This window comes from Symphalangus syndactylus, chromosome 4, assembly GCF_028878055.3.
Source record: "Symphalangus syndactylus isolate Jambi chromosome 4, NHGRI_mSymSyn1-v2.1_pri, whole genome shotgun sequence".
NCBI classification, from domain to species: Eukaryota; Metazoa; Chordata; class Mammalia; order Primates; family Hylobatidae; genus Symphalangus; species Symphalangus syndactylus.
The window spans coordinates 53,278,143-53,422,321 of record NC_072426.2 but is presented as its reverse complement, the minus strand read 5'-3'; the positions used below and the strand labels follow the sequence as shown (position 1 = coordinate 53,422,321).

At 38.3% G+C, this 144,179-nt stretch overlaps 1 protein-coding gene and 1 pseudogene across 1 annotated transcript; both read right to left on the bottom strand.

Annotated features, from left to right (window-relative positions):
- Window positions 1-25,209: 25,209 nt before the first annotated feature.
- Window positions 25,210-80,144, bottom strand: QRFPR (pyroglutamylated RFamide peptide receptor). Its single transcript, XM_055274691.2, has 6 exons — window positions 79,177-80,144; window positions 45,362-45,520; window positions 41,680-41,741; window positions 30,883-31,118; window positions 28,521-28,618; window positions 25,210-27,810 (listed from the first exon to the last, which is right to left on the bottom strand). The coding sequence occupies exons 1-6, from the start codon at window positions 79,514-79,516 to the stop codon at window positions 27,410-27,412; spliced, it is 1,296 nt and encodes a 431-aa protein (XP_055130666.1). The 5' UTR covers window positions 79,517-80,144; the 3' UTR covers window positions 25,210-27,409.
- LOC129480671 (putative monooxygenase p33MONOX) lies at window positions 70,802-71,984 on the bottom strand (annotated as a pseudogene).
- Window positions 80,145-144,179: the final 64,035 nt, after the last annotated feature.

Genomic DNA, 144,179 nt, shown 5'->3' with positions numbered 1-144,179 from the left:
AACCCAGAGATGACCATAGGCTCATTTCCACACCAAAGCAAAAGCAGCTGGCTGTATAGTCCTCTTCTTCCCCTATACCTTTGGTTCTCTAGGTTCAAGAGGACAAGACAGGAATGAGGAAATAATGTGATAAAGTCACTGAGAAAAGCAGAGGCCCCAGTTCATTTTTACTTGACTAAGTTCTAGGTAAACATCAGTTAAGGAGAACAATTAGAGAAATTTTACCAGTAGATTAAATTTCTATTCAAATTTAATGTAAAAAATATTTTTACTATTTTACACATGAGAAATCTGAAGCTTATAAGAAAATTAATTTGACTTTACTGTCTACTTACTGCCATTCTCCCACATATTTTCAACTTTTCAGAAATGTAGGTCCTAACACATTCGAGGAGCCATAGCCATTTCCCACCACAGCCAGGCTCTCTTACACACCCTCGAATGAAGGACTTACATCTCAAACATGGCCTGAGAGTTTCTTTCATCTCAGGTCTGTACTTATTCTAAAGTGCATCCTCCTAACCACCCAGGTTTTTCACTCCGTTAGGACGTATTCACCACCTCAGCCCAGGTGGTGATTTTGGCGCAGGGAAAACATGGTGAATCACCTTTTCACTGCCTCATTGACATAATGAGGATAATATATATATGAAGATTATATATATATGAAGATTATACATATATATATATTCCATTTACTACTTAAAGGCTGGGACTTGACAAGTCTTTTTCTTGCACACAAAGACTAATATCACAAAGGGCATCTTTTTTTAGTACCTGGTTTCTAGTTGCTAATAATCTATCAGGCTCATAATATAAAATAAATTTATGTTATCATGTGTGCCCTAAAAGGGCTATAAAGTACAAATAAACCTTGAGCTATCTTTCCTGGAAGTTCAAAAGAATACTGTGAGGTCATAGTAACGAGAATAGAAGAAAGAATGCCTGTATAATGAAGACATTCCTTTATGGATCATTCCTGAGAGTAAAGGTATCATAAAATCTGTTGGGAAACAAAGGAAATAGGTTGTTTTAATAATGTATGAGGCTGGTTTAAAATGAGCCAAGTGATTGCATTCTCTTGGTTATCCCAGATTTATCTCTTTCTGTCCTAGAATTAAATGGGCCTGAAATAATGTTTGATTGATGTTTTTCTGGTACAAAACACATATAACCTATTTGCTTATTAGGAAGAAATTCAGTTCATTGAATAAACCATCCTGGTATTAGTCTATAAATAAATAAACTATATTTGTGTAGCTCCTGTGGCTATGAAATGGTTAAATAATAAAAAGTAACAACATTTGGAACATGGCAAATGGGACTGATGAATTGAGGAAGAACATGCATTCTCTATGATCTATGATTTTTGACAGAAAGAGAGAAACTTCTTCATTTTGGAAAAAATCTGGAAGATTTTCTTTCCAGAGTTTTCGAAAGCATACAGTAAATACTTTTTTGCCAATAACAATGATAATGTCACAGAGAGAAAGAGTGACATGGATAAAGATGCTCCTAAGTAATAAGCTGCAATCAGCATTTTGCAGAATATGTTAAACAGCACAATTCTTGGATACCAGCGTTTCATGTGTCCATGTAGTAGGGACCAGAACACAGAAGTGCAATTTCTTAAGATGTTATTTTTAAAGTGTGAATTTTCAGTAACTTACAAAGAAAGGGAACTTTGGATTATCTGTAACTGGTATTAAAAACTGTTACCAAAAAAGTTAGCCTTCCAACACAAACCTCATAATAAATGGTATAGAACACAGAAGATATCCTGAAATACTATAAGAACCCAAAATAAAGTGGTGGAACCATAGATTTCATAAGAACTAAATGGCATAGGAAATGGAAAATAATGCAAAACACTTCAAAAGCCAAAATAAAATGATAGATGCAAAGCGGACATGAAATAAAGTAGACAAGAGAAATAGGCTTAGTTATGATCCAGATTAAGCTGAAGTTAGCAGACAAGACTTTAAAATAACCATGATTAATAAGTTAAAGAAAGTAGATTGAAATATGCACAACATTGAAGAAGAAAATGGAGGGTTACAATAGAGAATTTATAAATAAAAAATTTATTTTAAGAGCTCAAACAAACATTGTTGTGATAGTTAATTTTATGTGTCAACTTGAAAGGAGAGCTCGGGTTAAACATTATTTCTGGGTGTGTCTGCGAAGATGCTTCCAGATGAGCTTAGCATTGAATAAATGGACTCAGTAAGTAGACTGCCCTGTCCAGTGTTGTTGGGCATCATCCAACCTATCCAGAGTCTGAATAGAAAAAAAGGGCAAAGGAAGGAGAATTTGTCCCTTTTACTTCCTGCCTCCCTGCTTAGCTGGGACATCTCTTCTTCCCAGCTTTAGGATTAGGATTCATACCCAGCTTCTGTGGCTCTCCAGCCTTGGGACCCAGACCGAATCACTGGCTTTCTTGGGTCTCCAGCTTGCAGACAGTAGATTATGAAATTTCTCATCCTCCATAATTGTGTGAGCAAATTCCTCATTATATATATTAAAAATTATGTATCATATAACATAGATTATATATGTGTGTAATATATAATATATACGTATATACATATATATTTTTTCTCTGTCTCCCTCTGGATAACCTTGAATACAATTCTAGAAGTGCAAAATATACAATCTGAAATTAAGAACTCTTTTGATGGGTTTAACAGTAGACTGAACATAGGAGAAGAAAGGATTTACAGATTCAAGTCAACAGAAAATATTCAAGAAGCACAGATAGAAAAAAGAATAGAAGGAACAAAACAAAACAGATAAGAAATGTGGAACAGGATTTAAAAAGTCTAACATGCATGTAACTAGAATCCCAAGGAGAGAAAAGAGAAATAAAAAAAAAGTTGAAGAAACAATAGTCAATAGCTTTCAAATCTCATAAAAAGAAACCCCACAAATTCAGTGAGCCCCAAGCAAGATAAATACAAAGAAAACTTCAGCTTTATTCTAAAAAGAAATAATAAGAGAAGATCTTTAAAAGAAAAAGATCATATTGCTTCTGGAGAAATATCAGGAAGAAATCCACTGACCAGAACTGTGCTAGAAGACATCATTAAAGAACTAAAAGAGAAAAAACAAACCTGCCAATTTAGAATTCTATACAGAATGAAAGTATCCTTCAAAAAAAAAAAAAAAAGCAAAGAAATAGACATTTCCATATAACCAAAGCTGAGAGAACTGTCACTAGTAGATCTTCAATACAAGAACTACTAAAGAATATTCTTCATGTCAAAGTATAATGGTCCCAGACAGATGGAAGAACAGAAGTACAGAACAGAAGTATAACACAGAAGTTCAAGAAAAGTTTATAACTTATGTAGGAGTAAAACAATGTGACAATAGCAGCAAAAAAGGATAGGAAGGGTTAACTATTATAAGTTAAAGCACTGCAAGGAGTTTGACTATTGTGAACAGTGCTGCAATAAACAAGTGAGTGCAGATATCCCTTTGGTATACTGATTTCTCTTCCTTTGGATAAATACCCAGTACTGGGATTGACAGATCATATGGTAGTTCTATTTCTAGTTTTTTGAGAACTCTCCACACTGTTCTCCACAATGGCTGTACTAACTTACATTTCCATCAACACTGTATAAGAGTTCCCTTTACTCTGTATCCTTGCCAGTATCTGTTATTTTGCAGATATCTGTTACGTCTGCTCATTGCAGTGTTTGAGATATGGCAAAAGGAGATAAAATTATGGTTGCATTTTGTGATTTCTAAGGTAACCTCTAAAATGACACAAAAACGTGTAATAAAAAAGCTGATAGATGAGGTAAAATTCAATAATAAAAGGTAACTGATTATGCAAAAGAAGTAGGTATCTTAAGTCTGTAAAGAATAAAAGGATTGTATAACTTGGACCTTTTTTAAAAGACAAAGTTGCCTTAAAAAATACAATGTTGAGCTATTTGAACTCAGAGTGTCTACTTTGGGTTTTTCATGTTGTTTTAATTTACTGCTAGAAACGACACTTACCTTAGTGCAGTTTCCATTTCACTTCCCACTGCATACCAATAAGTCCACAACTTGGGACTATTGCTCTGTATAAGTCAATCTGAATTGTACATTGGCATCCACTAGATTCTATCACCTTCTGAGTACACTTGACACTTTATCTAGTTAAAAATTTACAAAACTAAGAAACATAAGATGAGTATGCAGCATGTCCAACAGCCAAAGAGGCCAGAGGTCATAAAGAACCAGGCCAGCTCAAAGTATTTTTCACCAAAAATATATCCTGTTTCTCTTCCAGATATCATCAGAAGATAAGAATTATTCTACTCTTAAGATGTAAAAAAGAACTTGAGAGAGAAAGCAATTTTGTTTTTTTAGAAGGCAGTAAAGCAATCTAGATTCCAGGGTTTTAAAATACAAATCTCCACTTCTCACCATAGGTCCATCCTTTTATTCACTTTCAATTTTGTAAATGCAGTGATTGTAATATACAAGGAACTCAACTCAATAGTAAAAAAATAGTAATCCCTTTAAAAAGTGGGCAAAACACATAAATAGACATTATTCACAAGAAGAAATATAAATGGCCATCAGGCATATGAAAAAATTCTCAACATCACTAATCATCAGGGAAATACTAATCAAAACTACCATGAGATATCTTACCTCAGAATGGCTGGTATAAAAAGACAAAAATTAACAGATACTGGCAAGGATACAGAGTAAAGGGAACTCCTATATAGTGTTGATGGGAATGCTAGTACAGCCATTATGGAGAACAGTGTGGAGAGTTCTCAAAATACTAAAAATAGAACTACCATATGATCTGGCAATCCACTCCTGGGTGTTTATCCAAAGGAAGAGAAATCAGTATACCAAGGGATATCTGCACTCAGATATTTATGGCAGCACTGTTCCCAGTAGTAAAGATATGGAATCAGCCTAAGCATCCATCAAAGGACAAATGGATAAAGCAAATGTGGTATATATACACAATAGAATAATATTCTGCCATAAAAATAATGTAATCATGTCATTTGCAGCAACATGGATGGAACTGGAGGTCATAACAGTAAGTAAAATAAGCCAGGCACAGAAAGACAAACAATGCATGTTCTCACTCACATGTGGGAACTAAAAAAGTTAATCTCTTGGAAGTAGAGAGTAGAATGGTAGACACCAGAGACTGGGAAGGGTGTGCGGGTAGGAGGGGCATATGAAGAGAGGTTGGTTAATGGGCGCAAATATTAGATATAAGATATAAATTCCTTTTTTTTTTTTTTTTGAGACGGAGTCTCGCTCTGTTGCCCAGGCTGGAGTGCAGTGGTGTGATCTTGGCTCACTGCAAGTTCCACCTCCTGGGTTTACTTATGCCATTCTCCTGCCTCAGCCTCCCGAGTAGCTGGGACTACAGGCACCTGCCACCACGCCCAGCTAATTTTTTGTATTTTTAGTAGAGATGGGGTTTCGCCATATTAGCCAGGATGGTCTCGATCTCCTGACCTCGTGATCTGCCCACCTCGGCCTCCCAAAGTGCTGGGATTACAGGCGTGAGCCACCATGTCCAGCCATAAGATAATGTTCCATAACAGAGTAGGGTGACTACAGTAAGCAACAATATATTTTATATTTCAAAGTAGCTAGAAGAAAGGACATAAAATATTCCCAACCCATAGAAATGATAAATACTCAAGATGACGAATATCTCAAATATCCTGACTTGATCATTCTGTGTCTTACCCATGTAACAAATACTCACCTGTATCACATAAATAGGTAAAATATTATGTAGCAATTTAAAAAATTGTATCACAAGTCTTAGGAGTGTAGCCACTCGCAGGTTCTTTCTGGTTTTTAGCATCTTATTCCTTCTCTAAGAACCAGGCTTCCAAAACTTATCAAATTCTTGGAGCAGTTTATAGAGCAATTAGGAATATAGCATCTCAAGTATTGCCACAGACCTAACTGCATCACCATCTCTGTAGATGGGGCTCAGGAAGTCTTTGTTTTAAGATACGGAAACCGCTCTTTCAGGCTATTTTTTAAAGGTACAAAACAAAAACCCTCTAGGTACTGAAAATGTCCTCTTCCTATAAAAACTATATTCTTTGACTCTCATAGCAGACCACAGTGCTGGAAAGACTTTCCTAAATAGAATTGGCCCACAGAGTTGTGGTTGGGTGAATCTCTATCAAGCATGTCTATTGGCAGGGCTGTTTATCAGTATGAGTATGCTATAAATGCAACTGCCTGTGTTCACAGATAGGGGAGTCAAATTAATTTCTGAATCGATGAGGTTTTCTAGGCATTTTTATTATTCTTCCACATATTTTTCAAATTTGCTAGAGGATCTCAAAAAGACATGGATGGAAAGAAATGGAAAACAGCCAATGCTCTTCTTCAGTTACATTGTCTGTTTTCTGAGTAAGTTAATGAGTCTCAGAATTTATCTTTATTTGTGCATTATTCCTCACATTCATATTCACTTTAATTTGTCTTCCAAAAGAATAATTTTAGAAAAATGATTTGTTGCACAAAAGTCAGAAAGAGACACAAACAAAGTTTTATTACCAAGGTAAGAGAGGGTATCTGGGCAAGAGGAAGTAAAACCATGAGTCTGCATGAAATGAAAAACACCTCCCTTATTCTCATGACTTCATCTTTCAGGCAGCTCCTCTAGTCCACCTTCCCACAGGCTAAGACAGGCTCTTGAACAGGGTGTCACTTTTTTACACAAGCCCAGGTGAACCCCAAAAGGAGCAAAACAAGATATAAACCGGGCTGTCAGGAACATCCACTAAACTTTAAAGCTCTGTACCTTCTGTCTTGGGGCCAAACCAACCTTGTGGCTTGCAAACTCCAAGCATCTTTTAATCTTTGCTTTCCAGACATTAGAGGCAACTCACCAACATCTAACCACAAACCAAACTTGAAAATACTTAGCTCTGACCCAACCATGTGCCAGAGTTCCAGATGTCTTTAAAATTAACCTGTTCTCTGAGTCCTCTTAAAGGTCAGTTTCTTTTGCTACCAACTTGCCACTGTGCAGCAATAGCGCCATCTACAGAGCAATGTTAGGAAAAAGGACACCTGGTTAGCTGGAGGTCAAATTTGGGAGAGGGAGTGGAATAATACATATATTTTTTGAAGTATAGCCCTTTGCAGTCTATTTTCCAAATGCATTTGGTAGAATAATAATGTCATCTTTACATTTAGGGAGCAGCTTGGTATTTTTCACTTTTGAGAGTTTGTTTAAAAATGTGAAAAAAAAGAGATATAACAATAAACTAGAGAGGATAACAAATTTGGAATTAACAAATCACAATTTATGTAGCACATGGGTCATGGTAAGCTATATAGGGTCCTAAGGCCAGCAATTGTGGTGGTAGCTCCTTGATGCCTTATTTTCCAGGTTGTGGCAGAGGAAGTGGCTTCTTATCAGGGCAGTTACATCTCATGAGGGTAATTCCTGCAAATTCAGCCCAGAGCCTACTTCTCCAGCCCTTTTAAAAATCTGATGAGTCACCCCAAAACTGCTAATTAATCTCTTTTTACATGAACTGACTAAAGGATATTCCGTTGCCTTCAACCTAACCCTGACTCTATATGATGACATATTAATGAAATAGATTACTGATGGAATTGAGGCATGAGTCAAGGGGGCCTCTGCTACAGCTGCCACAGAAAACCAAATGCCTCCTTGGGCCCACTTTCCTTCGGAGGCAGCACAAGCAGCAGAAGATGGGCCTCCTCCTCTGTAAGTTTCATTTGTGTTCTTAAAAGATTAAAAAAGTGACAGCTAACCTGTATTAGAACATAGGTGTGATGAGTGTGTCTCCTAGAGCTCAAGCCAGTGCTAGGTCCTTGTGGTGGAGCCAGATCTCTTAAGGCATCTGGGAAATGTTGTCTTTAGCTTCCAGTCTGGCTGTCTCAGTGGTAGAGAGCTGGACTTCAGTACTGGCCTCACATGCTTTCAGCTTAAAAGTTCTTTCTGTAATTCACTAAACCCTCCTTTCGTTTCAGAGGCAGTTGGTTTAGCAAGGGCAGCTGGTAGTGTACAGCAGGGGTCCCCAACCCCCGGGCTGGGGACCAGTACCTGTCTGTGGCCTGTTAGGAACCGGGCTGCACAGCAGGAGGTAAGCGGTGGGCAAGCGAGCATTATCGCCTGAGCTCCACCGCCTGCCAGATCTGCCACAGCATTAGATTCTCATAGGAGCACGAACTCTATTGTGAACTGTGCATGCAAGGGACCCAGGATGCGTGCTTCTTATGAGAATCCAACTAATACCTGATGATTTGAGATGGAACAGTGTCATCCCAAAACCATCCTCCACACCCTACCACCACCTGATCATCAATGGAAAAATTGTCTTCCGAGAAACCAGTCCCTGGTGCCAAAAATGTTGGGAACCACTGGCATACAGGGTTTTCCAAACTTCAGTCATTCTTATATCACAGTCAAGGCTAATATTTATAAGATGTTCAACTGCCACTGCTAAGCACCCAGGGGCATGGGAAGAGGGCAGGCCTTAGAGACAGGTCTGACTTTAGATGCTGCACCTCTATTATCCTCACTAAGTTTCAGCCTCCACCTCTGCGAATTAAGAATAAAATTGCCTCTCCAGTCAGCCAGTGACTCTGAAGATAATAAACTGATAGGTATTTTCTAATTTTTCAAAGATTCTAATATAGTCATTGGCCGCTCTAGAAGTTCAAAGATGATCAAGTTTTGAGGCATTTAAATATATGCTATTTGATAATTATTTTCAATGGTATATAAAGTATGAAAATATAGGATGCATTTTATATAATAAAGCCAACATTGGCATCAGTATAAAAAAATGCTAAAACTCCTTTCATTCTTCCAGTTCTATGCTTATAATTTGTACACTTTTCTCCATGTATGTTATACTCCAATAAAAAGTTTGCAACAAAAAATGCAAACTGCAAAGAGATTTTATTAAGATAAACCTGGGACACAATGAGGTGGATTAAGCTAGAAACAAATATATTCCAGAAAAGAATGGGTAATGCATGTAGAGTAGGTATTCAGGCAGAATGAAGAGAACAAGTAAAAGATTTATATAGTTGTGTTCTGGGAGTCTCGGCACAGAGTATTTTTTTTTATCTCCAAGAGCTTTTTATTTTACACCATAATACAAATGGATTTAAGTCAAAACAGAAAAATGTGCAATTGTTGGAAATTACCCTTCAGTCAGGTTTCTCAGTTGGCTATTTAACTCAGTGATTTGAGTAAAGATCAGTTTTTTTCCCCTTTGTCGTATACTGTATTTCTTTTCTTTTTGTCTTCAAGTAAATATTTATTTTTATAATATAATATCATCATGGTTACAGACATTTTAAATGTAGGTGTTCTTTCAAATGCTTGGAAAACATAAGTACTTTTTATCTCAGAAATATGCAGTGATGGTGCAGAGAGGGGGTTGAAGTGATTTTTACGTTGAAGATCAAAACATGCAAATACTAGCAGTCATATCACATGAGTTGTATGAAGAAGAATATAATAGAAAGTCTCTAAAAACATAAAAGCTGAAAGAAATAAGAAACATATTTTAAATGTCTCAGAGTCAGATGTTTTCATCTAAAAAGAAAATTACTCTCAAAGTTTGTTTACATTTCTAAGTGGCTCAAATCATAGTGACTAAAATAAATTCTAATTTTAAAATTGGTAAATCTGAGTGTGCCCCAGCAGTATTGTCTTGAAATGAATAAAACTAGGGTGGGTAAAAACCTGGATTCTGCCGGTAAAGACAGTCATGGAGGCCGGGCACAGTGGCTCATGCCTGTAATCTCAGCACTTTGGGAGACCTAGGCAGGCAGATCACTTGAGGTCAGAAGTTCAAGACCAGCCTGACCAACATGGTGAAACCCCATCTCTACTAAAAATGCAAAAATTAGCTGAGTGTGGTGGCGGGTGCCTGCAATCCCAACTAGTTGGGAGACTGAGGCAGGAGAATTGCTTGAAATGGGAGGTGGAGGTTGCAGTGAGCTGAGATTGCCCCACTACACTCCAGCCCAGGCAACAGAGTGAGATTCATCTGAAAAAAAAAAAAAAAAAAAAAAAGACAGTCATGGAAAGCTTTTGGCTTTTCCATGACAGCTGTAGCAGAGGTCCCAGGGCTGGCTTCCTCATTCTCCAGTGTTGAACAGTGGAACATGGGATATCCATTCTCCTGGCGTGGATCATGGCAGAAGTGATCTGGTCCTGGAGCCAGCAGTGGGGATTGGCTGTCAATTTCCTACCCATCAATGTTGGATACTAACTAGCTGGAATAATTTTTTTAAAAGCCTGTTTTGCTTGAACACACTGGGCGAGGGTATATGTGTCCTGTTGCAGCAAACTGAACCCTAACTAATGCAGGATGATAGAGCAAAAAGTGTTTGAGGAAGAATTGTATCCCATCTTCAGAGATCGAGTATAAAATCAACAATCCTGTGCTTTGAATGTCTGAGTAGACTCTTGCCTATTGCTGAGAAACTGAAGAAAATATTACTGCATTTAGTTTTATATGTCTATGTAGTAGAATGACCATTACTCTGAATTTGCAGAGATAAATAAATAAACAAAGCATAATGAGGGAATACTATAAACAATGGTATATAGCATACAACAAATCAGATAACTTAAATGGAATTAACAAATTCCTAGAAAGACACAAACTACTGAAACTAGCTCAAGAAGAAATAAAAAATCTGAATAGATATATAATTATTGAATAAACTGAATTAGTAATCAAAAAAGTTCCACACAAAAAAAGCTCAGGCCCAAATGGCATCATGGGTGAATACTACTAAATAATGCAATTTATGAGGCCAGTATTACTCTGGCATCAAAACCAGACAAAAATATCACAAAAAAGGAAACTACAGACCAATATTCCTTATGAATACAGATGCAAACATCTTCAACACAATACCAGAAAACTGAATCCAGCAGCATACAAGGACTGTATAACAAGACCAAGTGGGATTTATCCCAGGAATGCAAAATTTGTACAACACATGAAACTTAACCAATGCAATACATATTAATTAAATAAAAGACAAAAAAACACATGAACATCTCAATAGATATTATAGAAATATAAGGGAATGTATCCAATCTGATAAAAGACATTTATGAAAAACCGACAGCAAATATGACACTTAGTGATAAAAGACTGAAAGCTTTCCTCCAAGGTCAGAAACAAGACAAGTTGTTCATTTTTACCACTTCTATTCAACATTGTGCTAGAGGTCTAGCCAGGGCAATTAGGCAAGAAAAATAAGTAAAAGCCATCCAGATTGGAAAGGAAGAAATAAAACTATCCACAGATGGCATGATATTATATATAGGAAGTTCTAAAGAATTCTTAAAAATCTACAAAAATGTAGCCCAACTTTCAATTCTTTTAGTCAAAAGAAAGTTTGTAATTTGTCTCTTTTATCTTTATTTAATTGTGTGTCTAACCTGTCTTTTAAAAAATTTTTGATGTTCCTGGGAAAATCTAGTTCTAAGTAAGAAGACATTTAATTAAACCTATACAAGGTATAAATTTTCATAACAGCAAGATATAAATAAATAGATATTGGCAGTAGGAGTAATGAGTGATTCCATGTTTAAAAACTTCCCACCAGCCTAGCACAATGGGCACTTGATGGTTAGATTTACTTTTGTTAATTTTTAAGTTTAATTAAAGTCAAATAAAGTAATATAGTATGCTTTACTTTTTTAAGTTTTAGGTTTTAAACATTTAACCACCACCATCTTATTGAGCCTTTGTATTATAAGCCCATTCTATACAGAAAAAATATAAGATTCAAATAGATGAAGTGACTCGCCCTAACCAATTCAACAAACAAGCAGCAGAGGTGGGAACATGAACCGAGGATATGATCTTAGCCAGTGTTATATCCACTACTCCATGAATGACTAACTAAATAGGGAATGGGAGGGGCACAGGGAAAGTATTCCAGGCCATTGTGAACATCCTTGCACCCAGATTAGCAAGTTCTGCCTTCTTGGAATAAGTGCCCAAGTAATTATCATCCCTGGATAAAGACTTGGTGATAACCAGTTAATTAATCAGGGATTCTTCATTCTTCAGTGCTTCCCACACTCCATGTTGGACAATAGTGTTCATACTCTAACCCAGACCTTTTGTTAATCTCCTATTCCATTTTCCCACCCTCACTCCTACAAATGTTTCATTAATGGAGGCCTTCCATCCGAATTTTGAAGAATTTCATGATAAAGAGATATAAAATGTTAGACAAGTTGAGAACTTATTATAAAGTTCTCAAAAGCAACGATTCAAGATCACAGTTTATATATATGTACAATCTTGTTTTCCTACACAACATTCTCTAACAAAGCTGTAGTAAGTATTGGGTGGACTTTAGAGCTGCTATATTTCCACTGAGCTATATGACTCACATTATTTATAAATACAGAATAAAGATAAACTCAGTGACCCGTGTGGAAAAAATTAGGACACATGTCAATTTAAGTTGACAAATGTTGTACCACTATGTTGTACAAAGCACTGTGCTTTTTTGTATCTCTCTCTCACACAGGTATATATGAATAAACTTATACTCTTTTCCTCAAAGATTAGTTGTCAAGACAAGAAATAAATGCAACTAACTCAATATTGAGCATAAAATAATTAAATAGCATTTTCCTAAGCCATTTGGTAAAGAAAATATTTAATGCTTTTACCAATATAGTCAGCTGGCTTTTTGGGATCTCTTGGGAATTTCAGTGTTCCTGTAGTGAACCTTGATGTAGGACCAGCTTGCTTTTTCTCCCTCCTGTGCCTCACTTTGTCAGCAGAAGCCTTACTGTTGTCACCAGTTGGCAGTATTCATAAGATGGCTGCATCGGCACTTACCTAGAGTCCAGAAGGAAGGTGAAAACTCTTCTATCCCAAAGGTGGCAAAAACATCCTGAGACTAATTTTCGTTGGTCAGAATTGGGCCATGTATTTAACCTTAGATTAATCACTATGGCTTACACTAATCATGGAAGATTCCTGGAGCTGGGAGCACGAACACTTCTAGTAAAACACTATGGTATAAGTTGGGGAAGGGGTGATTTTCAGAAGGAAATTTTTTACCATAAAAAGGATAGACATTATCAGTATGTAACAAAATAACAAACCACAATTACCCACTACAGAACTTTAATGCCTTTCAATTATTGCTGAAAGGCATTAAAGGTCTGCTATCTACAGAAAAGCTTGCAGAAATAGTGCAGTCAGGTAAGAGAAATGAACTGTAGCATATCCAATAGCCTTCAGTGGTCCAGGTGGCAGTGTTAAGACAAGGTATTAAAATATAGAACTCAATATTTAGAATAAAAAAGATAAAACAAAGCCCAAGACCTACTAATAAGGGCCTCAGAATCAGAATAGGAAGTTTCAGTGGACAAGACAACGAACCAACAGCAACAGTGCACAGCACCGAATCTTGTTTCTTTACCCACAATGGATAAGATTACCATCGACTAATGAAAATATGATGAATTTCTAAAAAATGCTACCACATATACTCATATATTCATATATTTATGGTTATTCAGATTCTGGTATCCAGAGTAGGCAACATAAGGTCAGTAGCCCATCCACCACTCATTTTAACAGAAATCTGTCTGTATATACACATGCTGTAGGAGGACACAAAAACTAACAAGGTCTAAGAAAACAACAGAAGACAGAGCAGGACTAATCAGTAAAAAGAGCCTTAGGACTTTGGTGAGAAGTCAATTCAGGCCAAGCTCTTCAGGAAGAAATGCAGGCAATATTGTTGTGTCCTTCACATAGGAATATGACGTAGGAAACATAAAAATATGTATTTTTACTTGCTTTTCTCTCTCTAAAAAATAGTAACATCTTGAAGTGATTCAGCTATGTATTTTTACCCTACCCCTCTTTTGACATAGTCATGTATTCATGAAAGATGTACTGAGGACAAGGATGTTATCTATAGCCATGGAAACACAAAGCTTTAATCAGTTCTTGAGCAATCTTAGGATCTAACATTTCTCCTCCTGTATTTTAAAAGCCCCAGTGAGTTTACATTCTCAGAGGACCTTATTACCAGCAAGTCCTGGAGTCCCGAGAGTGAAAAACATCTTCCTCTACTCTGTCAGGGATGATGAGGATAAGGTGGTGTCTAGAGGCCCAGCCACACCAAATTTTCAACTGGGACAGTGATATCAGATGCCCTTTAATCTCCTCTATTTGCAAACGTCTGTCCTACCAATGTGTTCTGTGCTACATCTCATACTTACTTCCTACTGTGTCCAGCCCTATTATCTGTGCCTTACACCGTAGATTAACCCATCATATTTACTCATTCCTGTCCATATTCGTTCTCATCTTCCCCACTATCTCCTCCTGTTTTCTCATCATTTTCCCATTATTAAAATCAGAACAGCTGTCACATTTTCTGGACAGCACCTCTTAGGTCAGTGTTCTTCTTGTGTTTGCCTTCTCTGCTGACTATATTTCCCAGACAAGCCCATTTAGTCTTTGGTATTGTTAGAAAATGTTATTAAGATCACATATCTCGGTTGACCACTAACTTGTGAAATCTTACTTTAATCTGGCCCAACTGTCCACTCAGAAACTCTCTCAATCATCCTCTATTTACACATTTCCCATAGTTGACTGTTCTGGACCATTTCTATACAATCTAACTTTCTAAATACTATCCTTACTCACAGTAGATGATGTTGCTTAAAACAATCTTATTTGAATTTCTATAAAATACTCCCTACTACCTCCAGAAATCTTTTTTACACTATTTTCCTTACCAGGAATGTTCTTTTTTCTCCAGATCATTCCAACTCCACAACTGGTCTAAATCCTTCAAATTTATCATTTCCTTATTGTCTTCCTGACTGTTCCAGGATCTTCTCTAAGTATTCATGGAAATATTTATAACTCTCATTTACACTTATCCTTTGCTTCCTAGTGTTGTCTTTTAAAATTTTAAAAGAAATGTAATAAATATTCTCCAAGAAATTTTAAGGAGGATTCTGGTGACATGAAGAGGAAACTGAAACTTATATCAAAAAACCGAATGGTTTTGGTATAAATAATACAAAATTTGAAATGAAACTATTACGAATTGGGATGAAAAGACAGAGTGGATACAAAAAAAAAACAAATTACTGAGCAACAATATTATATTTCAAAATTCTCCCAGAAGAGAGAAAATTAAAATTTTCCAGCTTTTTTGATTTCATGTGTCTATACACATACATGCAAACACAAAATAAAACAAAAAAAGTAATAAAATAAAAAAAGAAACTTTCCCAGAAAAACATCTAAAAAGATTTTAAAACAATGAAAAACTAAGTAAAATGGAGAGAAATATCAAGGCTGTTTAATAAAAATTCCAGAAAGAAAAATAAAATAATTAGAGGGAAGAAAATATTTGAATAAATGGTAAAAACTTTCCAAAAATAAAAATCAGAAATCTCAGACTAAGAGTTCTTACAGAGTACCAAAGGAGCAAAAAGATCAACAACACCTAAACACGTTAGTAAGATTTTATAGAATCTGAAGATTCAATACAATTTCTTTCAAAAAGCCAATGTCATTTTCCACAGAAATACAAAACACAATCCTAAAATTTGTATGGACTCAGAAAAAAACTCAGAATACCCAAAGTAATCTTAAGCAAAAAGAACAAAACTGCAGGCATCACACTCCCTAATTTCAAAGTATATAATAAATACCGTAATCAAAATAGCATGGTACTGGCATAAAAATAAACACATCGACCAATGTAAAAGGATAGAAAGCACAGATAATTGACATATTTACTGTCAATTGATTTTCAACAAATGTGCCAAGAACACATGATAAGAAAAAGACAATCTCTTTAATAAATGGTGTTGGGAAAACTGAATATCCACATGCAGAAGAATGAAATTGGTCCCTTATCTCACACTGTATACATAAATCAACTCAAAATCGATAAAAGACATCAGTGTAAGACATGAAATTGTAAAGCTACTAGAAGAAAACAGCGGAAAAGCTCCATGGTATTGGTCTGGGCAATATTTCTTTTTTCTTTTTCTTTTTTTCCTGGGCTTAGCTCAGCTGAAGAGGCAATGATTCCTTAGATAGGACTCTAAAAGCACAGGCAGCAAAAGCAAATATAGACAAATGGGACTGCATCAAGCTAAAAAGCTTCTGCAGAGTAAAGGAAACAATTAGCAGTGAAGAGACAACCCACAGATTGGGAGAATACATTTATAAACCATACATTTGATAAGAGGCTAGTAACAAATACATATTGGATACAACTCAATAGTAAGAAAACAAATAACTGTATTAAAAATGGTCAAAGAATCTGAACAGACATTTTTCAAAAGATAGGATACAAATGGTCAGCAGATATATTTAAAAATTCTCAACATCTTTAATCATCAGGGAAATGCAAATTAAAGCTATAGTGATAATGTCAGAATGGCTATTATCAAAAGACAAAAGTATTGGTGAGGATGTGGAGAAAAGGGAACCCTTGTACACTGTTGGTGGGAATGTAAATTAGTACAGACATTTTGGAAAATAGTATGGAGGTTCCTAAGAAAATTAAAAGAACTACCATATAATCCAGCAATCTCACTACTGGGAATGGAATATGTCCAGTATGTGGATGAGGCATCTGCACTTCCAAATTCATTTCCGCATTATATTCACAATAGTCAAGATATGGAAGCAACCTAAGTGTCTATCAACAGAGAAATGGATAAAATAAAAATGGTGTGTATATGTGCAATGGAATACTATACAACCTTTAAAAAGGACATTTTGTCATTCACAACAACATAGATGTGACTGGAGAACGTTATGCTAAGTGAAATAAGCCAGGCACAGAAAGATTAAAGATTAATACTGCATGATTTTACTTATATGTGGAATCTAAAAAGGTGATGTCATAGAAACAGAGAGCAAAAGGGGGTTACCAAAGGCTGGTGAAGAGGGAGAATGATGAGGAAAGAAAAATGTTAATCAAAGGATAGAAAATCTCAGTTACACAAAAGGAATAAGTTTTTATGATCTATTGCACTGCATGGTGACAACAGTTAATAATAATGTACTGAATACAGTAATCCCCGCTTGTCTGTTGTTCTGCTTTCCAGTTTCAGTTACTGTGGTCTGAAAATATTAAAGAAAACTACCAGATGAAAAGAATTCATAAGTTTGAAATTGTTCTATTTAAATCTATGTATACATTTATTTATAATTGTTTTATTTTATTAATAGTTGTTAATCTCTTTCTCTGCCTAATTTATATATTAAACTTCATCATAGGTACATATATATGTAAGAAAAAGCATGATATATATACAGGGTTTGGTACTATCTATGGTTTTAGGAATTCACTGGGGGCCTTGGAATGTATTCCCCCATGGATAAGAGAGGACTATAGTATTTCAAATTTGCTTTAAAAATAGATTTTTAACATTCTTACCACAAAAAATAAATTGGTGAGGTGATAGATGTGTTAATCAGCTTTATTTAATCTTTCTACAAAGTGTACATTTTACCCCATAAATATACACAATTATTATCAATTAAAAATAAATAAATCAGAAAAAATATAGAATCTAAGACAAACAGCAAACTTCAAAGATATCAAAGAGAAAGAAAGTATCTCAGACTGACATCAGAACTCTAAATAGACATGTTGGTATCAAAAAGACAAAACATCACAGATTTAGATGTTTTGAAGGAAATAAACTTAAAACTTATACTTTTTTTTTTGATATCATATGAGAATGTCTAGCTCTGTCTCCCAGGCTGAAAACTTATACTTTTATATGCAACTAAACCATGGAAATATGAGGGCATAACTAACCATGATTAACACATGTTCAGGCACACATGCACGGGATATTTTCTGTTTGCCCACCCTTTCTGCACCACTGTGCTCCGTGTCTGAATCAAGGAGCACCTTTGTCTTTTGCTTGTGCTAGAGGAATGAAGACTGCTAGCAGATCAGAGGGAGGAAGGAGTTAGGTCAGCATATTAATGTTTATGAGACTCTCCATGAGGGGTAGCAAAGGTTGGTGGCATTCTTCTACCCAGGACAATAGCGCTTACAGGCAGTTATTTCCACACAACTCTCTGTCTCTCTCTCTCTCTCTCATTTTTTTTTCTCTTCCTACTCCTCCTTTTCTTTCTTTTCCATCTTCTTGCCTCCCCTTCAGCCCAGGGGTGGAAAGGGTGCTTTGTTGTTATTAGCAGCTAGGTACACTAATCCTTTTGTTTTTCTGTATCCTGCTCAAGCCTTTGTAAGGAGTCCTTTATCTCTCTTCAAATTACTCAGTTTGAATGTGTCGTCGGTTTCTGGACAGCACCCTGAATGATAAACATAGCCTCAAGGGGTTTGTCATCTAAGCATACATTGGAAAACATTTTTGAAGAAAGGTTTGTGAAGGCTTCTATTAAACATATGGGCCATAAGGATGAGTAAATAATCTATTTTTAATTTCAACAATCTATTTTCAGTTTCCAAAAGCTTTATTAATCCAATTCTTCCTTTTTGTAGCATGCTTTATTTATGGTTTTATAAAGGGAATATCTTATTAAATCTCTATAAGAATACCAAACAATTCCTTTCTAATTTTTTGTCACCTTAAATTATTTGATTATTCTAGTTAGTTTTCTATCTCCTCATCTTAGTTTTTTTCCTTTATTTTTCAGGGTTTTCTAAAATATCAATGATCCTTTAACAGTGCAGAAATGTGAAGCTGACCAAAAACTCTGTATGTAGGTTGAGGGTGGCAAGTGGCTAGCTTTGACTTAGGGTTATTGTGAATCTGATCATCACACTTGGGCACCACAGTATTCCAGAACACTGAGGTGTCTGCCAATATCTCCCCAGACTCCTTTAATTTCCTTCAAGGAGAAATGCATGTGTATGTTTGGGGTGGGAATGTTAAGCACTGAGGAATAAACACCTTCCTGGTAGCCATTCAATTTATGGCAGATGATGGAATAGAACGTGATGTCTAACTCTTCTGGAGACATATCATTAGTTAATTCTTCCACTACTATGGTCTGCTCTGGGCAGAGCCTGTGGCTTTCTCTGTTTTTCTTCATGATTTCAATGCTGTAATCAACATCTAGGTTTTATCAGGATATTTACTGAAAATTTGTATTCACTGTGGCTATCCTGACTTTTTCATCATGTTTGTGGGTCTGTACATTTGCCATTCCTTTAATATCATTTTGATAGGATCTCAGTAGGGAGGAGAAATAAATATGTTTACATAGTCTGCTATTTTAAGTAAGAAATCATTCCTTAATTATTTTTGAAGCCACTCAGGCTGTTGGAGTTTAGAGAACATCTGTTACACTTGAAATGCCTCCTCCCTACAGACAAGAGATATAACTGGGTGCTTCTCAGATGTTCCTTTTCCTTGAAACTCCTTCATTAAAAAATCACCTTTGCCAGTTCATTAAAAATTAATTTTAAAAATAGTTTATTTATATATAAGTTTTCTTAATGGTTATGTAAACACGGCAGCAGCCAAGGATTCTGGCATAGTGACAGAAGCCACAGGACTCAGAACACAGGAATTCATTTACTTCTGTCCTCTGGTAATTCTAATGATTCAAATAGGGTCATTTTTGTCATCTTATTTCATTTGCTTTTGATTTTTTTCTTTTTTAGATACATCATAATCTCAGTTCTAGAAAACAAAAATTTCTGTGAACAAAGGCAGAAAGGGGCCTGAGATGTAAGCCAGGAAAGCCATGTCTGTTTTTAAAGCTATGAATCACCTGTTTTTTATGACTTTTGCCAGCCAACCCTTTCCAATCTGTTCTAGTTCAGCATAGAAAGGATTTTCCCCATCTTGAGATGGAAAGAGACTGGCTAGATCTGACACACAGCAGGAGCTCCAAAAATATCTGTTGAATAAGTCAATGAGAACAACATACTGTCAGTTTACACTTTGTAATGGATGGGTATGCTGTTTGTTTTTTAACATGTAAAGGACTCCTGTACTCTCCATAAAACCTACAAATATGGCATTTGAAAAGTAGGTGAACTGCTTTTTTACTCTACTAATAGCAATAACTTTTTTAACATTGTATTTAAAGAGCATGCTAGTCCTACAGATAATTGAATTAAATGGCTTCAGGTTAAACTTTAGGGCAGTAAAGCAGAAAACCATCATAAGCCTACTTTGGCAAGCTGAGAATGTAAAAATAACTCTTTATGGAGTTATAAATAAAGGAATTTTATTTTTATAGACTATATGGGCATGGAGTAGACCAGGTTAAGCATTAGGGGTAACTTTCTGAATGTGTAGTTTTCACATTTTATTAGCATGACTTCACCTGCCACACGTGGCGATAAACATTCTTTGAAAATAGAGATCATATGAGAATGTAATGTTATTTATTTGGTTACTTCTTTACGGGCAGGGACTCAGAATTTTTTCCTATTGTTGAATTATTGTTTCTATTATGAACAACAGAACACATAGTTTTCAACAATTTATTCAATACGTTTAGAGGACTTTTGATAATGCATTCTTTGAAAACTTCCCCATTGCTAAGAGATAAGAAAGAACAATTCATAATGATAAAATGGCCAATCACAAAGGAAGATCTGAGAATCCTATGTGTATATGTACCTGATAACATAGCCTTAACACGCTGGCAAAAGCTGGCATCTTTAAAAGGAGAAATAAGCCAATATAAGGCATAGTGGAAGACTCTAACACACCTCTCTCAGTAACTGACAATCTAGGCAAACATGGGACCACGGGTGCAGGAGTGCTGAGTGATGTGGAGCTATGTGCTACCTGTCTGTGCAGTTTATCTGTGCCCTCCTGATCTGTGGGATTCTGGATGTACTATTTCCATTTTATTATGAATTAATTATTTCTGAGACTGCCCATGCTTAACACTTGTTGGGTAAGACAGTACCCAACACATGATAAGAAGTTCTGGGTTACATAGTCACTGAATAGTAACTCACACAGGGGCCAGTAGCATTTCAGGCACTACCTTTTGATGATAAATTATTTGCTGCAAATAGCATGGGTTTGCTTCAGAAAATACAGTGATAAGCACTGTAACTTCTTAACTGGGACCTGTCAGAGGCTCCACATTGCATCTTTATCTAACATAGATACCTTAGTACTATGGAATTTTGTGGATCGTATGATCTAAGTAACAGGCTTTTCTCCTACTACAACCTAAATTATTGAATCTTCTAATTCATACGGTTCAAATGACAGAGTTGCTTTGATTACAACCTTACCTGCTGCAGAGCTTTTTCTGCAGAGCTCTGGGACACACTCATATCTAGCAGCCTACCATTTCACCAATAAAATGATCAAAACACAGTTCTCTAGAAAAGAGTATCAAATACAAAGAGGCCTCCCAAGAATTGGACTTCTTTGTTAGTGGTAGGAAGTTCAAGGTACAAAAATCCGTAATTTTCTTTGAAAGACCTCTAAAAACTTCACCAATGTGGCATCCTCTAAATCTGTAAGTTTTATCACTGTTATCTCCCACTTTCTGGGGTATATGTTTCCCAATAGCACAGAGTCCTTGCTATATACATGTAGCAAGTGTGTGTGTGTACACGCACACACATACACACATATATATATACCATATCTATATATATATTCATAGTATCAGATACAAGTAGTATAATGTCATAGAAGACCAATATGATCTTCTGTGGAATATCCAGACACTTCGTGTTCCTTTGGGCTATGCTGTAAAGTAACAGACAGATAAACATAATTTTTTAAGACAATAGAATATACATTGTTGTTTATTCCATGTGAATGTAGATTACTGCTTATTCTCCTTCTTAACAGACATTGAAAACAAAGCATTGGCCTGATCAATAGCTGCATAGAGCGTACTAGACGCTGTGGTAATCTGCTCCAGTAAAGATACCACATTCAGCACAGCAGAGCACTTGGGGCTACTACTTGTTTGTGGCAGTCTACGTCATGTATTACAATCCATTTAAGTTCTGCAGCAATCAATCATATTAGTGAATCAAATGACGATATGATGGGTATATACGCAGTATCATTTAAATCTCTGAGTGCAGCACCAATCTCTGTTGTTCACCCCGGGCCAAAATACTACTTTTAATTCACTCTCTTGACTGGTGGTGGTGGGTAGCACAGTTTTAAAAGCCTCCACCAGGATTTTCCTACTATAGATACTCTTCTTCTTCAGGTCAAGGAACCAATATGAAGACTTGGCATTTTTACATTGCAAAATGAAATTCCTTCATGAAATGTACTTTAAAAAAATCAAACTATAACTTGTATACAATAAATTCAGCCTTTTAATGTATGCAATTTAATCAATTGGACAAATGTCTAAAGCCAAGTAACCATTACTAAAATTAAGAGATAACACATTTCTATCATCCAAAAAAGTCACTCTCTTGCATTCAATTGGCTAAACTTAACTACTAGCCCATGGGTATCACTTGCCCGTTTTTCATTCCCACCGCTTTGTCTTCTCTGGAATTTCATGTAAATGGAATCATAGAGCATATAGTCTTTTTTGGCTGGCTTCCTTCACTCAGCAGAATACTTTTGAAATTGATCCTTGTTGTCCCATGTATCAACAGTTAACTCTTTTTTGTTGGTAAGTCATATTCAATTGAGTTGCTTTACCACAATTTGTTTATCCATTCACCAGCTGATAGACCTTCGAGTTGTTTCCAGTTTTTAGTGATTATGAATTAAGCTGCTATGAAGATTCATGTGTTTAAATTCCTCTTGACAAAATATCCAGGAATGGAATTTCTTTTCTTCTCTTTTTTTTCTTTGAGACGGAGTCTCGCTCTGTCACCAGGCTGGAGTGCAGTGGCACAGTCTTGGCTCACTGCAACCTCCGCCTCCCAAGTTCAAGTGATTCTCGTGCCTCAGCCTCCGGAGTAGCTGGGACTACAAGCGCCTGCCACCACGCCCGGCTAATTTTTGTATTTTTAGTAGAGACGGGGTTTCACCATGTTGGCCAGGATGGTCTTGGTCTCCTGACCTCGTGATCCACCCACCTCGGCCTCCCAAAGTGCTGGGACTACAGGCATGAGCCACCGCGCTCGGCCAGGAATGGAATTTCTGGGTTGTAGAATAACTGTTCAACTTATCAGCCAATTGTTTCCCAAATAATTGTGTCATTTTATATTCCCACCAGCCTTGAGAATTCCAGTTGGTCAACGTCCTTGCCAACACTTTTTAACTTTAACTATTCTAGGGGGTGTGTAGTGCCATCTTACTGTTGTTTTGTTTTGCCATTTGTAATGACTATTGATGTTGAGCAGCTTTTCATATGCTTATTGATTTGTGTTTCCTCTTAGGTAAAATGTTTGTTCAAATAATTTGCCAAATTTACTATTGAGTTGGGAGAATTCTTTATAAATAATGGATTTGTGGTCTTTACCAGATGTGTTTTGCACATATTTTCTTATAATCTGTGGCTTGCCCTTTCATTTTTATAGCATTACGTTTCAAATAGCAGAAGCTATTAATTTTGACAAAGTTAATTTTATTAATTTCATTTTATGCTTCCTGCTTTTAGTGCTTTATGAAATCTTTGCCTAATTTAGGGTACCAGGATTTTCTTCTATATTTTATTCTAGAGGTTTTATAGATTTAGCTCTTATGTTTCAGTATATGGTGCATTATGAGTTAATTTTTGTGTGTAGTATAAGAATCAACGTCCTATTTTTGGTACTTGAATATCCAATTGTTCCAGAACCTTTTGTTTTAAGGTTGTCATTTCCCCCATTGAATTATGCTGCTACCTCAGCCAAAATAAGTTGATTATATATTTGTGCCTTTTCTTCTGGTATCTTTATTATTTTGCATTTAGCTAAATAGCTATCCTTAGGCCAATGACACATTTTCTTGATATTTTAATTTATTGTAAGCCTTCAAGTAACATAGTATAGGGCCTGAAACTGGGTTTCTCTTTTTAAAATGATCTTGGGACTAGTAATTAATCTTTAATCAAACTAGTACGTATAACACTGGTGTTCTGAACCATATCAAACTATGGCAAAAAAAAGGAGCTACCCTTCATAGAATAATCAAAAGGGACATGAACTGTGAATATTCCTCAGAAGGTCATATCTATTTATAGAGTGGAGAAAAGATACTGACCTCTTTTTGGCACAATGATCCATAATGAAATAAAAGGCTTTGAGGTCTGAGCGGTGAAACGTATCTTTTTACTGCTTTCACAAATGTTTTACCTAAATGCTAATAGATGAAAAACTAGTTTTCTGTACCGCTCCCAACCCTACCTCCTGGATCCAACAAAACCTTTTCAATTTTCACTCCAAGCACCAGGTAAAGGGAAACCAAATGGATAAAATGAGTGACAGGCAGCCTGTGGCAGAGACAAAAGGGGAAAAAAGCAGATGGCTATCAGCTGGTGAATGGATAAACAAATTGTGGTAAAGCAATTCAATTGAATATGACTTACCAACAAAAAAGAATTAACTGTTGATACATGGGACAACAAGGATCAATTTCAAAAGTATTCTGCTGAGTGAAAGAAGCCAGCCAAAAAAGACTATATGCTCTATGATTCCATTTACATGAAATTCCAGAGAAGACAAAGCGGTAGGAATGAAAAACGGGCAAGTGGTACCCATGGGCTAGTAGTTAAGTTTAGCCAATCGAGTGCAAGACAGTGACTTTTTTGGATGATAGAAATGTGTTATCTCTTAATTTTAGTAATGGTTACTTGGCTTTAGACATTTGTCCAATTGATTAAATTGCACACATTCAAAGGCTGAATTTATTGTATACAATAAATTCCCTTTGTATATAAGATGAAGGGAGTAAAAAACTCAAGGGACTGTAAAGTCAGGGAAAAGAGAACAAAAGGCAGTAGTCAGGTTCCTTTTGCAAATCCAGGGTGAACTCTCTATGGACTCACAGGCTGTGTTATATCAGTGTCTGGACTCAACGTCCAGATGAGACTCACAGCTTCTTTGCCTAATAGTAAGACATTTTCAGGAGCAGATTGGACCACATTTACCTTTTGAACCTTTATAACAGAGCAAAGGGATTATATGTTTAAAGGACAAAAAAAGTGTGCTATTACTACTTCTGTTTCTAAAACAGCTTTAATGCAATGTAAGCAAATTTTTTTTAAAAAAAGCTTTCATAAGAAGTCTGGAAATTTTACAGTAAATATTTAAGTTATTACTTAATATCTAAATATTTAGGAATTAAAAGAAACTTCTAACCTCAATAATTACATGGTCAATAACAGTGCTGATTTATCTGTTTTTCATTAAGTCATATTTAGAGCATGTATACACCAAATGTAGAAAGGATTATATGAATATTTACCTACTGAGTAAGGATAACCAAAATCAGTGAATCCAATTCATTTTTAATGGTTTAATGTTTAATGATAATCATTATTTTGCCATAGGGTAACGAGACATGACAGGCAGTTTATATAAATAACCCATAATTAGTCCACTTCAGTAGAAACTAAATAATCAGTCTCTCTCTTTTCTCTTTGTGAATGTTGCAGTGTCATATTGACAATTTTTCATAATACTGCACACTGCTTCATCTTTGTCTTTTTCAGGCATGCTTCACTGACACATATAAAATTAAATGTCTGTGTCTTGAAGATCCCAACAGTTAGTTCCTTGGTTACCAAATCTTAAAGCTTTACCTGTAAAATGTCCTATAAGCTCTTAAGCTTCTCTTCTTTTCTATTACCTGGCTGGGAGAATAAGTGCTGGAAAACTGGAAGCAGAATAAACACTTTGGCTGTGAGGTTGTGGCAGGACTTTGGGAGTCTTAGCTGTTGAAAGGAAAATGACAGGGTGCTGTGATGGTGGCCTCTGTATCCATGACATTTGGGAACCAGAGAGAAGATTGAAGAGACAAGGATTGCACTTAAGGGAGGTTGGGGGAAGGAATATGGGTGGGGAACTCTATTGTTCTTCCTGACCTAGCTCTTGAGGGTCAGCCTTGGGCACAGTACAATTTCATGGGCTTGGAGTTGATTCACATCCTCATGTACTAACTACACAGAAAATTCCTTTTATATAAGAAATCCCATCAGTGAAAATAAGGGGCTTAAAAAGATAACCCTATGAGATAGTTTTATCTAAATATATCACAGAAATGAGGTTCCCCAAACTTTCTTCTTTTGATTAGAGAAACCAGTTACAACACAGATATGAGGGGAAAGTTGGGCAGGGGTCGGGAAGAGTCTCAGAAAGGAAAAGAGAACACAAAGGGGAGAGGTGAGACATGGGGAGCTTATGCCTCAGAGCTTGAGGCTGCTTTAGAGTACAATGCGCTTGTCTGCTCATGCCTCATTTTATTCTGGCAGCAACTCCATGAAGTGGAGGGCGTATCACCTCCAGTTTACATAGGAAAATATGAAGGCTTAAAAAGGTGACGTTACTTGCCAGTCATACAACAAGGCAGCAAGGTAACTGGCAGAACCATACAAAACTCCAGTACGGGCATCTTCCTCTAAGTCTCATTCATCCATCACTTGGCTGCTTCTTCCTTTGCTTTGGCTTTATAATTGAGGCACAGATCTCATATGCAAGAGACTGTATTACCTAATTTCAACAGTGCACTAAAAAATCACATTACAACATTGAACTATTAACTTAATTTTCAAGGAAGAAGATATTATTTTAAGTTATTTTCTTATTCAATTTAGCAATATATAGAAAGTCACATTACAGTGACTGTGTGGGAGAAAAACTGTTAGCTAAGAACCCTGATTTCTGTACAAGATTTTAAAAAATCCACTGAAATAATCTTAAAAGTATGGTTTACGAATTTTTCAAAAAAATTTTTTTTGAGGCAGGGAGTCTCACTCTTTCGCCCAGGCTGGAGTGCAGTGGTGCAATCTTGGCTCACTGCAAGCTCCGCCTCCTGGGTTCATGCAATTCTCCTGCCTCAGCCTCTCGAGTAGCGGGGAATACAGGTGCCCGCCACCACACCTGGCTAATTATTTGTATTTTTAGTAGAGATGGGGTTTCACCATGTTAGCCAGGATGGTTTTGATCTCCTGACCTCGTCATCCATCCGCCTTGGCCTCCCAAAGTGCTGGCGTGAGCCACCGTAATGCCTGGCTTTCCATGTCACTTTTTTAAGGCTAGTCAAGTGAAGCAGTGGGAGTGAGAAGGAACACAGAAATCTGTTAAGTGGTTGTGATCAACTGGTTGTAAACTTCACTGCACTTGGACTAGCCTCGTGTCATTTTTTAATGGAAACATGATTTGTTTTCTTCTTGTCATCATCTTAAGAATAAAAAAAGTATTTGACCTTTGCTCAAAATAATTTTCTCTTTGGGTTACAATCTGAAGGGCATTAATTATGAAGATATTGTTATAATTAATGCCCACTATCTAAAGTAGAATTCTCAGCCAGTTCAGACCTAAAGAGAGCAAGATGTCGTTTGAGCTTTTTCTTCTCCTCTGTCTGTTCACACAATTTGACTTCAATGTTGCCATCACTGAATGCTTCTCCTTTGGTTTCCTCCACTGGATTCTCTCTGAGGGAAAACTTTGCTTTCTTCTGCATCATCGTAATTCCTGAATTTCCATGCCTTTGTACTGGAGAGAAGGTTTTGTTTACTATGCAATAACAAACTGCAGACAAAACATTTTTTTTGAAGTTTTCATTCATAAATGCATAGACAATGGGATTACAGATGGAGTTGGAAAATCCAATAATTTGCACAATAGCAAAAATCATCTTGATTGTGACATCATCATATTCCTTTTCAAAATTACCTGAAATAAAGTAATATTTTAGAATGTACATTTATTTTAAGGAGTATAAAATAAAACTTCTGTTTGTCATCTGTCAAAGACTTACACTTGTACAAGTATCTAAAGGTGTGAAAAGTTCTCAAGACTGTTTTGGGAGAGGCATCTGATATCTGACTAAAAATAACCTTTGTGATGAGTCTTCACTTAGAGAATCTAGGCTTACAAGCATAGCCTGGTGTCCAGCATATAGTAGGGGGCTTATAGCATTGTAGCTTGATAACTCCAAGCTTCATGTAAACTGGAAGCAGCAGTAACCCTTCAAATGTTCACTTGCCTTACAGAAAAAAAATCATACTGAGAACCATGGTTAAGTCCTGGGTTATCAGAGAGAATATCCTGCAGGTATGACTGTTCAAGCCAGGGTTCTAAATGGGAAATGCTCATAGGATGTCACTCCTTTCCCAAAGTTTAAATGGCCTAGGGAGAACAGAAAGAGTAACACGGAAGAGGAATCTCAAAGCTTTTATCTTCTGTAATTATTAAAGATTTAGTCATAGTCATACATAATGACCTACCGCATAATGACCTTGTGATCTTGAAGACATGAAAGAAACATGAAATGTTAGGTATTTGATTATCCAAGTGAACAGCGGCATGTTTCAAAGATTCATTGTCTATTCTAGCAGGAAATGAATGAGAATGTCTATCAAATGAGAATGACAAGCACTCACTGTATTCAATCATCATATGGACAACATGGAATGGTGCCCAGCACACAGCAAAGAGAGCCACCACTGTCACCATCATAATGACAGCTCGTTTCTTCTTCCTAAACCCACAAGGAAACATTGTATTAGTTAACTTCTCCTTGGCAAATGTGCCAGTTTGATAGCAAAGCTATTAAAGTCTGAGCCTAGTTCACTCAAACATAATTTTTAAATTAAGTTCATGATAGGTTATTTGTGGGCTGATTATCATCTTTTCCTATTGATATTACCCTCATATCATAAGTGTTCTTTGAATGTCTGCTCATTATGGATCTGGCACTCCGCTAGATGCATGACATGGATGATGTCATTAATTTTCCCAATAAGGCATTTGATAGATGCAGAAATCGAGACACACAGTAGGTTAATTAATTTGCAAAGTTGGATGGCTACTAAAGGCTGTATCTTGGATGTGAATTTAGGAAGTCAAACTTCTGTGACTTCAATATGAAGCTCTTACTCACTTTATATTAAAGAGCATTCATGCCTGTGGTAGTAAAATATCAATATTTATAAAATATGGGCCAGGTGCAGTGACTCACGCCTGTAATCCCAGCTCTTTGGGAGAACAGGGTAGGTGAATTGTGTGAGTCCAGAAGTCCAACACCAGCCTAGGCAACATGGCAAAACCCCATCTCTACCAAAAAAAAAAAAATTATGAAATATGGGAAGCTCCAGGGATATAATTAAAATGGATATCTATACGATATATCTTGTTGTTTTGTTTGTTTGTTTGTTTTTTGAGACAGGGTCTTACTCTGTTGCCCAGGCTGTAGAGGAGTGGTGCAATCGTGGCTCTCTGAAGCCTCAACCTAGGCTCAAGTGATCCTCCCACCTCAGCCTCCCATGTAGCTAGGACCACAGGTGCATGCCACTACACCCAGCTAATTTTTAAATTTTTTGTAGAGACAAGGTCTCACTTTGTTGCCCAGGCTGATTTCAAACTCCTGGGCTCAAGCAATCCTCCAACCTCAGCCTCCCAAAGTGCTGGGATTCCAGGTGTGAGCCACCACACCCAGACTGATATATCTTAACAATATGATTAACCAGGGCTTCAAACTAATTTTCTCCATGACTTCTGTAAAAAGGATTTACATCTGCAAGAGCTCTACACATTTGCATGGTGCTTTACGTTTATAAAAACTCATTATCTCTTATTATTATTATTATTATTACTACTGAGGTGGAGTCTTGCTCTGTCGCCCAGACTAGAGTGCAGTGGCGTGATCTCGGCTCACTGCAACCTCTGTCTATCATGTTCAAGCAATTCTCCTGCCTCAGCCTCCCAAGTAGCTGGAATTACAGTCACCTGCCACCACACCTGGCTAATTTTTGTATTTTTAGTAGAGACAGAGTTTCACCATGTTGGCCAGGCTGGTCTTGAACTCCTGACCTCAAGTGATCCACCCACCTTGGCCCCCCAAATTGCTGTGATTACAGGTGTAAGCCACTGCACCTGGTCTATTATCTCTTATTTCAACATGGAAGGTCTTTCTTTCAAGGAAGTGGGAGAAACCAACTTAACGATAGGTCCCAAGGTGCTGAACAGTCTAGAAGCCCCTGTACATTGAGAGGAAGGGTTTCTTTATTCAAACTGAGCACTAGAGCACTAGAGATCACTGCACACTCGGAGAGATGATAAAATCCCACCGAATCATCAGACTCCTCCATTTAAGGCTTTTTTTGCTTTGTTTCTAATAGTCATTCAGTGTATATTATTAAATAAATGATATGGACTACAAGTATCCTAGCAGTAAGTCATGTTTTAAAATTTCTATTAATGAATAAATTCAGAAAGCAAAGCCCTTAGGTAAAAATAAATCAATAATAATAATTTAAAATAAATAGCATGCTTCGGTTTCCAAGGGTTTTCATACAGATCAATCTCATGTCTTTTAGCATCATCCTTGGGTAGGATTAAGTAAGGATGGATGTTATGCTCCTTGTACATATGAGGGAAGCAGGGCCTTGGGAGTGAGACTGATGTATATCTTGTGGCTGGTGAGTGATAGAGAGAGTACCCATGGGACAACAGGGTTCTGACACTTGCCTACAGTCTTCCTACCACATCATGTATGTTCTAAATTCCAAGTCAGTTTCTACCTATAGCTGTAACTTCCTAGTTGATTTGCGAGCTGGTAATCTTGTTGTTTCTTTCAGCCACATGTAAAACTTCAAGAGTTTAAAATCAGTCCATGCCCTAAATTTGAATTACAAAGGATGCTTAGACTAAATTACCTAGAGGTTCTGAGAGCCCTGGCAACCATCCCTTCCAGCACAATTAATTAAAAATAATTTAAATAGGTGAATATTTCATTAAACAGACCTGGCTATTTTGGACATTTCTTTTCCGTGAATAGTTCGAAGCACTGAACCATCCCCAACTCTTTTCTTTATCCAAAGTTCATAACCAATTTTACTGTACAGAATAAGCATCACCATAAGAGGCAGGAGGAAGAGGATGACAAGGATGAAGGTGGTGTAGATCTTCTGGTGCACAGGGCTGGTCCACTCTTCTAAGCAGCAGATGTGTTCCTTTTCATATAGGAAGTCATATTTGATCTTTATAACAAGAATAATTCATTAAAAGAACCAGTAGTCAGCACCAAAGGAACAGAAATCAGCCAAGTATTATTGCAACACAACATTTTTTAAGTTCTTTCAAATTTGTCTCCAGCACGTATTTCAAATGAGATACATTTTTCATTGTTCTTTTGTTGTGAAGCATAGTTTTTCCACTTCACTGCTTAAGTTCTTAAGAGTTTTATACCATCTTTTCTATTCTAAATGGAATTCAGGTCCGTAGCCTGTTTACTTTCATTTATTATCTTTCTCAACTTCTATTTCCACTAGTCATAAGTTTTCAATTGACTGAAAGAGCACTACATTTGCCAAAGTATATATTGAAAAATATTTTGCAATACATGCTAGGTAGTTTAATAAATTAAATTATTTTGCTTCTTCGATTGTTGAGATAGATTTTTGACAAGGCATGAGACATCTTTCTTTTTTTTTTTTTTTTTTTTTTTTTGAGACGGAGTCTCGCTCTGTCACCCAGGCTGGAGTGCAGTGGCGCAGTCTCGGCTCACTGCAAGCTCTGCCTCCCGGGTTCACCCCATTCTCCTGCCTCAGCCTCTCCAAGTAGCTGGGACTACAGGTGCCCGCCACCACGCCCGGCTAACTTTTTGTATTTTTAGTAGAGATGGGGTTTCACTGTGGTCTCGATCTCCTGACCTCGTGATCCGCCCGCCTCGGCCTCCCAAAGTGCTGGGATTACAAGCGTGAGCCACCGCGCCTGGCCGAGACATCTTTCAGTTGAAAAGTACTGAAAGCCTTATTTTGTTACTGCTACTTCGTATATAGCAATGATCAGATTGCTTGGAAAGAGATTTAAAGAGGCAGCTGGCAGCTTTTATCCTGAGATGAATGATAAATTGGTATTCAAACTATTGCCAATATACAAATATTCAGATTGTACCTGCTGGCTTATTCATACTATTTCTGGTAGACTCATCTTATAAGCTTAAAAGTATTATTAATAACAATAATAAATAATAGAGAGTGCTTTAAGGGCTAGTTCAAGAACAAACTAAATATTTAAAGCATATTCAAATGTCACTTTTTTGGGTAATAGGAATAAAAACGAGATAATTTATCAAAACTATTGTTATTTTAGTCACTGTGGAGCTGAATATTTGGGTCTCAGACATACTTCTGCTTACATTCCCAGCAAATTTTATCACCAATCTTCAACGTGAATTGAATGGGGGAAAGCAACTTTTTGGTTACTCATCAAAGGCAAGAAAATTCAAATTCTGACCTAGGTGTTGCTTACAAATGCAACTAGGAATAACACTTACTGAAAAATAATCTCAAGATTCAAACTCTCTGGAAATAGGATGTTAAAATGAAATTCATTCTGACTCCATGAAAGCAAAGCATGCAAAGGCCAATGACTGGGGGTCATGGACTGACACATCTAAGAGCATGCTGGACTGGGAGTCTTGGATCAGGTTCACATAGCCCTAGGGACTATGGACTTCCTGACTTCAGCAATGTCCTGACTATAGACTTCAGCAAAGAGTTCCTGAGGGCATGCTCAGATGGCTTATATGGAAAATTTCAGATCTTTGATCTTCAATTTCAGATCTTCTATTTCCAAACATACACTTCTCTAAAATTCCACTGCCTAATATTGTCCCCAAGTTTGAAGCGTCACGCTGGGTCTACATTCCTACTTCCTCTTTCATAATCACCCTTCTCTCAACTTACAGAAATCACATCTCTCACCCAAACTGAATCTTACCACGGGGCACCAAAACAAGAGATAATTCAATGACTGATGTCAGTGAAGCCACATTGATCAAGGCATCATAAACACATGGCAGGGCTTTGTGCACTTCTCTCTCTTAAATATATTTCTATTCAGGGTAAAGCCTGGCAGAGAAAAAAAAGGTATTTGACAGGTATTGAGAAGTTGTGAATTCACATTTTTCATACAGTAAGGAGGCAGGAGCAATGGCAATTTTAACCATCTCACTGCTTCTATCACCTGAAAATTGACAAATACATCACTCATAAGACAGAGCCCCGTACAAGTGAAGCAGAGAGTGGCAGTGAGAAATGCTGAAAGCAGGGTGCTTTGTATCATCCCTGTGATAAGTTCAGAACCCCTGCAAGCTCAGGACGATATTAGGCAGTGGAATTTTCGAGAAGTGTACGTTTGGGAATAGAAAATCTGAAATCGAAGAGTGAAGATCTGAAATTTTCCACAAAACCGTCTGAGCATGCCCTCAGGAAGTCTTTGCTTGTCCTAATAGAATTTAGGAATGAGAAGGTGGCCATGGGATGCATATTAATACATTTGTTTAATCAGATGTTTTCCTGACAGGAAGCAACTTTGAGTGGACTGATCTGTTTGACAGTGAGGACTGGCTTTGCCAATGACATGACATGCATTTTCTACAGACACAATTAATTATATATTTAAAAAATATTTAGAGTATTTTTTTTTTTTTTTTTTTTGAGACGGAGTCGTGCTCTGTCACCCAGGCTGGAGTGCAGTGGTGCGATCTCAGCTCACTGCAAGCTCCGCCTCCCGGGTTCACGCCATTCTCCTGCCTCAGCCTCTCCGAGTAGCTGGGACTACAGGCGCCCGCCACCACGCCCAGCTAATTTTTTTGTATTTTTAGTAGAGACGGGGTTTCACCGTGGTCTCGATCTCCTGACCTTGTGATCCGCCCGCCTTGGCCTCCCAAAGTGCTGGGATTACAAGCGTGAGCCACCGCACCCAGCCTAGATTACTTTTTAAACATATAAAAATACTTTTTCTATATTAAATAAAACAAAATGCTTTTACTTGATTTAAAAGTGGACACATCTGTTTGTTTTCTATGGGCTAGAAATGGACCACACAATTTAGAACTAGAGTGAGTCATTATGAAAGGGCTCCACCAGTCTGGGCTTCACGCTGGAGATAAGGGCAGCATCCGCAGACAGGAGCTGACATGATCCCTTGCCAGCCGGCTGGAGGTCTCAGTGTTGTTATCTTTGAGAAGTCCTGAAGCAAACAATCAGTCACAGGCAATACCATCACACCTAGAAGGCACTGATTCCAGTGACATCTGCCCCCTTCCTCTCCCCATTTTTCTCATCAGCTTCTGACGAGAGAGAGGCAGCCAATTGTTGGGGGGTGGGGGGGTGGGGGGGTGGGGGGCGGGTGGCAGGGAAAGGTGTGGGGCAGGGGAGAGAAAAAGAAACACAAGGAAAGGAAACAGAGAAGAAGCTGACCATAACTCCTTCACATTTCTAGGCCTGAAAACTATTCACACTGAGGGAGGGGAAAAATTGTAAATTGATTAAATAAGAGTATAGATTTACGTAATTGTATTACTGGACAGGACAGTGTAATAACAGAACTCACACTATTCTTGTGAGTGAAAGTGACCAAAGAAATTTTATTATCTGACTGGAAGAGTTGCTCAAGATTTTTTCATTCATGATATTTCACCAAGAGGACTAAAAAAGTCCTTAGATGCATTTTTACAGGTAGCAAGGGATAAAATAAAATTACTTTCTGCTTTCACCTACGGAGTCCAGCTCACTCAATAAATTAGTTACATGAAGAAAAAATCGGGCTACTTTTTGAATGTTCTCTTATCTTGGACTCATTTGTTATCCTCGAGGATGACATGACATGGACAGTAAAGTTTCACATTTGCCTATCTCTATTTAAAAGGTACAAAGGGATAAATCATTTAAAACTTATCTTAGGGGGTATGTGAGCACCCCCCTACTATCTTTGAAAACTGCTGTCTGGGTAGATCACCTATGCAAGACATGTTAAAGTCCACCCTAACAGACAGGCTGGGCTGTCTGAAACCAACTCAGCACTCTCCTTCCTGTGAATCCCCAAGCATGGCTGGGCCTGTCTGAGAAAGGTGTGGGGAAAGGAGAGAGGTTGATTAAGATGATCTCCTGACATGTTTCCAATTAGAATTTCAATGTGTCAATGAATAGGAGGCAGGTAAGAAAGGATTTCTGAGAGTCAACTAAGATAATTTATTACAATTTTTTTATGTGACTTAAAAATCAAAGAAAAACCTAGAGCAATCATTCAACTCTTAAAATGTAACAAAACATTTGGGGACACTGGGAAAAGCATGCTCAGCTTGGAAGAAAATGTAGAAACTGACCTGTGTATTTTTCAAAAACTGTATTTTAAGCATTAGAGTCCTAACAATATATCAGGAAGAGCTAGATACAACAGAGAAAATGAACCTTAAAAAATCATTTTATTCCACTTGAAAGACCTCCATTGAAATAGCTGAGGTCGGGGGTGGAGCCAAGATGGCCGAATAGGAACAGCTCCGGTCTCCAGCTCCCAGCCCCAGCGACACAGAAGACGGGTGATTTCTGCACTTCTGCTTGAGGTACCGGTTTCATCTCACTAGGGAGTGCCTAACAGTGGGTTCAGGACAGTCGGTGAAGCGCACTGTGCGCGAGCCGAAGCAGGGCGAGGCATTGCCTCACTCGGGAAGCGCAAGGGGTCAGGGAGTTCCCTTTCCTAGTCAAAGAAAGGGGAAACAGACGGCACCTGGAATATCGGGTCAGTCCCGTCCTAATACTGCGCTTTTCCAACGGGCCTGGAAAACGGCACACTAGGAGATTGTGTCCCGCACCTGGCTCGGAGGGTTCTATGCCCACGGAGTCTCGCTGATTGCTAGCACAGAGTCTGAGATCACGCTGCAAGGCGGCAACGAGGCTGGGGGAGGGGCGCCCGCCATTGCCCAGGCTTGCTTAGGTAAACAAAGCAGCCAGGAAGCTCGAACTGGGTGGAGCCCACCACAGCTCAAGGAGGCCTGCCTGCCTCTGTAGGCTCCACCTCTGGGGGCAGGGCACAGACAACCAAAAACTCAGCGAGAACCTCCACAGCCTTAAATGTCCCTGTCTGACTGACAGCTTTGAAGAGAGTAGTGGTTCTCCCAGCACGCAGCTGGAGATCTGAGAACGGACAGACTGCCTCCTAAAGTGGGTCCCTCACCCCTGAGCAGCCTAACTGGGAGGCACCCCCCCAGTAGGGACAGACTGACACCGCATTCAACCGGGTACTCCTCTGAGACAAAACTTTCAGAGGAACTATCAGACAGCTGAATTTGTGGTCTCACGAAAATCCGCTGTTCTGCAGCCACCGGTGCTGACACCCAGCCAAACAGGGTCTGGAGTGGACCTCTAGTAAACTCCAACAGACCTGCAGCTGAGGGTCTTGTCTGGTAGAAGGAAAATTAACAAACAGAAAGGACATCCACACCAAAAACCCATCTGTACATCACCATCATCGAAGACAAAAAGTAGACAAAACCACAAAGATGGGGAAAAAACAGACCAAAAAAACTGGAAACTCTAAAAAACAGAGCACCTCTCCTCCTCCAAAAGAACGCAGTTCCTCACCAGCAACGGAACAAAGCTGGATGGAGGATGACTTTGATGAGTTGAGAGAAGAAGGCTTCAGACGATCAAACTACTCTGAGCTGCGAGAGGAAATTCAAAACAATAGCAAAGAAGTTAAAAACTTTGAAAAAAAATTAGAAGAATGGATAACTAGAATAACCAATGGAGAGAAGGGCTTAAAGGAGATGATGGAGCTGAAAGCCAAGTTCCGAGAACTACGCGAAGAATGCAGAAGCCTCAGTAGCAGATGCGATCAACTGGAAGAAAGGGTATCGCTGATAGAAGATGAAATGAATGAAATGAAGAGAGAAGGGAAGTTTAGAGAAAAAAGAATAAAAAGAAATGAACAAAGCCTCCAAGAAATTTGGGACTATGTGAAAAGACCAAACCTACGTCTGATTGATGTACCTGAAAATGATGGGGAGAATGGAAACAAGTTGGAAAACACTCTGCAAGATATTATCCAGGAGAACTTCCCCAATCTAGCAAGGCAGGCCAGCATTCAGATTCAGGAAATACAGAGAACGCCACAAAGATACTCCTCGAGAAGGGCAACTCCAAGACACATAATTGTAAGATTCACCAAAGTGGAAATGAAGGAAAAAATGTTAAGGGCAGCCAGAGAGAAAGGTCGGGTTACCCACAAAGGGAAGCCCATCAGACTAACAGCTGATCTCTCAGCAGAAACTCTACAAGCCAGAAGAGAGTGGGGGCCGATATTCAACATTCTTAAAGGAAAGAATTTTCAACCCAGAATTTCCTATCCCGCCAAACTAAGCTTCATAAGTGAAGGAGAAATAAAATACTTTACAGACAAGCAAACGCTGAGTGATTTTGTCACCACCAGGCCTGCCCTAAAAGAGCTCCTGAAGGAAGCACTAAACATGGAAAGGAATAACTGGTACCAGCCCCTGCAAAAACATGCCAAATTGTAAAGACCATCGAGGCTAGGAAGAAACTATAGCAACTAACGAGCAAAATAACCAACTAACATCATAATGACAGGATCAGATTCACACATAACAATATTCACGTTAAATGTAAATGGGCTAAATGCTCCAATCAAAAGACACAGACTGGCAAACTGGATAAGGAGTCAGGACCCATCAGTGTGCTGTATTCAGGAAACCCATCTCACGTGCAGAGACACACATAGACTCAAAATAAAGGGATGGAGGAAGATCTATCAAGCAACTGGAAAACAAAAAAAGGCAGGGGTTGCAATCCTAGTCTCTGATAAAATAGACTTTAAACCAACAAAGATCAAAAGAGACAAAGAAGGCCATTACATAATGGTAAAGGGATCAATTCAACAAGAAGAGCTAACTATCCTAAATATATATGCACCCAACACAGGAGCACCCAGATTCATAAAGCAAGTCCTCAGTGACCTACAAAGGGACTTAAACTCCCACACAATAATAATGGGAGATTTTAACACCCCACTGTCAGCATTAGACAGATCAACGAGACAGAAAGTTAACAAGGATATCCAGGAATTGAACTCAGCTCTATATAAAGTGGACCTAATAGACATCTACAGAACTCTCCACCCCAAATCAACAGAATATACATTTTTTTCAGCACCACACCACACCTATTCCAAAATTGACCACATAGTTGGAAGTAAAGCTCTTCTCAGCAAATGTAAAAGAACAGAGATTATAACAAACTGTCTCTCAGACCACAGTGCAATCAAACTAGAACTCAGGATTAAGAAACTCAGTCAAAACCGCTCAACTACATGGAAACTGAACAACCTGCTCCTGAATGACTATTGGGTACATAATGAAATGAAGGCAGAAATAAAGATGTTCTTTGAAACCAACGAGAACAAAGACACAACATACCAGAATCTCTGGGACACGTTCAAAGCAGTGTGTAGAGGGAAATTTATAGCACTAAATGCCCACAAGAGAAAGCAGGAAAGATCCAAAATTGACACCCTAACATCACAATTAAAAGAACTAGAAAAGCAAGAGCAAACACATTCAAAAGCTAGCAGAAGGCTAGAAATAACTAAAATCAGAGCAGAACTGAAGGAAATAGAGACACAAAAAACCCTTCAAAAAATTAATGAATCCAGGAGCTGGTTTTTTGAAAAGATCAACAAAATTGATGGACCGCTAGCAAGACTAATAAAGAAGAAAAGAGAGAAGAATCAAATAGATGCAATAAAAAACGAAAAAGGGGATATCACCACCGATCCCACAGAAATACAATCTACCATCAGAGAATACTACAAACACCTCTATGCAAATAAACTAGAAAATCTAGAAGAAATGGATAAATTCCTCGACAAATACACCCTCCCAAGACTAAACCAGGAAGAAGTTGAATCTCTGAATAGACCAATAACAGGTTCTGAAATTGTGGCAATAATCAATAGCTTACCAACCAAAAAGACTCCAGGACCTGATGGATTCACAGCTGAATTCTACCAGAAGTACAAGGAGGAACTGGTACCATTCCTTCTGAAACTATTCCAATCGATAGAGAAAGAGGGAATCCTCCCTACCACATTTTACGAAGCCAGCATCGTCCTGATACCAAAACCTGGCAGAGACATAACCAAAAAAGAGAATTTCAGACCAATATCCTTGATGAACATTGATGCAAAAATCCTCAATAAAATACTGGCAAACCGAATCCAGCAGCACATCAAAAAGCTTATCCACCATGATCAAGTGGGCTTCATCCCTGGGATGCAAGGCTGGTTCAACATATGCAAATCAATAAATGTAATCCAGCATATAAACAGAACCAAAGACAAAAACCACATGATTATCTCAATAGATGCAGAAAAGGCCTTTGACAAAACTCAACAACCCTTCATGCTAAAAACTCTCAATAAATTAGGTATTGATGGGACATATCTCAAAATAATAAGAGCTATCTACAATAAACCCACAGCCAATATCATACTGAATGGGCAAAAACTGGAAGCATTCCCTCTGAAAACTGGCACAAGACAGGGATGCCCTCTCTCACCGCTCCTATTCAACATAGTGCTGGAAGTTCTGGCCAGAGCAATCAGGCAGGAGAAGGAAATAAAGGGTATTCAATTAGGAAAAGAGGAAGTCAAAATGTCCCTGTTTGCAGATGACATGATTGTATATCTAGAAAACCCCATTGTCTCAGCCCAAAATCTCCTTAAGCTGATTAGCAACTTCAGCAAAGTCTCAGGATACAAAATGAATGTACAAAAATCACAAGCATTCTTGTACACCAATAACAGACAAACAGAGAGCCAAATCATGAGTGAACTCCCATTCACAATTGCTTCAAAGAGAATAAAATACCTAGGAATCCAACTTACAAGGGATGTGAAGGACCTCTTCAAGGAGAACTACAAACCACTGCTCAATGAAATAAAAGAGGATACAAACAAATGGAAGAACATTCCATGCTCATGGGTTGGAAGAATCAATATCGTGAAAATGGCCATACTGCCCAAGGTAATTTATAGATTCAATGCCATCCCCATCAAGCTACCAATGACTTTCTTCACAGAATTGGAAAAAACTACTTTAAAGTTCATATGGAACCAAAAAAGAGCCCGCATCGCCAAGTCAATCCTAAGCCAAAAGAACAAAGCTGGAGGCATCACGCTACCTGACTTCAAACTATACTACAAGGCTACAGTAACCAAAACAGCATGGTACTGGTACCACAACAGAGACATAGATCAATGGAACAGAACAGAGCCCTCAGAAATGATGCCGCATAGCTACAACTATCTGATCTTTGACAAACCTGACAAAAACAAGAAATGGGGAAAGGATTCCCTATTTAATAAATGGTGCTGGGAAAACTGGCTAGCCATATGTAGAAAGCTGCAACTGGATCCCTTCCTTACACCTTATACAAAAATTAATTCAAGATGGATTAAAGACTTATGTGTTAGACCTAAAACCATTAAAATCCTACAAGAAAACCTAGGCAATACCATTCAGGACATAGGCGTGGGCAAGGACTTCATGTCTAAAACACCAAAAGCAATGGCAACAGAAGCCAAAATCGACAAATGGGATCTCATTAAACTAAAGAGCTTCTGCACAGCAAAAGAAACTATCATCAGAGTGAACAGGCAACCTACACAATGGGAGAAAATTTTTGCAACCTACTCACCTGACAAAGGGCTAATATCCAGAATCTACAATGAACTCAAACAAATTTACAAGAAAAAAACAAACAACCCCATCAAAAAGTGGGCAGAGGACATGAACAGACAGTTCTCAAAAGAAGACATTTATGCAGCCAAAAAACACATGAAGAAATGCTCCTCATCACTGGCCATTAGAGAAATGCAAATCAAAACCACAGTGAGATACCATCTCACACCAGTTAGAATGGCCATCATTAAAAAATCAGGAAACAACATGTGCTGGAGAGGATGTGGAGAAATAGGAACACTTTTACACTGTTGGTGGGACTGTAAACTAGTTCAACCATTGTGGAAGTCAGTGTGGCGATTCCTCAGGGATCTAGAACTAGAAATACCATTTGCCCCAGCCATCCCATTACTTGGTATATACCCAAAGGACTATAAATCATGCTGCTATAAAGACACATGCACACATATGTTTATTGCGGCACTATTCACAATAGCAAAGAGTTGGAACCAACCCAAATGTCCAACAACGATAGACTGGATTAAGAAAATGTGGCACATATACACCATGGAATACTATGCAGCCATAAAAAATCATGAGTTCGTGTCCTTTGTAGGGACATGGATGAAACTGGAAAACATCATTCTCAGTAAACTATCGCAAGGACAAAAAACCAAACACCGCATGTTCTCACTCATAGGTGGGAATTGAACAATGAGAACTCATGGACACAGGAAGGGGAACATCACGCTCCGGGGACTGTTGTGGGGTGGGGGGAGGGGGGAGGGACAGCATTAGGAGATACACCTAATGCTAAATGACGAGTTAATGGGTGCAGGAAATCAACATGGCACATGGATACATATGTAACAAACCTGCACATTGTGCACATGTACCCTAAAACCCTAAAGTATAATAAAAAAAAAAAAAAAAAAAAAAGAAATAGCTGAGGTCATATAAATTTGCTGTATTGCTCCTGCAGGAAGGAAAATAATTACAATTAAGAGGGGTGAGAAAATAGTTCAACAATATGATTATCCATCTCAGCTGGAGTCTACCTCAAGTTGTTGTACGTGCCACATGGGTGATCCTACGATGACTGCCACCAGCCAGACCAGACCTGTAAAAGTGTTAAAGTCATCAGAGCATGATTCATTTGAGTAAAACACATTCACGCATAATTATCTAACCATCAAGATTCCCTATAGGAGGGCAGCTGTTCTCTGCCCTAGGGCAGTGCCATGGTCTCCCCCAAGGTTCATGCTTCCACTCTTTCACCATCCTCAAAACTGCTGCTGGAATAAACCTCCTAAAACAAGTTTTAAACGTTTAATAGTGTTTCATTGCCTACAAGATAAACCCAGTTTCCTTAGCATGGCCCATGAGGTTCTCTACCATCTCAATTGCTCCTCTCTCCTCTTTCATTTCTGTCCATGCTCTTCACACCGCAGTCCTCTACTGAGGAGCCTGTAGTGCTGGTTTCAGTTTCCGTATCCCAGAATGCACTGTGCCACTCCCTGGCCACCCTATCCCCAGTGTCTATCTGTGGACTCATTTTCCAGGACTTGACTCAGAAATCACCTTCTCTAGGGAAACTTTGAAGGCCACTACTATTTCCAAATAAACTGACTACTAATTCCTTGTTGTCTCTACATGCCCTCTAGTGCAGTGTCTTCGTTGCCCTTACTCACTCCTCAATTTCCTCCAAACTCCTTGAAAGCAAACACAATGCCATTTATTTTTGTGTTTCCTCAAATAAGAGTCCTAGGAAAATTCCTGGCCCTCTGTAGGAGCTGATCCATGTTTGTGGAATGGATGAATAACTTTTAAACATGACATAGACCACTCTCTGTCACCTCTTTTTAAAATCAAATGTACGTTTATCTTAAGCACCATAACATGGGCATCACATGTATACATATGTAACAAACCTGCACGTTGTGCAGATGTACCCTAAAACTTAAAGTATAAACAAACACTGATAACTTCAGAAACCAGAATGCTTTTTCCAAATTTCCTGTCTTCCACGAACTTGTTGAGACAAGTTGAGAGGGATTGCTTTAATGATGTACTCTTAGAAAAGAAAAACAGGGATTAACTACCAAGAACAATTTCAACCCGTGTGTTTTAACAGACATGGAAGAGGACAGAACCAAGGGCCCCAACTTTGATTTGGGGGAAAAGTTTCCAGCTCGAACTCTGCTTGTTTTTTCTATATTGGGTGGAACGTTAAGAAAATAGTTTATTGCTTTGGGTTTCAATGACTCAATTAAGCCATAATTGGGGTTTATTATTTAAAAAACACATAATTTGGTGCTGCCTATAAAAATTCATCATGATCCAATGATACCTGGCAGCTGTAGGACTCACAAGTTTGTCTGTCTGGCTGTCTCTATTTCTCACTCTCTCTTTTCTGTCTCCCTATTACCATACACATCTGTTCTATTTTAATCACATATAGTTATCTTATGTCCAATCATTTTTCTGGACTTTAGTACAAATTCTGGAGGAATTCAGTCTAATTTGCATAGCTCATTGCCTACCTTCCTGGATCCCTGGATGGTTCTGAGATAGAAGGGCTAGAGTTAGATGAACAATACTGACACAGTGACCACATCTGGGCAAGAAAGCCTAGAGGATCTAGGCCAAGCTTGTCCAATCTGCATGTGGCCTAGGAAGGCTTTGGATGTGGCCCAACACAAATTTGTAAACTTTTAAAAAATATTATGAGATTTTTTTGCAATATATTTTTTAAGTCATCAGCAATCATTAGTGTTAGTGTATTTTATGTGTAGCCCAAGGCAATTCTTCTTCTTCCAATATGGCCCAGGGAAGCCAAAAGATTGGACATCCCCTGTCGAGGTCTAGGCAATCTCAGCTGGAAGGAGGAATGGGGCGTGACAGACAAACACTGACTGACAAGGCTGAGTGACAGTGTGACAAAGCTACAGGAGACATTAGACCACAGTTCACAAAAGCCCCCATGGCGAGATGAGTCTAGTTGATGTTAAAACCTTCTTGTTTCCTGTCTGTTTTGAGTAGGAACAGCCTTGACTGCCTATCATCAACTATGCTTTGAGATGTTGTCACTCCCACTACTTCTCTTTCCTTTTAAATAACTCCCCTCCTCCATGTAATCCTTTCCTTACTTGCTTTCCATCCCCACATGCTGTTTTCAGATGTTCTGATGTTGGAAGGATGTCAATTTTTTTTTTTTTTTTTTTTGAGACGGTGTCTCGCTCTGTCGCCCAGGCTGGAGTGCAGTGGCGCGATCTTGGCTCACTGCAAGCTCCGCCTCCCGGGTTCACGCCATTCTCCTGCCTCAGCCTCTCCGAGTAGCTGGGATTACAGGCGCCCGCCACCACGCCCAGCTAATTTTTTGTATTTTTAGTAGAGACGGGGTTTCACCATGGTCTCGATCTCCTGACCTCGTGATCCGCCCGCCTCGGCCTCCCAAAGTGCTGGGATTACAAGCGTGAGCCACCGCGCCCGGCCGAAGCACACTAAAGTTTTAAATGGCTCAATTGTAATTACTGAATAGAGAAATGCTTCCATTTTACTGTGTTAGACTTTAGGGCATTGCTTCAAATTTGCCATTTATCATGAGGTATGTGTTCATTGTGACTTGCTGACTCAGGAACAATCTACAGCAAGCTGATGATCCAGAAATGCCTAAAGCAAAAGTATGAAGTGGGTGGAATGTGCCTTTGCCAGGCATCCCCAGCACTCAGAACCCACTGTTCTCATGTACCCTGTCACTTTCTACCCTTGTGTACTCACCATAAGGGCAGCAACCCTGTTCTCCACTTTTCTAAAAACACATTTCCTGCTCCCTATCATTATCAACCTGCCTGGCCAGGTGCAGTGGCTCACACCTGTAATCCTAGTACATTGGGAGGCCAAGGAGTACAAGGAGAGGCCAAGGGGGAATGGCTTGAGCCCAGGAGTTCAAGACCAGCCTGGGAAACATAGAGAGACCCCGATCCTACCAAAAATAAAAAAAAATTAGCTGGGTATGGTGGTGGGCACCTGTGGTCCCAGCTACTTGGGAGGCTGAGGTGGCAGGATCATTTGAGCTTGGGAGGCTGAGGCTGCAGTGAGTTGTGATCACACCACTGCACTCCAGCCTGGGCTACAGAATGAGACCCTGTCTAAAAAAGAAAAAAAAATCGACCTGCCCTTGTTAGCTTAGCTTGGAGTCTTCTCATCTCAAGATGATAATTCCCAGCTGGGGGTAGTGGCGCATGCCTGTAATCACAGCCCAGACATTTGAGACCAGCCTGGGCAATGTAGCTGACACTCTGTCTCAAAAAAAAAAAAAAAAAAAAAGACAGTTCTCAATCTAATGAATGTTAATGTGGCAATGCCACTGATAGGTTATCTTAGATTAGCTGAACGTGGTGCTTAAACATTTAAGATGTAAACTGATAAAGTATACCTAAAATGATACATTTTCAGTGCTGAGGTCAGCCTAAAAGAGAGACGGTGTGGAGATGATGAAGGCAAACAGGGAAAGCACTGAAACTCTCAAATTATATTCCAATGCCTACAAGTTATCTTATCTGAGTAGATACGAAGCTACCCTTCTAGTTTAAAATTAGTTAAATTTATATTCCAATGCCTACAAGTTATTCTTATCTGAGTAGATAAGAAGCTACTCTTCTAGTTTAAAAATATGGTTCTCTATTCTGTAATGAAGAATGTCATTCACACTGCCATTGGCACATCCAGTGGCCTCACCTAGCATTGTGAAAGCCCTTCGGTTGGTGTATTGCCACTTCATTTTAAAAGGATGCACAAGTCCCTGGTGCCTTTCCACAGCAATGCAGGTCATAGTGAGGATTTCTGTCACAACAGCGGTAGACTGGACAAATGGCACCATCTTGCAAATGAAAGCACCTGCAGTAAGGAAATAGGACAAATCATACATCAAAACAAAAAGAATAAAGGTTTCATCTGTGTCTTTGTAATTATCACAATCAGTCCATTCTGAGCCTCTGCTAAAAAGTTTGATAATTGTAATTACACCATAGACACAAAATAATTGAAAAACATTGCATTGGCTTATCTTTCTCCCTCTAACTGAATTTTACATTCCTAAATGCTATGCAATTATGTATAATAAGACAATGAAAGGACAAATCAGTATCTAGCCATAGAAACAGTGGAAAAAAAGCAATATGACCTTTGCTTGGGGAAGAGCAAAGTCATTGTAAACTGGCCTCCTGGGCTCTACACTACAGAGTAATCTTTGATTCTCTCTTTTCTTTTGGCTTCCTGTCAAATCACAACAAACAATAGTTCTCATCAAAGACTCCCATATTTCTTCTTTTATCATTTATTCTCCTTTGACTCCCTGTCTAAGACTTTATATATGTACAACACCATTACACTCCAAACTGATTTTACTTTCTCTAATGCAATGGTCTCAAAGTGGTGGCCACTAGGCAAGCTTTAGCCTGAAAACGTGCTTTATTTGGTTACATAATAGTTTAAAATATTTGAATGTATTGTCAGTCTTTTAAAATATTTATACTATCTGTCTGGCCTCTTTACCATTTGGATTTGTGAGTCTTGGTCTGGCATTTCTGGTCTTGAACCCATGCTGCTTTCTGCTACCAAATTCATCATTCCCAGCTACGAGAGAATCATAAACTCAGGGAATATGAAGTTGGAAGACTCATCAGAGGTTATCTAGTTTTAGTTTATACCAAAAGCAGACATACTCTCTTCAACTTCTCTCTGAAATGTTCTGCCAAGCTCTGCTTAAATACAGGTTGAGCATCTCTAATCCCAAAATCTGAAATGATCTAAAACCCAAAGCTTTTTTGAGTGCTGATATGATGCCACAAGTAGAAAATTCCACATCTTCCCTTATGTGACGAGTCACAGTCAAAACACACAAAATTATTTAATATATTGTATATAACTACCTTAAGGCTATGCGTGTAAGGTATATAAGAAGCATAAATGAATTTCATGTGTAGACTTCGGTCTCATTGCCAAGATACCTCATTATGTCTGTACAAATATTTCAACATCCCAAAAAATCTGAAATCTGAAATACCTCTGGTCTCAAGCATTTCAGAGAAGGAATACTCCATGGGAATACTCCTTGCTTTCACAGCCCCACTTCAGGTCTTTGCATGGCTTTTCCTGCTCCTCAGAATGCTATTCCCTGAGATCACTCCCCCACATCCTTCCCTGAAGTCTGCTCAAATGTCACTGTGATGGTTAAAGCTATGTGTCCAGTTGACTGGCTTAAGGAATACCCAGATAGCTAGCAAAACGTACTTCTGGATATGCCTGCGAGGGTGTTTCCAAAAGAGATGAGCATTTGAATCAGTAGATGAGAGGAGAAGATCCTCGCTTCCTAGTGTGGTTGGGCAGCATCCAATCCACTGAAGGCGCAAATAGAACACAAAGGCACAGGAAGCGTGAATTTGCTCTCTACTGAAACTGGAACTGGCACCTTCTCCTGCCCTTTGACATCAATGCTCCTGGTTCCCATGCCTTCTGACTCAGGCAGGGACCTACACCAACAGGTCCCTGGGTTCCCAGGCCTGCAAGCTTGAACTGGATCTCCACCACTGGCTTTCCTGGGCATCTAGGTGGCAGATAGTGGATCATGGAACTTCCCAGTGTCTGCAATTGAGTGAGCCAATCCCTCATAATTAATCTCTCCTAAATATCTCTAAATATCTTACTGGTTCTGTTTCTCTGTAGAACACCGACTAATACAGTCACCTTCTCAATGAGGCGGACCTACTCTAACAATCATATTTGTAATTGAGCCTGTCCCATTCCCTATCTTCTCTCATTCCTCATCTCTTTTATTCTACTATTTTCCCATTCTCTTTCACATGTTAACATACTGATATATAATATATATGCTGCTAATTTGTTTTTTATTTTTATTATTTTATTACTGCTTTATTATTTATTTACCCCTACTAAAATATAGATAATGCCAGAGCAATAATTTTTGTCTATTTTTTTCACTGATGTATTCCCAGCTTTAAGAATGGCAATACGGTAGGCCATTAATAAATATTCACTGAATTGAAAAGAACAAATGAGTAGGAGGCTTGTCACTCCTAAAGGCATCCCGCTCTATTTTAGAGAGGCCCTAATTGGAAAAAGTGCTTTTAAATCCCACTCATTCCTAACTTTGTTCTCAGAGTCTCAGAACCAACCAACTATCTTTTCCAAACAGTGGCTCCACATGTATTTGACAGAAGCCTTCATGTCACTCCTGTCTTTCTTAGTTGTCTCAGCTGTTTCTCATTTGCTATGCTTTTCAGAGCTTTCAAAAAGGTGAATGGAGAAGGGAACCCCCATGGACCATGGCCATGCACCAGGCAGAAGGGAACTCACCAATGTTCAGGATATGACTTGGCCAAGGCAGAAACTGTGGGACTGTATTGGCTCCCCAAGTCTGGACACCCTCTTCTGTGACTGAAACTGATGCTTATATCAGCCTTCTGTGCTAGACTTTTCAAATGGCTGGCTTCTGTTGAACTTGAAATCAACTTGAAATGAATTGGATCATGTTAATAGACATTTTGTTAACCCAAGACTTCCTTACCTCCTATCCTATCCCTAAGGGGAAAAATGTACTTAGATATCACTCTAGATACTCCCTTCCCAATCCTTTTTGGGGGCTCCAAATGGCAACCCAAGAACCAACCCCACTCACTTCTATTCCTTGTCACAGTTTCCCAAAACAAAATCCTGTTTAAACTTAAGGCCTTCTTTTGTTTAGAAAGATGGTTTAGATGCCAATGGTGGGAATTTACTTTCAATGTTAATAAATTCCACTGTGTTTGAATAGTTACTATACTTGAATAAATCAGTTTACCTCAAATCCTGGTTTGGATGTGATACTTGAATAAATGAATATAGGTATAAATTATTAATCTGCAAATTTGTCCTAGGTTTTTTCTCTTTTCTTGCAAATTTAATCAAAACTTTTTCTATTGAGAAGAACCTTGCACTTTTTAACATTTTACAAACAATTTGGTTGAAAGGAAATATATTTTAAATACAACTATCCAAACAAAAAAGAATTTTTGCTGCATTCATTTTAGTGTTATCTCATTATAGTGTTATCCATCCCGAATATATTCACTTTGTGTATTATAGCACAGGATGTCTGTCAATTGATTCATTGATATCAGTATACACTCTGATTCTGCTTTATCTGATCTCTTAGCCACTCTGAGCCTCAATTTCATTATTTGAAATAAGGGATTAATAATACCCATCTGTCATAGGACTGATGTATTTCATAAAGTGACATAAACACCTAATACTGGATACATTCTTTAATAAATGGCAGCTCTTTCATCATTGGGCAGCCCTATTAAAAGAATTAAGGTAAATATGATGTACATGTTCTTTGTGGATAAACTGACCATTAAAGAACACCTAATCTAATAACCTTATTTCCCAGAGAAAGACACTGCAGTTCAAAGAAGTTAAATGATGTGCTCAGGTCCACACAGCTATTTATTGACAGAATGAGTCCAGGTTGTCAGACTCCAGTTCCTTCCGTTACGTCACCCTCACTTATTGTGCCCATGCTATGTGGCAGTTTTCTTGTCTACCTGCTCATAAATCATCTGTTTAATAACCCACCTGTGAATTTCACACCAAGCTGTAGTATAATCTGTCATCTTACTGTTTTAATAAATTTGGAACAGCATTTGCCCTATTCATTACTTCTGACATTTCTCCAACCAGCTCTCTAAGAAATTACTGAGAGTGTTTCCTTGATCACATTTCCAAGTTTCTTCAATGTTCTGTCATGTAATTTATCTAGGATGTAGATTTGAGTTCTTTTAAAAATAGGTACATGCTCTTTTGCTATCTACTTACTTACCGTGGATATTTATTTGCATTCTAACCATCTTTGCCCTTTTTAATTGAAAGAGCACTTTTCAAGGCCTAGAAAACTAAAACAAAATAAACATTGAAGACTTCTGGTTTTCCTCTGCCCTTCATTAAGCCTATCATCAACCCTCCCTTTCTTTTTCAGCTTCTTGTTCTGGTAATCTCTCTGTTAGCTCTTCAGTCAGCTTATTCTACCCTTTATCTTTCCCAATGTGAATTGTATGGGTCTAAATTATTTGTAAGAATGCATCTTTTGTGACATTTCTTCCCATAAATATGGTAATTTTAAACTGGGATAATCCTACATTCCCCGCATAGGGACTGTTTACTTGGGACAGCCTTCCTTTTTTTCCTTACAGGACAATTAGATGTTAGTATCACAGTTGTGCTTCTTAAAGTCGGCCTGGAATGGATATATCTCATATTTTGATTTTCCAGCATCCACCTCATTTCTCCAAATGGCAACACAATTTCATTTTAGAACATTAACTCTCCTCCACTGTGGGCAGGTTAGGTAAGAGCTCCTACTTAGGAGGACAAAGGAGTAATAGGTGAGATCCTCTCTAGTGTTGAAAGGTTGAATACAGATGGAAGAGAGGTTTGGGGTGGTGTGGTCACGTGCTCACCAGATCATAAGTGCTAATAGGTCACTGCTGAGTTATGGCTGCTGACCTCTGAGCTCCCTTGGTCGCTTTCTGTTGTAGGTGCATTCCTTCAGCTTCATGCTGATCCTGTAAGCCTTCAACATCCTTCCAATACATTCTCTTCTCTTAAGTTACTTAGCTGTCAACTGTTGCTTGCAACGAAGTAGACTTATTTGATATACTTCTCTTTTGCTACCTTATTCTCTGGAAGGTAGATTTTTTAAAAATGTAGTGTACTACGGGCTATGTTCTCTCTGTGTGTACCGTTAACTCTAAGATTAGACAGTCCTCAGTCCTACTACTACAGTTTGCCTCCACTGCTGCTTCCGTTTCTACTATGTCTGACTCTTGGGATAGAAGCTACAATTATTTTATTTTGCCTACTGGATTAGGAACAATTGCTTTGGTGTAATATCTACTGCCTTCCATTCTCAACTTTAACTCATTTATACAACTCTATTGCCCAAAACATGGACCTTTTGCTCTCACTGAGAACGATGTTCACTCTCCTATCCACTCAGCCACCACCACACAGAGCAAGTCTTAATTCAAAGAGAAACAAGACTACATTATTTCTAAACATGATGCTTGAAAGTTGAAAACAGTTTGGGCAGTGTTTGTATTCACTTTAGTGTGTAACAGTGACTTTAAAAAGGATATGAATGGAAAGGACAGAATGAAAAAAAACAGCGTCTTTAACTGTAGAGAATATTTAAAACATTATTAATTTAGAAAATAGTATAATGAGGTATAATTGCATGAACGTATCTAATGATAATAACTACTCTGTGAATAATTTGTTCCAAGGTTGTTGAAAAACAATGTGAATAGACACACTGCAGTTTCATAAAGGAAAGGTTACTTGATGCAACCACTATTTGGAATAATGGTCTAACAGATTATAAAACAATCTGGCATATAATTACCTTAATTTCATGTGCCAAATAAACAAATCATATTCAAACAGTCTATGCGCCCTTGTCCCAATACAACCTGTAGGGTCCATAGGCACAGACCTGGGGATGGAGCTCTAGCCAGAGGCCATGTCCTTCTCTTCCCAGCACTTCCCTGCCCCTCTTCCTGTATCATTAATATATAGAAATGTGATTGTGTCTTTATCTTATATGCTGTGACCTTGCTGAACTCACCACTTATTACCTCTAGGAGTTTTTGTAGATTCTTTGGAATTTTCTACATAGAAAATAATGTCATCTGCAAATATACTTTTATTTCTTCCTTTACAATCCGCATATGTCTTACTTATTGTCCTTGTTTCTCTTAGTGGTTTTCCTTTGAGTGCAATTTTGCATAAGAGTGATGAGAATCAGACATCTTTGCGTTGTTCTCAATCTTAGAAGAAAAACATTCAGTCTTTCACCATAAAATATGATGTTAGCTGTAGGTTTCTTGTAATGCTCTTATCAAATTGAGAAATCTCCTCTATATTACTAACTTGCTGAGAATTTTTGTCATGGATGGGTGTTGAAATTTGTCAAGTGTTTTCTTTGTTAATTGGTGTAATCATATGATTTTTTTCTTCTTTAGCTTGATGGATATGGTAGATTACACTGATTTTGGAATTTGAGCCAGCCTTGCATACTTGGAATAAATCCTACTTCGCCATGATGTATAATCCTTTTTATACATTGTTGGATTCTGTCTGGTATTATATTGATATTTTGTGTGCCCATGTTCATAAGAGCTATTCATTTGCAGCTTTCTTTCTATTGAACTGTCTTTCTCTGGTTTAAGTGTCAGGGTAATGAAGGCCTCATAAAGTAAGTTGGGAACTATTTCTTCCAATTCTGTTTTCTGGAAGAATTTGTGTAAAATTGGTTCTTTTTTAAATGGCAAAATTCTCCATTGAAATCACCTGGGCTTGGAGACTTCTTTCATGAGAGCTTTTCAATTACAAATTCAATTTTTTTATTTCTTACATTAAAAAAATTTTTATCAAAGAATTATGAGCATGTGGTTTAAAATCAGAAGGGCTACAATAAAAAAGAATAGGTGTCTGCCTATTTCCCATAAACCACTTGTTTTTAATTCTACTGCTGGGGGCACTACCATCTCTAAATAAATTGTCTTATACAGCTTTTCTTTTGATTTATTGATTTCAGATGATATATATAAATTACCTTCTTGGGTAGATGGGCTATTGGTTCACTTTTGTCATTTCCCACTGTTGCTTTTCTTACAGTTATAACACTGTCTTCAATAACTTATTTGGAAAGGTTTTAGGGGATGTATTTCTTAAATTCTAGCATGTAGTTTCTTCTACTTTGACGCTCAAAGTAATATATTAACTCCCTCTTCATTAGTCTATTAACTTCCAACAGTCTGTCTTGCCCCCCACTCGTGAGATGATACCTCATCTCGGTACCTCTCTCTTCCCATTTTCACATTCTTCTTTCTCCAAATGTCTTTTATCTATAACTTTACATTTACTCTGTCAAGACTGATAGCTTTTCATTCTGTTCCACAGGATATTAAGTATTCTTCCCTTGGCCTACTTTTTAATTATAAAAGATTAAAACCATAAACAGCATTTTAATTACCATGACTGATATTAACTACAAAGCCAATGTGTATGTTTTAAATACATCTCCCTTTCAGTGACTTTATAGTCACGATCCTTGTGAATATACTTATTTCTCTAAAGCATACTGTATTTTAATCTGCTTTTTATATGGACATAACTTTTTTTTTGGATAGAGTATTTTTATTTAATTTTTCCTGGAGTTTTGGGTTGTATTTCTTTTTTCTAGTTGGAAGAAGAAGATATATCTTCTTCACCACAGTATAGTAGTTTAGAGTATAGGCTCTAGAATTGGGCTGTCTGAGTTTGAATCATGGGTCCATCACTTGCTAACTGTGACCTAAGGCAAATTATCTTACTTCACTGTGTCTTGGGTTTTCTTATCTATAAAATGTAGATGATAATAACAGTACTTCCCTCATAGGACTCTTAAAGGATTAATGAGAAAATAAGCCTACTGTGTTTAGGCCAGTGTCTAGTACTATGTGGAAATGCATTAGCTATTCTTATTATCATCATCATCATTTTTACTATTACATCTCAACTTTTAACATCACATATATACTTCTTGGAATCAATTCCAGTGTTTGTTCTTTTAAGACTTCCTTCTAGAAGACCACTGACTTCCAATTTTGATGACTGCAGTTTGTGTTTTGCTTTGTTTTGTTTTTAATGACTGCTCTACAGCTGTCATCACAAACAACCCCATCAAAAAGTGGGCAAAGGACATGAACAGACACTTCTCAAAAGAAGACATTTATGCAGCCAAAAAACACATGAAGAAATGCTCATCATCACTGGCCATCAGAGAAATGCAAATCAAAACCACAGTGAGATACCATCTCACACCAGTTAGAATGGCCATCATTAAAAAATCAGGAAACAACAGGTGCTGGAGAGGATGTGGAGAAATAGGAAGAGTTTTACACTGTTGGTGGGACTGTAAACTAGTTCAACCACTGTGGAAGTCAGTGTGGCGATTCCTCAGGGATCTAGAACTAGAAATACCATTTGACCCAGCCATCCCATTACTGGGTATATACCCAAAGGACTATAAATCATGCTGCTATAAAGACACATGCACACGTATGTTTATTGCGGCACTATTCACAATAGCAAAGACTTGGAACCAACCCAAGTCCAACCAATGTCCAACAACGATAGACTGGATTAAGAAAATGTGGCACATATACACCATGGAATACTATGCAGCCATAAAAAATGATGAGTTCATGTCCTTTGTAGGACATGGATGAAACTGGAAGTCATCATTCTCAGTAAACTATCACAAGGACAAAAAACCAAACACTGCATGTTCTCACTCATAGGTGGGAATTGAACAATGAGAACTCATGGACACAGGAAGGGGAACATCACACTCCAGGGACTGTTGTGGGGTAGGGGGAGGGGGGAGGGACAGCATTAGGAGATATACCTAATGCTAAATGATGAGTTAATGGGTGCAGCACACCAACATGGCACATGGATACATATGTAACAAACCTGCACATTGTGCACATGTACCCTAAAACCTAAAGTATAATAACTTAAAGTATAATAAAAAAAAATTCATTTTCAATCGATTTCTTCTCTGGTTTCTTTAATTTCATGGTTTCTCATTTCTTGCATTTTACCCATATTTTGCATAATATTTTTCAAGTAACTTCTTCAAAATAATAAGGAAAGTAAGCTCTTTACATTCTTATATATCTTAAAATGGCTGTAGTTTGACTTAAATTCAACATCATCTGCCTTTAGAATGTTGAAGACCTTACTTTATTGACTTTTAGCATCCACTGTTGGTGCTAACCTGTCTATATTGTCAGCTTGATTTTTGCTCCCTTATAAATATCCTGGTTATGGCCAGGTGCGGTGGCTCACGCCTGTAATCCCAGCACTTTGGGAGGCCGAGGCGGGCGGATTACGAGGTCAGGAAATTGAGACCATCCTGGCTAACACGGTGAAACCCCGTCTCTACTAAAAATACAAACAACAACAAAAAATTAGCCAGGCGTGGTGGCGGGCACCTGTAGTCCCAGCTACTTGGGAGGCTGAGGCGGGAGAATGGTGTGAACCCAGGAGGTGGAGATTGCAGTGAGCCAAGATCGCACCACTGCACTCCAGCCTAGGTGACAGAGGGAGACTCGGTCTCAAAAAATAAAAACAAAAATAAATAAATAAATAAATAAACAAATAAATATCCTGGTTGCTATTTGGAAGATTTTATTGATCTCTTTGTAATCAGAAATCTGAAATGTTATGGGGATGTGTTGAAACATGTGTCATTTTTTTACTCTTTTTTCCATAGCCCTGTGTGTATCTTTTACATTTGGCAACTCTCAGTCCTTTACCTCTGTGTTTTTCTTTGTGCCTTTAAAAAATAACTCTATTGATCAGACGTTGGAATTCCTGGATTGATCCTCCTATGTTTATACCTTTTATATACAGATATAGATATATAGATTTGCCTATTTGCTCCACATTATGGAGATATTCTTGTTTTTGTCTTCCAATTCTTCTAATTTATATATAATTTCAGCAATATTTGTACTTTCAAAAGCTTTTCTTGCTCCTAAAATATTCTTTTCAGAGAAGCTTGTTCTTGATTTATGAAGTCAGTCTCATCTTAAATTCAGACACATACCCCCCATTTAATATCGAAAACTCATTCCTGAAAATGAGACATTCTATGTGGAAATGTGCCCTCGTCACCTATTTCCTACTGTTTAAAAGGCCAAATTAAACATCTAACAGATTTCATTAAGTATAACTAAAACATAGGAAAGCCAGCATTTAAACATATAAAATCTTAAAATATTGGTCCCTGGTTGCAAAACAATTAGAATGGTTATCAAAAGGTTTGTATGCATGTTACTCTGTATCAATAACATGCCCATTTTTCATGGTACATCATAAATATTTTTATCCAATAAGGCATAGCAATCAGCACACAGCAATTTATACATGCATTAGAAAAATGCAGGTAAAATTTACAATGAAAATAGGGCAATTACCTGGGATGACCCATTACTCCTGAAGAAAAAAGCAAACTGGAAACTTGAAGAAAGTGGAAAGGGAAGGATGGTTAAAATGTAGTCATTGTCAAGGCCTATGGAAAGTGACATCATGGGTGAGTTGGATGACAAAAGGGCAATTTCATGCAAGAAGCAGGCAGAGATTCTTTGTCATTTTCATTGAGTAGGGACTTGTAAATGATGAATGGATCTTCAGGGGATGCAGGTGTCATTTTAGGATGAAAAACTACAAAATCAAACTTTACTTAACTCTCTTCAAGTTTATGTTTATAGAATATTTTGCACAGTGTTATAAGAGTCAGGCACTCACAGTCCATCAAGTTCCAGGATAATATTCTTCACTGTATTTTAGTCCCTATATTATTTTCAGCGAGTGGTGTCTGGTGGTTTGATTGAAGGCTCTCCCCGTTATCACTATAATCAACTATTTCAGATTGACATTCTGAACAAGTTTAGTACTTGATTTCTCAGCATGACATTTAAAGAATTCATCAATATCTTTTTCAATCTCTTCTCAAAACAAGTCTTCTTTGCGAGAGTAACAATGGCAAAGAATGGTTTACATTGAATAAAATGATATGATGCCTCTCTTAGTGTCAACATTCGGCATGGGCATCCCTCTGTGAACACTAGACATGCTTTTCAAAACAACTATTTGTGATTTTGATGTATTTGGAAGGTATTTTATTTTTGGAAGGTAGCTTGGCACTTTTCCTATATATCATTTTGCTTATAATATTAAATTATTGAGTTTGGAACATAAACTTTTCTTACATAAAAATCAGCTAAAAGGTCGCCGTTGAGTGATACATTCATTGCAAAAGTTTGAGACTTATAAGCCAATACTAATTCCACTGGGAAAATGTCAAATGAGGAGAAATTCTTCTGGATATGCTTGTATGTATAAAAATACTAATTAGAGTTTATTTCCAAATTCCCTTCTATGATTAACCATTTCTTCCAGTTTTCATTTATTCGTTTGTTTTGTTCTCCTTTATTCTGGGGCTTAATACCTAGGTGATGGGTTGATCTGTGCAGAAAACCACCATGGCATATGTTTACCTGTGTAACAAACCTGCACATCCTGCGCATGTACAATAAAAGAAAGAAGGAAAGAAACCTTTCCTCAACTATCCGACAATCCTTGGTTATCCTTACATGTTTTAGAATGGGACAGCATGAAAGACCACTAGCTGCTCTGTGTACAGGTAGGAGCTGTCCCCTGGAAAGCTTTGACTTAGGATGAGTGGGTCTTGATACTGTGAGTCTCACAAATTTCAGACTTTTAGGTTTTACTTTGTGGATCCACAGCTCATATGAATTCTGTAGTTCTCTTCAGAGTGCTTCCTTCAATTACTTTATAAGAACTGTTCGTGTGTATATTTGCAGCAAAAACAAGTTCCCCAGTGTACAATTATGTCTATACTGGTATTTTTCTTCTAATTTTCATTATTTTAATAGCTACAAATACAACTTTAGAAAGGTAACTGAGTTGCTTAAACTTTCCACTAATGACAAAAATTAGATTTTCAAATAATAGAATAAAATGAGCCTGGGTTAAACATTAGGACAGTAAAGTAGAAATCAGAAATAATGGGGTTTCATTATGTTCATAATGTTAAAATAACCCACTGTGAAGTAATAATGGAAGGAATATTTTTGTATACCAGGAAAGAAATGGAAAAACTTTAGGCATTAGAAAGAATTTCTTGAATGTGAAGGTAATCAGGCAACAAAGCACATTATAAAGTGAACTTCCTCAGAAATGATTAATAAAATATTAGGAGTACTTATGTAATTCATGTACTCATTTGTTCACCAAAGTTATAACTCCAAGTTAGTATAAACTATGTAAAAAAAAAAGCAGAATGGTTAAATAAATTGGGGTATGCCGATATAATGCAAATCATTCAATCATTAATAATCTTTCAAAAGATATTTAATAATGCAACCAAAAAATGAAATTAAACAGTAAACAAATAATATATTCATATACAGACATATACAAACACTAAAAGGTTTCTATTTTGCTAAAAATGCATGTGGGAAAAACATAAATACACTAAATTTAATGCACTGATGTGATCATCATAATTCTCTCTGGCTGTTGGAACACATTTTTTTGTTTTCTTTACATGTATTTGTTCTATACATTCATTAGAATGTTTTGGATTATGAGTTAAAAATTCAATTCAACTGGTTTAAACAACAAGGGAAATGTATTATCTAACATAAAAATAATTTCAGAGGTAGGGCAGTAACAGGGTCATAAATGCCACAGCTGAATGACTTCCCTACATTTCTGAGTTCTCTCCACTGGATTTCTTTGTCCTCCTCAGTGTGGTTTGCTTTGTCCTTATGATTGTCACTTCGACAAATAAGATGACTGCAGTATCTCCAAGCACTGCATCTCGAACAAGATTCAAAGACCAAAAGCAGAAAACAAAGTATATACTTTCTCAAGCCCTTCATAAAAGTAAGGAAAACCTCAGACTTTATGGCAAGAATGGATTACATGCCCATTTAAAAAATCATCATTGTGGAGCCAAGATGGCCGAATAGGAACAGCTGCAGTCTACAGCTCCCAGCATGAGCGACACAGAAGATGGGTGATTTCTGCATTTCCAACTGAGGTACTGGGTTCATCTCACAGAAGAGTGCCAGACAGTGGGTGCAGGACAGTGGGTGCAGCGCACCATGCGTGAGCCGAAGCAGGGCGAGGCATCGCCTCACCTGGGAAGCACAAGGGGTCAGGAAATTAATTCCCTTTCCTAGTCAAAGAAAGGGGTGACAGATGGCACCTGGAAAATCGGGTCACTCCCACCCTAATACTGTGCTTTTCCAACGGGCTTCACAAATGGCACATCAGGAGATTATATCCCACACCTGGCTCAGAGGGTCCTATGCCCACGGAGCATCGCTCATTGCTAGCACAGCAGTCTGAGATCAAACTGCAAGGTGGCAGTGAGGCTGGGGGAGGGGCGCCTGCCATTGCTCAGGCTTGAGTAGGTAAACAAAGTGGCTGGGAAGCTAGAACTGGGTGGAGCCCACTGCAGCTCAAGGAGGCCTGCCTGCCTCTGTAGGCTCCACCTCTGGGGGCAGGGCACAGACAAACAAAAGACAGCAATAACCTCTGCAGACTTAAATGTCCCTGTCTGACAGCTTTGAAGAGAGTAGTGGTTCTCCTAGCATGCAGCTTGAGATCTGAGAATGGGCAGACTGCCTCCTCAAGTGGGTCCCTGACCCCCGAGTAGCCTAACTGGGAGGCACCCCACAGGAGGGACGGACTGACACCTCACACGGCTGGAGACTCCTCTGAGACAAAACTTCCAGAGGAACGATCAGGTGGCAGCATTTGCGATTCACCAATATCTGCTGTTCTGCAGCCACTGCTGCTGATACCCAGGCAAACAGGGTCTGGAGTGGACGTCCAGTAAACTCCAACAGACCTGCAGCTGAGGGTCCTGACTGTTAGAAGGAAAACTAACAAACAGAAAGGACATCCACACCCAAAACCCATCCGTATGTCACCATCATCAAAGATCAAAGGTAGATAAAACCACAAAGATGGGGAAAAAACAGAGCAGAAAAACTGGAAACTCTAAAAATCAGAGTACCTCTCCTCCTCCAAAGGAAAGCAGCTCCTCACCAGCAATGGAACAAAGCTGGATGGAGAATGACTCTGACGACTTAAGAGAGGAAGGCTTCAGAAGATCAAACTACTCCAAGCTAAAGGAGGAAGTTCAAATCAATGGCAAAGAAGTTAAAAACTTTGAAAAAAAATTAGGTGAATGGATAACTAGAATAATCAATGCAGACAAGTCTTTAAAGGACCTGACGGAGCTGGAAAACACAGCACGAGAACTACGTGACGAATGCACAACCCTCAGTAACCGATGCGATCAACTGGAAGAAAGGGTATCAGCGATGGAAGACAAAATGAATGAAATGAAGTGTGAAGAGAAGTTTAGAGAAAAGAGAACAAAAAGAAATGAACAAAGCCTCCAAGAAATATGGGACTATGTGAAAAGACCAAATCTACGTCTAATTGGTGTACCTGAAAGAGATGGGGAGACTAGAACCAAGTTGGAAAACACTCTGCAGGATATTATCCAGGAGAACTTCCCCAATCTAGCAAGGCAGGCCAACACTCAAAATCAGGAAATACAGAGAATGCCACAAAGATACTCCTCGAGAAGAGCAACTCCAAGACACATAATTGTCAGATTCACCAAAGTTGAAATGAAGGAAAAAACGGTAAGAGCAGCCAGAAAGAAAGGTCCGGTTACCCACAAAGGGAAGCCCATCAGACTAACAGCGGATCTCTTGGTAGGAACTAAAAGCCAGAAGAGAGCGGGGGCCAATATTCAACATTCTTAAAGAAAAGAATTTTCAACCCAGAATTTCCAATCCAGCCAAACTAAGCTTCATAAGTGAAGGAGAAATAAAATACTTTACAGACAAGCAAATGCTGAGAGATTTTGTCACCACCAGGCCTGCCCTAAAAGAGCTCCTGAAGGAAGCACTAAACATGGAAAGGAACAACCAGTACCAGCAACTGCAAAAACATGCCAAATTGTAAAGACCATCAAGGCTAGGAAGAAACTGCATCAACTAATGAGCAAAATAACCAGCTAACATCATAATGACAGGATCAAATTCACACATAACAATACTAACCCTAACTCTAAATGGGCTAAATGCTCCAATTAAAAGGCACAGACTGGCAAATTGGGTAAAGAGTCAAGACCCATCAGTGTGCTGTATTCAGGAAACCCATCTCACATGCAGAGACACACATAGGCGCAAAATAAAGGGATGGAGGAAGTTCTACCAAGCAAATGGAAAACAAAAAAAGGCAGGAGTTGCAATCCTAGTCTCAGATAAAACACACTTTAAACCAACAAAGATGAAAAGAGACAAAGAAGGCCATTACATAATGGTAAAGGGATCAATTCAACAAGAAGAATTAACTATCCTAAATATATACGCACCCAATACAGGAGCACCCAGATTCATAAAGCAAGTCCTTAGAGACCTACAAAGAGACTTAGACTCCCACACAATAATAACGGGAGACTTTAACACCCCACTGTCAACATTACAAAGATCAATGAGACAGAAAGTTAACAAGGATATCCAGGAATTGAACTCAGCTCTGCACCAAGCAGACCTAAAAGACATCTACAGAACTCTCCACCCCAAATCAACAGAATATACATTATTTTTAGCACCACATCACACCTATTCCAAAATTGACCATATAGTTGGAAGTAAAGCACTCCTCAGCAAACGTAAAAGAACAGAAATTATAACAAACTGTCTCTCAGACCACAGTGCAATCAAACTAGAACTCAGGATGAAGAAACTCACTCAAAACCACTCAACTGCATAGAAACTGAACAACCTGCTCCTGAATGACTACTGAATACATAACGAAATGAAGGCAGAGATAAAGATGTTCTTTGAAACCAATGAGAACAAAGACACAACATACCAGAATCTCTGGGACACATTCAAAGCAGTGTTAGAGGGAAATTTATAGCACTAAATGCCCACAAGAGAAAGCAGGAAACATCTAAAATTGACACCCTAACATCACAATTAAAAGAACTAGAGCAGCAAGAGCAAACACATTCAAAAGCTATCAGAAGGCAAGAAATAACTAAGATCAGAGCAGAACTGAAGGAAATAGAGACACAAAAAACCCTTCAAAAAAGCAATGAATCCAGGAGCTGTTTTCCTGAAAAGATCAACAAAATTGATAGACTGCTAGCAAGACCAATAAAGAAGAAAAGAGAGAAGAATCAAATAGATGCAATAAAAAATGACAAAGGGGATATCACCACCAATCCCACACAAATACAAACTACCATCAGGTAATACTATAAACACCTCTATGCAAATAAACTAGAAAATCTAGAAGAAATGGATAAATTCCTCGACACATACACTCTCCCAAGACTAAACCAGGAAGAAGTTGAATCTCTGAATAGACCAATAACAGGCTCTGAAATTGAGGCAATAATGAATAGCTTACCAACCAAAAAAAGTCCAGGACCAGATGGATTCACAGCCGAATTCTACCAGAGGTACAAGGAGGAACTGGTACCATTCCTTCTGAAACTATTCCAATCAATAGAAAGAGAGGGAATCCTCCCTAACTCATTTTATGAGGCCAGCATCATCCTGATACCAAAGTCTGGCAGAGACACAACAAAAAAAGAGAATTTTAGACCAATATCCCTGATGAACATTGATGCAAAAATCCTCAATAAAGTACTGGCAAACCGAATCCAGCAGCACATCAAAAAGCTTATCTACCATGATCAAGTCGGCTTCATCCCTGGGATGCAAGGCTGGTTCAACATACACAAATCAATAAACGTAATCCAGCATATAAACAGAACCAAAGACAAAAACCACATGATTATCTCAATAGATGCAGAAAAGGCCTTTGACAAAATTCAACAACCCGTCATGCTAAAAACTCTCAATAACTTAGGCATGGATGGGACATATCTCAAAATAATAAGAGCTATCTATGACAAACCCACAGCCAATATCATACTGAATGGGCAAAAACTGGAAGCATTCCCTCTGAAAACTGGCACAAGACAGGGATGCCCTCTCTCACCACTCCTATTCAACATAGTGCTGGAAGTTCTGGCCAGGGCAATCAGGCAGGAGAAGGTAATAAAGGGCATTCAATTAGGAAAAGAGGAAGTCAAATTGTCCCTGTTTGCAGATGACATGATTGTATATCTAGAAAACCCCATTGTCTCAGCCCAAAATCTCCTTAAGCTGATTAGCAACTTCAGCAAAGTCTCAGGATACAAAATCAATGTACAAAAATCACAAGCTTTCTTATACACCAATCACAGACAAACAGAGAGCCAAATCATGAGTCAACTCCCATTCACAATTGCTTCAAAGAGAATAAAATACCTAGGAATCCAACTTACAAGGGATGTGAAGGACCTCTTCAAGGAGAACTACAAACCACTGCTCAATGAAATAAAAGAGGATACAAACAAATGGAAGTACATTCCATGCTCATGGGTTGGAAGAACCAATATCGTGAAAATGGCCATACTGCCCAAGGTAATTTATAGATTCAATGCCATCCTCATCAAGCTACCAATGATTTTCTTCACAGAATTGAAAAAGGCTACTTTAAAGTTCATATGGAACCAAAAAAGAGCCCACATCACCAAGTAAATCCTAAGCCAAAAGAACAAAGCTGGAGGCATCATGCTACCTGACTTCAAACTATACTACAAGGCTACAGTAACCAAAACAGCATGGTACTGGTACCAAAACAGAGATAAAGACCAATGGAACAGAACAGAGCCCTCAGAAATAATGCCGCATATCTACAACTATCTGATCTTTGACAAACCTGACAAAAACAAGAAATGGGGAAAGGATTCCCTGTTTAATAAATGGTGCTGGGAAAACTGGCTAGCCATATGCAGAAAGGTGAAACTGGATCCCTTCCTTACACCTTATACAAAAATTAATTCAAGATGAATTAAATACTCACGTTAGACCTAAAACCATAAAAACCCTAGGAGAAAACCTAGGCAATACCATTCAGGACACAGACATGGGCAAGGACTTCATGTCTAAAACACCAAAAGCAATGGCAACAAAAGCCAAAATTGACAAATGGGATCTAATTAAACTAAAGAGCTTCTGCACAGCAAAAGAAACCACTATCAGAGTGAACAGGCAACCTACAGAATGGGAGAAAATTTTTGCAACCTACTCATCTGACAAAGTGCTAATATCCAGAATCTACAATGAACTCAAACAAATTTACAAGAAAAAAACAAACAACCCCATCAAAAAGTGGGCGAAGGATATGAACAGACACTTCTCAAAAGAAGACATTTATGAAGCCAAAAAACACATGAAAAAATGCTCATCATCACTGACCATCAGAGAAATGCAAATCAAAACCACAATGAGATACCATCTCATGCCAGTTAGAATGGCCATCATTTACAAGTCAGGAAACAACAGGTGCTGAAGAGGATGTGGAGAAATAGGAACACTTTGACACTGTTGGTGGGACTGTAAACTAGTTCAACCATTGTGGAAGTCGGTGTGGCAATTCCTCAGGGATCTAGAACTAGAAATACCATTTGACCCAGCCATCCCATTACTGTGTATATAACCAAAGGATTATAAATCATGCTTCTATAAAGACACATGCACACGTATGTTTATTGTGGCACTATTCACAATAGCAAAGAGTTGGAACCAACCCAAATGTCCAACAATGATAGACTGGATTAAGAAAATGTGGCACATATACACCATGGAATACTATGCAGCCATAAGAAATGATGAGTTCATGTCTTTTGTAGGGACATGGATGAAGCTGGAAACCATCATTGTCAGCAAACTGTCACAAGGACAAAAAACCAAACACCGCATGTTCTCACTCATAGGTGGGAACTGAACAATGAGAACACATGGACACAGGAAGGGGAACATCACACACTGGGGACTGTTGTGAGGTGGGAGGAGGGGGAGGGATAGCATTAGGAGATATACCTAATGCTAAATGATGAGTTAATGGGTGTGGCACACCAACATGGCACATGTATACATATGTAACAAACCTGCACGTTGTGCACCTGTACCCTAAAACTTAAAAGTATAATAATAAAAAATAAAAAAATAAAAAATCATCATTGACAAGGGGAACTGAAATTGAATCACTGGCCTAATTTTTTAAAAGTTATTTTTAATTATAATGAATACATAATGGTTATACATATTTATCAAGTACATGTGATGTTTTGATACAGGCATACAATATATAATGATCAAATCATGGTCACTGGGGTATTCATCACCTCAAGCATTTATCATTTTTTTGTGTTAGGAACATTCCAATTCCACTCTTTTAGTTATTTTAAAATATACAATAAATTATTGTTAAATATAGTCACTCTATTGTGCTACCAAATACTACATTTTATTCATTCTATTTGTGTTTTTGTATCCATTAACCATCCCCTCTTTACTACCCTTTCACACTACCCTTCCTCTGGTAACTATCATTCTACTCTACCTCCAAAAGTTCATTTTTTTTCTTTAGTTCCCACATACGAGTGAGAACATGTGACATTTGTCTTTCTGTGCCTGCCATATTTCACTCAACATAGCCCTAGGCAGAAATCATATATAAGATGATAGTGATTCTTCCGCTCAGCCATCACTTACACGTTTTAGTATAATCTAATGTAAAATGGTTTGCCTTTGTCATAGGCTCACCTACATACAGACATTACAAGATGGTTAAAAACTTAGTACTTTCTTAGAAGCTAACCACAGGTAAATCATTTTTTCAATTAGTTGTGTTCCTTATAAATTGCAAACATCGATTCTTCCAGTTTAGTATCCCAATTCTGAGAGTTGGCTAGAACAAAGCATTATCACTTTGATGGACCAGGATTATGGTACTGCTGAGTTCTGATGGGTTTAATTTTTTTTTAGGTCAACTGTGCGTGCCTGGTTCCCCTGGGTAGCCTGACTCCCCTGACGGTAGTGGTTTTGACCATGATCATCTCACACACACAGGTATCCAAAATTTTTACTACAGAAATGCTCTTTGATATTTTCTGTTCTACTGTATTTCCACTTTGTAACACCGCTAATACTGACTCACCAAATGACTTCATGACTCATTCATGGGTTGCAACTCCTGCTTTGAAATTCACTGCCTCAGTAGTGTTGTCTCTGCTCCAAAATGAAGCTCAAACTCCTTGACACAGCACTAGAAAGCTCTCCAGAATCTGCATCTTCCCTTTCTTTCCAACTTCATTTCTCACCACATCCCCTCTGAATGCCAAACTCCAGGCATACAGAACTATTCACATTTTCCAAAAAGCTTGTTGTCTCTCCCCAAGAACCTTCCACAACATACACCGTATGCTGTTCACCTTTGCATCCTTAGTTCAACATAGTACCTAGCATGTATTAGGCATTTAATAAATGTTAGTTAAATGAGTAAGTGAATGATGAAATGAACAAATGAAAAAAATGCTATGAAAATCTATTCAGAAGAATGTACTGTTACAATAATGTCTCACGGGTTTAACTCTGAAAATCCAGCCACACGCTACAGAAAGGAGAAAAAGCACTCAATTTCCCTAATTATAATTACAGAAATTTGTAATTTCTGAAAACCAGGATAAATAGTTTCACAAAGACCATATTTACTTTGAGGAAATTTTCACTCATTCAATTTGAATCAGATGGATCTAGTCTTCAATAAATAAAGCAGACAAGTAAAAGTGATAGTGTATTACATTCTGCACCCTCCTTGGTATAATGGTGATGTGGAAGTTAAGCTTTAATAGCATAGAGTCCTGATTACTGCAGCAACTACTTCTATGATATTATAGATAATCAGAGAGAGATTCACAGCCACAGTCTATTTGCTAATAAAAAGTGCTCAGTGGTGGCCTACCACTACTGGCCAAAATAATCGATCCCGTGTTCTTCAGAAGCAAAAGTGGAACACAGCAATTATATATTTTAGGCCACTGGGTCTCAAACTTTATTGAACACATGGACCACTTGGGAAATTTTGTTAAAATGCAGATTTTGATTCAGTAGGTCTGTAATGAGGCCTGAGATAATTCTGAAAAATTTCCAGGTGATGCTGATGCTGCATGTCCATGGACCAGGCTTTAAATAGCATGAAAAGTTCACAATAGATTGAAGACTTCCTGTTGCTCATAAGGAACAATATTTCCCAGACTAAAATATTTTTTTCACGAGGTAACTAGGCCACAAGTTTGTAGTATGACAACTTGACCTAATGACATGTAGTGCTGGAAGCAAAACCATTTAGTAAAAGGAACGGCCTCTTCCTTCGTTTGCTCCCAACTGCTGCTCCTGTTCCCTTTTCAAATTACAGAGAACCAGTACTATTTATTCTAAAATAACATATCTTCCAGTTGCCAGTGAAGCAACCACTTTTTATTTACCTCCATATAAGGAACTTTTTAAAAAACAATAACTGCAGTTGTCTGCATATTCTACATTGCTGCTACCCAGAGCTAAAACATGTTGAAAGATGTGTGAAAGCCATGCAGAGCCCAAACAGCTCAGTATATAATTCTGGCTCAGCAGCCTCTCACCTAATGATTTTTGTTAAGAGATTTTCTTAAGGCTTTTTAATGAAAGATAAGGAAATCCCATTCTCAGAGTCAGTTTCCCATCTGTCAGTAACATCTGTAAATCAAGATTTTCGAACCATAATCGAACAATATGGGTGGTTTTCTTTTAGTTCTCTTTCTTTTTTAAAAGCATTTTTTTCTATGTACCCTTATCCAGGAAGAGGGGAAAAGGGGGGGAGAGGAGACACATGTATGCAGCTGCTTTCGCTATAAAGTCTTTCTTTGGCATGTTTACCTAAGAAAGGCAAAATCCCAGCAAGTTATTTTGTGGACATCAACAAACTGATTCTAAAGTTTATATGGAGAGGCACAAGACCAAGAATAACTAATACAAAATTGAAAAAGAAAAATAAAGTTGGAAGGCTGACACTACCTAACTTCAGACTTATTTTAAAGCTACGTTAATCAAGATAGTGTGGTATTGGACAAAGAACAGATGAATAGATCAATAGAATGGAATAGAGAGCTCAGCAATCACATAAATATAATAAACTAATCTCTGACAAAGGAGCAAAGGCAATAAAATGGAGAAAAGATAGCCTTTTCAACAAATGGCACTGAAACAACTGGACTTCCACAGGAAAAATAAAAGAATCTAGACACTACGAGAAAGACCACTTAAAAAGAAGTCTGCCTAGGATAAAAGCAAATCCAATTTAGATAACTAACCATACTTATCTGACATGAAATACCCATTATTGTTATTGAAATAAACTTGTAAATATATCATGGAGAGCTGTTCTTTCAAAAACTTCAGGCTTTCATAGATAAATGTAAGAGAAACAATTTAACCTCTCTGGAGTCCACGCAAGCCTAGCGCATTTTGCATCCTCCAGAGATTTCTTAAAGAAGGAGCCAAAACTAGGCCAGGCGCAGTGGCTCATGCCTGTAATCCCAGCCCTTTGGGAGGCCAAGGTGGGCAGTTCACAAGGTCAGGAGTTCAACACCAGCCTGGCCAACATGGTGAAATCCCGTCTCTACTAAAGATACAAAAAATTAGCTGGGCGTGGTAGCGCACACCTGTAATCACAACTACTCAGGAGGCTGAGGCAGGAGAATCGCCTGAACCTGGGAGATGGAGGTTGCAGTGAGCCGAGATCACGCCATTGCACTCCAGCCTGGGCAACAGAGTAAGACTCCCTCCGTCTCAAAATAAATAAATAAATAAATAAATAAATAAGGAGCCAAAACTATATCAACCTTTACATGTCAATCCTGCTGGCCTAAAGCACTGCCCTTCCTTACCAACCCTGCTGAAGCAGAGGCCTCATGTGCATCACATGAACCATCATTGCTACAAAATAGCCTTGCCATAATTCTAATTATTTTAGGTTCCCCCAGCCCTTTTCCAATTGAACCATACTGGACCCCAAATCTAGGCCAACAAGGTTCCTTCTTTCTCTTTGGAAAAAGAATAAGGAAATACAATGAGGGTAAAGTTAGGAGATGAATTTAAAAGGATATATAGAAAAGCCATATGGTAAGAGTAAGAGTGAGGGCCACAAGGACTACGAGAAAGTAGAAAACCTGAAGACAAATTAATATAACAAGGCTAAAATTTATTAATGTATGAGTTTTCCTAGCTTCTTTCTCTCTTCTACCCTTCACTCTTTCACTAAGAGAAATGCTTGCTGAATATTTCCCTGTACTGGCCATTTAATTATCCAGATTGTGGGGAATATCAGCATGGGATATTTGCATGAATAAGACTGAATTGAAAGAGAAAGAGAGAGAGGCAGAACAAAAATAAAGGGAATGGTGAAGAAGGGAAAAAGAGAAAAGCCTGCACTGGAGTGGAGAAAAGCAACCAGACAGCAAAAAAGTCTAAAAGATAACTGGCTGAACTTTTTCATTATCAAGTCAAGGAACATTCAGCTGGGGTCATATTGGGAACTTGCCACAAAGGGGTTGAGGGAGCTTGAGGTCCTGCATTACAAGGGCAGGAATCAGTAGGATGGCTCTGTATGAATACTGGTGTGGTAACATCATGCCTACAGTCCGGGGTGGCCTGGAAACACTCTACAATTGGGCATGTCTTTCAAAGCATGAGCCTTGCAAAGCATGAAAGAGTTTTGTGGAATGTTACTGAATATAACAGAAAAAACTTGAATGGAATGAGAGAAAGGGGTTCTAAGACAAGTTAACTGAGATGTTTAAAAACTTTTGGCCGGGCATGGTGGCTTACGCCTGTAATCCCAGCACTTTGGGAGGCTGAGGCAGGTGGATCACGAAGTCAGGAGATCGAGACCATCTTAGCTAACATGGTGAAACCCTGTCTCTGCTAAAAATACAGAAAATTTTGAATTCATTCACCTCCTCCCACAGACGTTCCAGGCCCTGACCTGAACAAGGAAATCAAAATAAGGTAACACCACTGGCTTCACATAAACCTCAAGACTATAATCTAACTGTACCTGCCATCTCCTTTACTTTAAAAAAGTTTAAGTCCATTTACCTATACCAAGTCAGTAGACTGAATTTTCTCTCTTAGGAAGCTTTTAACCAAATTGGAGCTAAATTAATCTCACTTTAAAGTGCAAGAAAGGCTCTACTAGACTAGTGTTTGTTCTATGGCATAGAAAGAGGAGCATGCCTCCCCTGGCACTGGCCTAAGAGGCCCCACATGAAGAACTGGTTGCAGGACAGTGATCTATTAGGTCTACCAAAAAGCAGGGGGACTCAAGGTTCAGCCTAGAAACATGGGTCCCTGCCAAGTCTGGTTTTCCTATACCCAGGTCCCAAACAAATCTTGGGTCCCCTAACTGATAAGGCTGGAGCACAGCACCAGCCATCAACAGGGCCAGAGTCGTCTCAGCCAGTCAGTGAGCACCTCTACGCCATGATTTGTCAATGCTCACATGGATAGTGGTAAGGAATCAAGAAGCCTGGGTTTTGGAACAGCACAAACATTCTTTACCTAGTAAGCAGGAATTGAAGTTCTTACCTAGAGTAAATGATGAAAAAATAGGTAATGAGGTCCCCATACACCACTGCTGAGAATATTTAGGCTAACTTTAAAGCAGTATAAAATGGCTTCTTCCAAGCAACAAGGGCAAGCTTTGTATCAATGTTTCTCAAAAACCAATTATATCTCCAGCTCTAGCCTCAATTTAACAGGTTTTTTACTTTATTCATTTATTTATTTAGAGATGGAGTCTCACTCTGTCGCCCAGGCTGGAGTGTAATGGCATGATCTCGGCTCACTGCAACCTCTGCCTCTTGGGTTCAGGCAATTCTCCTGCCTCAGCCTCCCAAGCAGCTGGGACTATAGTCACCCACCACCATGCCTGGCTAATTTTTGTATTTTTAATAGAGATGAGGTTTCACTGTGTTGGCCGGCTGGTCTTGAACTCCTGCCCTCAGGTGATCCACCTAACTTCACCTCCCAAACTGCTGGAATTACAGGCGTGAGCCACTGTGCCCAGCTGATTAAGTTTTTAAATCTACCTTTCCTATGTTTTTACTTTATTTATTTATTTAGAGACAGAGTCTCACTCTGTCGCCCGGGCTGTAGTGTAATGGCGTGATCTCAGCTCACTGCAACCTCTGCCTCTTGGGTTCAGGCAATTCTCCTGCCTCAGCCTCCCAAGTAGCTGGGACTATAGGCATCCACCACCATGCCCGGCTAATTTTTGCATTTTTAGTAGAGACAGGGTTTCACTGTGTTGGCCAGGCTGGTCTTGAACTCCTGACCTCAGGTGATCCACCTAACTTGGCCTCCCAAGGTTTTGGGGTTACAGGCGTGAGCCACTGTGCCCAGCTGATTAAGTTTTTAAATATACCTTTCCTATGTCAAAGCCAAGGTAAAAGGGGAGTAGGGTGCAAGAAACCTTCTTTACCAGAATCCCTAGAAAGAAAGGGCTCTAGAAGCCAGTGGGTATGAGCACATTCAAGTCAGGGGGTTTGAGATTATGGGCCCGTGGTGGCTGTTTCTTTCCTTCCGTCACTGGGATGTCCATCTTGGGCGGCTTTAAGGCTGCTGGATCTTCAGCCATTCGGTTGGCCTGGGCACGGATCAGTTCCACTGGAGAGGGCTTCTGGGCTCCTCGGTAGGCCTGGGTGGCAAAACTTCCAGAATCATACTTCTGAAGGGATCTCGGTCCAAAGAGGCTCCACTTCCCTGACAAGTTTCTGTCCTTATCCCCACTTCCAGAGTCCATGGTGCTAGGATTTGGGCCAGGTAAGGCTATGGAAGAACCAGAAGTGAACCAGCCCCTGGATCTCTGCTTAGGTGAGGAGTGAGGAGTGGTGCTTGGGGTAGACTGGGCTGATGTAGGCGGCCTCTCTTCTTTTGTTATCTCTCCACTCTGTAGCTTTAGTTTGTGGAGTGTTTCTGCCACTCTACGGTACTTGGTCTCCTCAGTAGTGAGGCCCTTGTGGGGTGTGTAGCCAGCATCTCTCAGCCCTGCCTGTTGCCCAAAATGCTGAATGCTTTTCTGGGTCTGTTTTGTGATCGGAGAATTCACGATGACATGGGTAGCTTTAGCGCTAACTTTACCACTTGTCCACGCTGTCAATGGCCGATGACAGGGTCATGGCAGGGGAGGGTAGACCGGCCTCCCCTTCCTCCACCTTGGCGAGGTGCTGATACTTGTGCTCTGGAATCACTGGCTTTCAAGGGATGCTGCCCATGTCCGATGGAGGAGGGGTCATGGATGCAGGGTCCTTGAGGGTATCATCATAGCTGAGTGCCCGGGGGTATATCCTGAAGGGCAGGGACATCTTGCCTAGAGGCCCACTAGCCTCAAGAGCAGGCATTTCTGGTTGTCTTGAAGCCATTGAAAGACTAGGATCCAGGTGCTTTTTCTGTATAGAATTCCGAGCTGAGTCCCTGCCGCCACGGTGAAATGATGTGACGACTAAGCTGACAGACAGATGTTAATAAGGAACATGGTCCAGCTGCTGCAAATTAGCAAAGCTTCCCAGGAAGGGTCTATCCAGAGGTTCTGTTATCCTGCTGCCGCGGGACGGCCTGCGGCCCGGAGTCCGGCACTAAAAAGGTTCCGAGGGCCCACGTCCCTGAGAGGCTGTGGCGTAGCCTGGACCCAAGCCATGGTGAGAGCGGCAGCGGCTTCAAAGGTCTCCAGGACCCACTAGGCAACACTGCCCGACGTTTGCAGATTTTAAATGCATCTCAATCCCACAAGAAATTTTTTAAAAACGTTAACATATTTTCATCCATGTATTAAAGGGGACTTTAAAATGAGATTGCATAAATGAAAATATGTAAATACTATATGCTTCATAGAGAAATCAAATGGGAAGAAGAACTAGATATGCATTAATATTTTTGTTAAAATAAAGCTTGATCTAAAACCTGCCATCTTTGTCATATTTTCTTATTTTCTGCGGCCACATCAACCACTGGGGGGCAGCATCAAACATTATTTTATAACTTCTCTCCTTCGTATTCTAATAGGGGAAGCTTTAATGCCAGGTCATGTAACTTATAATCTAGTTAATACAAACACTAATAAAGGATGGAACAGGATTAGAACCCAATATTGTTTGATTCCACAATCCATGTTCGTTTTCACAGCATCAAACCGTTTCTCTATCCTTCTATTTCTCCCAGGATGTAGGAACATGCTGTCTTTTAAGATTTCTATTACCCTGAATAGCCTACGATCTCTCTGATATGACAGTAAATGTATTTCTCCAAAACCAAGCTACGAGTAGGACTAATTTAGTTTTGCAAAGACAGATAAAAACAATAATCACTTACTTGATTACTTCAGAATTCATCCTTAAGAATCTTTAGTTTTAAGACATGAAAGGAAACAAATAGTATAGCTTCTGCTGAATTTTTCTTAAAGGCACAGACTGAGAGGGAACTGCCAAGATCAACTTCTAGAACCCCATTCACTGACCTTTCAATAATTCCTTAGCAGAGGGAGAAGGCATATGTCCACTACTAGAAGGAATTGGCAGCCTGGAAATTGGTCCACTGGGGAGTATATATTAATAAATGAGATGGAAGCAGCAGAGGGAGATCCCAGCACTCCATCCCAGACCAGAAAGTCAGACAAGGAGGAGCTACTCAGAACTCTGGTTCAGCTTGATCCTGAGAAACCTAGTGCAGGGCTTGGCCTTATGGGGAGACATACGATCAGGGTGCTTTAGTCCCTATAAGTTGACTCACTCCAGTAGACATAAATGGCCAACTCTGCTAAACATATCTATCTACCCTGAGTACCTTCCTATGGAAGAACTTCATGCTAAGCAGTCAAGCCTTTCCAAGGGGCTTGCTGGCTAACAGGGTCCCAAGTGTCACTACTGCAGTTGTTAGCTTGTCACACTTCCATGGATTCAGTCAGTAAGGAGAAAATGAGCATCAATGGATTCAGGAAGTTTATTACTTGCACAGACGCCAAAGGCAAGATCAACACAGGAAGACACTGAGCCTTGAAGGGCAAGATGACTGACAGCATGGGTAATGGGTTGCTCTGCTGGGGAGGAGCAACCCTTAAACCACAGCCAAGCAATTGTAGAGACTTACACAAAAGACTGTAGCTGAACCTTAAGTAGGAGCAAGGTGGGGAGCAAGGTGGGAAGTCTTACACTCAACTGAAACCAAACGGGAGATAGATGAGAGAAGGTCAGTCTCCCACAAGACAGGGATAAGAAACTGCTTCACAGTGGCTCCTCAATAGGCTTTTCTCCCTGCTGTAGGAGGTATCTCCAGGTGTTTGAATAGGAGTGACGATGGCCCTGAGGTGCATGATTAGTTCTATGGGTAAGACAGCAAGGCCAAACTGGCTAGAATCCTTCCAGAATTTTCTGCAGCTACCAGGAAGTATTCTCTCTCATTTCCTGAGATAAAAAGTTTTATTTTTTATTCTAGAATTTTTTATTGTGGTAAAATATATGTAACATAAAATTTATGATTTTGGCCATTTTTAAGTGTGTGATTCAGTGGCATTAATCACATTCACAGTCTCATGCAATGACCATCACTATCTGTTTCAAAAACTGTTTCATAACCCCAAACAGAAATTTAAGCATTAAGCAATAACTCCCCACTCTGCCCTCCCCATAGCCCCTGGTAACACTAGTATCTTTTCTGCCTCTATGACTTTGCTTATTCTAAATAGTTCATGTAAGTAGAATCACACAACATTTGTCCTCTTACATCTGGCTTATTTCACTGAGCATAATGCTTTCAAAGTTCATCCATGTTGTAGCAAGTATCAGAACTTCATTCCCTTTCATGCCTGAGTAATATTCCACTGTGTGTATACACAGCATATTTTATACATCCATTTGTCCATCGATAGACACTTGGTTTGAGACAGGGAGTTTTAAAGAAAATGTAAGCTTACAGCTCCTGGGGTCATCTTTCACACTTGGGCAAAAGACAGCTCAAGAATGAAATCACAACACAGAGGGAAGTGGAACTGGCCACAAAGGGGGAGGATGATCATTGTTGAAGACCTTAATCCAGTTATGCCTAAAACCAGCCCTAACTCTGAGCTTTTCAGTTGCAGAGGTAGAATATTCCCCTTTTTTTCTTAAGGTAATTTAAGTTGGGCTTCTCTCCCCACAAACAAGAATCCTAATAAATCAACAACTTGTCAAAGAATAGTTATGTTTTAGAAAAGCAAACTAAAAAGGGCATTCATTTTATGCCTCCTAAGTGCACAGTGAAATATTTAAAACTTTCTTACTGCTAAATCCTTTCTTGTCATTATTTTAAATGTAAACCATTCTTGTCCTAAGTAGAGAGAATCTTTTACATAAATCCTGTTGCGGTTACTGCCACTCTCCCACCTACCAAGAAAAGTTAGTGACCTATAGCATCTTTTCTTCTCAAAGTGCACACATAATTGATTCTAGGAAAGATCAACCAGATGCTGTCCACGGCATAATTCCTGACTTTATTTCCAAACTACTGTTGCTGTTAGGCCTCTGTTTAATTTACATCTTTTTTTAAATACTTTAAAAAGACTATTCTTCATCAACAGCTTTTATCATTTCTGTTGACTTTTTAAGCCCCACAATACTGTTGATTTTACAATAATCTTACCATATGTAAATTTCCCCAAGAACTCTAAAATTTCTGAAATATCATAGAAAAAAATTATATAACAAATGTAACTAATGTTTTCTAGTCACTGATTGCATAATAAAATGGGACTGAAGAAGTTCCAGGTTAAGCTCTCTGTTCTGAATTGGCCCTCAAAATTAAGATCTTTTCACTAAATGTTCAACAACCTCCTTTAATTCATTTCACAATGTATCAGCTCTTAATCTCTAAAAACACACCCTAACATTTCATGTGGTGTACAGTGATTGCTTTCTTTCTCTCCTTCCTTTCCTTCCAGTTGAATCCTTTCATTTTTCATATAAAGTCATGCAAAATTCTAATTCTTAAAAAGAGAGACAGGAGCTGTTATAATGAAGCTTGGAGCTTCGCCTACTACCATTCTATTACCCGCCCACATGCACTACTGTGGCCCTGGGCAAAATAGACTGAAAAACGTTTGTGGTGAGGTGTGCTAATTTATAGCTAAAGTTCTATTCTCCAGGCAAGAGAATAATTGTTCTTGTATTTCTTTGTATGTCTTCTATTCCAATCTTTTCACCATTTTTGACTCCTTTCCAAATTCATCTTGAAAGACTCTAAAAACATTAAGGGCTTTAGTAAAGATGCAATAGGCTGCAGAAAATGGAAGAATTGCCTCTGAGCTCCTTGTTGGACTCCAGGTAATATAATCTACTTTTGCATTTGCTCAGCATTCTGACTGCCATTGCTATTTTTTAAATATATAATAGCTATATTGAGCTGGTACATGGGGTAGGCACTGTACTTTTTAAAAAAATGTTTACATCTATTATTTCTTTTAATCTTCATATCAGCCTGAGTCTTGCAGCTGTCAGCATTTACACTACATCAGTGGCTTTCAACTTTGGCTGCAAATTATAACTTTTCTAACTTGGGGAACTTTTGAGAACTCCATACCAATTATAATCAGACCAATTAAATCAGAATCTCCCCGGGTAGGAACCAGGCATCTGTGTTTTAAAAAACTCCCAGATGATTTACTACATGTTGCCAAGACTGAGCATTACCACTCTAAGAGGAATTCTCATATCAGCTGCTGAGAAAATTAATTTTCTGTTTTCTTACCCTAATACTCTTCAAAGGTAGTAAAAGTGCATGAATGTGTACTTCCCCCAACGATGCTGCCATTACTTAGAATATATTTCAAACTCCCTTTTTTGGAATTGCTTTTAGTCAATTTGCCAGCCACTGCTAGAAAATTCTTTTCACTGCCCACAGCAGGATTTGGGGGAGGGCTGCAGAGCTGTGTGTGCACCTGAGGAGACCATCCTCCCCCTGGCTGTGCCTGAATCCACAGCAGGATGAAAGTGGATACAGAGCCCAGCAGTATCCTAGCAAGGCCACTACTCCAGGCACACCCCAAGCACTCGCCGTTTCATCTTATTAATGCTTAGAGTCATAAAGCAGGCTAGCATTAGAACTGACTTTCTATCTCCTTCTGGGAAGTGTTCAGAATTAATATTCCTATGCCTTAAGTTTTCATTTACCTCAGCTACCACAAGTCCCATTCTCTCCTAGCCTATCCCTCAACTTCGGACTCAAACGTATCAGACCGTGAACCTCCCCTAATCTGATTCAAGCCCCCACTCCTCAACACTTGCACTGTGCGCTCTGGAACCCTGACATCTACAAAATCCCCTGCATTCTCCATCACTTCTTTGAACGCTTCCTCCCCCTTCTTAGTCTAATGGAAACTTGGCTTTTCCACAGAAACACAGCTTTCTCAATACCTGCAATATCCCAGTGCACACAGGAAATACCCAGGAAATGCTGAATACAGGAATGACTCATAGTGCCATTAATAATACTTTAGACTTTGGGCAGAGGAACAAGATACCATGAGAGAATGAGGGATGCTGGTAATATATTCACGTGTAAGTGCCAAGTCTTCAGATCAGGTGAAAGACCATGGCTTATGGTATTGATTAGATACTGATTTCAGAATCATCAGCAAAGAAGTGAGAGTCATGACTATAGCCTCTATGCAGAAATCGATGATGAAAGAAAAGAGATTGCATGCTAAGCTTCAGTGGACACTTACTTGCAAAATAAGAGAAAGACTGAGAACTCTCAAAAGGCAGAAAATACAGAGATAGAGACATAAAGGAAACAAAGAGACAAAAAAAGACTAGTTCATGGAAGCCTAGAGAAGAGAGTGGTGTTCTGCAGCACTGGTTACAAGCAAAATCAATTGTTCTGCATTTAGCTGGAAGAAACAGAACATGTTCAGTGAGTGAATTTGGAGGAGCATTTGGACATTGTGAAGAAAAAGATAAAAAGGAGGAAAAAACAAAACAAAATGAGGAGGAACAGGCTGCAGATAAGGATAGGTAAATTTGGTGGCCCTAAGGAGGCAATGGGCAAATCCACTTCTGCAGTCTAGCCAAGTAAATCAGAGAAGAGAACAGAGACAATAATTTCCTAAAGGAAAGGGCCATGGCAGTGCAACTCCACCCTCATATGAGTAATAAAAAACTCATAAGCATGTGCTCTTTATAATATTTGGGTGCAGAGAATCCCCACTCTTGCTAGCTCCATGTTGGAAGGAGTCCTGGGGAGTAGAGAGTGAGTGAACTGGTAGATCAAAGGTAAGCCGATAAGGGAATGATGGTAACGCAAGGTGGAGGAAAGGAATTGAATGTCAGCTTACCTCCATGCTGGGCACACTTAGATGCTGTGGATCAGCTGTCTCTCTTTGCAACTTTAGTGTAATTCATGTAAAAACATGTTTGTGGCTACACTTTGCCTCACCTATTATTCATGATCCCAGCAGTGTACAAAAGAAAACTCAATGTCTTTGCTCAGTGGTGTGCTGGGAAAGCAACTGTTTGGTTTCTGGGTTTTTTTTTTTTTTTTCACTTTTTTAAAAAACAGTCCTAACTAGTAAGTGCTGATTTCCATGATGTGAATACTCCCACCACGACCAGTTCTAAGGTAACAACATGATGTCCCTGAAAGGGGACCTGAGTAGAGTTGTGCACACTGGGCTCTGTAAGGCAGTGTGGCTGGCTCCAAAGAGACAAGTGTAACTGGTTTGGGCTGGGGCTGGTGCAGGCCATTTTCATGCTTTTTTGAAAATATTTACATTATAGATTGATAAGAATCAAAGACTTTAACATTCTGACTCACTAACGGCAAACTCAGTTTAAGCTAATGGGAAAAAAAGCAACGCTCACGATCTCAAATTGGTAATGGTAGGATGAAACACTCTCCATGAGTTTAAGAGAATTAGTAATGGGATAGAAATAGCAGAGATTGAAGGTATAATGATCTATTTCTCTTACATTTCTAAACATTTTGATGTGGCCACAAGAATACACCCAACCGTGAAAATGGGGAGGCCCATGGTGCACCACAAGCACTGGTAAGAATACAACGCACTACTGCTCATGGGTTTACACAAGGGTATTCTCCAGCTGTATTCTTGGAAAAGCTGAATCATCTGGAGAAATATGATGTCTTTTTTTCCAACCTCCACACACTGCTCCCAAATCAGGGCCTCCACCTCTCCTCTGTCATTTTTGTTCCCATTGTACGGAAGGAGAATGTCATCTCTCCTTTTTTAATAGTCAGGAGGGCATCAGTTTGCTGTGTTCCTTCTTCCTGCATGACACAATACAGTTTTTAAAAGGACTAGTTTAATATATTTTTTCTGCACATGAATTATATTTGTTTTATGCTCATAGGTACAAGAAGCTGTCTGCAAGCAACTGGAAAGTGAGGCTGGAGGTTGGGGGAATAAGGAAATGAGATTTTTAACTTTGGTTTGTTTAATTATTTGAAATATTTTTATCTCACTTTTAGTAAGAAAACTGGGGGAGAAAAACCTGGTAATGACGGGAAAGGGAGCTGAAATAAGTGGCGAGGGGTGCGACTTCCCACCTCACTGCTCGGGACCTTTCCGAAGCCTTTCCCCAACCTATGTCTCTAAGCCACAAGGAGGAAGCACTGGAAGGGAATCAGAGGCGGCCAAAAGAACTTATATCCAGGTGAACAAAGGTGGCGAAGTTCTAAGAAACAGCACCGGATTCATTTGACAGAGAAGTATAAGGAAGAGACAGACGACAGAGAGACAGACGAGAGAGAGAGAGAGAGAGAGAGAGAGAGAGAGAGATCCCCTGAAAGGCAGAGGGTTAAGAGAGAAGGAGCGAAGAAGCGGGGCGCGACTCTTACCCCCCAGCCAGTCGTCGGAAATGTTCTGGAGCATGGTGACGGGAATGCAGAAGAAGGTGATGAGCAGGTCACTGAGAGCCAAGGAGCAGATAAAGATGTTGGTGACGGTGCGCATGGCCTTGCTGCGGGTCACCACGTAGAACACCAGAGCATTGCCAAAGAGCGCCAGGGCGAAGATGAGCACGCCGGTGAGCACGAGGGCCAGCTTGGCGCGCCCCGGCAGCTCTGGGGTGTAGACGAGCGGTCGCAGCCGGTACAGAGCAATGAACTGCTCCCGCGTCAGGTTGTGGTCCCGCAGCAGCCGGGAGAACTGCTCCGGGGTAATGTTGAGCGCCTGCATTGCTGTGCGCTCCCGGGACGCGGGGCCACCGCCCGCTACTGCCTGGCCATTCCCATCTGCGGGGCAGCAAGCGCTTCGGGGGGACCAGCCGGAGGCCGCCTCCCTTCCTCTGCTCTGGAGTCAGGCGCGCGGGAGGGCTCTAGGCTGCACCCCGGGAGGTTCGGGAAAGGAGAGCAGCTCAGGGATCCCACGACAAAGAGGCGGGAAGCCAAAGCACTGGGAGACTCAATCTCAGCGACCAAAAAATGTTCGCGGTTCAAATAAAGTTCTTTTGCTCTTCCCTAAGGCGAGGCGCCGCGACGGTCCGGGATGCTGGAGCGCCACGCGAGGGTCCCGGCCCCTCTCGCTCCCCGCCTTCTCGCCATGCGATACGGACGCCGGACCCGCTTGGGGAGCGGTGGAGGGTGGGGCTGAACTCGGTGACGCCTCCCTCACACCCAGCTTCAATGGCGCCAACGCCTCTTTCCCGCACCCTCAGGGCGAGGGAAGACTTCCTGGCTCCCCACCGTGCTGCCACCCAGCGCCTTTCTCAGGGCATGGCCCGGTCAGGTCGTGCTTATATGGGAAACTGGGTATTGGGGGGTTCCACGGTTTCAAGTTTCTCCTCCTGCGAAATAACAGGAGCCACAACTAACCAAGGCAAATGGGGCTTATTTTAAATTATTTTCTGTATTGAAAAATAATTAAGATAGTTAAAATATAGAACATGGGAAATTGCAAAGATAATAGAGAAAGATCTTGTGTACCCACCCTTCACCCAGTTTCTTCCATTCATTACATCTTATTTAACTACGGAACAATACAAAACCAGTAATTTGACACAGGTACAGTGTTTGCATATTTTTATCTGAAGTGTAGATTCCTGTAACCATCAGGATACAAACTCTTCTATCACCGCAGAAATCTCCCTGGTGCTTTTTATACTCACACCCAGCCCCTCCCTCCACCATCTCTAACCGCTGGCAACCACTAATATGTTCTCTCTTAACTTGTGTCAGAACATCATGTAAGGGAAATCATACAATATGCTTCCTTTTGATATTGAATTTTCTTCGCTTAGCCTAATGCCCTCTAAATCCATCCAAGTTGTTGCATGTATTAGTGGCTGTTTCTTTTTATTGCTGAGGCTGTATCACTGTTTATTTAACCATCTGCCTCTTGTAGGACATTTTGGTTGATTACCATTTTGAGCTACTACAAATAAAGCTGCAATAAAGAATCATGTACAGGTTTTTGTGTGAACATAGTTTTCCTTTCTATAGGAAATGCCAAAAGGTTTGATTATTGAGTCTGTAATGTGTATATTTAATTTTTAAAGAGATTGACTACTTTTCAGAGCGGCTGTACAAGTCTCCATCTCTACCATCAATGCATGAGAAGTTAGTTTCTCCACATCCTTGCCAGCATTTCGTTTTGCGGCTTTTTTTTAAGCTATTCTAATAGATCTGTAGTGATATCTCTTTAGGGCCTTAATTTACATTTCCCTAATGGCAAGTAATATTGAACATCTCATGGGCTTATTTGCCGTCCTTGTATCTTCTTTGGTGAAATGTCTTTCCATGTGTTTTGTCCATTTCTAATTGTATTGTTTAGTTTATTTGCTGTTGAAAGTTCTTTTTATGTTCTACATAGAAGTCCTTTGTCAGTAAATGGTTTGCAAATATTTTCTTCCAGTCCGTAGCTTGTTATTTATCTTCTTAACAGGGACTTTCACAGAACAGCTTTTAGTTTTAGTGAAGGCATATTTATCAATATTTTCTTTTATAGATAGCTTTTAGTGTTCAGTCTAACAACTTCACCAAAGCCTATTTCTCAAAAACTTTCTCTTAGGTATTTTTATAAAAGTGTTATAGTTTTACATTTTATGTTTTGGGCTCTCTATTCTGTTGAATTGATCTATGTGTCTATCTATCCTCCACATTCTTGACTACTGTAGCTATATAATAAGTTTTGAAATCAAGTAGCGTGATTTCTCGTACTTCATTCTTATTTTTCAAAATTATTGTAACTATTCTAGGACGTGTGCCTATTCATATACATTTTACAATCAACTTGTCTATGTCTACAAAAAACCTTGCTGGGATTTTGATAGAAATTGACATATTTACTAGGTTGAGTTTTTCAATCCATGAGCAGAATGTCTTTCCATATATTTAGATCTTTGATTTATTTCAAAGGCATTTTACGGTTTTCAGTATGTAAGTCCTGTGCATATTTTTAGATTTGCACCTAAGTATTTCATTTTGGGTGGACATTTGTACATGGTACTGTATCGAATTTCTAATTTTTGGTTCCATGTGTTCATTACTAGTACACAGAAATCCAATTTATTTTGTGTGTTGATCTTGATTCCTTCAATGTTGATGAATTCACTTAATTTTATTAGGAGGTTGATATGGTGTGGCTCTGTGTTCCCACCCAAATCTCATCTTGTAGCTCCCATAATTCCCATGTGTTGGGGGAGGGACCAGTGGGAGACGATTGAATCATGGGGATGGGTCTTTCCATGCTGTTCTCATGATAGTGAATGGGTCTCAAGAGATCTGATGGTTTTAAAAACAGCAGTTTCTCTGCACAAGTTCTCTCTTTGCCTGCTGCCATCCATGTAAGATGTGATCTACACCTCCTTGCCTTCCACCATGATTGTGAGGTCTTCCCAGCCATGTGGGACTGTAAATCCAATAAACCTCTTTCTTTTGTAAATTGCCCAGTCTTGGGTATGTCTTTATCAGCAGTGTGAAAATGGACTAATACAGAGGGTTTTTTGGTAGATTTCTTGGAATTTTCTACGTAGACAATCATATTATCTGAGAAGAAAGACAGTTTTATTTCTTTCTTTCTGATCTGTATGCTCTTTATTTCCTGTTTTAGTTGTTGTTTGTTTGTTTTTTTATTTTTATTTTGTATTTTTGCCTTACTGCAATGGTTGGAGAACACAGTTAATGTTAAATGGCAATGGAGAATGGAGATCCTTGTCTTGTCCTCAATCTTATAAGGATGTATTCAGCTTTTTTTCACCATTAAGTATGATGTTAGCTGCAGATGTTCTTTATCAACTTGAGAAGGTTACTCTCTATTCTCAACTTGTTGAGAGATTCTATCTATGGTGTTAAATTCTGTCAAATGATTTTTCTGCATCAATTAATACTATCAATGTGATTTTTTTCTTCAGCTTATTAAAATGGTGGATTGCACTGATTGACTTTTGAATATTGAATCAGCCTTGAATATTTGAAATAAACCCCATCTTAGTCATGGTGTGTAATTCTTTATATGCATTGTTAAATTCTATTAGTTAGGATTTTAAAGAATTTTATGTATATCTTCATGAGGGCTGTTTGTCCGTAACTTTTTTCTTTTTGTATTTTTTATCTTGGTTTTGACATTCAGGTAATAATAGCATCACAGAATGAATTGAGAAGCAGTCTCTCCTTTTCTATTTTCTGGAAAAGACTGTATAGAAATGGTATTAATTCTTCTTTAAAAGTTTGGTAGTATTCTGTAATGAAGCCATGTGGGCATGAAGAGTTCCTTTACTGGTGTTCCTAAATGAGGGATTTAATTTTGTTAATAGTATAGTGATATTCAAATTATCTATTCCATATTGGGTGAGTTTTTTTAAGAATTTATAAATTTCTTTTGAACTTATGTGTGTAGAGTAGTTAATACTTTTCTCTTAATATCCTTTGTATGGCTGAAGAGTATCCCCTGTCTCATTCCTGATTTTATAATTTTTGCCTTCTCTCTCTCTTTTGTCAATCTAGTTAGAGGTTTGGCTATTTTATTGCTATTTACAAAGAAACAATTCTTAGCTAACAACTTCTCTATTATTTTCTCTTGAATCTCATTGACATCTGCTCTTATCCTTATTATCTTCTTCCTTCCACCTGCTTTCAGTTTATTTTGCTACTCTTTTTCTAGTTTCTTGAGGTGGAAACTTTAATTATTGACTTGGAACTTTTTCTCTTTCCTAGTGTAAGCATTTAGTGCCATAAATTTCCCTCTCAGCACTGGCTTAACTGTGTCCCACATGCTTTATATGTTATATTTACATTTTCATTCAGTTCAATGTACTCTTTAATTTCCTTTTAAATGTCTTTTTTGACCCGTGGATTATTTAGAAATGTCTTATTTAGTTTCCAAGTGTTTGAACATTTTTCTGCTATTTTTCTGTTTTCTAATTTGACTCCCTTTTGGTCAGAGAGCATTCTCTGTATAATTGCATTCTTTTAAATTTGTTGAGGTTTGTTTTATAGCCAAGGATGTTACCTATTTTGGTATATGCTCCAAGGGCATTTGAAAAGGATGTGTTCATATTGTAACTGTTGAAGGAAACCTAAGGGAAGATGTTCAATCATAACCCATTGTAGAAGCAATGGTTCACATCTATGAGTCCAATTCTCTGGACTAGGGGCTGAAAGTTTGGGTCATAGAGGATGGCTCTCGAATTACACAGGAGCCACATAGATGGAAGACATGCCCTGCCTCTCCCTGGTCCATAGTGTTGGGATCAAAGAAGGTCAGCAGCATAGCTGCAGGCTGATTCCAGCCCCAGGTGACCCAGAGAAGAAATCTCAGGGCTTTCTTAGGGCCAGAGGAGGTCTGGTATGACTATATTTAATTCCTTGTGCTTTATGTGGACATACATTATTGCAGACAGCAATAGTGCTCATCTTTCCCGGTTCTACTCAGCACTCTTCAAAACAAGTAAAGGAGTATAGGGGAACAGGGAAGTGTGAAAAGCAAAGATCAACTCTCATAGTGGCTCCCTAGGCTATTTGAAAAGCCTATGAACCCAGATTATGAGAATCGTTCTTTGAAATAATGCATGATTGAAGTTAGAGTTTGATTGGAGCTAAGTGTACAAAAAAATGACATTTGCCTTTAAAGTTTTAAACTCTTTTGGGTCTTCCTCCCTCTATTGATATTGCACTAGTCTTCGTTTTCACGACTTCTCTACACCTCTTCAACCCTCATCTCTTCAACCTCCCAATTCACTTTATCTCAACCACTCACATCTCACTCATTCAGTTCTCTACCTGGTGAAAATACCCCTACTAAGGTAGCCCAAGGCGAATCTCACAAGACACTGCCAGTACTCCTGACCTTTCCTTCTCCCCCTAGAATCTCTTCATGACCATTTCCTGAAATACCTGCTTATTGTTTGAAAACTAGATAAGTACATGAATATTTATGCCTCTATTCAATAATGTTTTTGGATGTCTGCTGCATGCCAGGCACTGTGTTCATCATTAAGAGTAGTATGGTGAAGAAACAGACCCAGTCTTAAAGGGTAACTCCCACAGGGGCACACAACACAGCTCAGCCTTTGGGGAGCTCATCATCAGTTCAGGGTCAACAAACTACAGCCTGGGCCAAACATGGTTCACTATCTGTTTTTGTATAGCTCATGGGCAAGGAATAGTTTTCACATTTTCAAATCATTTTAAAAAAATCATAAAGAGAATATATTTCATGACACATAAAATTGTATGAAATTCAACTTTCAGGGCCTATAAAAATAAAAACATTTTACTGGAACATACCGTGCTCATTCATCTACTTATCATCCTTGGCTGCTTTCACACTACTATGGTACAGTTGCATATTTGTGATAGAGACTGTATAGTTTTCAAAGCAGAAAATATTTACTCTGTGACCCTTTGCAGAAGCAGTTTGCCAGCCCCATCTTGTTAGAGGGGCAAGATGGACAGAAATATTCATAGCTCAAAATAAGGTGACAAGTGCCACATCCAGACACAGAAAGAACATGTTCTGGAAATTCAAGCAAAGGCAAATCCTACATGCTGTGTGGGGAATGTGGAGTGTGAATCAAGGCTAAAAGGAAGGATAAATTGAAAAAGAGAAAGGTCACTTATCTCACAGAGTGAGTAGCCTCTCCAAAGGCACAGAAGTAGAAATGATTATGTTAGAGATAGGGATAAAGCGAGCCAGAAAGGCAGGATTGGCTTCTGATGCTTATTGGCAATTTTCATGACTAGAAAACAACAGTGACAGAGTGTCCATTTTCCAAAATAAACAAGCTAACAGGGTGAAGAAGAATCGCCAAAGAGCTTTCTACCCTCAAAGATAGGAACATGGAAGAAAGTATCTGGATAAATACAAAAGGAGAGGCAACTAGTAATTTTGTGAGACTGTCTGTACTTTATCTTGTCAGTGAAATGTTGCAGTAATCAAACCTTCCTTAGAAAAGATTACCAAATTGTCAGAGATGGGGAGTTCACTAGATGTTTGCTAAAGGTATAAGTAGTCTAAAGGCATAGCATGTGGTGTTTTCCTCACCTTCCTGAGAATTTTGTCTTTCAGAAGGAAAAAGTTTCTGGGACACTTGGTTTTCTGTTCTTAATTCTGCCCAATGAGGAGAGAGGTGATAGTAAGGTGGAAGTGACAGAAGCTTGAGAAGCTGCCAACTCTGAGGGAGATGAGGTAGAACATACTACATATTGTCAGATAGGGATTCTAAGCTTCAAGAAACCAAGTTAATGATATTTAGAAAAGATTGTATGATCTCTTGGCTATAGTTTCTAAAATGTAAGCTGAATAAAGAGGACTGAGGAGCTTTAAAATTTCTGACACCATAGTAGCAGAGTATCTCAATGAGAAATTTTAAAAAGCAGGAGTAGTAGCCACAGTATGCTACAAGTTTGCATGGAATCAACATTCTGAACTCTGCTACAGAGCAGGAATTTTATAAATTATATGAGGGATGTGTGTGTGTATACATGTATATATATATATGTTTATTTATGTATACAAACAGACACAAAAATATCTAAAAAGAGTAATTTCAGGAAGCCCAGAATAAATTGATTTTTTGTGAAAAGTGCTTTCAGCAAAAGACAGAGAATGTGAGAGATTACGTAATTGTATATATTGGGTATTTTTATCCATGTTAATTACCATAATAAAAGACTGGAGGTAACTTACGTTTAAAAAATAATTGCACCTAAAGATTGCACAAAAAACTGCTAGAACTTGTAAGCAAATCCAGCAAAGTTACAGGATACAAAATCAACACACAAAAATAAGTTGCATTTCTATATACTGACAAGAACAACATGAAAAGGAAATTAAGAAAACAATTTCATTTGCAATAGTATCAGAAACAATAAAATACTTAGGAATATACTTTACCAAAGAAGAAAAAAACTTGTACACTGGAAACTACAAAATGTTGCTGAAAGAAATTTAAAAATACACAAATAAATGGGAGGACATTCAGTGTTCATAGATTGGAAAACACAATGTTGCTAAGATGTCAATACTACCCAAAGTAATGTACACATTTAATAAAATCCCTATCAAAATCCCAATTATATTTTTTGCAGAAGTAGAATAACATATGCTAAAATTTGTATGGAATCTCAAGGGACCCTGAATGACCAAAACAATTTTTCTTTCTTTGTTTGGGTGAAAAGATATACAAAACAATCTTGAAAAAGAATTAACATTGGAGATCTCACATTTCCCAGTTTTAAAACTTATAACGGATCTATAGTAATTAAACAGTATGATGCTGCCATAAAGATAGACATATAGACCAATAGAATCAAATGGAGAGCCCAGAAATAAACTCTCACATACGTGGCCAAATGATTTCTGGCAAGGGTACCAAGACCACTTAATGGGGAAAGGACAGTCTTTCAACAAATGGTGCTGGGAAAACTGGGTATTAGTATGCAAAATAATGAATTTGAACCTTTACCCTACACATACAAAAATTAACTCAAAATTAATCAAAGACGTAAACATAAGAGCTAAAACTATAAGACTCTTGAAAGAAAACATAGTGGAAAGCCTTCATGACATTGGATATGACAATACTTTCTTGGATATGACACTAAAAGTACAGGCGACAAAAGTAAAAACAGATAATTTGGATCACATCCAAATTTAAAACTTCTATGCCTCAAAGAACACAAGCAACAGAGTGAAAAGGAAATCTATGGAATGGAAAAAATTTTGCAAATCACATATCTAATAAGGCATTAATATACAGAATATAAAAATAACTCCCACAATTTAACAACGGCAACAACAATCCCCTTAAAAGATAGGCAAAGGACTTGAATAGACATTTCTCCAAATAATATGTACAAGTGGGCAACAAGCATGAAAAAAGATGCCATTATTCATTATTAAGGAAATGCAAATCAAAACGAGAATGAGATGCCACCTCATACCTGTTAAGATGGGTATTGTCAAAAAGACAAAAGATAGCAAGTGTTGGCAAGGGTTTGAAGAAAAGGGAACCACTGTACACTGCTGGTTGGAATGTAAATTGATAGCACCATTATAGAAAATAGTATGGTGGTTCCTCAATAAAATAGAAATAGAATTATCATATGATTCAGCAATTCTACTCCTGGGTACTCAAAGAGTAATTGAAAACAGCGTCTAGTTGAGGTATTTTTACACCCATGTTTATGGCTACATTATTCACAACAGGCAAAAGGTGGAAGCAACCCAAGTGTCTATTGACAGATTAACGGATAAACAAAATGTGGTATACACATACCATGAAATAATATTCAGCCTTTAAAAGGAAGGAGAGTTTGACATATGCTATAACATGGATGAACCTTGAGGGCATTATGCTAAGTAAAATAAGCCAGTCACAAAAGGACAAATACTCTAAGTTCCACTTATATTAGGTATCTAGTGTGGTCAAAATCATAGGGAATGGTGGTTCCTAAAGCCTGGGAAGAGAGTGGAATGGAGAGTTGTTGTTTAAGGGGTATAAAGTTTTGATTTTGCAAGATGAAAAGGGTTTTGGAGATTGGCTACACAACAACGTACAGTACTTAAATGGTTAAGATGGTAAATGTACAGTATACCCTGTTTATGTTATGTGCATTTTACCACGATTTTTAAAAAGAAAAATGCAAAAATAATATCTTTTAAACAATACTTGGTCTGCATTGTTTCATTTAATTTTCATAACAATCATATGAGTTAGGTGCTTTTATTAGCCTCTTTGTATAGATGAAAAAGTGAGGCATAGATAATATAATGAAACTTGCTCAAGGTCACACAGCTAAAAACTGGTAGTTCGTTTCTCAAAATTCCAGGCAGTCATACTCTCAACCCTATACTGTCTTTACTACCAATGAGGAAAGTATAAACCATGAGGACAGAACAAAAAGAAGGAGAGGGAGAAGGAGACATGAGGTTGGTAATGATAAAAGCTAGGCAGATAATTATATCAGCAAACCTAGATTATGGGACACTAAACTAATGGATCAAAAGACTTAGCTGTCAGCTTCTGACCGCTACGGGGTCAGGGCCAAAAGAAAAATATCAGGGAGAGTTGAAATCCTCATAACCTAAAAAAGAAACGAAGCATACTGTCAAAAGAGAACAACTTTCTTCGGATTTTGACCTCTGAGAAAAATTTACCACATTAGTCTTCATATAAGAAACACTAAATACATATTGGATGGTGTCTTTAATAACCATGGGCTTTCTGTAAACTTGATGACAAGCAAAGTATAATTGCTAATAGCCATTCCTAATAGCAAACTTGATGCAAGCTGAAGGCATAATTCAAGTCATAGTTTATGAAGTGATTTCTACAGAGAGCCAGAATAAGATAATGCAGGTACAGTATCTTGCTTTCTAGTGATCTGACCTGATCAGAGGAAACTTAGCAAATGATAACCCTTCATATTTCATAAACTACTAGCCAGGCTTTGGACAGGAGCCATATGGCAAATGGCTCTAAATTGAGATAAATGTGGTAATCACTATTGTTGATTAAAAAGAGACCCATGTGCTCTGTACATGACGTGCCTGCCAGTGAGTGAATTCATTATGAAAGCTAAGGGGCTCAGCTGTGTTGTTTCACTGTTCAAGTGAATCCCTACAATTCTGCATGGAGATCAGCAACAGACTGTGTAAGTAAAGCATGAAGAGAATTTAACCAACATGTCTGAATAACCATCACCAAAAATCTTTTGGAAGTCAGATGTCCAAGAAAAACAATGAAGACTAGACATGTGTAAACTCTCAATTTCCTCAAGAAGGAAAGTGGCGATTTCAAACAGTGAATTTGAGGCCAGCTCTAGTAGACTTCTAGAATGACTTAATAAAGGAAGGGAGATTATCAAGACAAGTTTTTTGTAAGAGTTTTGCCAAAGTAACTACATTTTTTTAAGTATAGCTGGACTAACAGAACAATGGTATACCTGTTGTTGATGAAAATTAGCTATTATGATTTCTTTTGCCAAAAACAAAAGGCAATCTTAAGTTTAAAAGAATGTTATGATTTTAACACTCAAAACTCCTAGGTAGTGTTTTCATTTTCATTAAAATTCTTATTTTTGCACCCTCCCTATTCTCTACTGGGGAATAACTTTATTTCACAGGCCTTAAGGTTTGTTCTTTCAAACACAAATATTATTTAAGGATTCAATCACTAATGAAGCACAAAAGAGATGACGTAGCTGAATTTTAGAAAGGTCTTCTTAGAATCTGTATTAGTCCCTTTTCATGCTGCTGATAAAGACATACCTGAGACTGGGCAATTTACAAAAGAAAGAGGTTTATTGGACTTACAGTTCCACATAGCTTGGGAGGCCTCAAAATCATGGCAGAAGGTGAAAGGCACATCTCACGTGGCGGCAGACAAGAGAAGACAGCTTGTGCAGGGAAACTCCCCCTTTTATAACCATCAGGCCTCATGAGACTTATTCACTGTCATGAGAACAGCACAGGAAAGGCCTACTCCCGTAATTTAGTTACCTGCCACTGGGTTCCTCCCACAACACATGGGAATTCAAGATGAGATTTGGGTGGGGGCACAGCCAAACCATATCATAGTCCTTTTATGGGATTTTGGAATTTAAATTTTCACCTCCCTAATGGTTATCTGACTTGTCCACAAGCTACATATTAATAAGGTTAAGATTTCATGTGATATATTGCTGAGTGAATAATATGATGATTCAATGTAATGTATTCAAGAATACATATGCATAGTAAATGAAGAGACAGTGAAGGATTAACATCAGTTGATTTCTAGATGGTATAAGTACAGATATTTTTTAGTTTCTTTGTTTTGGTTATAAGTGTTTTCTATTTTTCCTGTAATGAAGATATATATAAATGGAGAAAATTTTGCAAGTTTTCAAAAGTAGTGGTGCCAAGAATATCAAAATTTAAAATTTTTATAATTGGATATGGACATGCTTGGAATGTATTTGTTTTTAACTTTTAGCCAATTAGGTTTAGTGGACAGAAATCCTGGCTTCCAGCCTCAGGGAAGAGTCATAAACACATTTTAGGATATTTATTTACTTATTCGTCAAATACACATTGTCCCCAAGATACGCCACATGCTATGTTGTATATTAAGAATAAAATGATAAATTAGATGCAACTTAATCCTGGGTGGCAGAGCCTTTTCAACTTCATATAAAAGACTGAGGCCTAATTTTCCTAAGTCAGAAGTTCTCAGGCTTGGAGACACATTAGAGTCACCTGGGGAGCTCTTAACACCACCAATGCTGAGGCCCCACCTGCAGATATTCTAATTTAATTAAAAAGTGATCCAGGTGGCACTAATATGCTGCCACAGCCTGCAGAATGTTTCCTGAATGGGTATTGAACTCGACAGGTGAGTGCTATGAGGAAGGGTGCATAGGGGTACAGGGAAGGATGGGCCTAGGCTGGAGGCTGTCGCCGATCATGGAGATGGATGAGGGAAGTAGGGTGTGTAGGAAGGGATGATGCCCGTTGATGATCTAAGGAATACTGTGTACCTGCTTACAGATTTGTCGTGTTTGAATATAATTTTTAAATGTTTTCACTAAAAGGAACCTGGCCCCTTTAATAAAGGAGCAGTGTGTGCCAGCCATCCTGAGACTGGTGAGGGAAACTACGAGAAGCCTATGACATAGCTCAGCAATAAACTCCCATGGGGATATAAATAATTTATCACAAACACCAGCACCAGTGGAGAGAAGGCTGCCAAACCTCAGGCTCAAATGGCACTTGGGACGGGTCATGTTAGAAAAGACCCATAACCAGAAATACACCAGAACCCCAGAATAGAGAAGGTCACAGGACAAGTCTCAACAGTCAGTAATGACGTGAAAAACTCCCCGAGAGACTGGCAAATGGAATCAGAGCACCTGGCCGTAGGCATAGGGCAAGACTAGACACTGGGTGTCAAGGAGATCTGTGGTAGGTGGCCAGTCCAGGCTAGGGGCTGGAATTAGGGGCTTGGACAACAGACCCTAGCGGGCCTTAAGGGAATAGGACAAGGCCATTAGGTCAGGGCCTGTTCAGAGGCATGTACGTGAAGGTGGGAGTGAAGAAAAAAACAGAGACACAATTCTTAAAGATATAGAGTGTGGCCACAGAAATAAGTCAACAGTCTATTCAAGAGTGGGCTAAAAGTCAGACTGTGATCAATGAGTATGTATACACCCACTTTATATTGAGTGTCTTTTGTGGTTCAGGAATGGTCCCTGGTCCCACACTTGGCTCCACTGGCACCAGCAGCAATTAAGTGGGTCCAGCTGCGGGACCTCAAAAGGGTTTCCTGTCAGGGAACCCAGCTGGTCATGACAAGGCAGAGTGGCGATAGATTCCAAGAAGCAGGGAGCAATCAGAGGTTGCCCTTCTCAGGGCATGTGGCTAGGAGAACCCTCTCTTCCTCCTACCACACACCAGAAGAAGGCAAGTTCTCTTCCCTGGGTCTTGTGAGCCCATGAGCAGTTTGGGTCTTTGTGGAAATTGGGTGTCAAGAAAGCTGAGGGAGTAAATGAGGAATGTTGGGAAGGCAGTGAGCATGAGGAAGGAATGCCAGCAACACAGGGAAGAAAACTGGGGAGCAATCTCCAATTCCATGGCAGTGCAGCCGCAGGTGAGAGGAAAAGAGCTTTATTCTGAGAGCAGAACAACAGAATATAGAAACAAATTAAGCAGTTACTAATAAGAGTTGGTATTTATTTACGAAGTTTCATACTGTCCTCTATGTAAAGCACTTAGAAGTGCGGCTCATTCATAGTAAGTGCTCTGTGAATGCCTGCTGCTGCTTCTACTACAGCTACTCTATTTAACAATATGAAACTTTAATAGGAGTCAGAATAGCATAGGGGTTAACAGCCATACTGACAGCAAAAATCATGACCCTGTCACATATAATATGGGTAATTTTAGACAAGTTAATTTTTGCCCCTTATTTTCATCAACTATAACATGGACAAAACAATAGGGTCACAGTGAGGATTAAATGAGGTGATATTCATAAAATCCTGATCAAATGCAGATATTGCAGATAAAAGAAGACATAGTAATAGAGCCAACGTAGAACAATAAAACAAATACTCCCTATTATGTCCTGTTCTAATAATGGGATCATTTAAAAAATCTCCCTGTAAATCAGTAGTTCCCAAATTCAGCTCCACGTTGGAATTGTCGGGGGGAACTATAACAAGTATCATATCTGAATCTCAACCTGTGAGATAGCGATGTAACTAATTTGAATGTAGCATGGGCATCAGAGATGGTAAAAGCTCCCCAGATGACTCTAATGGGTAATTAAGTTTGAGAGCCCCAATGTATAATAAATAACGACTCCTTTGCTTTAAGTAATAGTTTTGTTGAATTAAACAGATAATTTTTATAACAAAATAATCAGTGAGTCTAATCTATCTGCTAATGGCAGCTAATCAGACTGCAGATGTATAACCAATGCAGAGAATCAGCTTTGTGGCCTGAATTTGGGAGGTGATAGTGTTAAATTCATAATGCTTGTTCTATAGATTCTCATACTATGAGAAGGACAATAAAAATGGTGCAAACCAATAAATAATTGCTGAATAAATGGAGCAAGAGATTGATTGAGCAGATGTTTTGTCAAGAGAGCCACAGGGGAAAAAAGGCTGCTCTCCTTAGAATGGTGCACGTGCTCATGCACATTTTAAACATATTAGGTCTGTATTACTCACCTGAGTTGGTTTAGGATGAAGGTAACACATAATTACTTATATTTCTGTGATAGTGTAGCCTACACACCACTAGTTTAAACAGACATTCTCCCTCAGGGCCACTTCTGAGGTACTGCTACAAACGCAGTTACTAATGCTCCATTTTCCAGAAAATGCCAGTGCCATAGAATGGAAAACCAGTTTACAATTCAGTCTGAATAACAAATAGTTCTTCCGCCAAACGGAGTGTTTTGCCTATTAGCACGGAACAATCTGATGATTGCAGAAAGCCCACAGCCACGGAATAGCAGGCAGACACAAGGTATTCAGATTTGAGGGTCAGGTGTACAGAGTTCCTTACGTTAGTGAGCAAGGCAGGCAGCCAGAATTTCGTGCAGTGTTTTGGAAGGAAGCAATCTTTTCTGAAGAAATTTATTGCATAATGCTTGAAGACCAAATTTGAAACAATAGGGAAAGGCAGAGACATTTTTTATAATCTGTATTAGAAACTCTGAGGTGAGAAGTAACCAATGCATTGGACAGGGAAGAGATTTTAGCCACACTGGCTAAAGGCTATCACCAGTTCTTTAACGTGAAGGAGGTAGATATGATTTACACCCATTGAATTATCTTCTGTGTGGGTCTGTATTTCTATATCACTCAGAAGAAGCCCAAATTCACTTGGATCTTGGGGTTAGGACCTAAGCGTTCATGGAACTATGTGGTGATATCTTGCAACCAAAGTGCTCTGGTTAACTGGTGACAAGCTTTGTCTCTCATGGGCCAGTGACTATCTCAGCAGGTTTGGTGGCAGACACTGTTGATAGCACATCTGAGAAAATCATGTGCATGATTAAATGTATGTAATTCTCATCAAAGATTATATTTAGAGTGAGATGCAGTAAATCCATGTCAGAGGTGTCTTGGTACAACTGACTCAGATGCCCAGGGTTTGCATCCTGGCTCTGCCCTCCTCTCACTGGGGAAACTTGTATGCAGTTTCTTCATCTGTAAAGTGAGACCATAAAAATACTTTCTCTCATGAATAGTGCCGCAATATTCACAGTAGCAAAGACTTGGAACCAACCCAAATGTCCTTCAATGTTAGACTGGATTAAGAAAATGTGGCACATATACACCATGGAATACTACACAGCCATAAAAAAGGATGAGTGGAAATCATCATTCTAAGCAAACTATCGCAAGGACAGAAAACCAAACACCACATGTTCTCACTCACAGGAGGGAATTGAACAATGAGAACACCTGGACACAGGAAAGGGAACATCACACACTGGGACCTGTCATGGGGTGGGGGGCTGGGGGAGGGATAGCATTAGGAGAAATACCTAATGTAAATGACGAGTTAATGGGTGCAGCAAACCAACATGGCACATGTATACATATGTAACAAACCTGCACATTGTGCACATGTACCCTAGAACTTAAAGTATAATAATAAAAAAGCCACAAGGATAGCTTTAGAACTATGAATATGTATGCACACCAAAAAATGCTACCACGTACTAATAAAGCATTAAATTTAAAAAAAACTTTCTCTCAAAAAGGTATTATGAGGATTAAATAAACTCATACTTGTAAATAATCTAGAAGAATCCCTTCTATATTTAAATTCCTTAAATTTACTTAAGAAGCTATAGAAATGCTTCTTAAGTAAATTTTCACAAAGTCTCAAATTAAAAACTCCCTTCTGACTTTATTATGTATAGACATCTGAACCAGGGACACCCATTTGATAATTAAAGTCCCAAATCTGGCATTCAGAAGTAGAGGAAATAAGCCTTGCTTCTTGCAGGAAAACATATTTCCAGAATTATTTCTGAGTGAGAGTTGTGTGCAGGGAAAAGAAAGAGAGATCAGACTGTTACTGTGTCTATGTAGACAGGAAAGACATAAGAGACTCCATTTTGAAAAAGACCTGTACTTTAAACAATTGCTTTTGCTGAGATGTTGTTAATTTGTAACTTTGCCCCAACCTGGAGCTCACAAAAACATGTGTTCTATAAAATCAAGGTTTAAGGGACCTAGGGCTGTGCAGGATGTGCCTTGTTAACAAAATGTTTACAAGCAGTATACTTGGTAAAAGTCATAGCCATTCTCTAGTCTCAATAAACCCGGGGCACAATGCACTGCGGAAAGCCGCAGGGACCTCTGCCCTTGAAAGCGGGGTATCGTCCAAGGTTTCTCCCCATGTGGTAGTCTGAAATATGGCCTCGTGGGATGAGAAAGACCTGACCATCCCCCAGCCCGACACCCGTAAAGGGTCTGTGCTGAGGTGGATTAGTAAAAGAGGAAAGCCTCTTGCAGTTGAGATAGAGGAAGGCCACTGTCTCCTGCCTGCCCCTGGGAACTGAATGTCTCGGTTTAAAACCCGATTGTACATTTGTTCAATTCTGAGATAGGAGAAAAACCGCCCTATGGTGGGAGGCGAGACATGTTTGCAGCAATGCTGCTTTGTTATTCTTTACTCCACTAAGATGTTTGGGTGGAGAGAAACATAAATCTGGCCTACGTGCATGTCCAGTCATAGTACCTTCCCTTGAACTTAATTATAACATAGATTATTTTGCTCACGTGTTTTTTGCTGACCTTCTTCTTATTATCACCCTGCTCTCCTAATAAATTCCTTTTTGCTGAAATAATGAAAATAATAATCAATAAAAACTGAGGGAACTCAGAGGCCGGTGCCGGTGTAGGTCCTCCATATGCTGAGTGCCGGTCCCCTGGGCCCACTGTTCTTTCTCTATACTTTGTCTCTGTGTCTTATTTCTTTTCTCAGTCTCTCATCCCACCCGACTAGAAATACCCACAGGTGTGGAGGGGCAGGCCACCCCTTCATTGTGTTATAACAGCCACTCAACTCAGGGGACATCCAGGATGACAGTGATGCAATTTAAGAACCTGTGGGTGTCATTTGCTATTACTCTCCTGTATCAGGAAATATAAATGCATTCCTTTAGGTTCCCTGAATACCAAATAGCACATGGGATTCATCCATTCATCCTGAAAACTATATCCAGTGTTTGCATTTGTTTGGCTACATGATTGGTCTGTTAGTTTGCTTTTTCGAATTTGTGTTTAATGTTTAGATCTTTTACAGTCTGGGAAGAGACCCACAGATTAGCCATGAAATTGCAGAAGCCTATTCTTCTGAGAGTTTTCTGTGGTTGGCAAGCTCAGGGCAGAGATGGCTCTTTCGATGATGGATGTTGGCCAGTGTCCACCAAGGGAAAGAAACACTGGCTAAAGTCCCACAATCTTAGTGGGCCTGTATTTCTGTATCACTCAGAAGAAGCTCAAATTTCCCTGAATCTGGGGGTTAGGACCTAAGTGTTCATGGAACCACCTGGTGACATCTTGCAACCAAAGTGCTCTGGTTAACTGGTGACAAGCTTTGTCTCTCATGGGCCAGTGACTATCTCAGCAGGTTTAGTGGCAAGACACTGTTGATAGCACATCTGAGAAAGTGACAGATCTTCACAGCAGGAGAATGGCTCTGAGCAGCTCCTCCAGCTATACCTGCCTGGAGAAGGAGGAAGGGCAGGCATGACAGCACCATGTATTCTGGGTGACATAAGCAACTGACCCCTCCTACTAGTGTTTTAAAGGTTTCTTCCTTTTTAATGTGTACAATGCAAGTGTTAACAAGAATCTGAGTCAACACAGATGCCAGAATTTCTGGGGACCTTTCCAGAAGAGCAGGTGACCTGGAGCCCCGCCATTCCATAGTGGATCTGCTTTCTCTCCCTTCGCTCTTCTCTTTCCAGCTAGACTTAACAGGGTAGGTTTGTGTTAAAATAATCACTTAGAAAATGGAGCTTATATTAAGAAAACAGCTCAAAATTTACCTTGCTTCATTAAAAAAAAATCAGGGAGTAAATTCTCCAGTTTGAGCTGTGAATGAATGCTTTGGTGGCTTTGAAGATGCCAGTTCCAATCAGTCTACTGTTTATCCAGAATGGGACCCAAAGCTTATGAAATCAGGCCTATTGGAGATTGTGCTATTTATAATGCCTAGCCCACCCCAATAAGCTTTATTTTCTAGGCACCAAATTTCCCTTTTATGTCATTAACCACTGTCTGCGGTTAATTATTGAGCTCCTACATCACTGGAAGGACAACGGGAACACGTAACACATCACTTTTTGTATAATGCTCATTGCCCTGCTTCTAAATCCTAAACAAACCATCATCATTTTAAGTTAGCAAGTTCCCATTCTTTTTTAGAGAATGCTAATTTGTGTGGACTGAAATAATACAGTGGAAAATATTTGCACAATAGCATGTTTTTATCCTAATTTTATATTTTGCTTAATTTTACAAAGTAGCTAATATTATCAAATGTAAGTATTTATAATGAAAAATGTGGTATTATTAGCTTAATATTTTGCTTAGTTTTACAAAGTAGCTAATATTATAAAATGTAAGTATTTATTTTTATTTTTATTTTTATTTTTATTTTTTTGAGACGGAGTCTCACACTGTCGCCCAGGCTGGAGTGCAGTGGTGAGATCTCCGCTCACTGCAACCTCTGCCTCCCTGGTTCAAGCGATTCTCCTGCCTCAGCCTCCCAAGTAGCTGGGATTATAGGCATGCACCACCATGCCCGGCTAATTTTTTGTATTTTTAGTAGAGATGGGGTTTCACCATGTTGGCCAGGCTGATCTCGAACTCCTGACCTCATGATCCACCTGCCTCGGCCTCCCAAAGTGCTCGGATTATAGGCGTGAGCCACCATGCCTGGCCATATAAAATGTATTTATAATTACACTGAGAAAATGGCATTATTATCTTCTTGGGTTTATAGACATAAATATATTTTTATTAAAATATATATCTATCAGTTTAAGTTATAAAACATGTCTGGATTCTCTGAAGGTATTTTGGAACACAGTCATCAGCATTTATTGACATTTCTAGGTTCTATGTATGTCTACCACAGTATCTTATCCAATACTTTATATAATGTTTAAGTTGCTTTCATATGCACTATTATTTTCATCTTCATATCTACCATGTAAAGAGGGAGTCAGGCATTTTCTACATTTTCATGCCTACTCATTAAAGATATTGCTTCTCAGTGAGAGGTGTGACATTTGTGTTAAACTTTAATTCTAAAATATATGTTAAATGTTAATTTGAAGATTAAAGTAACAGAATAAAAGCCGTTTTGTAATCATGCTTTCCTTAAGGATTGTATTGATTTGAATTGAAGCATCATAGTAATTATAAAACACAATGCTTCTTTGCAAAAATAAAACATTTCAATATAGAATGATTATCTGTTATTGCTTACCTACAAATGTCCTAATCGGTTGCTTTTTAACTTATTTCTAAATATAGAGATAGTCTAACAAAAGCCAAGTATTTGCAGTTTGTAGGAAAAAAAAAAGAGTAGGAGAAAAGGAAAAAACATGGCTCACATTGAAAATGATTGTATTTTAAGGCAAATTGGTAAACTGTTTTGAAGCCATGTATATGGAGCTTGATTAAAATACTTTATTACCTTTTCTTTATATGTTTACAATTTTGAGTCATATTAGAAAGACTGTCTTCATTTCCAAGAAATGAATTTACCCATGTGTTATTCTGATACTTACATGATTTCATTTTTAATGTTTAGATCTCTGATCAATTTGAGATTTAATCAATAGTGTAACTTTTCCTTTTTCTCAAAAGCTACCACTTGTCCCAAACTCACTAATTAAAAAACTCACCTTTATTAAGTACACAATCATCAAACATTGTATCTATCTTCAGCATTCACTGACATTGTATGCTTCTATATATGCCTACCACAGTTTCTTATGCAATACTTTATAGTGTTTAAATTGCTTTGTACCTGGGTCTACTTTATATATACCTGGGTCTACTTCTTGGCCTTGCCCTTTACTCTGATGTCTGTCTGTCTTTTCATGTGACTATATTCATGATTTTAATTATAGAGGCTTTATGATTTGGTATCTGCTAAGTCAAGCCATCCACTTTTAAGATCACTGAGCAGCTTCCATCCCAACTCACCCATTCCTTTTTCTCAACACAAGCATTCAGGCCGTGGCTGCATATTGGCGCCACCTGAATCACTTTTTAATTAACTCAGAATGTCCGCAGGTGGGCCCTGAGCAGTGGTGGTAAGCGCTCCCCAGGTGATTCTAATGTGTCTCCAAGCCTGAGAACTTCTGACCTAGGAAAATGTAGGCCTCTAATATTTATATGAAGGCAGAAAGGCTGTGCCATCTAGGATTGGGTTGTATCTAATTTGCCATTTTATTCCTAATAGGTAACATAGCATGTAGTATATCTTGGGAACAATGTATATTTTATGAACAAATAAATAGATATTCTAAAATGTGTTTATGACTTTTTCCTAAGTCTGGAGGCTAAGGTTCCTGCCCACTAAACACTTTTAACTAGAAAATTTAAACAAACACATTCTAAGCATGTTCACATCCAATCATAAAAAAAAATAAAATTAGGGAGACCGTGTCTTCTTCCTGGCTTTAGCAGGAATGATTCTGATTTTCCCACATTAAGTGAGAATCTGATATTATCCATTGACTCTTAGTTCACTAATGTGTCAGAAATAAGTGTTAAATTTGGTTTAATATCATTTCAGTATCTTAAAACTTTTTCCTTTGATGTAATTACATAATTGATTTTATTAATAGATTTCATAATATTGAAAAATTATTGCAGAATGAAAGACAACCTACTTGCTTCATGATTGTTTAATGTTCTAGTGGATTCTATTTGCCAGCCTTCTATTTTAGGAATTTTCACTAACATTTGAGGAAAAGGTTTTATCAGGGTTAAGTGTCAAAGTTAAACTTTTCTTGTAAAAATAATTTGGACATTTTCTTTTATTTTATTTGAAAAGTTTGATTCACATTTGAGCTATGTGGTCTTTAAAGATTTAGTTTAATTCTTCCATAAAACCATATGGGCCTCTTGCTTTTTGTAAGGGTGGAGAGTTGCTGATATGGTTTGGCTGTATCCCCACCCCAAATCTCACCTTGAATGGTAATCATCTCCACCTGTCAAGGGCAGGGCCAGGTGGAGATAATTGAATCATGATGGCAGTTTTCCTCATACTGTTCTAGTGGTAGTGAGTAAGTCTCGCAAGATCTGATATTTTATAAATGGAAGTTCACCTGCACATGCTCTCTTGCCTGTTGCCATGTAAGATGTGCCTTTGCTTCTCATTTGCCTTCTACCATGATTGTGAGGCCTTCCCAACCATGTGGAACTGTGAGTCCATTAAACCTCTTTCCTTTATAAATTACCCAGTCTTGGGTATGTCTTTGTTAGCACTGTGAAAACAGACTAATACAGTAGCTCTTTCATAATTTTATCTACTTTCTAATTTTCTATGAAAATTGGCCTTTTGAACTTTCTATCTCTAGAGGGGTCAATTTTGGATACATTATATTTTTCTAGGAAATTTCCCACTTTCTTAGGTTGTCAAATGTATTCACTAAGAGTTGTGCAAATTGTTTCTTAGGAAACTAGAGATTTTTTTCGATGGTTATTTCCCCCTTTCATTTCTTTGTGTATTTATGTTTTTTTTTTCATTTTTACTTGATTAAGAAAACTAATGATTAATTTCCATTGTAATTTTTTCAGAGAACAAGATTTATTATATATTGTTGCATGTGTTTGGTTTATTTTGATATTCTTTTTTGCTTTCATGAGTTAAATGTTTTACTCTTGGTTTTATTGACATAACTATTGGAGGCTTTAGATTTTCTTTTTAGTGCTTTAAGGATTCAGATATGTCAAATTTTTATTTTAACTTTGTTTTAGAAATTCTGTAGTTTGGGATGTATTTGCCTTTTGACCCCCAATTTTTTTTGTTTTTATTAATAATAGGTTGGTGCAAAAGTAACTGAGGATTTGCCATTATTTTCAATAACAAAAACCGCAATTATTTTTGCACCAACCTAATCTTATTGCACTTTGTGATCACACATTGTTGTTTATAACTTCTGCTCTTTGGAATTTTATTATTTTCCTATTGCTGCCATAACAAATTAACACAAAGTTAACATCTTAAAATAAGGCAAATTTTATTACAGTTCTGTAGGTCATAAGTTAAGATGAGCTTGGCGAGTTCTCTGCTTGGGGTCTCACTAGCCTGAAATGAAGACATCAGCTGGCCTGGGCTTTTATATGGATGTTCTGGGGGAGAATCTGGTTCCAAGCTCATTTAGGTTGGGGACAGAATTCAGTTTCATGTGGTTATATGACTGAGGTCCCCATGTCATTGGTGGCTAGAGGCTAAAAGCCAGTCTTTGCCCCCGGAGGCTGCCCATATTCCTCCTCATGCTTTCTTTCCATGTTACTCCTTCCAGCAATAATAAGGCAAGCCTCTCTTAGGATTTGAATCTCTCTGAATTCAACTTCTGCCTCATCTCCTTAACTTTACCTGGAGAAAGTTCTCTGCTTTTAAGTGTTCATGTGATTAGATTGCACATACCCAGATAATTCTAAATAATCTCCCTATTTTAAGGTTTACAACCTTACTTACATCTGCAAAGTGCCTTTTGCCATGTAATATATTCACAGGATCTAGGGAATCATGGCATAGACAGCTTTTGGGGGTCATTCTGCCTACCACAGGAACTTATCAAGGTTTCCTCTTGGACCTAACACATGGTAAAGTTTTTAAGTAGCCCACGTGCACTAGAAAAAGAAGGCTTTATTTTCTTATTGTTCAAAATTATATATATATATATATATATACATAATTTTGTGTGTATATATATATATATATATACACATAATTGTGTGTATATATATATATATACATAATTGTGTGTATATATATATATACACACACACATACACTCATAGGACCTCCTTTGTTCATTATATGTTAGATCTTCTATATCCTTACCTAGTATTGTCAATTTGACCTGTCTTTGGACCAAGAGTAGTATGGTACAATTTCTACCTTTTAGAGTTTTTCTGTCTATTCCTTTTCAAAGTTTCTGCTTTATATAGATTGTGTCTGCATTAAATAGTGCATAGATATTTATAACTTTGTATCTCCATTGTAAATGGCAGCCTTAACATTATAAAGATCCTCCTTTTTCTTTATTAATGATTTGGCTGACTTCTGCCTAGTTAGATTTCAAGACTATAAACTTAAACTCTGCTCTCATTTGCATTTGACTCAAGTGCATTTGCACTTTCTACACATTTACTTTTACAGTTTCTGAATAATTTCATTTTCAGTGTATTGTCTGTATGTGGCGTAGAGTTGTTTTGCTTTTAAGCCGATCTTATTTATTTTAATAGGTAAATTGAATCCATTTGCATTTATAAATATGACCAATATTTTTAATCTCTATTTTTTCAGTTATCTTATGTTGTATTTCCCATGTGTCTTTCATTGAATAGTTTGTTTTGTTTATTCTATTTTAAATATTTTGGTTTAAATGTGCCTAGTTTTATACTAATGACTTTTAGACTAATACTTTTAAATAATTCTCTAGCCTTCCTTTTTCTTTACTTAGGCTTTTATTATTACATTTATTAGCTTTAAAAAAATCCTTTAACTACTGTCTATTATTTGTGCACCATCCATGAGCTAATTTAGTCTTCTCCTTTTCTTTCCCTTCTCCTTTCATTTTTTAGTTTTTAAAGCATATATTGATAAGCTTTTATTCCACATTTGTTTTAATCTAAATTCTCATTAGTAGTTTTCTGTAGGTTTCCTGATCAGCTATGATGACGTTCATCTTCTAGTTGATTCCTTAGAAAGAACACGTAGATGAAATATATCCTTGAGTTCTTGCATATTTTTCTATGGCCTTTGTCTTAGTCAGCTCAGTGTTACTAAAAAGGAATACTGGAGACTAGGTAATTTATAAAGATAAAAAGATTCATAGGGCTCACAATTCTGATGTCTGAAAAAGTGCAAGATTGTACATTTGCATCTAGGGAGGGCCTCAGGCTGCTTCCAGTCATGGTGGAAGGTGCAAGGGAGCCAGCACATGCAGAGATCACATGGTGAGAGGAAGCAAGACAAGGAGGAGGGAGGTATCACCCTCTTTTTAACATTCAGCTCTCTCAAAAGCTAATAGAGTGGGAAATTATTCCTGAGGAAGAGCATTAATCTATTCATGAGAAATTCATTCCCATGACCCAAACACCTGCCTTTAAGGTCTCACCTTCAACATCGGGGATCAAATTTCAACATGAGGTTTGGAGGGGACAAATAACAGCTTTAATACAAACCTTTTGCCTCCTTTAGTATGTTACTGTTGAAAAGCATTCTTACAGCAACCTACTTTTCTTTCCTTTCTAAGAGACTTCGTCTATTTGCTTGGAAGCCAGATAATTATTTTTGTCTTTGAGACCCCCTTGTTTTACTATGTTATGAATCGGAAATGAACTTCTGGATCATTATCAGGTATTTAGTGGATACAAGGGTACTTTCAACATGTAAATGTAATGGTGTGTGTCTGTGAGTGTATGTGTGTGTGTGTTAGAAAAGATTTCAAGTATAGTTTGAAATACAGTATTCTTTCTAATTTTATTTTTTCTCTTTTTAGGAACTCAAATTATATATTATATAATATGAACAGAATCTTCTTTCCCCATATGCTATATGTCTCATTTTATTACTTTTCTTTTTTTGTCTTTTAAAAAATTTTGTTTTTCCATAGGTTATTGGGGTACAGGTGGTATGTGGTTACATAAGTAAGTTCTTTAGTGGTGATTTGTGAGATTTTGGTGCATCCATCACCCGAGCAGTATACACTGCACCCTATTTGTAGTCTTTTATCCCTCACCACCCCCCCACCCTTCTCCCAATGTCCCCAAAGTCCATTGTATCATTCCTATGTCTTTGTGTCCTCATAGCTTAGCTCCCACATACCAGTGAGAATATACGATGTTTGGCTTTTTTCATTCCTGAGTTACTTCACTTAGAATAATAGTCTTCAATTTCATCCAGGTCACTGCAAATGCCATTAATTCATTTTTTTAATGGCTGAGTAGTATTCCATTATGTATGTGTGTGTGTGTGTGTGTGTGTGTATATATATCTATATATCTCACAGTTTCTTTATCCACTTGTTGATTGATGGGCCTCTGGGTTGGTTCTACAACTTTGCAATTGTGAATTGCACTGCTACAAACATGTGTGTGCAAGTATCCTTTCTGTATAATGACTTCTTTTCCTCTGGGTAGATACCCAATAGTGGAATTGCTGGATCAAATGGTAGTTCTACTTTTAGTTCTTTAAGGAATCTTCGCATTGTTTCCCATAGTGGCTATACTAGTTTATTTTCCCACCAGCAATGTAGAAGAGTTCCCTGATCACTGCATCCATGCCAACATCTACTGTTTTTTGATGATGGCCATTCTTGCAGAAGTAAGGTGGTATCGCATTGTGGTTTTGATTTGCATATCCCTGATCATTAGTGATGTTGAGCATTTTTTCATATGCTTGTTGGCCATTTGTATATCTTGTTTTGAGAATTGTCTATCCATGTCCTTAGCCCACTTTTTCATGGGATTTGTTTTTCTTACTGATTTGTTTGAGTTTGTTGTAGATTCTGGATATTAGTTTTTTGTCAAGTGTATACATTGCGAAGATTTTCTCTCACTCTGTGTGTTGACTATTTACTCTGCTGACTATTCCTATTGCCTTGCAAAAGCTCTTTAGTTTAATTAAGTCCTAGCTATTTATCTTTGTTTTTATTGAATTTGCTTTGGGTTCTTGGTCATGAAATCCTTGCCTAAGCCAATATCTAGAAGAGGTTTTCCAATGTTATCTTCTAGAATTTTTATAGTTTCAGGTCTTGGATTTAAGTTCTTGATGCATCTTGAGTGGATTTTTGTATAAGGTGAGAGATGAGGATCCAGTTTCATTTCCCTACATGTGGCTAGCCAATTATCCCAGCACCATTTATTGAAAAGGATGTCCTTTCCCCAATTTATGTTTTTGTCTGCTTTGTCGAAGATCAGTTGGCTGTATTTGCTTTTATTTCTGGGTTCTCTATTCTGTTCCAATGGTTTATGTGCCTATATTTTTTTGAGACCGAGTCTCACTCTCTTGCTCAGGCTGGAGTGCAGTGGTGAGATCTCAGCTCATTGCAAACTCCACCTCCTGGGTTCAAGCGATTCTCCTTCCTCAGCCTCCTGAATAGCTGGGACTACAGCCACACACCACCACACCCAGCTAATTTTTGTAATTTTAGTAGAGATGGGGTTTCACCATATTGGTCAGGCTGGTCTCGAACTCCTGACTTCAGACGATCCACCCGCCTCGGACTCCCAAAGTGCTGGGATTACAGGCATGAGCTACTGCACCCGGCCTCTATGTGCCTATTTTTATACCAGTACCATGCTGTTTTGGTGACTATGGTCTTATAGTATAGTTTCAAATCAGGTAGTGTGATGCCTCCAGATTTATTCTTTTTGCCTAGTCTTGCTTTGGATATGTGGGCCCATTTTCAGTTCCATATGCATTTTAGAATGGTTTTTTTCTCATTCTGCAAAGAATGATGGTAGTATTTTGATGGTTATTGTATTGAATTTGTAGATTGCTTTTGGCAGTGTGGTCATTTTCCCAATATTGATTCTACCCATCCATGAGCATGGGATTCGTTTCCATTTGTTTGTGTCATCTGTGATTTCTTTCTGCAGTGTTTTGTAGTTTTCCTTGTAGAGATCTTTTGCTTCATTGGTTAGATATGTTGCTAAGTATTTTATTTTTGTTTTTGCAGCTCTTGTAAAAGTGGTTGAGTTTTTTATTTGATTCTCTGCTTGTTTGCTGTTGGTGTACTGAAGAGGTACTAATTTGTGTACATTAATCTTGTATCCAGAAACTTTGCTAAATTCTTTAATCAGTTCTAGGAGGTTTCTGGAGGAGTCTTTAGGGTTTTTGAGGTAAATGATCATATCCTTAGCAAACAGCAAGTTTGACTTCCTCTTTACTAATTTGGATGACCTTTATTTCTTTCTTGTGTCTAATTACTCTGGCTAGGACTTCCAGTACTATGTTGAAGAGGAATGGTGAGAGTGGGCATCCTTGTCTTGTCCCAGTTGTCAGAGGGAATGCTTTCAACTTTTCCCCATTTAGTATTATGTTGGCTGTGGGTTTGTCATAGATGGCTTTTATTACATTCAGATATATCTTGTATGCCTTGTATGCTGATTTTGCTGAGAGTTTTAATCACAAAAGATGATCAATTTTGTCAAATGCTTTTTCTGCATCTATTGAGATGATCATGTGATTTTTGTTTTTAATTCTGTTTATATGGTGTATCAAATTTTTGACTTGCATATGTTAAACCATCCCTGCATCCCTGGTATGCAACCCATCTGATCATGGTGTGTTATCTTTTTGATATGTTGTTGGATTCAGTTAGCTAGTATTTTGTTATGGATGTTTGCATCTATGTTCATCAGGGATATTGGTCTGTAGTTTTCTTTTTTGTTTATGTCCTTTCTTGGTTTTGCTATTAGGGTGATGCTGACTTCATAGAATGAATTAGGGACAGTTTCCTCTTTCTCTTTCTTGTGGAATAGCGTTGAAAGGACTGGTACCAATTCTTCTTTGAATGTCTGTTAGAATTCTGCTGTGAATTCATCTGGTCCTGGACTTTTGTTTGTTGGTGATTTTTTTTAGTACCATTTCATTCTTGTGGCTTGTTATTGTTCTGTTCAGGGTGTCTAATTCTTCCTGATTTAAGCTAGGAGGGTTGTATTTTTCCAGGAATTTATCTATCTCTTTTAGGCTTTCTAGTTTATGGGCACAAAAGTGTTCATAGTAGCCTTGAATGATCGTTTGTATTTCAGTGGTGTCCATTGTAATGTCTCCCATTTAGTTTCTTAATGAGATTATTTGAATTTTCTCTTTTTTTTTCCTGGTTAATCTTGCTAATGGTCTATCAATTTTATTTATCTTTTCAAAGAACCAGATTTTTGTTTCATTTATCTTTTGTATTTTTTGTTGTTGTTTCAGTTTCATTTAGTTCTGCTCTGATCTTGGTTATTTCCTTTATTTTGCTGGGTTTGGGTTTTGTCTATTTTTGTTTCTTTAGTTCCTGAACTGTGACCTTAGAATGTCAGTTAGTGATCTTTCAGTCTGTTTGATGTAGGCATTTAGGGCCCTCTTAGTACTACCTTTGCTGTATCGCAGAGGTTTTTGTAGGTTGTTTCATTATTGTCATGCATTTCAAATGATTTTTTAATTTCTATCTTGATTTTGTTTTTGACCTAGTGCTGATTCAGAAGCAGGTTATTTAATTTCCATTTATTTGCATGGATTTGAAGTTTCCTTTTGGAGTTGATTTCCAGTTTTTATTCTACTGTGGTCTTAGAGAGTACTTGATATAATTTCAGTTTTCTTAAATTTATTGAGGCTCGTTTTATGACCTATCATATGGTCTATCTTGGAGAAAGTTCCATGCGCTGTTGAATAGAACGTGTATTCTGCAGTTGTTGGATGAAATGTTCTGCATATATCTGTTAAGTCCATTTCTTCCAAGGTATAATTAAAATCTATTGTTTCTTTGTTTTCTGTCTTGATGACCTGTCTAGTGCTGTCAGTGGAGTACTGAAGTTCCCCACTATTATTGTGTTGTTGTCTATCTCATTTCTTAGGTCTAATAGTAATTGTTTTATAAATTTGAGAGCTCCAGTGTTGGGTGCATGTGTATTTAGGATTGTGGTATTTTTCTGTTGGACAAGACTTTTACCATTATATAAGGTCCTTCTTTTTCTTTTTCTTTTTTTTTGCTTTGTAATTAGTATATTAAGGAGACAATACATTTCAAGAATTGCTTAAATTCTGATACCCGGATTTAAGCATGTGAACATATGAGACTTTTAAACATACAATTAAAGCTATTCATCATAATTTGCTATACTACCAACATTACTTTGGAGTGTAAGTCAAATGGTTTAAAGTAATCCTGTAACATACCTAAAGAACACCTTCCTATATTATGCATGCAAATTACTTCTCCACGTAAAGGTCTTTTCACTTTAATTTCTATGTTACCCAGCTCTGAAGTCACTACTCGGGCTTATCATGGTCCACAGACAAGGAGGGGGGCAAATGACCAGGACTGGTCAAGATATATATGGATATATATATATATATGAATGGCACAGCAGAAGGAAACACAATTCTGGAAGTGCAAGCCTTCAAGAAGCAGCATATTATGATAAATCCCTCCTACAGAAAGGTATCATTTTTATCACTGATACCACAGAATAAATTTTATATTACGCCATCTTCAAGTAACAGTTGAGGCAATAGAATAAATGCAGAGGCATTACAATGAATCCCATTTTAATACAAAGAACTATACAGACCAACACTTCTCTACAAAATTTTTTTTTTCCTCATTGCCAGTTAAATACAGAGTTTTACTTTCATAGCTTAACAATGAAGGGTCATACACTGAAGCCAATACATATACCTAGCATTTCAGTCTGAGCTTGTCTATGTACATAGCTGAAGTCAATTAAAAGGTTTGGCCTAGAAATGCTAGGGGAACTTCTTTGCAGTTTTTACAGGTATTAAACTTCATCTTGCACACTGAAGTCATCATACATACAGGGCAAAGGCAGAGCTTTTATATTTGCATTTATTCTTCATTTAACTTTTTAAAACACTACGATAGTTGAATATTAAAAACAAGAGCAAGTAGTGAGCATATTATGATTACAGTCCTTCACTCATTCACTACTGCACGTTAAATGCCAGCAGTGAGTGTTACTCACTGGCCCATTAAGAGGTCTGACACTGAACACCACCTCTGGGATGATGTTCATCATCCTCATGTGCTTCTCTATTGTAGTGGCGCCATCTTTCCTGATTTGGATCAAAGTCCACCAGTTCTACTTGATCCATCTCATCAGTCTCTTCCACTTCCTTCCTCTCGGGTAGGAGTTTTTCCAGCAAAGACAGTTTATCAGGAGAAAGAAAGCCATTCTCAGGAAAGTTTACCTTAAATTCGATGATTAGGTGACCCTTTTCATATGGTCTACGATAAATTGGCATGCCTTCATTTAGTGCACAAAACTGCTGTTGCTTTCGAGTTTGTTTTGTCTGATATAAGAATAGCCACTCTGCTCGTTTTGGTGTCCATTTGCATAAAATACCTTTTTCCACCCCTTTAAGTTTATGTAGTTCTTATGTGTTAGGTGAGTCTCTTGAAGGCAAAAGATGGTTGGTTGGTAAATTCTTAACCATTCTGCAATTCTGTATCTTTTAAGTGAGGCCTTTAGGCCATTTACATTCACAGTTAGTATTGAGATACGTGGTACCATTGCATTCATCATGCTATTTGTTGCCTGTGTACCTTGGATTTTTGTTTTTTGGTTTTGCTTTTTAAATTGTATTTTTGTTTTATAGGTCATATTTGATTGATAATTTGAAGAGGCCATTTTGATGTGTTTCTGGGATTCTTTTCAAGATTTAGAGCTCCTTTTAGCAGTTCTTGTAGCGGTGGCTTGATAGTTGCAAATTCTCTCAGCATTTTTTTTTTTTTCTAAAAAAGATTGTATCTTTCCTTCATATATGATGCTTAGTTTTGCTGAATACAAAATTCTTGGCTGATAATTGTTGTGTCTGAAGAGGCGGAAGACAGTGTCCCAATCCCTTCTAGCTTGTAAGGTTGCTGCTAAGAAATCTGCCGGTAATCTGATAGGTTTTCCTTTATAGGTTACCTGGTGCTTTTGCCTCATGTCTCTTAAGATTCTTTCCTTTGTCTTAACTTTAGTTAACCTGATGACAATGTGCCTAGGTGGTGATCTTTTCGTAACGAATTTCCCAGGTGTTCTTTGTGCTTCTTGTATCTGGATGTCTAGGTCTTTAGCAAGCCCAGGGGAGTGTCTCTCGATTATTCCCCCAAATATGTTTTTCAAGCTTTTAGATTTCTCTTCTTCCTCAGAAACACTGATTCTTATTAGATTTGGTCATTTATAATCCCAGACTTTTTGGAGCCTTTGTTCATATTTTCTATGTTTTCTTTTCTTTGTCTCTGTTGGATTAAGTTTTTTCAAAGACCTTGTCTTTGTGCTCTGATGTTCTTTCTTCTACTTGTTCAATTCTATTGCTGAGACTTTCCAGAGCATTTTGCATTTCGGTATGTGTGTCCAATGTTTCCTGAAGTTTTGATTGTTTTTTCTTTATGCTATCTATTTCCTTGAATGTTTCTCCCTTCACTTCTTGTATTGTTTTTTGGATTTTCTTCCATTGGGCTTTGCCTTTCTCTGGTGCCTCCCTGATAAGCTTAAGAACTAACCTCCTGAATTCTTTTTTAGGTAAATCAGGGATTTCTTCTTGGTTTGGATCCATTGCTGGTGAGCTAGTGTGAATGTTTACGGGTGTTAAAGAGCCTCGTTTTCTCATATTACCAGAGTTGGTTTTTCTGGTTTCCTCTCATTTGGGTAGGCTCTATCACAGGCAAGGTCTAGGGCTGAAGACTGTTGTTCAGATTCTTTTGTCCTACGGGGTGTTCCCTTGATGCAGTACTCTCCTTCTTTTCCTAGGGATGTGGCTTTCTGAGAGCTGAGCTACAGTGATATCTCTCTTCTGTGTCTAGCTACCCAGCAAGTCTACCCAGCTCCAGGCTTGTACTGGATGTCGTTCGCACAGAGACCTGTGACATAAACAGTCTATGGGTCTCTAAGCTGTGGATAACAGCATCTGTTCCAGTCAGGTGGCAGTGAGGTGAAATGGACCTTGTGAGGGTTCTTAGCTTTGGTGATTTAATGTTCTATTTTTGTGTTGGTTGACCTCTTGCCAGGAGTTGGCACTTCCCAGAGAGCATCAGCTGTGGTAGTATGGGGAGGAACAAGTGGTGGGCAGGGCCCTAGAAATCCCAAGCATATATGCTCTTTGTCTTCAGCTACCTGGTGTGGATAGGAAAGAAGGACTGGGTGGGGGCAGGGTCAGGCATGTGTGAGCTCAGACTCTCTGTGGTGGGTCTTGCTGCAGCTGCTCTGGAGGTTGGGGGTGAGGTTCCCAGGTCAATGAAGTTGTGCACCTAGGAGGATTATGGCTGCTTCTGCTGAGTCATGCAGGTTGTCAGGGAAGTGAGGGAAAGCCGGCAGTCAAAGGCCTCACCCAGCTCCCATGCAATCCAAAGGGCTGGTCTCACTCCCACTGTGCCCCCCTAACAACCTTAAGTCTGTTTCCGGGCAGGGGGCAAGCAGGGTTGAGAGCTTGCCCCAGGCTGCCTGCCTCCCAGCTGTGAAAGAAAAGGACTATGGTTCTTCTCCCACCTGTGGAGTCTGCACACCAGATTCATGCCCTCCCCCTGAGTTCTGGCCAGCAGGCTTCTCACCCGGTTCAAATTGTTACAAAGTTCAGCTGGAGACTTCCTTCTCCCTGTAGTGCTTTCCCCTGCACCTCTGGCTGCTTTTTCAAAGGATCCTTGTGACGCCAGCCAGGAATGGCCTGCTTGGGGACCCAGCGAGCTTCCATAGCCTTTCCCGCTGCTTCCTCTACCCTTGTATTTCTCTCGGCTCTCTCAATTGACTCAGGTCCAGGTAAGGTCAGAAATTTCTCATGCAAACTAGACCTGCAGTTTCTCCAGTTGGGGGGGTGGGTGTGTTCAGGAGCAGAGGCTCTCCCTTCCCTACTTTGGCAGTTTGGGCACTCACAGTATTTGGGGTGTCGCTCAGGTCCTGCAGGAGTAGTCCACTTCCTTCAGAGGATCTGTGGATCCTCTTGGGATTCCTGGTTTGTTCTTGCAATTGTTCTGGAGCTAAAATTTATGATATGAGCTTCCACACACTGCTCTATTCATCCAAGTTGGAGCTACAAGCTAGTCCTGCCTCCCACCTGCCATGGTGCTCCTCTGCTTTTCTTTATTATAGTTTAATTCTTTAAATATTTTTTAAATAACACAATATTTGTACATATTCATATGGTACAGGGTGATATTTCAATTATACAGTGTGTAATGATCAAATCAGGGTAATTTGCATATCCATCACCTTGAGCATTTATCATTTCTTTGTGTTGGGAATGTTCAAAACTCTCTCTTCTGGCTAACTTGAAAATATGCAGTAAATTACTGGGGTTTTTTTCAATTTTTATTTTTATAGATTTAGGGGTACAGTGCAGTTCTGTTACATGGATATACTGTGTAACAGTGAAGTCCAGGCTTTTAGTGTAGCCAATGTACATTGTACTCATTAGGTAATTTCTCATCCTTACCCCTTTCCTACAGTCCCACCTTTTTGCATCTTTCATGTCTGTAATTCCACTCTCTACATCCATGCATACACATTATTTAGCACCCAATTGTAAGTGAGAACATGCAGTATTGAGTTTCTGTTTCTAAGTTATTTCACTTAAGATAATTGCCTCCAATTCCATCCATGTTGCTGCAAAAGACATGATTGTATTCTTTAATGGTTGAGTGGTATTCCATGATGTGTATGTACTGTATTTTCTTTATCCAATCATCCATTGATGGGCACTTAGTTGATTCCATATCTTTGCTATTGTGAATAGTGCAGTGATAAGCATATAAGTGCAGGTATCTTGATATTATGATTTCTGTTCCTTTGGGTAGATACCCTGCAGTAGGCTTGCGATTATTATTAATATAGTCATGCTACAATGCTACAAAACACTTGAACTTATTCCTCTTATCTACCTGTAATTTTGTATCCTTTAATCAGCCTCTTCCTATTGACCCCACCACCCTTCCCAGCTACTTCCCAGTAACCACTATTCTGCTCAGTATTTCTGTGAGATCAACTTTTTCAGCTTCTGCATATGAGTGAGAAAAATGCAATATTTATTATGTGCCTGGCTAATTTCACATAATGTTCTCCAGGATCATCCATGTTGTTACAAATGACAAGATTTTGTTCTTTTTAAAGGCTGTATAGTATTACTTGTTCATTATATATATATATACCATATTTTCCTTTTTTTTAAACATTTTTTATTTCCATAGGTTATTGGGGAACAGTGGTTATTACATGAGTAAGTTCTTTAGTGGTGATTTGTAAGATTTTGGTGCATCCATCACCTGAGCAGTACACATTGCACACAATTCGTAGTCTTTTATCCCTCACCCGCTTCCCATGCTTTCCTCTTGAGTCCCCAAAGTCCATTGTGTCATTCTCATGCTTTTGTATCCTCATAGCTTAGCTCTTACTTATGAGGGAGAACATATAATGTTTGGTTTTTCATTCCTGAATTACTTCACTTAGAATAATAGTCTCCAGTCTCAGCCAGGTTGCTGGGACTGCCATTAATTAATTAATTCATTCATTCATTTTTATGGCTGAGTAGTCTTCCATCATATATGCATACACATACACACACACACACATATATATGTATATATATATGTGTATATATATATATATATATATACCACAGTTTCTTTATCCACTCATTGATTGATGGGCATTTGGGTTGGTTCCACGTTTGCAGTTGCAAATTGTGCTGCTATAAACATGTGTGTGCAAGTGTCTTTTTTGTATAATGACTTCTTTTCCTCTGGGTAGATACCCAGTAGTGGGATTGCTGGACCAAATGGTATTTCTACTTTTAGTTCTTTAAGGACTCTCCACATCGTTTTCCATAGTGGTTGTGCTAGTTTACATTCCCACCAGCAGTGTAGAAGTGTTCCCTGTTCACCGCATCCATGCCAACATCTATTATTTTTTCATTTTCTGGTTATGGCCATCCTTGCAGGACTAAGATGGTATCACATTGTGGTTTTGATTTGCATTTTCCTTATACTTAGTGATGTCACTCATTTTTTTTGTATAGTTGTTGGCCATTTGTATATCTTCTTTTGAGTGTTGTCTGTTCATGTCCTTAGCCCACTTTTTCATGGGATTGTTTGTTTTTTTCTTGCTAATTTGTTTGTTGTAGATTCTGGATATTAGTTTTTTGTCAAATGTATAGATTGTCAAGATTTTCTGTCACTCTGTGAGTTGTCTGTTTACTCTGCTGACAGTTCCTTTGACCATGCAAAAGCTCTTTAGTTTAATTATGTCCCGACTATTTATCTCTGTTTTTATTGAATTTGCCTTTGCGTTCTTGGTCATGAAATACTTGCCTAGGTCAATATCTAGAAAAGTTTTTCCAACGTTATCTTCTAGAAGTTTTATAGTTTCAGGTCTTAGATTTAAGTCCTTGATCCATCTTCAGTTGATTTTTGTGTAAGATGAGAGATGAGGACCCAGTTTTATTCACCTACATGTGGCTTGCCAATTATCCCAGCACCATTTGTTGAAGAGGGTGTCCTTTCCTCACTTTATGTTTTTGTTTGCTTTGTCAAAGATCAGTTGGCTATAAGTATTTGGTTTTATTTCTGGGTTCTCAATTCTGTTCCAATGGTCTATGTGCCTAGTTTTATATCAGTACCATGCTGTTTTGGTTACTATGGCCTTGTAGTATAGTTTGAAATCAGGTAGTGTGATGCCTCCAGATTTGTTCTTTTTGCTTAGTCTTGCTTTGGCTATGTGGACTCTTTTTTGGTTCCATATGAATTTTAGGATTTTTTTTTTCTAGTTCTGTGAAGAATGATGTTGGTATTTGGATGGGAATTGTGTTGAATTTGTAGATTTTTTTTTTCAATACGGTAATTTTCACAATATTGATTCTACCCATCCATGAGCATGGAATGTGTTTCCATTTGTTTGGGTCATTTATCATTTCTTTCAGCAGCATTTTATAGTTTTTCTTGTAGAGGCCTTTTGCCTCTGTGGTTAGGTATGTTCCTAAGTATTTTATTTTATTTGCCGCTATTGTAAAAGGGGTTGAGTTCATGATTTGATTATCAGCTTGGTTGCTGTTGGTGTATAGAAGAGCTACTAATTAGTGTGCTTTAATTTTGTATCCAGGCACTTTGCTGAATTCTTTTATCAGCTCTAGGAGCTTTCTGGAGGAGTCTTTAAGGTTTTCGAGGTAAATAATCGTATCATCAGCAAACAGCAACAGTTTGACTTCTTTTTTACAAATTTGGATGACTTTTATTTCTTTCTCTTGTCTAATTGCTCTGGCTAGGACTTCCAGTACTATGTTGAAGAGAACTGGTGAGAGTCGGCATCCTTGTCTTGTTCTAGTTGTCAAAGGGAATGCTTTTTAACTTTTCCCCATTTAGTATTATGTTGGCTTTTATTACATTCAGGTGTGTCCCTTGTATGCTGATTTTGCTGGTGGATTAATTTTTTGATATGTTGTTGGATTTGGTTAGCTGGTATTTTGTTATGAATTTTTGCATCTATGTTCATCAGGGATATTGCTCTATAGTTTTCTTTTTTGCATATGTTCTTTCCTGGTTTGAGTATTAGGGTGATACTGGCTTCATAAAATAAATTAGTGAGGATTTCTTCTTTTTCTAACTTGTGGAATAGTGTCAATAGGATTGGTACCAATTCTTCTTTCAATGTCTCATAGAATTCTGTGAATACATCTGGTCCTGGGCCATTTTTATTGGTAATTTTTTTATTATGATTTCAATCTCACTGCTTGTTATTGGTGTGTTCAGGGTATCTAATTCTTCTTGATTCAAGCTAGTAAAGTTGTATCTTTCCAGGAATTTATCCATCTCCTCTTGGTTTTGTAGTTTATGCATCTAAAGCTGTTCATAGTAGCCTTGAATGATCTTTTGTATTTCTGTGGTGTCAGTTGTTATATATTTAGTTTTGTTTCCTGTGAACTTATTTGGATTTTCTCTCATCTTTTCTTGGTTAATCTTGCTAATGATCTATCAATTTTATTTATCTTTTCAAAGAACCAGCTTTTTGTTTCATTTTTATCTTTTGTATTGCTTTTTACTGTGTTTCAATTTCTTTTAGTTATGCTCTGATCTTGATTATTTCCTTTCTTCTGCTGGGTTTGGGTTTTGTTTTTGTTTTAATATTTCCTTGAGGTGTGACCTTAGATTGTTTGTGCTCTTTTAGACTTTTTGATGTAGTCATTTAGGGCTATGAACTTTCCTCTTAGCACTGCCTTTGCTGTATCCTAGAGGCTTTCATAGGTTGTGTCACTACTGTCATTCAGTTTGAAGAATTTTTAAATTTCAATCTTGATTTCATTTTTACCCATTGCTCAGTCAAGAGTAGGTTATTTAATTTTCGTGTATTTGCACGGTTTTGAAGATTTCGTTTGGAGTTGATTTTCAGTTTTAGTCCACTGTGGTCTGGAAGAGTGCTTGATACAATTTCAATTTTCTTAAATTTATTGAGGCTCGTTTTATGGCCTATCATATGGTCTATCTGGGAGGAAGTTCCATGTGCTGATGAATAGAATGTATGTTCTTCACTTGTTGGGTAGAATATTCTGTAAATATCTGTTAAGTCCATTTGTTCCAGGGTGTATTTTAAATCCAATGTTTCTTTGTTTACTTTCTGTCTTGATGACCTAATGCTGTCAGTGGAGTATCGAAGTCCCCCACTATTATTGTGTTGTTCTCTATCTCATTTCTTAGGTTTATTGGTAATTGTTTTATAAATTCAGAAGCTCCAGTGTTAGATGGATATATATTTAGGATTGTGATAGTTTCCTGTTGAACAAGGCCTTTTATCATTATATAATGTCTCTTTTTGTCTCTTTTAATTGCTGTTGCTTTAAAGTTTGTTTTATCTGATATGGCTACTCCTGCTTGCTTTTGGTGTCTATTTGCATGGAATGTCTTTTTCCACCCCTATACCTTAAGTTCATGTGAATCCTCATATGTTAGGACTTGTGAGGTAAGAATTGGTAAATTCTTATCCGTTCTGCAATTCTGTATCTTTTAAGTGGAACATTTAGGCCATTTACATTCAGTGTTAGTATTGAGATGTGAGGTATCATTCCATTCATTGTGCTATTTGTTGCCTGTGTAATGTGGTTTTCTGGCTTTTTTTTTAAATGTGTTTTTGTTGTATAGGTCCTGTGAGATTAATGCTTTAAAGAGGTTCTGTTTTGATGTGTTTCTAGGATTCGTTTCAAGATTTAGAGCTCCTTTTAGCAGTTCTTGTAGTGCTAGCTCGGCAGTGGTGAATTCTCTCAGCATTTGTTTTTCTGAAAAAGACTCTTTCCTTCCTTTATGAAGCTTAATTTTGCTAGCTACAAAATTCTTGGCTGATCATTATTTTGTTTGAGGAGGCTGAAGATAGTGCCCCAGTCCCTTCTAGCTTCTATGGTTTCTGCTTGGAAATCTGCTGTTAATCTGTTAGGTTTTCCTTTATAGGTTACCTGGTCCTTTTTTCCTCACATCTCTTAACAGTCTTTCCTTCGTCTTAAATTTAGTTTACCTGATGATAGTGTGCCTAGGTGAAGATCTTTTTGTGATGAATTTCCCAGGTGTTCTTTGAGCTTCTTGTATTTGAATGTCTAGGTCTGTAGCAAGGCTGGGGAAGTTTTCCTTGATTATTTCCCCAAAAATGTTTTCCAAATATTTAGATTTCTCTTCTTCCTCAGGAACACCAATTATTCTTAGGTTTGGTCATTTAGCACAATCCCAGACTTCTTGGGGGCTTTGTTCATATTTTCTTATTCTTTTTTCTTTGTCTTTGTTGGATTGGGTTAATTAGAAAATCTTGTCTTTGAGCTCTGAAATTCCCTCTTCTGCTTGTTTGATTGTACTGCTGAGACTTTCCAGAGCCTTTTCATTTCTATAAGTGTATCCATTGTTTCCTGAAGTTTTGACTTTTTTATATGTATACTATTTCCGTTAATATTTCTCCCTTAACTTCTTGTATTGTTTTATGGATTTTCTTGCATTAGGCTTTGCCTTTCTCTGGTGCCTCCCTGGTTAGCTTAATAACTAACCTCCTGAATTTTTTTTCAGGTAAATCAGGGATTTCTTCTTTGTTTGAATCCATTGCTGGTGAGGTAGTATGATTTTTTTGGGTGTATTAAAGAGCCTTGTTTTGTCATATTACCAGAGTTGGTTTTCTGGTTCTTTCTCATTTGGGTAGGCTGTATCACAGGGAAAGCCTAGGGCTGAAGGCTGATGTTCAGAGTCTTTTGCCTCACAGGGTATTTCCTTTATGTAGTACTCCCCTCCTTTTCCTAGAGATGTGGCTTCCTGTGAGCTGAGCTGTAGCATCTCTCTCCTGGGTCTAGCCACCCAGGAAGTCTACTTGGCTCTGGGCTGGTACTGGTGGTTGTCTGCACAGAGGTCTGTGATGTGAACCATCTGTGAGTCTCTCAGCCATAGATACCAGCACCTCTTCCAGTGGGAGTGACAGTTGGGTGAAATAGACTCTGTGAGGGTTCTCTGCTTTGGTTGTTTAATGCACTATTTTTGTGCTGGTTGGCCTCCTGCCCAGAGGTGGTGCTTTCCAGAGAGCATCAGCTGTGGTAGTGTGGGGAGGAAGAGGTGATGGGTGGGGTGTTATTACTTCTAAGAGTATAAGACCTTTGTCTTCAGCTACCAGGGTGGACAGGGAAGGACCGCTATGGGGGGGCAGGGCTAGGCATGCCTGAGATCATACTCTCCTTTGGTGGATCTTGCTGTGACTGCTGTGGGGGTTGGGCGTGAGGTTCCCAGGTCAATGGAGTTATGTTCCTCGGAGAATTATGGCTGCCTTTGCTGTGTCATGCAGGTTGTCAGGGGAGTGGGGAAAAGCCACCAGTCACAGGCATCACCCAGCTCCCACACAACCCAGAGGGCAGGTCTCACTCTTACCATGTCACCCCCAACAGTACTGAGTCTTTAGGCAGTGGGGGAGCAGGGCTGAGAACTTGCCCCAGGCTACCTGCCTCTCAGCTGCAAAAGTAAGTAGGGCTTTCATGCTTCCCTCACTTGTGGAGTCTACACATCAGATTCACTTCCTCCCCTGAGTTCTAGCCAGGACACTTCTTGATCAGTTCAAGTTGTTACAGTTCAGCTGGAGGTTTCTTTTCCTGTCACCTTTTCCCAGTACCTCAGGCAGCCCACCCCAAGGACCCCTGTGAAGCAAGGGAGAAATGGCTTGCTAGCAAGCCTACAGGGCTTTTCATGCTGCTTCTTCTACCTCTGTATTTTACTTGGTTCTCTAAATTGACTCAGCTCCAGGTAAGGTCAGAATCTTCTCCCATGATCTAGACCTTGAGGTTCCCCAGTGAGAATGTGTGTTTGGAGGCAGATGGTCCCCCTTTCTCACTTCCACAGTTTGGACACTCACCATATTTGGAGTGTCTCCTGGGTCCTATAGGAGCAATCTGCTTTCTTCAGAGGGTCTGTGGGTTTTCTCTGTTTTCCTGATTTATTCCTACAGTTATTCTGGAGCAAAAGTTCACAATGCAAGCCTCCACATGCTGCTCTGTCCATCTGAGTAGGAGCTGCAATCTAGTCCTGCCTCCCATCTGCCATGCTCTCTATACCGTATTTTTTTAATATAAATTTGTCTGTTAATGAATACTTAGGTTGATTTCATATATTTGCTACTGTGAATAATGCTGCACTAAAAAGGAGTGAAGATATTGCTTCAATATACTGATCTCCTTTCCTTTAAATGTGTATCCAGTACTGGGATTAATGGATCATATGGTAGTTCTGTTTTTAGTTTTTTGAGGAATCTTTATACTGTTTTCTGTGGTGGCTGTACTAAATTACATTCCCAGCAACAATGTATAACTGTCCTCTTTTCTCTGCATCTTCACCAGCATTTGTTATTTTATTTTTAATTTTTTGTCTTTTTGATAATAGCTATTCTAACTGGGGTGAGGTGATCTCATTGTGGCTTTTATTTGCATTTCCCTAGTGATTAGTGATGTTGAAAATTTTCATATACCTGTTAGACCTATTTGTATGTCTTTTGGAAAATGTCTACTTAGCTCATTTGCCCAGTTTTTAAATTGGATTTTTCTTTTATTCTTTTTCTTTTCTTTTTGTTATTATTTTACTTCCTTGTATATTCTGGCTATTAATTTCTTGTCAATAAATAGCTTGTAGATATTTTCTCCCATTCTTCAGGTTGCTCTTCTGTCTTTTGATTGTTTCCTTTGCTGTGCAGAAGCATTTTAGTTTGATATAATTCCATCTGTGGTTTTTTTTTTTTTTTTTTTTTTTTTTTTTTTTTTTTTGCTTTTGTTGCTTGTGTTTTGAGCTCTTATTCATAAGTTGTTTTTTCTTCCTGGCATTTGTCCTGAAGCATTTCCACTATACTTTCCCTTAATTTTATAATTTCCAGTCCTACATTTAAGTCTTTTGAGTTGATTTTTTTATATGGTGAGAAAGATGGATCTGATTTCATTCTTCTGAATGTGGATATCCAGTTTTTCCAGCATCATTTATGGAAGTGATTGTCTTCTCTCCAATGTACATTCTTGGTACCTTTCTTGAAAATCAATTGGTTGTAAATGTATGGATTTATTTCTGTCTTCTCTATTCTGTTCCAATGGTTTATGTGTCTGTTTTTACAACAGCATCCTGCTATTTAATTATTATAGCTTTCTAGTTCATTTTAAAGTCAAGTGGTATGATGCTGCCAGCTTTGTTCTTTTTGTTCATGATTGCTTTGGCTATTCAGAGTCTTTTGTGGTTACATACAAATTTTAGAATTGTTTTTCTATTTTGTGAACAATGTCATTGGTATTTTGATAGTGATTACATTTAATCTGTAAATTGCTTTGGGTAATATGGTCATTTTAACAATATTAATTCTTCCAATCTGTGAATATGGTATGTCTTTATTTTTTTGTGTCCTTTTCAATTTCTTTTAACAGTATTTTGTAGTTTTCATTGTAGAGATGTTTCACTTCCTTGGTTAAATTTATTCCTAGCTATTTATTTTTTTACAGCTATTATAAATCGAATTGCTTTCTTGATTTATTTTTCAGTTAGTTTATTATTGGTATATAGAAACATCACTGATTTTGTACATTACAACTTAATTTGTTTATCAGTTTTAAATGTTTTTTGTTAGTGTTTAGGCTTTTCTACATATAAGATCATGTCATCTGTAAACAGGGACAATTTGATTCCCTCCTTCACAATTTATATGCTCTTTATTTCCTTCTCTTGCCTTCATCTTTAAATTTTTTTTCTCCCCATCGTCTGTTCTTTGCCATTCTTTTCGTCATATCTTTTCTCCCTTGGGCACTTGTAATTAAGTGCTTATTTCTTAGATGTTTTTGTCTTTCTAAATTTCTTTCCTGAGTTTTGTCAGCATGTGGTCATACCTTGTTTTTACATTTCTATTTCTGGCCTTTGAATTTATTATTTTTCTATTCTTTCATATCAGCAATTGCTTGTTCAATAACATTAAATGACATTTAAATTTATTTATGTTACAGTGTTGCTCTGCTTCTTGCTTTTCTTCTCTTTATTTGTCTATCTCTCACTTTACCAAAATGTTTTGGTAATTATTTTCTGCTTCATAATTATCGGAAATCATAGTGGGTACTGAGTGGTATTTTGTTTGTTTGTTTGCTTGTTTCTGTTCATGTTTGCGTAGCAACTATACGGACCAGAATAGCAAGGGAGGAGTTTAGGTGATTAACTCAGTTTTTCTATTTCAAGACTGCCCTCTAATGTTGCTACAGCAAAGTGCAGTTTCTTTAACAAATAGCTCTTTTTTGTTGTGGTTCTGCATTTTTCTTAGTTTTGATTCTATCTTGTTTTGGTAGAATATTTCATCTTAATCACATTCTTCTTTTTTTCTCTTCACCATCAAACATTCAAGGAAACTTTCGGTTTCTGAGAAGCCTACTTATCCCAGAAACAACATCTTCCTGTAATAGTTGTCTATTGCCGTAAACAACCCCAAAACTTAATGATTAAAAATAATAGTTTCTGGCCGGGCGCGGTGGCTCACGCTTGTAATCCCAGCACTTTGGGAGGCCGAGGCAGGCGGATCACGAGGTCAGGAGATCGAGACCATGGTGAAACCCCGTCTCTACTAAAAATACAAAAAATTAGCCGGGCGTGGTGGCGGGCGCCTGTTGCCCCAGCTATTCGGAGAGGCTGAGGCAGGAGAATGGTGTGAACTCGGGAGGCGGAGCTTGCAGTGAGCCAAGATCGCACCACTGCACTCCAGCCTGGGTGACAGAGCAAGACTCCGTCTCAAAAAAAAAAAATAGTTTCTTTGTTTATGATTTTCTGTGATATCTGGGCATGGCTCTTTTGGGGCAACTTGCCTCTGTTTCTCATGGTGTCCACTGGGCCTATCCATACAGTGCAATTTGGGCTGGAAGATCCAAGATGGCTTTGATTCCTTAGCTGGGATGGCTGGAATGCCATGGCCTCTTTCCCCTGTGGGACTTTCTAACTCTCCTCTCCTCTCATGATTTTTTTTTTTTTTCCAACATAGAGTCTCGCTTTATCGCCCAGGCCGGAGTGCAGCGGCACAATCTCGGCTCACTGCAAAGTCCGCCTTCTGGGTTCACGCCATTCTCCTGCCTCAGCCTCCCGAGTGGCTGGGACTACAGGCGCTCCCCCACCACGCCTGGCTAATTTTTTTGTATTTTTAGCAGAGACGGGGGTTTCACCGTGTTAGCCAGGATGGTCTCCATTTCCTGACCTCATGATCCGCCCACCTGGCCTCCCAAAGTGCTGGGATTACAGACGTGAGCCACCGCACCCGGCCTCCTCTCGTGATTTCTAACTGAAGGTCATTTTTGTCTTAATGCAGTCTCCAACAGGAGAGCTGGATTTCTTTACATGGTGCTCAGAACTCCAACAGGGCACAGATGCAAGCTGTAGAGTCTTCTAAGATCTAGCTTCAAAAGTTATACAGTCTCACTACCACATTCATTTGTTCAAAGCAAGTCACAATGCAAACCCAGATTCAAGACTCTACCTCCTAATGGGAGGAGTGTCAAAGTCACATTATAAAAAAAAAAAAAAAAGACATGAGAGATGGGAGAGTTGCTATAGTTACCTTTGGAAACAATCTATCATGTTTCTCCAGACTGATGCTTCTAGTCTCTAGTTCCATATACTTTATAAGCTTTTTATTTTTTGTAGCCCTTGCCAAGTCCTACCAGGGCTCAGACCTGTTTCCAGTATTCTTTTTCCAACTTGAAGTAGACTCTGTAGGTGAACCCTAATTGATGTTATCTGTCTTTTGCTACTGCTATGACCCCATTGTACCTGTGTTCTCCTCCCTTGTGTGTCATTCCTACTTGACTTCACTCAATCCTCAGCTCCACAGCCGACTATACTGCTCTTGGATGATTACTTCCACTCTCAAAAATAAATTGAAGTTTATAGAATTTATTTATCAGTTATGCTACAAATGGCTTAGTTATGTAGCAATAGGCCATTTCTCTTGCCATAGATATATAGGTAGAGAGAGATAATATACATACATATATAGATGGATAGATAGATAAATGATAGGATAGATAGTTGGAAAGGTCCAGATTTAAGCAGTTACCGTTGTCCTATCTATCTTGTCTTAAAATTGAATCCTCATAGTTACAAATCTGAGATAGAGGATTTGCAATTCCCTATGTCTTTAAAAATGTGTTATATTTTATATTTAAGTGCTACCTTAAATATTCTAATATATTAAAAAGCTTTATATTCAAGGACTATGCAAAAGTATATGCAGAATTTCCAGGCTATCTTTGGTTTAGATGCCCCCTAAGGTTAAGGTTTTCTTAGAGGTAATAGGAAAAAATTTAAATGGACATAAGAGTAGAAGAGACTTTCACCAAAGGTTGTCTAGGTTTTTGTTCAGTGAATGGACATATTATCTCATTCCATCAAGTGACACCAAAATGCTTTCCAAGTCTTGGTCAATCACTAGCATGGCAATAAGAAGGAAAAGATACCATCCACAGATGATCCTGGGAAAGGCTGTTACTTGTCCGGGTGCCCTGCTTGAAAAACAGCATGGTCTTAAAAGCATTTTAATGCCCAAATACACTTTAAACACTTTAATTGTTCTTTTTCCAAAATTAAAATTGAGAAACATATAATACCTAGTAGATATTACTGAATACTATATACATTTTAAATTTTCAAATTCTTTTTGCCCACAAAACTTTATTAGCAAACTTAACCCAAAGTTTTAAGAATTTTCCAAACTAATTGTTCTTATTCCAAAGATGAAAATGCAGTGCACCCAGCAATCAAGTGGTACTAAGTAAGTGGAGAAATAATTTTTCTCTCTACTAAAGTCCTGCAGGTAGCAACTGAACATCTACTGAGTGGATTAAAGATAATCTATTATTTTTCCTTATCTAGGTAAAGGTTGAGAGATTGTCTTGCCTAGAGAACAGAAGGCAATGTGGTTAGCCTCTCAAAAGTAGAGTATTAGCCAGGCAGGTATTATAGATGCAGTTTCTTTAATTGTTAACAGTGGTTTATTTTCTTCATTATAACTGAAATACCTTCTTACTCAAACTGTGATTGATAAATCAGCAGCATTGACATCACCTGGGGGTTTGTTACAACTCTAGAAACTCAAGTACTATAGAATCAGAATCCACATTTTAACATGATCCACAATTGATTTCTAGTCACATTAGAATTTGAGAATCATTGGTATAATTTATTCTTAAAAGACCTGACTCTTTAGTTAACCCCATAAGAAAGATATCTGTTAAAGCAAGATTATTACTCACAATTTATGATAGATTCAGAATTTTTTTGAAATAGTAATGAAGTCCACAAATTGAATACCACTTAAATGAAAACTATTGTTGTTAAAAATACACAAAGATCAAGAAGAAATAGCCTTCACCTGTAAAGAACATACTAGCTAGAACAAGAGCTTTTTAAAATTAGGGATATAATCCCAAAACAAGGCACTTAGAAATAATTTCTATAAGAGATCCATAGGCCATAGAGGCAGCACTGAGTAGGTCAAGGAAGACTACATAAAGGAGTTAGCATTTGAACTGGTCTTTCAAGGATAGAGAGAATTAAAGGTAATGATGATGAGCAAAATCTTAATAGGCAGGAAAACCCTAAGCAATTTATCTAAAATACAGGGTACTTATAAAGGGGCATAAACTAAAAGCTAAGAAGGTAGGATATAAAGGGACATAAACTAAAAGCTAGGAAGGTAGGATAAAACCAGATACATTGTAGGCCCCTTCTCCAATTTAGTCCCCTCTTCTCATGGTAACAATCAGCATCCAAATGTGTAGGGTGTTTAAAATGTAGTTTGTGGTAAAAGGGGAGGTTTTAGAACTAGATCAAGGTATAGACCAAATCTTAGTTTTGACTTTTGTTAGATATGTGTCCTTAGTGAAATCAGTTAAACCTCTGAGCCTCATTGAACGTCAGTTATATTAATTCATGCACATAAAACATTCAGCATGGTGCCTGGTACATAATAATTACTTGATAACATTATTCTCTCCTTCTGGGTTTTGGCACCGTCAGTTTTATCACCTGCCAAGTAATGCAGTAAATATTTCATGCCTTCATTAGTTTTGCTCTGGAGTTACAGAAGTCCCATGTGAAAATGAAATAATAGCATCTCTATCTCTCCAACAAAATGTGCTATAGCAATTCCTTAACCAAAGTAATGAAAAATGCCTTAGATCTTAGATAGAGAATCATGTTATGTTAGAAGTTCTAACTATCATAAAGCCTTAAGCCCCAAAGATGATTTCATCTCATCTATAAAATGGGAATAAAAGCCTACTTTTCAAAGTTGATGGAAAGATAAAATTACATATATGAATTTTTATATCATTCAGCACAGAGCCTAGCATATAGTAAACATTGCATAAATGAGAGCTATAATCAATAATAATATTTACTATTTTATCAATAAGCTAGATAAGTAGCTCTTATCCCAGTTCCACTTGAGTGCATCCCTTTTAATGCTGCTTAGTAGGAAAGTAGAATGGAACCTACAGAAGTGGACAGTGTTTAAGTTTTTCTGTCCATTCAAGCCCTGCAACTCTTCACTGGATGACTTTGGGAAGTCTCTTAAAATTCTTTTTTGCCTCTCTACTGAAACCATCCTTGACAAGATCATGAAGTGTGTCTGCATCAGCAAATGTAATCATTGAGTCTTGGGTCCTCCTCTCACTTGACGTTTTGGCAGGATTTGATAAAGCTGATACTCCTTGACACAATCTCTTTTTTTTATTTTAATAGCTTTAGGGATACAGGTAGATTTCAGTTACATGGATGAGTTGCATAATGGTGAAGTCTCGGTTTTTAGTGTACATGTCACCTGAACATTGTACATTGTACCCAGTAGGTAATGTTTTATCCCTCATTCCCTTCCCACCCTCCCCACTTCTGAGCTCCAATGTCCATTATACCACTCTGTATGCCTTTGCATACCCATAGCTTAGCTCCTACTTATAAGTAAGAATATGGGGTATTTGCTTTTCTATTTCTGAGTTAGTTCACTTAGAACAATGGCCTTCAGTTCCATCCAAGTTGCTGCAAATGACATTATTTCATTCTTTTTTATGGCTGAGTAGTATTCCATGGTATAAATATACCACATTTTCTTTATCCATTCATTGGTTAATGGCCACTTAGGTTGATTCCATATTATTACAGTTGTGAACTGCCTGACATACTTTCTTAAAGCTTCAGTGACATCACTATTTTCCCTGGTTCTTCTTCCACATAACTTGCTGCTCTTTCTACCACACTTCTGCGAGCACCTCTTTTCTTAACTCTTGATGTTGAAGTACTCTAGGGATAGGCAGCACTTCCTTTATCTTCCCTATCTCCTACCAACTAATTCCCTGCTGATTGTGTTCAGAGCTATGGCTTCAAATGTAATTATAGCTAGATAACTACCCACTGTACATCTGTAGCCCTGGCCTCTCAAGTGCGCTACATACTCGTATCCACATCCAATTTCCTAGCCTGATTTCCAGGGCTGCTGTAACAGATTACCACAAAGTTGGTGGCTTAAAGCAACAGATATTTATTCTCTGACAGCCCTGGAGGCCAGAAGTCTGAAACCAAGGTGATGGCAGGGCTCTGAACCATCTGAAGGCCGTGGAGGAGAATCCTTCTTGCCTCTTCCAGCTTCTGGTGACTTCAAGCATTCCTTGGTTTGTGGCTGCATTACTGGTATCTCTGCCTCTATCTTCACATGAGCTTCTCTTCTCTCTTGTGTCTGTGTCTTCTCCTCTCTTGTCTCCTTGTCATTGGATTTAGGGTCATCCAAATAATCCAGGATGATCTCATTTAGAGATCTTTAACTCAATTACAACTGCAAATATCTTTTTTTTCAAATAAGGTTATATTCATAGCTTACAGGAATTAAAATGTGGGCATATCTTTCTTAGGGGCCACTATTCAACTTACAACACAAATCATCTGCAGACTCTACTTACAAATATTAATATAACCCAATCCCAACCACTTCCACCATTTTCATGGCTTCCAATCCAGTTCAGCCACCATCATCTCTTGTCTTTGCATGCCTACCTAACTGGTCTCCCTGCTTCTGCCTCTTCATAGTCAATTATCTCTTTATTACAGAGTGGTCTTTCAAAATGCAAATAGGATCATGTCTCTTTCTTCAAATTTCTCCAGTACTTTCCCATCATACTTAAAATCCAAAGTCCTCACCAAAGGTCTCCAAGGCCCTACAGGCTCTGGCCCCTCCCCAGCCCTCCAAGCTCATCTTCTACTACCATCTTCCTCTGTCACTCAAGCTAAGCCATGGTGGTTTATTGCTCTTCCTTCACTACCCCAAGTGTGTTCCCCCTGGAGCCAGGGATATTCTTCCCACCAGACTCCCAAAAGTCTCTCTCCCATACTTCTTTCAGGTTGCTGCTCAAATAGCATGTCTTCAAAAGATCCTCTCTGACCTTTCTTTCTTTCTTTTTTTTTTTTTTTTGAGACGGAGTCTCACTCTGTCGCCAGGCTGGAGTGCAGTGGCGCGATCTTGGCTCACTGCAACCTCTGCCTCCCTGGTTCAAACGATTCCCCTGCCTCAGCCTCCCGAGTAGCTGGGAATACAGGCACATACCACCACGCCTGGCTATTTTTTGTAATTTTTAATAGAGAAGAGATTTCACCATGTTGGCCAGAATGGTCTTGATTTCTTGACCTCGTGATCCCCCCGCCTCAGCGTCCCAAAGTGCTGGATTATAGGTGTGAGCCACTGCACCCAGCCTCTGACCACGCTTTCTAAATGACCTCATCTGATCACCCTCTATTGCCTTACCCTGCTACTGTTCTGTGTAGCACTAATCACTACCTGCTATTGTGTGTCCCCTTTACCACCCCCACTGTGTCTTCTTCTTTAGAGCTGGGGCTTTGTCTTCTTCACCTCTGTTTCCATAGTACCTACAGCAGTCTCTGAAGAATTATAGGTCTTGAAAAACTAGTTGTTGAATGAATAAATGAAAGAATAGTTCCTATAAAAGGTCAAAGAGGCAGGAGATTTTTGTGTTCAGTAAAGGCATGCTAATCTAGAACATACTTTTCTTCATGTGTCTATTAATTTAATTTTGAATTTACATAAGAGATAAACAGGCAATTCCCCTCTTCATTTCCTCTTCTTTCTGTAAATAAGGCAATAATATATCTTAGATACGTGGTGCACAGAGAAAGCAAAAGGAGAACTTGAGGTAATTACCTAATTCAAAATAGAGGCATATTTGTCATTTCAATTATCTGAATATTTCAGCAATGTTTTCGAGAGGCTTAAAATATTTCAATAATGGCTTAAGTTGCTTTATAAGCACTACCTTAGAAAAGAAGACATTTATTAATTAACATGCTTTTTTTCCTACCTCTCTTCTTTTATGTCTTTTATCAGTTTTCATTCATCCAGGATTGAAGCATCACAAAAGAGGGACTCCTCCCTATTTGGACAGTTTAGTTTGTTTTTATTCCTACAAAAAGTGGCGATCTCAAGGTTGCATGAGTCATTCAAGAACTAAGTCAGCACATGCATGCAAGCAGTGTAGTGTTCATTCTGGACACAGAACCTGACATTTAGAAGTCTTATTTTTAATTTTCCCTGCTCACAGCAATTAGTTTGTAAAAGGGCTACCAGTATTCTTATTGTATATTTATTGAACATTTCTCTGGTCTTGCAGTGGTACTTTCGTGGTAGGTCTGTGTTAGATAGATAAAAAGGGGTCTGGAGCCAAGATGAGGCTTGCAAATCTGAGAAGGTGTACCCTTGATCTACCCCCAGTGGGTAATCTACCTCTGATGAACACTACAGTCTTCTAGAGCACAGTTTCATCTGTAGGTTTGTTTTTGTTTTTGTTTTTTTCCTTCTGGTGATGAGAAACTTTTATAAGAAGTTTTTATATAAATTTTAAAGATAGAATCCAGATTCCAAAGATATCATATACCTATAGTGGACTTCAGAATGCCTAAACTGTGGAGGGCACCTTTACTCTTCTCTGTGGGAAGGAGTGTTTCCATGGAGACATTTCAGCAGCACTGGGAGATAACACTGTGTTCCAGAAACTTTAGTCAGGAGCACAATTTCTACCTGAATTTCCACTCTGAACGGTTATCCCATTCAAAGCTTTGAGTTAGTGTATACAGAAAGTTATAATACACCTGCCCAGTATCCATAATCTAAAAAGCAATTACAATCAGAACAAGTAACAATTGACCAAGAAGCAAAGGACAGAGATAGACATTTTAGAGCTGGGAGATGCTGTTCAGAGGTTCTTAAATGGTACTTCTTTAGAATCCTAGTTTTCAGCACATTAGACAAAGTAATTTAAATCTAATGTTGAACACTGACATTTTTTTTTCAGTGCAAAAAAATACTTAGCCAGAGGATAAAAATCTTTGGAATTTCAAGCTTTCTAAAGAAAGCAATCACCGGGCGCAGTGGCTCACGCCTGTAATCCCAGCACTTTGGGAGGCCGAGGCGGGCGGATCACGAGGTCAGGAGATCGAGACCATCCTGGCTAACACGGTGAAACCCCGTCTCTGCTAAAAATACAAAAAATTAGCCAGGCGTGGTAGCAGGCACCTGTAGTCCCAGCTACTCGGGAGGCTGAGGCAGGAGAATGGCATGAACCCAGGAGGCGGAGCTTGCAGTGAGCCGAGATTGCACCACTGCACTCCAGCCTGGGTTACAGAGCGAGACTCCGCCTCAAAATAAATGAATGAATGAATAAATAAATAAATAAAAAGAAAGCAATCATTTTCGGTAAGTTTTTGGTAAATTTCTCATCCATATTTTAAATAGTTTTTATAATTTCTTTGTATTATTTATCTGTGTTCTCTTATATTTCACTGAGGGCCTTTAATATCATTATTTTAAGTTCTTTTTTAGGCATTTCCTAAATTCTTTTTTATTAGAATCTGTTTCTGGGGAATTATTGTGTTCCTTTGGAAACATCATATTTCCTTGTTAAATATATTTCTTGTGTCTACAGTGATAACTGTACTTCTGGTATAATAGTTACTTCTAGTTTTTTGGGTTTACTTTCATAGGGGAGAACTTTTCCCTGAAGATATATCTGTGATTTTGGTTGGGTATAGCAGTTTGACTTTGATTTTGGGTGTGTGCAGTAGTGTAGTCTCTGTATAATTCCTTCAGTTTTAAATAGCATCAGTGCTGTCTGTGATCTCCTCAGTCACTTAGGGTAAACTTGTTAGTAGAGGCTGTGGTGAAGTTTTGCTCGAGATGGTGATGGATTTTAAAAAGCCTGTTTACTGAAATCATAGCTTAAAAATATCCAAAGTCTAGCAGGAGATTGAGACACCTAAATATAGGCAGCTTAGGGATGACCAGATAGATATAAACTAAAAAAGTTGATTTCATAGAGGTAGAGTAGAATGTTCCCAAGATGGTGATGCCAAGTGGGCCTGTCCTTGGACCCACATTGTGGAAGCAGTGAGCTGAGTATGCCTGTCCTTGGGCCTTAGGCCAACAACATACTCTGCACTGGTGTTAGTGGGTCCAAGCAGGCTGATTCTTGGGCTCCATGTGGCTTGCTTGGGTGCCAGCTGTGGCAACAGTGGGCTGGACAGGCTCATCCTCAGGCCGGCAGGTGGCATGTGAGGATGGGTACCAGCTGTAGTGGTAGAGGCAGTCTGGGTAGGTCCATCATCAGGCCCCCAGGAGGAGTGCTTGGGCACTGGCCATTGGAGCCAGGTCAGGTGGGCCTGTCTTTGGGCCCTCAGGTGATGCATATGGGCTCTGGCTGCAGTAGGTAGGGACAAGAAGATTTCCAGTTTCCAGTAAAATGTTCAGATGAGGGCAGCAGCAGCAGCAATGAGCAGGGAAAGCCTTCCTTCAGGGCACATGCAAGTTCTCTGTGGCCTTGCTGCTGGGGAGAGTGGAATTGCTGTCAGTGACAGCAGCTGTAGGCAGACAGCTGAGAGGCACCTGCTTTGGCCCTAGGCAGCAGTTGCAGGTGAGGAGCCTATCCTCAAGGTACATGTAAATGCATAGCAGCCCAACTGCTGGGACAGCAGAGTTGCTGCCAGTGGCCTGTGCTTCAGTCTCAGTGGCAGTAGAAAGAAACGGGAAAGAGGCTAGGAGAAGGTCTAGAAAGAGAGATCCTCTGGAAGACCGAGCTGTGGTGAAGAAGAACAGCCCCAGATATCAAAACTTAAAAGAAAGACATCTTTTCTCCTCATAGCTCACAGGAATTGATCTCTAACTGTAAAAATGTGATTCAAAGAATCTTGCCTGAGTCGCCAGTTTTTTATCTGCTTATAGATATCCAGTATAGATTGTACAGAATTTAAGGGTACAAAAGGGAAATAAAGTCCAGTATTTTCATTAATGATATCAAAATATTTCATATTTTGCCATAGAAAAATACAGGAAATAGAAAACACAATTTTTTTCCTTATGAGACAAAGAACAAAATGTACAAATAGAAGATAAAATTTGAAAATTACGATTTTATCTAGTTTAAACTTGGAAACCTTCAGCTGGGAGTATCTACTAGACCCTACACAGGAATTTGACCACAACTTTGCTTGAAACGATGTATTAATTTTAAATTGATCTATTTTTTAAAAACCTATTTGATAAATGAATCTCATTCCTAAAAGATTTATTCATCAAAGCTCCATTGTATTTCCAGTGTTCTTGGAGCTGTGGGAAATATTACAAGAGCAATCAGAAATTAAATTCAATTGTTTCTTCTGCTTAGTGGGGAGAATTTAACTACTGTGTCTACATAATTTCTGATTTTCTCATGTAAGAGACCCAGGCTTGATAAAATTCTGATTAATGGTTCAGTATATTTGAGAATCCAAAGACAAAATACTAAAATGAAGTCAATCAAAACCCCCTTTCCCTGAATTTTTGCAGGAACAATTAATCTCAATTGAGACTAAAAGCCAAAGAGGAATAGCCAGCACATTATTAATTCACTTTTATATATTTTGGTGAAAAACTGATTATTTTCTTCTGATTCATTAGTGTGCATCACTCAAAGATGTGAAAAATACTTAAAAAGTTAAAGTGAAGGTATTTTTAAAGAAACCTTTTATTCCTCGGTTTAGTTTATTTTTTACACTAAAAACAGCAATAATTTTTGCTTTCTATTTGTTTGGTAAATTTTCCACCATCCCTTTATTTTGAGCCTATGTGTGTCTTTGCATGTGAGATGGGTCTCCTAAATATAGCACACTGATGGGTCTTGACTCTTTATCCAATTTGCCATTCTGTGTCTTTTTAATTGGGGCATTTAGCCCATTTACATTTAAGGTTAATATTGTTAGGTGTGAATTTGATCCTGTCATTATGATGCTAGATGGTTGTTGATGCAGTTTCTTCATAGTGTCAATGTTCTTTACAATTTGGTATGTTTTTGCAGTGGCTGGTACTGGTTGTTCCTTTCCACTTTTACTGCTTCCTTCAGGAGCTCTTGTAAGGCAGGCCTGGTGGTAACAAAATCCCTCAGCATTTGCTTGTCTGTAAAGGATTTTATTTCTCCTTTGCTTATAAAGCTTAGTTTGACGCATATGAGATTCTGGGTTGAAAATTCTTTAAGAATGTTGAATACTGGCCCCCACTCTCTTCTGGCTTGTAGGGTTTCTGCCGAGAGATCTGCTGTTAGTCTGATGGGCTTCCCTTTGTGGTTTCATTCTCCTCGTCACATTCAGGTACACCAATCAAACGTAGATTTGGTCTTTTCACATAGTCCTATATTTCTTGGAGGCTTTGTTCCTTTTTATTCTTTGTCTCTAATCTTCTTTTCTCTCTTTATTTCATTAAGTTCAAATGAAATATTCAATCACTGATATCCTTTCTTCTGCTTGATCGATTTGGCTATTGAAACTTGTGTATGCTTCACAAAGTTCTCTTGCTGTGTTTTTCAGCTCCACCAGGGCATTTATGTTCTTTTCTACACTGGTTATTCTAGTTAGCAATTCATCTAACCCTTTTCCAAGGTTCTTAGCTTCCTTGCATTAGGTTAGCACATGTTCCTTTAGCTCAGAGGAGATTCTTATTACCCACTTCTGAAACCTTCTTCTGACAATTCGTCAAACTCATTCTCTATCGTCAAACTCATTGCTGGTGAGGAGTTGTGATCCTTTGGAGAAGAAGAGGCATTCTGGTTTTTGGAATTTCCAGCCTTTTTGTGCTGCTTTCTCCTCATCTTCATGGATTTAATTGATTCTAAAATAGAATCAAAATTTAAAGAATCAATATTGTGAAAATGGCCATACTGCCCAAAGTAATTTATAGATTCAATGCTATCCCCATCAAGCTACCACTGACTTTCTTCACAGAATTAGAAAATAACTACTTTAAACTTCATATGGAACTAAAAAAGAGCCCACATAGCCAAGACATTTCTGAGCAGGAAGAACAAATCTAGAGGCATCATGCTACCAGACTTCAAACTGTACTACAAGGCTACAGTAACCAAAACAACATGGTACTGGTACCAAAACAGATATATAGACAAATGGAACAGAACAGAGACCTCAGAAGTAATACCACATATCTACAACTATCTGATCTTTGACAAACCTGACACAAACAAGCAATGGGGGAAAGATTCCCTATTTAATAAATGGTGTTGGGAAAACTGGCTAGCCATATGCAGAAAACTGAAACTGGACTCCTTCCTTACACCTTATTAAAAAAAGTCAACTCAAGATGTATCAAAGACTTAAACGTAAGGCCTAGGACCATAAAAATCCTAGAAGAAAACCTGGGCAATACATTCAGGACATAGGCACGGGCAAAGACTTCATGTCTAAAACACCAAAAGCAATGGCAACAAAAGCCAAAATTGACAAATGGGATCTAATTAAACTAAAGGGCTTCTATACAGCAAAAGAAACTATCATCAGAGTGAACAGGCAGCCTACAAAATGGGAGAAAAATTTTGCAATCTACCAATATTACAAAGGTCTAATATCCAGAATCTACAAGGAACTTAAACAAATTTACAAGAAACAAACAAACAACCCCCCATCAAAAAGTGGGCAAAGGATATGAACAGACACTTCTCAAAGGAAGACATTTATGCAGCCAACAAATATAAGAAAAAAAAGTTCATCATCACTGGTCATTAGAGAAATGCAAATCAAAACCATCATGCAATACCATCTCACGTTAGTTAGAATGGCGATTATTAAAAAGTCAGGAAACAACAGATGCTGGAGAGGATGTGGAGAAATAGGAAGGCTTTTACACCATTGATGGGAGTCTAAATTAGTTCAACCATTGTGGAAGCCAGTGTAGTGATTCTTCAAGGATCTAGACCCAGAAACATCATTTGACCCAGTAATCACATTACTGGGTATATACCCAAAAATTTATAAATCATTCTACTCTAAAGACACATGCACATGTGTGTTTACTGCAACACTATTTACAATAGCAAAGACTTGGAACCAACCCAAATGCCCATCAGTGATAGACTGGATAAAGAAAATGTGGCACATATACATCATGGAATACTATTCAGCCATAAAAAAGGATGAGTTAATGTCCTTTGCAGGGACATGGGTGAAGCTGGAAACCATCATTCTCAGCACACTAACACAGGAACAGAAAACCAAACACCACATGTTCTCACTCATAATTGGGAGTTGAACAATGAAAACACATGGACACAGGGAGGGGAACATCACATACTGGGGTCCTTCGGGGGGTAGGGGTCAAGGGAAGGGAGAGCATTAGGACAAATACCTAATGCATGCAGGGCTTAAAACCTAGATGTCGTGTTGATAGGTGCAGCATACATGGCACATGTATACCTATTTAACAAACACACATGTTCTGCACATGTATCCCGGAACTTAAAATTTTAAAAAACCCACAGTCTTCTGATGGTGCTATCTCTTTCTCAAAGTTGAGGAAATTAGAAGTCAGAATGTGTATTAACTTACCCAGGTCATATCACCAGTGACATAGCAGAAATTTGAACCAAGTCCAAATATTTAAAAGTCCAAACTCTTCCTGATTTCCACATTTCCTAGGTAGATAGATAATGGCCTGAAAGAAATCACTCCAAAAAGAAAAAAGGAAAAGGAATCTGCTTAGAGATAGAACAGAGGAGGTATCAGGAGATGCTGCATAAAGACAAGATGTGTGAAGGTTAAACTTCACCATCTCACAATTGGCCTTATGTGGTCCTCACTACTAAATATCATCACATGTGATACCATTGGAACATAGTTGACTCTGGGTAGGTTGATATAAAATATCAAAGCCAGATATATATGTAGAGAATTACTTCACCCACTATGTTCCTCAGAAAACACAATCAGATAAACTATTATAATTATGGACATTTTTATCTTTTTGTTCCTCAGCAGATTAAATTAGAGTTTGTGCATGTATGCATGTGTGGGTGTGTTTAATCACAGTAATAATTACAGTGGTATTAAGTAGATACTAGCATTTGTGTTTTCAAATTATTGCGATATAAGATGGAAAAATACCCACACCAGTAAAGTCTTTAAAAAAAAATTAAACTTCTATTTTAAATGTCTCTATTGCAGAGTTAAAAGAGAAACTTTAAAAGAGAGTAATACAATCATGATTCCCTTACAGATATAAAATAAACACATATCAAAGATTTTAATTCATTAATTAATGAGGAAACCAGGCCGATGTAGTAGCCTTGTTCAAAGGAGAAATCAAAGAAGCATTTGCATATATAAAGTAAGGGAATGTTGAAATGAATTTACAAATGGACCCAAAAGTGGCTTTCTCCACCAGACAAAATTTGCTTGAATGTTTATAGACAAGAATTATGTGCATTGCTATGAGATATCTACAAATTACAGGATTATAAAATAGCTCAAAGGCAAAGAAAAGTGCAGGGTCCCTTACAGAAGCAGATAATTTCCCAGAGGCTGTAGCATTCCACTAAAAGGATATCCAAGTAGTCTTTTTAGTTTATTCCAAAGTCTTATATTTTTCCTTACAAGATACCTGGTAATTGCTACAAAATCGATTTTCTTTTTTTTTTTTTTTTGTATGTTAAGCAATAATTTATTAGACAAAGCCAGAAAACACTTACCATAGAAAAAAAATTGATACATTATAAATCTTCCTTCTGCTCTTCAATTACACTATTAACAAAATGAAAAGGCAAGTCACAGATTGTAAACAAATATTTGCAATAAATATATCTGGCAGAGGATGTGTGTCCAGAATACATAAACAACTCTTTAATAACCATGAAAAGCAAACAACCCAATTTTTTAATGGGCAAAAGACATGAACAGACATTTAACAAAATATATACAAATGGCCAGTAAACAGATTCTCAACATCATTAGTCATTAGGAAAATGCAATCTCAAACCGCAAGATATGACTTCACACCCAGTAAAATAGCTGAAATTTAATTAAGACAGACAAGACCAGGTGTTGATGAGAATGTGGAGAAATAAGAACTCTCTAAATTGTTGGTAGAAGTATAAAATGACACAGCCATTTTGAGATACATTTTCCAGTTGCCATTAAAAGCATACTTATACATACCCTGTAACCTGCAGTTCCACTCCTGGGTATTTACCCAAAAGAAATGAGCACATACACCCACTAAAGATGTGTGCAAGAATATTTATAACAGCTTTATTAATAATTGCCAAAATCTGGACTCAATCCAAACACTTGTTAACAAGTCAATGAATAAACAAATTGAAATATGGTCTTACAATGAAATATTACACAACAATGAAAAGAAACAAAGTATAGCAAAAACAAAGATGAATCTTGCAGACATAAAGTTGAATGAAAAAAACTAGACTCAACAAAGAATGTACTGTATAATTCCGTTTACATTAAGTTCAAAAAGAGGCAAAACCAATTCATGGTGAGAGATTTTTGGACTAGTGGTTACTTTAGTAGAAGGCACGAGGAAGCCTTCTGAGACTTGATTTGGGTGGTGTGTACATGGATAAAGAAAATCTGGTACATATACACAATGGAATACTATTCAGCCTTGAGAAAGAAGACATTCTGCAACACATGACAACATGGATGAACCCGGAGGACATTATATTGAATGAAATAAGCCAGGCACAGAAAGACAAATATATGGTCTCCTTCATATGCGGAATCTAAAAAGTTGATCTTGTATAAGTGGAAAGTGTAGAATGATGGTTACCAGAGTCTGAGGTGGGAGGGAGGGATTGGGAGATATTGGTCAAAGGACACAAAATTTCAGTTAGATAGGAAGAATAAGTTCAAGAGATCTATTGTACAACGTAGTCACTATATTTAGTAACAATGTATTGTATTCTTGAAAATTGTGAAGACAGTAGATTTTAAGTGTTCTCACCACAAACAAGTATGTGAGATGAGGTGTAAGTTCGTTAGCTGGATTTAACCATTCTGCATTATTTGTCTATTTGAAAGCATGAGATTATACACCATAAATATATCTGATTTTTATTTGTCAATTAAAAAAGAGAGGGGGGTGCATGGCATGTACAGGGAGCTGCCAGCCATCAGTGGGGCTGGAGGAGAGAGTGCACCAAGTGAGACAGAATGTGAAACTGAAGAGTCACAAGGGGGCCACACCGCAAAAACTTATTTGCTGTGAGGAGGAGTTTGGACTTTGTTCTGAGGGCAGTGGAGAGCTGTTGAAAACCTTTTTTATTCTTCCTATTGAAATTTCTTCTTTTCCAGATTTGTAAAAATTAAGGAATAGCGTACATGTGAGAAAGTGCACAAATCTAAAGTTTGACTAAAGTTAGACAGTTCCAGATAATCCAGGCCAAGTTGTTCATCCTATCTAAAGTGCACCACTTAATTTTTACGTATATATACACCATGTACAAAATCGATTTTCTAAAAACAGCAATTTTTCAATAGAGGAGCAGTTCTTCTGAAAAGAATCCTATTTATGCCTAACCACATTGTTGTCTTGCTTGGTTTCCTCCAGCAGTTGAAAAATGTGCTAAATAATTTAAAAGTAGACACAAAGACTACTTGTTTAATGCCTATTCAGAAACTACCATGTCAAAATTTTTGTTATTGGAGCCATCTCTGCAGTTGCATAGAAACATGAAGAGACTCAGGTAGAGTAGGCGTGGAGCCAGGAGGTGATACTGGCTTCAGAGTCCACACTGGTGACTCAGTCTGGGGGAAAAGAGAGAAGACAGGTTCGAAGTCTGCAATTGGAAGTCTGCATTTAAGTTCACCGGAAGGAAAAAAAGTGTAAGAGATATATGAGTAATCAGAATACAATGATATTTCCCAAAGAGTTGTTGGAGAACACCTACCTCTTGAAATAGGTAAGATGACCTTGCGGTCTATAGACATGCATAGCCAAAAAATATTGTTGATTCATATGGTGATTCAGTTCTTTTATTGTTTTCAACTGTCTCTCAATCCATTTAACATTCTCATGGACAGTCTCCAGTTCATGCTAGCATATATTTAACATATCTCTATCATTTGCCAACTTTTTTTCATAATAATAAAGTAGGCCTAGGCTTCAGGGTCTTTGGCTTGGCAACATGAAAGCAACTTATTTAACTAGAATTTCATAATATTGCTTTGTTTTGATGTACTTATAGTCAGTTATCTTCCACTGGGAAAGAAGTGCTAGTATTCCACTTATGATAATGATAGAAAGTTCTTAATTAGATATTTTTAATTTGGGTAAGAAAGTGAATACATTAAAAATACCTAAAAATATTAACAAGTGGTAGCCAGGCATGGTAAAATAAGATGGTAGCCTAGGATGATTGAAGTTTGGGAAACACTGGCAAAGAAGAAAGAAGGCCAGGCCAGGAATCAGAAAACAGCAGGATTTCATCCAACTTTAAGGACTTACCTAGCTATGTGACCCACTGCAGAGGTCATTCATGTCTTCAAAACTGAGGTTTTCTTATGTTTACCAAAATGAGTACTGAAAGGTCTGCCCTGCTCCTTTCACTGTGCTCCCAGAATAACATGAGAAAACACACCCAAAGGTATTTTGCAAAGTCCTAGACAGCCACACAGGCAGGAGGACACAGACAGGAGGAAAGTTTCCATTTTCAGGCAAGGAGTCATTGTCATCATCACACTGTTTAAAGCCAAATAGGTGGAGAAGGGAATTCAGTTCAGGCTGAGAGGCCAAGAGTAGCACCTCAGGAGCATCCACTGAAAAATACAAGCTCTTTTCCCGCTACTTTGGACTTGCTGTCTTCTTAGCATTGGCAAATGAGAACTGGTAGGAGGTTTTCATAAGAGCAGGTACTGCAGTAGCCCTAACTGAAAATTTCAGCCAATGCAAAGAACCTAGGTTCCCCAAGCAATTCCTACAATGTCTAACAAGGACAGATTGATGTCACATTTCAGAATGATTAGCTCATAGGGATAAAACCCTGCATCTGACTGGTAGAACATTAACAGTAAAGAAATCATGGTCTTAGTGTCTTGAGCTCAGGAAATTCCAAAAGTCAGTGGAGCAGATTAGAAGGAAAATTCTAGAAATGAAATGGCATTAGAGTTCCTAAAAGAGAAAGATAAAATTATAGGGCTTGCACTGAGTTTCAAAGAGGATTGGCAAAATGGATTGTAGAATCAAATGACAGGCAGAGTGTGTATGTGGAAAAGGGTTGGTGTAAATGTGTGTGTGTGTGTGTGCACATGCATGAGAGAGAGAGGAGGGAAGCAACAGAGGGCTACTGATGCAAACCTATAGCCTAATTAATTATCCATGACAGAAAAAGAAATTCCTCCTACCTTTGCAGGTTGTCTTGTCTTCCCTGAATACAAAGCACATACCAACAGAAACTACCAGCCAACCAGAACAGGTAGGATATGCAAGAAAGGCAGGAGCATTAAGGCGTTATACTTATAGGCTCATTTTTATAAAAGTTTCAAAAATCAAAACAGATGGTTATTTCAAAATGGCACAGTGATTATATTTTATCATTGAGATTTTTGTGTAATAATATCTTTCTTTTTTATACTCTATGCCTCTGAGTAATCTTTTTTACTCTATTTTGGTAAAATTGTGTAATTTTGGATTCATTCTTTCTAAAGATTTGTCAATAGCATTGGCATTGTATTTATTGGTACCCACGACAATGCAGCACCTTTTGTGCTGTCACTCTGTTCTTGAGTTGTTTCTATGAGTTTCATGTTATCTTATCTTAGTTTCATTTATCTAAAATAATGAGTGAGTGACATGGAATTTTTCCTAGATGCCTATTTTAATATACCAGAAATTTGAGGAATAAACATGTGACCAAGTGAAATCCAGACTATGTAATATACTTATACTTTAAAAAAATTGATAGTTTTCCTAATCAAGGCCTTCTTTAAAAATCAGCATTGGGTTATTTTATTCATGAACTCTTGTTGTCTAATTCTAATCAGGCAATAAAAGGAACAAATGAGTACTTTTCTAAATGTAGTCATGTAAACAACAGAATCTGCCAGTTCCATCTAGGGTCATTTTCATCAAGCATTTGTATAAATAATCGAGAAAGGGGAGAAACAATATAATCATATTCGTAGGTTGGAAGATGATGCTAAGTCCTGGGAAAGTAAAGAACAAACTAGCAAACACTGATAGGTAGACCATGAAGCTAGCTGAATCTCCGACAGGAGGTTTCTGGATGTCAGATCAGTAACAAGTACCTTCTTGGTAGGTAGTATTCTAAATGCTTAAAATATGGAACAGTGGAAGATATGCTTCTTAGTATCTGTAAATTCCACAGTGACTGTGACAATCCTAGCTATAACTTTTATTTTAACAAGTGGTAATTATAATAGTACACATTTGAAATTGTGAGTTACACACAGACATTTTGGGAGTATAGAAGTGGATACTGTGGTAGCTATAAACCCGTCTGGAAGAAGGTACTAAAGATAAAATGGCCACTTCTATGGTACAAAACCAGCAGGTAAATGAAATCACTGAAGATTCACATTAAAAATTGGAGAAGAAAAATAGATGTGTGTCTCTAAGAGAGGGGAAATAATTGAAAAGTATAAAGGAAATGCTCAAGATTAGCAACTCCTATGTAACTATGAGGTATTTCTTTTTTTTTATTTTTTATTATTATACTTTAGGTTTTAGGGTACATGTGCACAATGTGCAGGTTTGTTACATATGTATCCATGTGCCATGTTGGTTTGCTGCACCCATTAACTCGTCATTTAGCCTTAGGTATATCTCCTAATGCTGTCCCTCCCCCCTGCCCCCACCTCACAACAGTCCCCGGAGTGTGATGTTCCCCTTCCCGTGTCCATGAGTTCTCATTGTTCAATTCCCACCTATGAGTGAGAACATGCGGTGTTTGGTTTTTTGTCCTTGCGATAGTTTACTGAGAATGATGGTTTCCAGTTTCATCCATGTCCCTACAAAGGACATGAACTCATCATTTTTTATGGCTGCATAGTATTCCATGGTGTATATGTGCCACATTTTCTTGATCCAGTCTATCATTGTTGGACATTTGGGTTGGTTCCAAGTCTTTGCTATTGTGAATAGTGCCGCAATAAACATACGTGTGCATGTGTCTTTATAGCAGCATGATTTATAGTCCTTTGGGTATATACCCAGTAATGGGATGGCTGGGTCAAATGGTATTTCTAGTTCTGGATCCCTGAGGAATCGCCACACTGACTTCCACAATGGTTGAACTAGTTTACAGTCCCACCAACAGTGTAAAAGTGTTCCTATTTCTCCACATCCTCTCCAGCACCTGTTGTTTCCTGATTTTTTAATGATGGCCATTCTAACTGGTGTGAGATGGCATCTCACTGTGGTTTTGATTTGCATTTCTCTGATGGCCAGTGATGATGAGCATTTTTTCATGTGTTTTTTGGCTGCATAAATGTCTTCTTTTGAGAAGTGTCTGTTCATGTCCTCTGCCCACTTTTTGATGGGGTTGTTTGTTTTTTTCTTGTAAATTTGTTTGAGTTCATTGTAGATTCTGGATATTAGCACTTTGTCAGATGAGTAGGTTGCAACAATTTTCTCCCATTCTGTAGGTTGCCTGTTCACTCTGATGGTAGTTTCTTTTGCTGTGCAGAAGCTCTTTAGTTTAATTAGATCCCATTTGTCAATTTTGGCTTTTGTTGACATTGCTTTTGATGTTTTAGACATGAAGTCCTTGCCCACACCTATGTCCTGAATGGTATTGCCTAGGTTTTCTTGTAGGATTTTAATGGTTTTAGGTCTAACATTTAAGTCTATGAAACCAAAAAAGAGCCCGCATCGCCAAGTCAATCCTAAGCCAAAAGAACAAAGCTGGAGGCATCACACTACCTGACTTCAAACTATACTACAAGGCTATGGTAACCAAAACAGCATGGTACTGTTACCACAACAGAGACCTAGATCAATGGAACAGAACAGAGTCCTCAGAAATGATGCCGCATATCTACAACTATCTGATCTTTGACAAACCTCACAAAAACAAGAAATGGGGAAAGGATTCCCTATTTAATAAATGGTGCTGGGAAAACTGGCTAGCCATATGTAGAAAGGTGAAACTGGATCCCTTCCTTACACCTTATACAAAAATTATTTCAAGATGGATTAAAGACTGTGAGGTATTTCTAACATGTTGAAAGTGAGGTATGTTTTAGGGACTATTTTTTAGTCATCTAGAATAAATACAAGAGGCTTTGCCTACTTGCCCAAAACAAAAGACATTTGAATTTTGTTTGTGTGTGGATAAAAACTTTAAGCAACACCAATTCCCAAGCCACAGACTGCCCTGACCCTAGATGGTCATCAGCAGACCAAGAAGCCAAGAACATAATGGCTACCTGTGACCCCTGCCATGGCTGCTACCTAGCAGCAGCTGCCATTTTCAGGGACTGCATGCCCATGAGGGAGGTGGACAAGCAAATGCTTAACATCCAAAACAAGTACAGGAGCTACTTTGCTCATTGGATCCCCCCACAATGTGAAATGTAGCCACTTTCAGAGCTAAAAATGTCCATCACCTTCATCAGCAACAACACAGCCATCAAGGAGCTGTTTGAGTGCATCTTGGAGCAGCTCACTGTAATGTTCAGGTGCAAGGCCTCCCTGCACTGGTACATGGGTGAGGGCATGGATGAGATGGATGAGTGCACTGAGGCTGAGAGCAACATGAATGACCTGGCGCCCAAGTACCAACAATACCAGGATGCCATGGCCAAGGAAGACAGAGAGTTTGAGGAGGAGGTGGCCTAGAGCCTTCTCTTACTGGGTAAAGGGTAGAAGCAGTGTGAATTCTTTATTTACTCACAATGTGTTCTATGATATCCATGTCTCACTGTTTGTGCACTTGCTGTATGTTCATCTCTATTAAAGCATATATATGCTTTAGGCATATATATATATGTTGATCTGTAGCCTTGTCTTGCCATATAATCACCAGATGTATTCACAGCATCAAAAAAAATTATTCTGTGCCCTGGTTGCTCATTCTGATAATCGTGATTGAG

What these genes read in the sequence shown, in the direction of transcription:
- QRFPR (XM_055274691.2), bottom strand. Translation starts at nt 79,516, where the DNA reads ATGCAGGCGCTCAACATTACCCCGGAGCAGTTCTCCCGGCTGCTGCGG. An exon ending in TTCCGACGACTGGCTGGGGG is followed by an intron (nt 45,521 to 79,176) that starts GTAAGAGTCGCG and finishes TCCTTACTGCAG; the next exon opens with GTGCTTTCATTTGCAAGATG. An exon ending in AAGGGCTTTCACAATGCTAG is followed by an intron (nt 41,742 to 45,361) that starts GTGAGGCCACTG and finishes ACACTTTTACAG; the next exon opens with GTCTGGTCTGGCTGGTGGCA.